This window comes from Vombatus ursinus, unplaced genomic scaffold (genome assembly GCF_900497805.2).
Source record: "Vombatus ursinus unplaced genomic scaffold, bare-nosed wombat genome assembly UNPS02009205.1, whole genome shotgun sequence".
NCBI lineage: Eukaryota > Metazoa > Chordata > Mammalia > Diprotodontia > Vombatidae > Vombatus > Vombatus ursinus.
In genome coordinates, this window is record NW_020948983.1 from 23432538 (window position 1) to 23576716 (window position 144179).

At 40.3% G+C, this 144179-nt stretch overlaps 1 protein-coding gene across 2 annotated transcripts in view; it reads left to right on the forward strand.

The window, feature by feature from the left end:
- The window catches only part of EFL1 (elongation factor like GTPase 1), a 207480-nt gene extending 206140 nt beyond the window's left edge, over nucleotides 1-1340 (forward strand). For both annotated transcript variants that reach the window (XM_027852151.1, XM_027852152.1), the window contains exon 20: nucleotides 1071-1340. In XM_027852151.1, the coding sequence (XP_027707952.1) occupies nucleotides 1071-1259 (189 nt within the window). In that variant the 3' untranslated portion in view covers nucleotides 1260-1340. The remainder of the gene's footprint in view (nucleotides 1-1070) is intronic.
- The last annotated feature ends 142839 nt before the right edge of the window (nucleotides 1341-144179 follow it).

The following is a 144179-nucleotide window of genomic DNA, read 5'->3' on the forward strand; positions in this document are numbered from 1 at the left end:
TCACTTTCATTCTCAACCTTCCAGCAATATTCAGGTCTAATCAGCAGTAGTCACTTGTCATAGACATAGACATTTGTCATCAAAGTTAGATAATTTAAGTTCAGTTGGAAAAATAAATTTGGGATACAAATTAACTTAAAAAGGTTCTTGGTCTTCCTTGCATTTTCTCCCCCTGTAATAACTCTCAAAAAGTTTTATGGCATAGCGGCTTAATGGGTTGTTTAAGAAAGTCACAAGATAATACTGACTAGGTCCACTACAAATTATGCTTTGTAACTTCATCTCTTTGTTTCTTTGAAATCCTTTTCTCCTTCCATTATTTGCTTCCTCTCACATTCCCTACCATGTTCTCTCCTTCACCTTAAATCCCGACTCCACTCTCAGTCTTACATCCTACTTTAAGGCCATCCAACATGAGCATCTTGAGCTCCCTTCATCTCCACACCCCAAAACAGACTTCTCTGTTGTGTCTCATCTGTTTCCCTTTGGTCTTCAAGGATAAGATAGCCCTTTTTAGCATTGCTAACTCCTTTACCTGTTTTCTTGATCCAGTCTACTTATGGATCCTCTGGGATCGAATTCCATTCCAGTCATCGCCTCTTTCACATCTTCAGTTTATCCCTATCAACTAAAAATATACTGTCATTGCTGAACCTCCAAGGAAAAGGTTGTAGTCATTGTGAAGCAAATAAAAGTTCCAGCCTACTGAGATTTAGGAAAATGCCTCTGTAGTGCCAAAAGATCGACCAGTATTTTATCCTCTTTAGAAGTATTAGTTTGTGTGTTCTACATCTTAACAGAGAATATGGTAGGGGGATAGGATTGGGGGGGGATTGTTATATACTTTCTTCAAAGAAATAGCATATCTTACCACTTTATTGCATTTGTTTCTAGGTCCACAAATCTCATGATCCTAAATGAGTTTTGTTTTCTTTGGTCCCAGTAGGAATACTGCAACTTTTGAAACTCCCTGATTCTTTTTTTTTTTAAATACTGTATGAATCAAGAAGTTCTTTAATCTCTGAAATAGATTAAAAGCCTGACATATTCCACTATTTTCTTTTAAAAAGATAATATCCAGTGATCCATTCTGGGTTCCAACTACCGAGGAAGAATATTTGCACTTTGGAGAGAAAGCTGACTCAGAGAACCAAGCTCGAAAGTACATGAATTCAGTACGAAAGCGGAAAGGACTTTATGTGGAAGAAAAAATTGTGGAACATGCAGAGAAGCAAAGAACACTTGGCAAAAATAAGTAACTGTCTCCGTTTTCAGTTCTGTACACTGGTGGATTATTTTTTTCCTCTCAACAGATTAAAAACATCATTAAGGATTTGCAATTTTGAAATTTTTCTTTCTGCTGCAGAATTTGTTCATTTTTAATAAACTTGATCAAGTTAAATATATTAAATAAGGTTATTCAAAAAAGATGTTGATAAGGTTTTTTTCAAAGACTGGTTTTAGTCTAAGGCAAGTATGTCTTACAGATACCTAAACAATGACTTGTCAGTTTTCTACGTAACCTTAAAGATTCCAATACTAATATTGAGTAGGACAAGATTTTTAATACAGGGACAATAAATTATGGAGTCTTTGGTTTGTGTTTATTGCTTTTTCGTTTTGTGAAAAGTCATCATGGTTCTACCTTGCATCCTGAAATTTTGTATATCCCTTTGATATGTTTTGTAGAATGAAAACATTGAGGAAAACATCACCCACAAATGAGTGGCAAAACTGTGCAACAGAAACATTTTTTGCATGTGAAAGTCAAACCATACCTAGTACATTGTGTGGAGATCATGTGACTGACTAGAAGAAAAATAACCATTTTAAACTCAGGGTATAATTCATCAAATCTCAAACAATCACAGTAGGTTCATTTGACAGCATTGCTTAACAGAATGTTTTCTTATGTGTAATATGCCAGTCACTTACCTTGTCGACCGACTTTTTGAACAACCTTCATTGATTACTGTGAACATCATCTTAAATTTCTTTAAGATGTAATAGGAATAATAAGTGACACATATACTTTAAAAATGGTGTTACCATCATAGTTTTCCTGTTATTATTGAATTGCTTATTTACCCAATTTTCCAGAAAGAATCTTAACCAATGTATGTAGGCTTGCTGACTTTTAGCATAAATCATTTTTTTTTTTACCAAATTTCCTCATTTACTATCTTCAGAAGAATTGGAATTTTAAAGAGGAAAACCAATTCAGCTACAAGTATAGACTTGGTATTCCTTTCTATTTCAGTAATGTTTTTGAAATTTACTTGGGGAAAAAAAAAGATTACATTTTGTTCCTTTTCTTCACAGTTTTCTGACTAGACTTTGTTTCAGAGTGTTTTCAACAAATGTCCTTGAAGGCCTTGCATAGTCATTGTTAACATTGAATGAAAACATTTGTGTTTTCTTGCACCATGGCCTTGGCAATTTCTGGGCCAGTCTACTTAGTAGAGACTATTTGGTAAAGTTCGGACAGATACTACACTAACTGTTTCAGTGCCTCAATTTAACAGGTTATAGTGACCATCGGTTTGTTTTCATGGTTAATATAATTTGGGGCTGTAGTCATGCTTAATCCTAAATCGTATGGGAACCAAATCATAGAAGTTAGGAATCATGGCATTTAAACTACTAGCATGGCATTTAAACTACTAGATGTGCTAGGTGCATTGTTTCAAAACTATGCAACATTATTAGAACATATTGGCATTATTATTATTATTGAACAGTAGAGTAGTGCATGGTGGGTGTGAACAGGCCACAACATATAACCACCGTGGGATTCCAAAGAAGAACAGGAATAAAAAGATATCATCAGAGAAATATACGGGAGGAAAATAAGATTGACTTGTCATGTGGTGAGTATAACTCATGACAGGTGAACACTAGAGTGCCCCCCTGGTATCTTCCTGATGTCAACAGAAAGTGAGGAAGGCCTACAAGCCTTTTGGTCAGCCTTTAATGGTGAACTTATTGGAAGACATGGACAAGAATTGTGTAGAATGGGCAGGCATAGGTGGGTTGCTATCCACATCTTTGGAGGAAACATCCAAATTGTTGAGATTACAGAACAGTATCAGTATTGTTGAAAAGAAACACCAAAGAAACTACGTTAGTGCTCCCCATAATGAAAGGAAATGGTTGGGTGGCCTTCTGTTATGTACTGTTGTACTTTTTGGACTCTGCTCCAGACAGAGTTGATACTGAACTTTACATTTTAGTTTCATTTGTTCTCTTTATAACTAACTTATCATAGAAGAGCGTTAATAGAAAGCACCATCTTTAAAGAGTCAAGGCATTAAGAAAGTAATCTCTAAGGCTTTTTCTAGTTCAAAGTTTAAGGTTAGGAGTTGGGAGTCAGGGTGTATATAGGCTTTGTAGCCCCAACCAGCTCTAACTGTGCTTCTTAGAATGCAATCAGATTCCAGTTAGGACTATCACATAATTCCATGAAAACCTAAGGTATCAAAACCCTCCCTTGTTGCCTGAATGGTGTTGAAAGGATTAGCAAAGATAGAGAAAGAAAAAGGTATTTGACTGTGAAGTGGCCAAATTTGCCCCCTTTTTAATAAACAAGCATTTTTTTAAGCATTTAACATTTTACAAGTCCTGTCTGAGGCCCTGGCAATATAGATGATAGGATATAGGATCTACTGGAGGAGACAACATTTACATGTGTAAATAAATATAAAATAATTTGGAGTAGGGGAGGCAATTGTATCTAGGGAATCAGAATTTTTATTAGGTTGATAAATATTTTCAAGTATTATAAACAAAATAGCAAATTTTCAGGTGCAGACTAGTGAAAGCCCAAAATTCAAATCAAGTTTTAAAAAGATAGAAAACATCAAGAACAGTAGAAACCCAAACACAGAAACTAGGATTAAACCAGAAATTAAACAAGTCTTCCATATAGCTTTGGCTACAACAGCAAGGAAAGACTCCTCCTTGGAAGACTAATTCAAGCGCTGAAGGGAGCCAGAAAAAGTAGCCCACTATTGCCCCTCTCCAGTTCCTTTTGATCTTCATATGACATGAATTTGAGTCCGTTCAACCATTTTGGCCCAATGCAATCCAATAAGCATTTATTAAGTGCCTACAATGTGCAAAGCACTTTGCTAGTTGGCAGTGATACAATGACAACAATAAACTCCCTGCCCTCAAGAAGTTTACATTCTATTTACATACAACATGTAAACATGTATATGTGTGTATATATGTGCATGCAGATCATTTAACGAGGGGGGAAGGAGTTAACAAGTAGGGGGATTCAAAAATCAGCCCACCTCACATTGGAGTTGGCATGTGAACTGATTCTTGAAAAAAAGCTAGGGATTCTAAGAGGAGGTGGTGCTCCCTGGAAACATTCCAGTTTATCAATATCCTTCCTAAAATGTGGCTCCCCAAACAGCACAGGGCTCTAGACGTGTGTTGTGACTATGTCAGAATACAATGGAACTCCCACCTCTCTAGTTCTGGACATCATGGCTCTTAAGTGCAGCCTAAGATTACATTGTCATTGCTGTTGTTCAGTTGTGTCCGACTCTTTGTGACCCCATTTGGGGTTTTCTTGGCTAAGATACTGGAATGTTTTGCTATTTCCTTGTCTAGCTCTTTTTAAGATGAGTTAGTGAGTGTCTGAGGCCAGATTTGAGCATAGGAAGATGAGTCTACCCACTGCACCACCTGGTTGCCAAGGTCACAGTAGTTTTTGCCATATTACATCGTTGATTCATATTGAACTGGCTTCAGAGATAATCATTCTAGGAGATTGCCCCTTCCCCTCCAGCTTCGTGCTATCCTGGAGCCCCTTCGTATCCTGGAATTTCTGTTAAAAGTTGCATCTACCCAGGCAATAATCCTAAACTGCCACAATTTCAACTAACAATTGGCATCTTATGAATCGGTTCTGGAGCTATTTGGGAAGATGCTAGGGAAGAGAAATTCTGAGTCTAAAATTTATGCATGCTTCTGTACTTCATGATGATAGCTAACTTTATTGTCTTGTTTTTTTCTATAAACGTATACTAATGGGTCACAGCTACCTCCTGTGCTAGTTTTTCTACATAATTACTTCTCCCAAAGACTTGCCCCTTTAATGGCAGCTAACTGAAAACTGTTTAACAGAAGCACTGAAATTGAGAGGTAAAAGGGACTTCAGCGGCCCTCTAATCCAACCCATGCATGATAGGAATCCCACTATAATATATTCAACAAGTAGATATCCGTTTGAACAAGGCAATGATGTTTATGGTATTGAATTGCATTCATTTACCCAATGTAAGATACAGTCTGTGGCATATGCATAGGGCTTGCAGGTGTTTCAAGTCATTTTTTATGTGTTATCCTATGTGAGTCTCATCATAACTCTGATATGGGCAGGTGTTTTTGTTCACATTGTATAGATAAGGCAAGTGTTTGAGTGAGGTAAATGACTTGGCCATTTGATCATCCATACACCTGTAAGTGCCAGATGTGGGATCTTACTCCACATCTTTGCTGACTCCGAGTCTATTACTCATTATTGTTATAATCACTATATTCTATAAGATCAGCAGAATCAGGCTGGTTATGAATGAATCTCTTTGCATAGTTTGTCCTCTCTGCCTCCTTACCTCTGCCTCTTGGAATCTCCAGTTCCCTTAAATGCCCAACTCAAATGCCATCTTCCTGAAGAGGTCTTTCCTGATTCCCCTAGTTGTTAGTGTCTCCTAGCTGAGATGAAATTATTTTCTTTTGTGTTTACTTATCTGTATATAACTTGTGTGTCTCCTGCTTCCGCCATCACTAATCCTGAACCTAACCTCCCTGAGGACAAAATCTGTGTTTAGTTTTGTCTTCATATTCCCAATGCTAAAGAGGGAGCATAGTATAGGGCATAAGAGAATGATCTTTAAAGCCAAAAAAAAAACCTGAGTACAAGTTCTATCTCTGAAACTGAGTGTGAACAGTGGGAACTGAACCAGTGAACCTCTCTCAAGTGCTCCAGTCAACTCTCTTGGGACTAGTTGCTAAGAATAATGAATGAAAAAAGAGAAAAAAAAAAAGGGAAGAGTGTCAACTTGGTAGAGTTTCCTCATCCTGGACTTTCCTAGAAGATTAAAATTACAACTCCCTATTCCTAGTCCTAGGGCACACAGGAGGTGCTTAATAAATATTTATTGAATTGGATTGTTTTTGAATGATTATATTAGTAGAACTATGAGAACGAATTTTGTTATTACTACATTATCCAGGGTCCTATGCAAATCCATAGGATTCAGAGTCATAAGGGGTCTTAGATATAATCTAGTCCAGCTCCCTTATTTTACAGATGAGGAAACTGAGGCCCAGAGACGTTAAAGTGACTTGCCCCCAAATAGTATAAAGTAGGATAGTAAGTAGGAAGAAGAGCTAATGTAACCATGTCTTGCAGATGAGGAAAGAGTGGTCCAGGGAGGTGAAGATGTTTGTGCAAGATTTCATGACTATTCAGTGGCTGAGCCAGGCTCAGGATCCAGATGTGCTGGCTTCCAGCCCAATACTACTTCTACTCTGTGTCTCTGCTCTACTCTCAGAGCCTCTTATCCTTAGGTAAAATATTCCTAAACAGTCTCTTCTGCCTGCGTTGTGAGGAACTGGCATCTCAACTGGACTATATTGGGCTCTCATGTATGCAACATTTGGAGATTAGGTGTTTGCAGAAACAACTTGGAATCAATTTAGCAGATTGAAGCAGAAATACAAATTCATCTTTTGTGGTATTGGAGGTCAGTGATATTTTTAAAAATTAAGTGATATCAGCTGTCCTGTGGATTTCCTACCAGCTTATCCTTTTTTAAAAGAGTAAATAGGTAAAAGTACTGTTTATTGGGATTCCAAGATTGTTTTCTAGAATCCTATTTCTCCATTTCTCACAGTACTTATCTATGTCCCTTTGGGACTGACATACTGAATCATTGTGTTTATTGTCAGGCTTGGAGGGACATTTATCAAGGTGCAGTAAAAACTTAGATGCTGGCCAGCAAAGTAAATGTTTGTCAAATTGTATTTTTTTAATTAAATGCAGTTATACCATAGATATGGTCTTATTTAACATCTGTAAAGTTTTGCTATTATTAAAGCTCATAACAACAATAGGTGACATACAATGCTTGAAGGTTTACTTAATCTTGCAACAATCCTTTTAATATCTTTATTTTATAGTTGAGGAAACTAAGGCACAGAGTTTGTGAATGGCCATCATCATATATCTTGTAAATGTCAGAGCAGAGCTTTGAACATTAATGCATTGTTGGTGGAGTTGTAAACTGATCCAACCATTCTGGAGAGAGGTTTGGAACTATGACCAAAGAACTATAAAATTTTGCATCCCCTTTGACCCAGCAATACTACTTCTATGTCTGTATACAAAGAGATAAGAAAAATGGGAAAAGGACCCACATGTACAAAAATATTTAGCACAGCTCTTTTTGTGGTGTCCAAGAATTGAAAATCGAGGGGATGCCCATCAATTGGCGAATGGCTGAACAAGTTGTGGAATATGAATGTAATGGAATACTATTGTGCTGTAAGAAATGATGAGCAAGCAGACTCTCCTGATTCCAAATCCAGAAGTCTTTCTCCTATTTTGTGCAGCATAAAATCATGGTCTCTCAGAAGGAGAGAGACCTCAGGGGCATCTAGTCTACCTTTTGCATGAGTAGAAATCCTCTCTACAGTGTTTACTAATTAACTGCTCAGTCTTCACCTGAACACTTCCAGTAATGAGGAATGAACTGCTTTTCAGGGCAGTCCAATCCATTTTTAGATAGCTCTAATTTTTAGAAATTTTTGAAGCCAACATGTGCCTCTCTTCATCCTGGCCCGTTGGTCCTGGTTCTGTCCTCTGAGATCAAACTGAATAAGTTACAGGACCACAAAGCAAATCTAATCCTTTTCCACAGATACTCGAAGACTACTTTTTGTGTTTCCCCTGGCCACTCCCCAAGTCATCTCATCTCTGAGCTAAATGTACCCAGTTTCTTTAAATGATTCTTGTACTCTCCTGTGCCCTCACCATCTCGGTTATCTTCCTCCTAATATTCTCCACCTTGTCAATGTTCTTCCTACAATATGGCACCGAGCACAGAATACTGCACAATTGTACAGAATACTGCAATCGAGATCTGGTCAGGGCAGAGTACACTGAAACTATTACCTCCTTTGTTCTAGACACTATGTTCCTATTAATGCAGCCAAAAATTGCCCTAAGGTTGTATTTCCTGATTTTTGAAAGAAAGGAAGATAGAGGAAATGACTGGAGAAAAATTACAGATAATATTATTAAAAAAAAAAAAAAGGATTGGAAAGCTGTATCAAGGCTGCCCTTGAAAATGTGAAAGTGGAATGACTGACTTTTGCTAACAGTTTTCTACTGCAGACCAGATTTTTATCATCACATGATTGACTGAATACTGTAGATGATATAAAATCCCACCATATCAAGCAAGGTCTCTTAAAAGGGAAATGTATGCTTGCTAAAGGTGTCCACTACTGTTATGGAGAATGTCTCATGCAGAATCCAAAGGGAGGAGAGATTCCTTATAAGTGGGAACCTCAGTTACCTCATCTGTGAAATGGATTGATTGCATCAAGTGCCAGAATGCTACAGAGAATACTCCTTAATGACATCTATGATCACTGAAAAGAGATCAGTTCTAGTTATATACATCTGGAAAAATACAAATAAACCAAGATGCTCATTGTCTGGACTGTGGCATACAGTTGGATGAGCAGCCCATTGACCTAGTATATCAGTGCATATATTTTGGACAGGTACTACAAATGGACAGAACTGGTTCCTGAACCGTTTAGGAAGAAGGGAACAAGTTGGATTGCATCTGGAAAATTAGGTAGCATTTTCAATGATCTCAAGCTGCTCCCTGACACACAATCCTCTAATTTTAGCTCTAGTGTTCTCCCAAAGATGTTCTATGACTGAAAATATTATGCACTAGATTCTCCAAAGAATCAAAATTGCAGGTGATCCCAAGAGCATGGTGGGTGTAAGTAGGCTGATGACAGAGGTAGGCTAGTCATATAGTAAAAGCAGCAAAGGATTACAGCAAGACAGCTCAAGCATTGCACTGGTACTCATGGAATTAGGGTTGGAAGGGCTCCAGTGGATAGAAATCTTGTATGGAAGATTAATGAGAAGGTGAGAATCACGCAGGATTAGAAGGCACAGATGGGTTGTGATGTGCCCTACAAAGGGTGTATTGATATTGATGAAATTACAGATCCATTGATAACAACAGAATCTGAGTTAGAAGGGTCCTTAATTCCTTCTATAATATACCTGAAAAATGGTCATCCGGCCTTTGCTGTAAAACTTTCATGAAGAGGGGTACTTACTTTTTCCAGAAGCAGCTTGTACCATTTTTGTCCATCTAATAATTAGTGCATTTTTTTTTTACAACACAGTCACTTCCCAATAATCTCTCCATAATATCTTTATGACTTCAAAGTTAAACAAAACTTATCTGATGCAGCATCCAAAGGTGATAGAGTATTTACACTCATTACCTGCCACCCACCACCTCCTTACTGAGAGGAAAGAAGAGCATTCCAGAACCAGTTATTTGGAACCAGGATTAGTCTTGTCATTCATTTTGAGTTTTCATCTTTCATTTTTTCCTTGATTAAAGTTACATACACTCTATCTTATTCTCTAGGTTCTCCTTTCTTCACTCTGCATCATTTCACACATTCTTCATATGCATAATAATATTCCTTTATATTCACATACCATTTTTTGCTCCTACAAAGTGTTACTATTAATATTTTGGCATATGGCACCTTTTTTTTTTCATTGACCTTATTGTATATTCCCACTAGAGAGATCGCTAGGGCAAAGGGTGTGAACAATTTAGTAACCTCTCAGATAATTCCAGGTTGATTTCCAGAATGGTTTTACCTATCCACAACTCCACCAATAGTGTCATATAAGATTGTACGAGCTTTTCTTTCTGCCATGACATTATTAACTCATATTGAGCTACTGTTCATTAAAACCCTTTTTTGTCTTTTTATAAACTTAACTCTTACTGGCCCATGATTCACTTAACAAACATTTATTCAGTACCAAGCACTGTGCTAAGTGTTCAGGGTACAAAGAGAAATACTGCCCTCAAGGAGTTGAAAATATCACTTTGTGCAGTTGATTTTTTTAACCCAAGTGTAGGATTTTTAATGTATTTCTGTTCCATTTCTTGGTCGTAGATTGAGTCCATCATTCTGACTTGTTGAGATCTTTTTTTTTTTTTCCGATTGTCATCTAGCATTAGCTATCCCTTCTCTGTGTCATGTGCATATTTGATAAGTGTGCATCTAAGTCTTCATCCAAATTATTGATGAAAAATGTTCATATGCATAGAACTAAGAATAGGTCCCTACAGGTCTTTGTATCGTCACCACCACCATCTAGCACAGCCCCTATCCAGCCACCTCACCTGTTCAAACACAGCTGCAAACCAGTACATCAGCCAAGAGATATCAGTATATCTCAACATCCATACGTTAAAGAAGTTATACATTGCTTATAGGAGAGACCTTTATCTCCCCACACAGTGCCTGGTTACTTTGATTTTATACATAATAACATGGTTTCTAAGCACACAGCTTATTAGAAGCAATAAGTTAGAAAGGGCTGTACAGGTAGATGCTATGGATTAGTATACTGACAGCAATAGGAAGTGATGATAATCTATCAGTAAGAAAAGGAACATAAAAACTCAAAATATGCAAGAACTTAGAGCATGACAGTCTAGGGCCATTTAGTTTAGGGACAGATAACATAAGACATCTCAATGCATCCTGAAGGCATCACTGGACTACAGTATAATGATTATTATTAGGTTAAATAAATAGTTTTGTGATTAGGTGAAATTCTATTTGATATATTTTATTTGAGAAGGGAAGTGTATAATGTATATGAGAAAGATTTGCATCCAAAGTCATTAATTTTAAAAGTTTTGGTGCTTAAGTTTGTCTTCAAAATGCCTCGATGTAGAACAAATGGTTCCGCAGGATTTGGGGGAGCCAAGGTGTTACTGTACTGCAGGATTTCCTTAACTGTGTTTCAATATTCCTGTTGTAACTTCTTTTCTAGACCAGACAATAAAGTGTTGAGTTTTGACCTACATAGTCTCAGAATCCTTCTGTTCCTTTTATTATTAGGCCTTCAGAGACAATCGTATGTATACAGTGATCGGAGAATTGCATCCAGCTCCTTGCAACCTGACGTGTATATATCTGCACAGATGCCTCTTGATGTGTTCCCAGCAACCTTAGGACTCTACAGCTTTAGATCAGGCAGCTTCTCTCACCCATGTAATGAATCTGTGGAGAACTCGCCCTTTAAAAGAGTCCTCCTTCTGTTAACTCACGATTTCCAATGTAAGACCTCTTTTCTTCAGTTTATTTCTTCCTAGTGTTTCCTGAATTTTGCCTAAAGCGGAAGGTGGACCTTTTTTAATCATGATATTTCTAACAGTAGGAATATATGGAGTTAGCTTTAGGGCCATCTTACAATAAAACAAGAATGACCAAAAAAACAAACAAATAAAAAAAACTCACCCATCTCCTTGTTTTGTGTTTTAATACTCTCAGACCCTTGTTTCCTCCAGGTCTCAGCCCCCATTGGACTGCATCTGACTAAACTGCCTTTGACTTCCAGCCTTCCATTGTTATTTCTAATTCTCTCTTCTAGTTTACCAACTGGGTCCCCTTTTCAGTATTTTGTTCAGAATAGGACAGTAGGTTCATGTCCCATTTTTCTGATCTTGGATGGAGATGCGGTTGGCATCTAATCACATTTATAGGTGGCATGGAACTTGAACAGGGTGAGGATTCATCGAGTCCTAAGTCCAGAACCAGAAGAGATCTCAAAGGTCATCTAGTCTTTTGGTAGATGAGGAGATTGAATCCCAAAGAGGTTGGTGACTTGCACAATAAGGTTGCAGGTAATAAGCACTGATGGTGGCATACGAACCCAGGTTCTCTAACTTCAAAGTCAGTGTTCTTTCTCAAAGTCCGATGTTTCGTTCTGGAGGTAGCTTATTCTTTGGGTGTTAGAACTGGGATCCCAAAACACCTTGACAAGTTGGAACTATGGGCTGAATCAAAAAAAGATGAAGTTTCAAAAGGATATATACAGAGTCCTACATTTACATCAGAAAATCAACCGCATAAAGAAAAAACAAATGGGGAGTATATTTAGTTAGACAGAAATTCATGTGAAAAGGGTTTGGGAGTTGTAGTTGATTCCAGTCTCATGACAAATCAAAAGTAAAGATTGCCATGACGGAGTCATGGAAGGAACAATAGACTAATAATAATCCCAGACCAGGGTCCAAGGCCCTATTCTGTCAATTTAATTCAACAAACATTAAGCACAAATAAGTAATCGTGCTTAGGACTGAGAACACTAAGATTGATATGACATAGACACAGACAAATAACTGTGACCTACATCTGTGAGCCTCCATTTACTTATTATAAGTGAGGATCATGATACTTTACTACTTATCTCGCTGGATTATATGAAATGACATGATGACCATAAAGTGCTGTGTAAGTATGGGGTATTTTTATCCAAAATATTCAAGGGAGATAGTTGTTTATCTTTTATTCAGGGTAGTCTACTCTGATATCGAACACTGCATTCTGTCAATAAGAGTTCTGCCAACTCATTGTAATTTTAGCTTATTTTCTCTTGTTCCTACTTTCCCACTGCCATCATCCTAGCTCAGGCCCTTGTGACTTTTGCTTACACTGTTGGAATAACCTGTGAAGTTCCGTATTTCATACTAGCCACGGTGTCCAGGGAAGGACAGGCTGGTGGGCTTGTCCAAGTTTGAAGGTTGATGAGGTGAAGGAGGGGAGCCAACACATAGGAACTGGGAACAGTCAGAGCAGTCACGATAGCACCAAATCAAAGCCAAAATCTAGAGTTGTAAGGAATGCCAGGGTAGAGGGAGTAATAGGCATCTAGATTCTGACCTAGATGTCAGAAGGTCAAAACCAGGTCCACATAAATGAGTGAACAATCAAGGGAGGAGACTTAGAGGAGATAAATGACTAAAAGCAAATCAGAGTCAAAATGGAGAAACAGTTCAGGGGTGAGAAGCTTGGAACAGAGATGGCAAGTGAGGCAGTTTTCCATGTCTGACCCATTCTTCAGCATTGGTTTTCTTTTAATGGTGGACCAGAATATGCCAGAAGTATCCCCTCTTATTCCTTACATGGGTCCCCTCCTCAGAAGTTGGAATCTATTAGATAGAGTTAGACTAAATATTTTTCCCTTCCTATAATCTCATGTCCTCCCACCAGGTAATCCCAGATTGATCTTCCATATCCGCTATGACTGATCTAATCACTTCACTGTTCACTGAAACTCCTTAGCAAGACATTCAAGGCCTATGGTGTCGGTGGTCTTGTGATGACTGCTGTATATAAAATCTTTACTGGGTCTTGCTCCTCATACTAATTTCTAAACTTAATATTTTTAGGGCCAACTGAAGATCATCACATCCTCAATATATAAGAGTATAGTCACAGGGGTGGGGAACCTGTGGCCTCGAGGCCACATGTGACCCTCTAGGTCCTCAAGTGCAGCAGTTTACTCAATTCACATTTCATAGAACAAATCCCCTTAATAAAAGGATTTGTTCTGTAAAACTTGGACTCAGTCAAAGGGCTGCACCAAAGGACCTAGAAGGCGTGGCCTCATGGCCGCAGGTTCCCCATCCTGATACAGTGTTTAGGATAGCTATCTTTAATGAGGACAGGCTGACAATTTTTTAGTCCCAGCACTCACATTCCTCTAAGAAAAGCCAGACAGGGCATTCCCAGTCTTAGATTGGGTCTTTTCATCTTAACCCTGTGTCTTGGTCTGAGTTCATAGTCCTTTGTCCTATGCAACTATCTGAAATAGAGTCAGAAATTTCTGAAATCCTCCCTGGCTTGGTGTACAAGTAAATATATGAACTAGAGCAAAAGGCAATCCTAAGAGGCAAGGTCATTGTTCTCTATCCAGTTTGCTTGCTAGGCAAATATTTCTGCTGCTTAGTCCAAAGGTCGGGGTTCAATTCCCCGATGGGAAGCCAGGCTACTGGTGAGAGCACCTTTAGATGATGGTGACAGTGATATCTTGAAAACTTTATACTGCTCTGAGAATATATTCCCAAAGAAACTACTGTCAAAAATGCTATCTGAGAATGCTAGAATGTATAACTGCTTCAGGCAATGTACCTGAATGTACAATGTACCACTACTGTGTCTGCATCCCCACAATACACAAAGCCTGCATAATAGCATGGTCGACAGAAATCCCACAACCATCAAGACAAAACCTTCTCATGGCCAGGAATGGTTTAAAATAGAATCCTTACGATCCTCCCCTGCCCTCCCAGTTCAGAAAGGGGGTCGGCATAGCCCTGGAGCAAACTGTACCATTGAAGTCCCATCCACTCAGTATTTGGGCATCACTTCCTGAATAGGAAACCCACTACTTCCCCCTTTGGGCAGTTTTCTTCCCCCAAGGGTTTTCAGAAGCTGCCTGTGGTTACTCTGACTTGGCTTGCCACATCCTGCATTTCTTCTCCTACCTGGATCATAGGTCTAATCATAAGCAAGTCAAAGCAAGAGGAATCACTATTCATGAAAATATTGGTGACTTGCCTAGTGGAGGATACCGGAACCCCTTACTAGAAGTCAGTAGTTACATTTTGTGTGTTTGTGCCCTATGACGAATTCTGGGAATCCATTAATGTAAAATGGCCCTGCCCTCCAAATGGAATCTTCTTACCTAACCCTTCTAACCTTACCTAATCCTTGACTTCAAATCCTAATATTCTTTCTAATACAGAATGCTATGTCTCCTACATCATGTTGCAAGTTCATGCTACAAGGAGTCAAAGGCCTGATCCCAAGGTCTATGCTTATCCTAGGCAAGTTTTCAGATCTGTAAAATAGGGAGTTGATTCCCGGGAAAGTAAGGAAATAGTAAGAGAGCACTTAGATGTTCTTGAATATGTCTGGCCCAGATGAACTACATCCTCTAATAACAACTGAACTGGCAGATGTGATGGCCAAGCCATTATCAGAGTTTTGAATTTTCATGGAGGAGTAGCATATCAGAAAATGACTGCTAGGTTTATACCTCAAAGAAAACAAAGAAGACTAGCGTATTAATATTGCTTTGCTCAGACTCAAAGCCCTCCGAGCTCAACAGACCTTGATGTAGCAGGGATTCATGTCCCTTTTGATTGTGAAACTCTCTAATTCCATCATTATTTCTTATTATACTAATTCCAAACTCCTCTGGCCGGCTGAGGATCCTGTTGAGACCCTGCATCCTCCACCCTGCTCTAAGTAGTTCTATATACATACAACTCTTGGATACAGCAATTATGGAGAAGAAAGCAGTCTTCAGGAAGTCCCAGAACAGCAGTTATATAAAGAAAGGTAGTTCCCAGGATGCTTCTATCAGGAGAACTTCTGGAAAGGGAGTCATCTGGCAACTTGATGATAGGCTTTAGCTGGCATGTGCAGAAGGTTCACTCTTCCTAATCCTTGATAGTTTCCGAGAAAGTGGCCCTGTTTATTCTCTATTAAGTTAAAGATGAGGTAATGGCTTGCCTTTTACCTATTGATCTTTGTGGCACAGTGGATAGAGTCTCTGACTTGAAGTCAGGAATACCTGAGTTTGAATCCTACTTTAGACACTAGCTATGTGCCCTTGGGCAAGGCACATAGGCACTATGTCTACCTTAGTTTTCTTGTCTGTAAAATGAGGATGATAGCACCCACCTTCCAGGATTGTTGTAAGGATGAAATCAGTCAGTCAATAAACATTTATTGAGCACCTACTATATGTTGGGGCAGCTAGGTTGGCACAGTGGATAGAGAGCACTGGGCCCAGAGTCAGAAAGACCAGAGTTCAAACTGGACCTCAGATAGTTATTAACTGTGCGACCCTGAGCAAGTCACAACCTCTGCCTGCATAAAAACTGGAAAAGGAAATGGCAAACTACTCCAATATCTTTGCCAAGAAAACTCTATGGACAGTCCCACCAGTCACAAAGAGTCAGGCATAACTGAACAACTGAATGACGTGCCAAGCACTGTGAATACAAAGAAAGCCGAAAGATGGTCCCTGCCCTCAAGGAGCTCACAATCTCATATAAAAAAGAAAAGGGGGTGGTGGGGGAGGGCAGCACCATGAAGACCTTAAGCTGGGTAGGCAATGTTGAGGTACTCTCTGGTGTCTACCTCTCCAACCTTTCCTATCAGAGGAATGGAGGGGTCTCAGGGTCAGGGACTACTGAGGAATGAATTTCAGAGTTAACTCAATCTTGTTGGAAGATGACTTGGTATTATTTACAAAACACTTTGCAAAGATTAAATCGCTATATAAATTATCATGTTATATTATTGTTGTTGTCATTACATCATTAGAGAGGCAACCGTTGGCTAAAAAATTAAAAAAAAAGTTTGTCACTTCCTTTTGATTCATACATTACTCCAGAAGCCTCTAACTTTCTGGAATTTCTAACCAAAATTTCAAATCTCAGGAATAACTTCAAAACACAACACTTTTTGTTAACAATAAATACCTGTGTTCCTCAGTCTCTCGGAAATGTTATTGAGTTGACTAGAAGAAATTGCAGAGTGTAGGAGGCAGGTAACTGAGACAATGAGGTGTTAGGTTTTGCTGCCTTTGGACTCAAGTAGTTCCATTTGCTGGGTCTAAGGAGCAAACAAAGAATGAGAAATGTTAAGGTGGACCCTTTTCAGGTTTAGATTAGTTCCCATTTGCACCTTTTAGAGGGGGTTTCCTTTTTTAGCCTCTGATTGGCTTATTTGCATATGAAAGAACCAGGAAACTCACTGAGAGTCATCTGAGAATGGACTTTCACTTGAGCAGGGATAGCCTCATAGAAAGTTTAAAATCAGAGAAATCCTGCTGAAAAGCCCATTAAGAGGAGAGCCAACAGTGGAAGACCAACTTAAGCGTTCATAATTCACCTTTTGGTTTGTCCCTCTTGGAGAGCATAGCAATCGAGGAAAGGAAATTTCTCTCTCTTCCCTCCCCACCCTTCCATCCACATTGGCAAAGAATAAGTACCACAAAACCATCTTGCAGCAGAAGAAGCACATGTCAGTGTCCTGTAGAGCAGATGGTGCAGCTGTGGAGTCAAATTCACAAGATGAGTTGAGATTCAGGTGCCTAGAGCTAAAAACCTGCTTGGGAGTTGGCAGGCCCCAAAGCTGAGTCTTTCTGGTACTCGGGTATGGTTCCATCGATACTCTATGCCAAGATTTCAAGCACAGCAATAACTTATGCTAAGCTGAATCCAAAACTATGTACAACAGAGACCATGGCCAAGCAGCGGAGCCACTCTCCTAGCACAGGAGAGATGCGGTCTAGGGTTTAGGGGTCCTGGCACCCCAAAATCACGATACCAGGGTCCTGCCCAAAAGAATTTGACCCAACCCTTTTTGCATCCAAAAACAAAGTTTATTGAAGATTCGCCATATTAGCTAGACTCTTAAGGAGTCTGAGCATCTATGGGCTATTGGCTAGATTGTAAAAATCTGAGCATGTTAGTGGAGACAAGATGGACGTAATATACAGAATGACCGTGGGAGAGTGGCCAAGTAGTCCATTAGGTAATAGAATTCCCAAGGGTGGGAAATGGAGCCTAGGTGGGACCAAGGGTGGGAAATGGCCTGGGGCCATAGGGAGGCAAGACAATGGAGGAGAGATTGGGTGTAGTCACAATGAAAGACCAGTTGATGGAACCATAGCCTCAGGGGAACGCCTGAGATTTGGCTATGTGGGAAAGTCCAGAGTCCATGAGGTAATAGAATTACCAAGGGTGGGAAATGCTCTGGGGCCAGAGTTTTTCCTTTCTGGGGCTCAGATTCCAACCCCATCAGGAGCAGGCCAAGGGGTCCAGCAGAGCACCTAACCCAGCGAATAGGCAGCCTCCTTAGAGGGGCAGCTTAAGGGCATTACAAGAGGACATCTGGGTCAGATGGGTGTTAGAGCAGTAAGTGGTCCCTCCTTGACCTTTGGCCATGTGTTCTTTATGTGTGTACACTCTTGCCTTTGATGCTGACATTTTATGAGAGAGTATACCCCAGGTTCGTGGGCTCCATCTCATATCATTTCAGAAATGCCTTTGCTTTGAATTAATTATGTCCTCTGACTATTGAAAGAAAGATGGCATTGTTGTGAGCTCTTGAGCTAGTTTTAGGAATGTGAAACTACAGAGTACCTTGAGCCTGGGATAGTGGTCTTCAGGGGTACCTGATGTCTGAGCCCTTATTGGGGGTAGCTCAAGAGGACACTACATTTGTGTTGCCATACTTCCCCAGAAACCATCAATAAAATGGTAGCACTGGCTCTGTTTGGCAGCAAACTCCCAGTAACTCTACTCTGATAGCCTTCTGGTTGGTCCTGTGGCCATTGTATCATTTAAACCCTACCTGCACCTCTGGCTTTCCTTAGCTCTACCCTTCCCAGCTGCACTCTTCCTGTAAACAAACAAACAAACAAAACCTCAATTTTGAGTTTTTGAGTCTCACAACCCCTTTCACAGAAAGGCATCAAAGAGTCCATTCAGCTTCCCCACCTCCCCAGAACTCCCGTCACAGATAATAGTCAGTACTTAGGTATGGTTCTGGTTATAACTGTTTCAAAAGGATAAGGGAGGGTTAAATATGCAAATACATATTCTTTCATGATTACATATAATGGAGTTTTCTTTAGCTTTTGCTAGCAGAGTTATCCTGAAACTAACCTCACTATTATGCTTTCATATCTGACATGCTACATTAGATAGTAGCTTGCTTTCTCCCTTTTTTATTAATGCCTTTTGTTTTTAAATCATCTTTATTTCTAAATCTATCCCTCCGCCCTGTGCCCCTCTCCCAATTTAAAAAGAAAGGGGAAAAAAACCACATCTACTCTGACAGCATATATCAGTCATAGTCTATATCTAGAGTCCCTCACCTACTCAATTATAGGAGGGAGTTGCATTTTCTTAGCTCTTCTCTGGGGCCAAGCTTGGTCATTATAATTATGCAGCATTCATATTCACTTAATTGCTTTTTAAAAAATTTACCTTGCATTTAATCAACAAATATTTATTAAAGGTCTACTGTGTGCCCTGTCACTGTGTTTGTTGTTACCCTAGTTCTGCATCACTTTATGTCTTCCCAGGATGCTTTTCTACAAAAACAGATCATGTAATCATGGAATCTTAGCCTTGCAGATACAATGGGATCTTTTTACTTTCACTCTCCCTCTCCAGTGGGAATAATTGTGGAGAATAAGTGATGTTTATCGAAAATACACATGGCAGAAAGTAGGAATTATAACTGATTCTTCTTACTGCAGTATACTATTTTGTTAAAGGTCCTTGCTTTGAACTTTCAGAAGGTAAGATTTTATTTAGGACTTGAAAGAAATCAACAGATTCCCACTAACCAAAACTCCTATCTGGATTAGTCCCCAGGCATGTTGGTTAGGGACAATCTCTTAAAGAGTTCTAACACTCCCTTTGAGGAAGAAGCAGCCCCAGCAGCAGATGGTCCAGCAGATGGTAGCATCACTTCCACCGGGAAGAAGGAACCAAAGTAGCAGATGGCATCTTCTACAGATTGGAACAGCAGCTCTATGAAGAAAGATCCAGCAACAGCTTTAGAGGCAGAGGAAGAAAGCATCTGTAAGGCCAGAGTGATGCAGCACGGAGATATAGCCAGTTGTCTGGAGAATGGAGCTTGTGAGATGTTCCAGTCATGACTAAGTGTGCATTGTCCAAGGAGCGTTCTCTCTCCCACCAGCATGAGAATCTGCAGGAGATGTTATCTGTGTGAAAGGGGAGACGATCCTCCAACTGATTTTCCTTTGTACTTCACTTTTCTATTATATTCCAATGAAAAGTTTTGATATTTGATTTACGGTTCCCACCTAGTTTGTTGGGAGAGAAAACATGGATGGGGACTTGAACCGAATATTCATAGTTGTGATTACCAAAAACATCCCTCACTGAACCTGGAAGTGTAAGGAATCCCATAATTGAAGAAGTTACAGAATCTATAAGAAATTTTTCAAAGGAATAACTACGATTAAAATTTGACATGCACACAAAAGCTATTTTCTTTTTTTTTTTCCAGTTATTATTTTTTAAATCTTTGGAATTAAGCAGTGAGTAAAAGTTGCAAAGATGTAAGTTTAGTTCTGTTCTAATGAAAAATTTTTAATAATTAGAGCCTTCCAAAAGTGGAATGGGCTGCCTCAGGAAGTAGTGATTTTCCTCTTACTGGGCAGTCTTCAAGCAATACTCTTGTTGGTATTTTGTAGAGGAGATACTTGTTTAAATATGCATTGGAATGGATGAGCTCTAAATTCCCTTTGGACTTTGGTTTCTATGAATTTGTGATCTACCCTACAAGTTTGTTGTGTGGAAATTTTTGTAAACCTTATTGTGCTGTAGGAACATGGACTACTCTTACTAGGATAACTTTTCTCTGAGAAGTTTTCTTTAAAAGGCAATACAACTATTTAGTGATTTTAAAAAAATTAAGTTCTGGCTAAGAGAGAATAAATTTGAGAATGTTTCTCTTGGCTTGCTATATGCCACATTCAGTATAGTGGGAAAAAAACCATTTTACTTTAAATTATTGAAAACTTATCATAACTGCAGTATATAAACTGTATGTAGAAAGTTCTTGTCTTCAAAGAAAAATTGAGGCCCAATCATGAAGTCACAGAATATTAGAGCTAGGAGGAAGTTTGAAGATCACCTAGCCTAATCCCTATATTTTACAGATGAGGAAATTACTTGGAACATAATTAACAGGCATTTAACATATTTATTTAACATGTGATCTGTTGGTTGGTTATTTGAGGTCATGCATCTAACTCAACTCTAAATGGAGCATGGGATCTGGTCCTAGGTCCAAATTCTGTTTCTGTTTTTCTTACCAGTTGTATGGCAAATCACCACCTCCCTGGGCCTATTTCCTTATCTTGAAATGAGATGATTAGAATACGTTGCTTCTGAGATCCCTTCCAGGCTTACACCTATTTGATTTTATGATTAGATCATGTCCTTTTCCTCTTTGTAACTACAACTATGTATGTGTGTATGGGTATGTGTATGCATGTGTGTCTATTTAAGAGCAAGGACTAGTCTCACCTCCTGCAAGGAGACTTTCCCTACCCCTCTTAAGTGCTTATGATGTTACCTCCAATTTATCCTCTCTGTATCTTGTCTGTACATAACTGTTCACATGTTGTCTCCCTCATTAGACTGTGAGCTCCTTGAGAGCAGGGACTGTTGGGTTTGTTTGGTTTTTTTTCCATTTCTATATATCCCCATCATTTGGAACATTTTTTTTGATTGTTGTTGTTGTTTAGTTGTTTCAAATCGTGTCCAACTCTTGGTGATCCCATTTGGGATTTTCTTGTTCGAAGATACTGGAGTGATTTGCCATTTCCTTTTCCAGCTTATTTTTATGGATGAGGAAACTGAGGCAAATAGGGTTAAGTAACTTGCCCAGGATCACACAACTAGTAAATGTCTGAGATCACATTTGAATTCAGGTCTTCCTGATTCCAGGATACACTCTATCCACTGTGCCAGCCTACCTGCCCCCACCTGGCACATAGTAGGTGGTTAATAAATGCTTATTGATTTGATTATTTTAAGCTGCGTTCAAATGAAGAGGAAAGTCTTCTACCTTCAGACGTATCTCTAGGCTAAGTTCCTCTCCTCATCATATCTCTCCACTTAGCCATGACCATGCTAATCACTGCCCTTTGTCCTAGGCTCAGCTTTTGCCTCTTTCGGGAAGATATTCAGACAATGCTAGAGCTTCAGGGCAATAGAGATCATCTAGCTTAATCTTCTAATTTTATATATGGCACTCCTCTGAGAGACAAGGGATAATAATATTGGAGGCTTGAAGTAGACAGGAAATGCAAGTATTTTTATGTCGAGGACTTCTAGGTCCTAGTGATCTAGGGGAAATGACAGGTTCCAGCCCTGAGTGACCGGGTAAAGCTTGTTGATGGGCAGAGAATAGCAGATAGGAAAGAAACCCAGCTGGAGTTTTCATGCTACACTTTTCTGTTGCAGACTCACAGCTTGCTCCCCAATGACAGGAGCCGGAGATGTACATTCCGGATCCTTTCAGCAGCCATCCAAGAGGCAGGATTAGAGTTTGGTGCTGGGAAAACTTTGAAGATTCACCCTTCATTTTCCTGAGGGCATTTGCTCCCTTGTGTTACCCATTCTTTCAAGGAGAGTGCGGATGGAGGAAAAGCCAGTCATGCGATCTCTTCTTCCCTCCTTAATGCCGCTCCCTCCCTACATTGTGGCTGCTAACTGTGGCCATATATAAAGCCATTCTCTCTTTAAATAGGAGGGCATAAGTAGTACACCAAGAAAACAGAGGTTCTCCGCCAGTCAGTACCACACCATCCATACATGGAACCTTTGTTTACAGCAAATGGAGAAATATTAAATGCTGTGCATAAGTTCACTTACCTTGGAGGTATACTTTCCAGGGATGTACACATAGATGATGAGATTGATGCATGCATTGCCAGAGCTAGCTCAGGGTTTGGGAGGCTTCAAAGGAAAGTGTGAGAGAAGAGTGGTATAAGGCTGCCTACCAAACCGAAGGTCTATGGAGCCATTGTGCTGACCTCATTGTTATATGCCTATGAAACCTGGACAGTCTACCAGTGCCATGACAGGAAACTGAATTGTCTTAGGAAAATTCTGAAGATCACCTGACAACATAAGGTACTGGACACCGAGGTCCTTCCTCAAGCTGAACAGCCAAGCATTCAAGCTCTAGTGTAGAGACTGTGACTCTGATGGGTTGCCCATGTTGTTCCAATGCCTAATGTATGTTTGCCTAAAAGACTATTTTACAGAGAACTAACATAAGGCAAGCACTCACGTGGAGGTCAGAAGAAGCGATAAAAGGACACTTTTAAGGTCTCTCTAAAGAACCTTGGAATCGATTATGAGACATAGGAGACCCTGGCACAGGACATGTCCAGCATGGCATGCCCTTATCAAAGAAGGCATTGTGCTTTATGAGCAAAGCAAAATTTCAGTAGCTTAAATGTTCATATAGACAATTTGTGCCAGACTGGTGGTAGAGCCTTCTAAGCTCATATTGTCTGATCAGTCACAGTCAGACACACCGTACCTTGACCCCAATATAGTGATGTCATTTTGGGTCCTCTTCAAGAATGAAGGACAACAACCAACCAACCAGCCAATCAAGTGTTTTCTCAGTATACATGTGATAATGAATTAAAATCTTTATAGCTGTGAGAACTTATGCCAATTCTGCTTACTTGAATGGTAGCAGTGAGTCTGAGGAAAGAGGAAGGACAAATCCCTAAGAGAAGCAGATTTAGATCATTCAGGTTTCATAAACCCAACTTGTATTTGCCAGTGCAAACTGGCTAAGGGTGCAAGTGAGGTTAGAGTGCATTATGAGAGAAAAAGAATAATATCTGGGACCAGATTTCTCCCAAAATACTTGCCAATAATAAGCTCTACATTTCAAGCAATCAAATCAGGGGTAAATTTACTTTCAGTTCCAAACCTCTGGCAGTAGTTGCTTTAGTATGCTGGTATTTTGAAAGAAAGCCCTGCCCCACAGGAAGAGAAAGGAAGGGAAGTAAATCTCTAAGAAAGTAAAAATGATGACCTCAAGGTAGGATTAAACTGAAAGAAAGTCTCCCCGCCACAAAGCAAGGAAGACTGGAGTTCCACCTTTAGCACATGGTCAGCTCAGCCTTCCTTGCACACTCGTGCAACCCATACTGGCTGTCTAAATTTTTGATTCTCAGCATCTTCTTAGCTCCTCAGTGGCCTCTTGCCCTCTGAGTGGAGGGTGGGGCACTAAGTTCCTCCCCAAGCCTCCCTTTATAGCAGACTCCGAGTGACCTTCCACTTTCCATCAGCAGTTCTGCTTGGTTTGGCCACCTTGGATCATCATGGAACACCATTCCCCATCCCAACCCCCAACCTTCATCCTCCCCTTTCCAGCTTCCTTTTGGGTGTTGTCTTTTCCCATTAAATTATAAAGTCCTTGAGGGCAGGAACTGTATTTCTTTTTCTTATTTGTAACATTAGCACTTAGCACAATGACTGGTACATAGAAGGCACTTTATAAATGTTAATCAAATTGAATACTTTTATTTAGTTGGGGAAACTGAAGCCCAGTGACTTGCCCCAGACCACATAAATAGAAACCAAGACTAGAATGAATTTTTTCCCTCTGTCTTGTCTTCCCTTCCCCACTCCCCCAAACCTACCTAAGATAGCCCTTGTATCCCTTTACATTATAGCTCTCCTCTTTATCCTCTTCTCTCCATATTTTTGTTAGCTTTCTGCTGGGAATATTTAAGCGGTACATGAATGGGAGAATCATATTGAAATTGTGCTTCATTTAACATAAGGATAGAGAAGACTGAACAAGACAGCCTGAATTTTAAAAATCATTTCAAAGGCTTAAACGTGTAATCACAGATTTCTTAAATGTTAAGACTTGTTTTAATTAGAAATTATGAATTTGGGAAAGGGAACAGAGCTAAGAGAAAGGAAGGAAAGGGCAGATGGAGTTAATAATTGATCAAAATAAAAAGAGCCGTAAATGAATGTTATAGGTTTCTTTTTTTTTTTAAGGGAAGGAAGTTTTTAAAAAGAGATGATCTTTTTCTCTCCCACCCTAGATCTTTTTCAACCCCCACTTCCAACCTCAGCTGTGAGATATAGTTAAGTATTTTAGAGGAAACATTTTCATGTGAATGGGTTTCGATTGGGTCTCCAAAGTTTAAATGAAACTTCCACATGCTGGATGCTTGCTAACCAAGCGCGGAGCTGTAGGTTGCTCATTGGCTTCATCCAGTGGGCTCCACTAAAGCCCTGCTCTGATACCTGATTATGGAGTCAAAGCGACCTTGGGTTCCCCGAGGCAATGCCAAGAGAGCTGTAAGCTCTGATAGGTCTTATAAAACTGGAAAAGCTTCTCACTAAAGCCTGGTGATGACTCTATGTGTGTCCATCATAAAAGGATCTGTCTAGCCAAGTTTGGAGGTTGCAAGAGGGTTCTGTCTGGGCATTTGGATCAGGAAATAACTTCTGTTCTGATCTCCCAGTGAGGCTGAACTTACAACAGAAGTCACATTCCTAAATGTTGGAGGATGAGGTACACTCAGAAGTTACACCTGGTGTGTTTCAGGCCTTCGATTCTCAATCCTCAAGTCTCTAGGGAGCACAGGTCCATAGAACCTTTGGTGTCTATGACTTTGGATCCATGATTTATGTGAGCATTCTTTTTACCAGGCTCTCTGCTGCCTAATTATGAATTAGTGTTATGATAAGAAGAATCCAGCCAGCTACTAAATTAGCTATTTGGGGGCAATATTTTAATTGAAATTGTAATTAATTACAATGAGTTACTTTAGAATCTGGATTTAGGAGTTAGAATGGAGTTCTGAGTCTGCCATTTCCTAGCTGTGTGAACTTGGGTAAGTCATGTGAAACACACAAATGAATTGCCAAGCTTTGGTTGAGCAGGCTGACCTAACTTTCAAAAAGAACACTACTTTATGATAATCATATCCTGAGAGGTTCCAAATTGGATGGCTGAAAAGGATGTTATTCTTGAGTCCCATGAAAAGAGAGACATGATGCCATCCTATGCCTGGCCAAGTAGGATAAAAAGAGGGAAAGGAGGAGAGGGAGGGAGAAGGGAAGGGAGAAAAGGAAGAGGATAAGAAGAAGGATAACAAGGTCATGGTGGTGGCAGCAGCGGAGAGCACAATCTCATAGAATCTTAGAACTTCAAAGCACTTAGAAATTAAGGTCATCCTCTAGTTCAGCCCTCTTATTTTTCAGGTGAACAAGCTAATGCCTAGAGAAAGTAGGCTATTTGTCCAAAGAACAGTAGTTAGCATAGAGTCAAGAAAAGTCGTGTCATAGGAACATAGGAAAAGAGCTGGGAAGCACACCTCAGAGGCCATCTGATCCAACTCCTAATTTTACAAATGAGGAAACTGAGCCCCAGAGGTGTTAAGTGACTTGCTCAAAGTTCCACAGGTGGTATTCATAGGTGGGATTCAAAATAAGGTTTTCTGACTCTAGCCATTATTGAAATTTTAAATTTGCTGCATTATTTTAGCCAAACCAGATAAGCATATGGTACTAGTTTATCTAATAATCAGCACAGTTTATCTTGGGGGATTTCCGACCTTATTCAGTGATTTGAACTTCTGGGACAACAAACACTATTATTCATATCATAATGATAACCTCTTTTCTACAGATTGTAAATCAAGGAAGTTAATTCCATATCACTAATAAAATGCTTTTCCAATGAAAAGGGACATAAGCCCAGTTTAAATGTACTTGTAGGATTTTATAGCTAGACGGGACCCGGAGAGGTCATCTAGGCCAAAGATGTCAGACACATGGCTGAGCTACATGTGATCAACAATGCTCTTGAGTGTGGCCTGAACCAGATTAAAATGTAGTTCTTCTCTGATTTTAATGTATTGATATATTATTAAAAAACAAAACAAATGTGTGGCTTTCTAAGTCAATATGCAACCTACAGGGATCCTTATGTGTGGTTTAGGGGTCCCTATTTCTATTTAAGTTTGATACCACTGATCAAGCCCAACCCCCTCATTTTCTAAATGAGGCCCAGAGAAGTTAAGTGTCTTGCCAAAAGTCACAAGGTAATAATTACATTTAATTTAACAAGGATTTATGAGATGCCTACTATATGCCAGGCACCAAGGTAGGTGTTAGAGATATAAAGATAAAAATAAGAATCCCTACCCTCCTATTGAGGGGAAACATATATACAGATGAGTAAATACAAAATAGCAACAGGGGCCATCCCATGGAATATATGCTGGGTTGCCCAGGCTACATCTGAGAAAACATTCTTGCCTCTGAAAGACTTCTTTTTCTGGGATGATACGACAAACCCTGGGTAAGGCTTTGGTCCTTCACTCCATGAGAGTTGAAGGGAGAGGAAGGAGAGGTTGTGTCAAAGCTTCATCAGACAGGATTGTCCATGAAAACAGAAATGACCCCACTCAGTGGACCTTACAAAGGGAGTGACTTTACCCTCTGCCTCCCTCCCACTCTCCCATGTGGCAAGCAGCTCTCCTTCCTGAGACTTCCCATGAGAGAATAGAGGAAGGCCAATGCCATTTCTTCCATCCTGACGGTTTGGAGAATGCTCCCATGTGAAGCTAGAACAGAAGCTATGTGAGCTGAGTCTGGCTCCTAGCTGTCTTTCTCTGAGCAGAGATGACCCAGCAGCAATAACAAGATGGAAGGGTTCAGACTTGGAGGCAATTTTGTGGCTCAGGAAGTACGGAGATTCTTTATCTAAGTGGACGAGCAGTGACAGGGAGAGAAGCTCAACCCCTGACTATCCTTTCCAGAAGACTCAGACCTAGGAGAAACTGTCTGACAGTGCAGAGCTGAGGTGAAATATAACAAGTCTGGTCAGCATTACGTCTTCATGTTTTGAGTATCAGCTGCCTGGGAGAGTATCATAGTAGTTATAAATGATCGTATGTTTGTGGGTCTTGTGTGTGCTAAAAATTTCTTTAGTATAGAAGAAATATGTAGTTGTCCTATGCCTGATGTGCACTGTACATTTAATATTCTTTATTCCCCCACTCCCATCCCAGGAGACCCTACATAAAATAGCCAAACCAGAGCTGTAAGTAATTTTCCCTGGGGTGCTGGGTTTGGGGGTATAAAGAATCAGAACTCTTTCATTAGAGGCCAGGCTCCCCCAGGATTGAACTTGGTCTGCTGCCTGTTTGGGTCCAGAGCTGAGAGAGATCACTTAGTGGAGAGGGGGAGGTCTCAGGGCCCTAGTCCCCTGGACCCATCAGTGATTCTTTATTAATATGTACAAATAAACAGAAGAAATAGAATTGAACCCAGATTCTCTGACCCCAGAACCATTGATCTTTTCACTAAACCATGTTTAGTTTTGGAAGAGTACCTGGAAAATCTCTACCACTCAATAAAATTAAACCATTTCCTCAAGCTATTTTTGATACAGAGTTTTGCTGATATTAATGCAATTATTCCATGGGAAAGTACATAGACTCATAAAATGTTAGAGAATTTAAAGATCAGAAAGTCCTAATTTTATAGAAGAGGAAACTAAGTCGTAGGGAAGAGAAATGACTTTCCTAAGGTCGCATGGTTGTATTTATTTGAAATTGTCTGTTCCTTAATTTTTAACTTCAGAAATTTTTTTTAAAAGACATTCATAAACACTTTTGAGGACTGTTTGAAAATGCCAAGAATTTTGTTCTCTGCATGAAATTCTCAATTCTACTTTGACCATCGTGGTATGTGTACTTTCTTTTCCTTTTTTGTTTTTTTTCCTTGGGTCATAGTTATTTGTGTACATGTGATTCTTGCTTCCTCCAACAAGACTGTAAGTCTCAAGTAGGGAAGGTTGGTACTTTATTTCCTCCTTGTATTGACAGGAGATGTGGGGTAGTAGAAAGGATGATAGACTTAAAATCAGGAAGACCTGGGTTCCAAACTTTCCTCTGATATTTATTAGCTGTATGACCATGGGCAAGTCACTTAACCACTCTAGACCTTCATCTGTAAAATAATGATAATAATACCTGTAATACCTATGTCAAATGAGCATTGGATAAATGTTACTGCTTATTATCACCAGCTTAGTGGCTTGGTAAATATTTATTTAATTGAATTAAGAAGAACTGGGTGAACAATAATTTCCATTGTTAATGGTGGATGTGAGAACACTGGAGATTGGGAGGTGTTAGAACCATGTAAAGAAGTTCCTTAATTGATAAGGCCCATTCACATATCTTGATTTTGAACCAAGCACTAAATTTCTTTACTTTTTGTTGTTGTTATTAGATACATGTAAAGGGACAGCCCATGTTCTTTAATGTTTAAAGGTTCTTTTGTGACAATTAGCACTTTAAATTGATCTTACATACAGGTTTTGGATGGGTCACATATGGTGTTCCAGGCTACTCTGGGGTTCAGGGAACCTAGATAGAGCTGTAGAAAAACTATAAAGTGTAGTGTTGATTTATGAGTTACCACAGTAAAATAACTTAATTTTCAGAGTTCCTAGCCCCCAAACAACTTGATGAAAATACTGGGTGTAGACTTGGTAACAGGCATCTGAAGGGCTCCTTCCATGCATATGGACCATACCTTACTGATTGGGCTTCAGACTGGGGCTGCCTCTTGATGATGGATTAATTGAAAGTCAGAAGATGAATCTTTTTCAGAGCAACTCTCCTCTCTGGGGTTTATAAGATCAAGCTGTGAAATTTTCTGGAGACCTTTTTCTTGATGAGAGGGCAGGAGGGGGAGGCAAAAAAGCAACTTGGAGGAGAAGCATATGGTGAGTGGTCTGTGCTTGCCTAGGTGAACCTGAGAGAGGGTCACCAGCCCCAGACATTCTTTGGCCCTTCTGTTTCCTTTTTGGAATAGAGAGCTGAGCCTTGGGATGGTGAGAATGGATGTTTCCAGCCTTTTGGATACCTTGTGGGTAATCCTGAATTCAAGAGTTCTGAGTTCTAAAGTTCCCAAAAGATCAATAGTTCCTGAGTTCCAGTGAGACACTTCCTCCAAAATGGAGATTTACTTAAGAAGGTACCTATTGGAGAAGGAAAAGGATCCTCACCAGAAGATACCCCGCAGTTAAAGGATTAACAACATGGTAGGGTAAGGCAAGCAGGACCTTGCCAACTCTGCTACTGCTGTGAATTACTAAGATGGTGTAAGGCAGAAGTAAATGGGGAGTATCCATTTAGCAGTCCCACGAAGTGTCCTTACCTTTTAGTGGTAGTCTAATGAGTTCAATTGGGTGTCTGAGATAATATATAATTTAATATATTAATATAATTAAATAATATCTTTAATATTGTACAATGCCTGGAACATGTTCAGTCATTTCAGTCCTGTCCAACTCTTTGTGACCCCATTTGGGGTTTTCTTGACAAAGATGCTGGAGTATTTTGCCATTTTCTTCTCCAGCTCATTTTATGGATGAGGAAGCTGAGGCAAACAGGGTTAAGTGACTTGCCCAGGTTCATATAGCTTGTAAATGACTGAGGCCAGATTTGAATTCAAGAGCATAGTAGGCCCTCAATAAATGTTTATTCCCTCCCTCCCTATTTGAGTGCTTTATGTTTCTGTTGTTTTCCCCTGCAAAGGCTCTTGTGAGTCCTCAGTGTCTCATCTACATTTTCTGTAGAAAAGGAAATAAAGGCCATTCTTGATCACCATATTGTATATTAAGTATCTATTTAAGAGTGGCCCCTATTATCCAGTTTGGGGAAAACCTAGACAAGAGCCTCACTGAAGCTTCATTCAGATTTCCCCAGAGTTTTACTCCAGACTGGAGGCCAGCCAAAGGCAGTACATGGCCCTTTCAGGTCAGAATCCCAGGATCGAATCCAGTCCATGTCAGCCTAAAGTCCCTGGGGTCCTGCGCTATGGGATACATAAATAGTAGCAAGTAGCATAAATCTTCTGACTCTGAATCCAGCGCTCTCTTCATTTGTATTAGGGTTTTATAAATCCATACCTCCTCTCATCCACAGAAAATATGAATCTCACCATCACAGAGAAACAGGAGATGGAAGACTGGTGCTAAGATAGGCTCCATGTTTTTAATAATTCATTTATGATTTTGCTTCAACAAACATTTTTCCATTCTCAAGAGGTGATCTACTTCCCCCGATACACACTTCCCCACTGCATTCTGGGACCTGTTGCATTGTGCACAGATGTCCGTAAATGGCCACTGAATAAGCAAAGTATTGATGTTGGGGGGAGAGAGAAATGATCTCTAGACCACAACTAATTATTTGGTTGGAAAAAGAAAATACTTTCCTTGTTGCTCATCTCTTTGTTTTTCTCAAATCTTGCTTGCGTGTTGCCTATCAAAGGGTAACCCCCTCCTTTGTGTCACTGGCTCAGACCTCGTGGATGCTAGCTGAAATCACACATTAGGTCTCTATCAAAACCGAAGACGATATGCTTTTCATTAACATCCTTGGGCTACAGCCCATTCAAGGCAATGTGAAAATAGACAAAAGTGGCAGGAACTGTAAATAGATGTCTGCCCTTTTCCCCCCTCTTCTGTGCAATATTTGTAAACATATGGTACAAATTAGGGAAATCAAGATACTTTTCAAAATGTAATTTATTATACTGACTTTGAAATAGAGGAAAACAAGGAAAAAATAGGGAACAGCGTGATCTGTTCTGCAGGGTTGAATGCTCTAACGAGCATTGTTGGTCTAGCCTTTAACCATATGACCATGAGGAGGTCACTTAAAGCTTCTTGCCTCAGTTTCTTCCTCTGTAAATAGGGAGTGATCATGCCCCCTACCTCACAGAGATGCTGTGGTACACTGCAGTTGTCTCTCTTTGGGTCAAGAGCTTGCTTTCAGCTTGTTGGGTGAATGGTATCACTTAAGCTCCTTAAGATGGTAAGATTTAGAGCTGAAAGGGATTCCTCTTTCCCAAAATTCAATTTTAAGATTCTCTCAGATGTCATCATTTGATAGAAAGACACTTATAATAACTGACCTTTCTACAGCTCTTAGAGGTTTAAAAACTATTTTCTACCCTGTGAGGGAGTTAGTGCATGTATATTATTATTACTCCTATTTTACTGATGAAATAATGGAGGCTTGGAGAGTTAAGCGAATTGTTCACATCACTAAGAAGTGTCAGAGCTAGGATTTGAACCTGTGTCTCCTGACTCCAAATCTTTGCCCTTAATGCTGCCTCTATGATGTTGATAAAGCCAGGGAGATTCCAAATATCAGTGGCTTTACTATTTTTAGTATAACATTCTCATTTTCTCCTCACCTTTAATCTTAGAAGGATCTAGATAATGCAGTGCCTAGAATGTGGGATCTGGAGTCAGAAAGACCTGAGTTCAAATCCTGCCTCAGGCATTTACTAGCTGTCTGACCCTGAACAAGTCACTTAACCTTTATCTGCCTTGGTTTCCTCATCTCTAAAATGGTAATAATGACAGCACCTACCCTCCCAGGATTTTTTGAGGATTAAATGAGATAATAATTGTAAAGTGCTTAGCATAGTGCCTGGTACCTAGAAGGTGCTATATAAATGTTAACTATTGTCATCATTGTCGTAGCAGTCAACATCATGATTATCTACTTGTAAAATCTTTTGAATATCCTGTTATCTAAGATAGTGCTATCGCCAATGTTGCTGCATGGCTTTATCAAGGTAAATTCCCTTAAGTATATTTGATTATCAATTAATTAATTTATCACTTGAATATCTGCCATTTTGACTTCTTCATCAGTAGTTTCCTGTCTATTAGCCTTCTCAGTCAAAACCCACAGTTTTGTCCACTTAGACAAGGACTCTAGCTAACCATACTACTTTATATCCATAGAAAATATGAATCTTGCTACCATGGAGAAAAAGGAGGTCAGTAAACATTTCCTATATTCTCTACTATGACTCCATTTGCCCATGTTCTATGAGAGATACCAGAATAAGATGTAGTCCCTGCCCTCAAGGAGCTTATAATCTAATGGAGGAGACAGATCCTATGTAGATGAAGAATTAAATCACAATATGTCAATACCTAGGGCAGCTAGGTAGTGCAGAGATAGAGTGCCAGGCTTAGAGTCAGGAAGACCTAAGTTCAAATCCGGTCTTGATATTTACTAGCTGTGTGACCCTGGGCAAGTCACTTAACCTCTCTTTGCCTCAGTTTCCTTATCTGTAAAATGAGCTGGAGAAGGGAATGACAAATCATTCCAGTATCCTTTGCCAAGAAAACCCCAAATGGGATCACAAAGAGTAGAACATGACTGAAAACAATTAAACAATAACAACAAACATTGCTACTTCAAGGATCTATGATTTAATTGTTTATTTAGTAGATAAGTCACTTGGAGTGTCAGAAACTCCAAAGTCACACATTCCATATCACATAGCTGGTAAGACGGGATTTGAAGAGAGGGTCTACCTGACTCTAAATCTGGCACTCTACCCATTCCCTTCTAAGCAACAAAACAAATGTTAAATAATACTGTTATTTAATGGCACCATTCCAGATTATTCCCATGGTGATAATACAAGAGACGTCATAAGGTGGTAGGTATCTCCGGAGTCAACGACCATAGCACCAGTGGCCTCCTGCCTTTTGTGAAACCCTTTCCCTCACTTGCCCCTGCTTATTTAGAGCTGTTCTGAAGCAAAATGGGCTGCCTCGTCATATACTGAGATCTCTGTCATTAGAAGCATTCAAGAAGAGACTGGATTGTTAGGGATGCTATAAAGGGGATTCCTGCTTCAGATAAATGTTTGACTCAATGAACTTTGAGCTCCTTTTAAACTCTGAAATTCAGTTATTCTCTGTGGGCCTCAGTTTTCACAGCTGTAAATTGAGAGAGTTGGGTTAAGTTATTCCCAAGGTGCCTCCCAACTCTGATGGCCTGCAATACTCATTTATTCGGAGGTGGCTGTGAGGCCATGTAGCATGCTAGCTTTGGAATCAGGAGAATCAGGGTACAAATCATGCCTCTGATGCTTACTGGTTCTATAACCCTGGCCAGGTCCCTTAACGTTTCTGAGCTTCACTTTCCCAGTCTTTAAACTTTAAAGATAACCATCCCTACAGTACTTACCTCACTGAGCTGTTGTGAGACTCAAAATGAGAGGTGCATAGAAAATGTTTTGCGATATTGAAAGCTCTGTATTTGTCATTATCAGAGATAGAGACCACACCATTATCAGAGATAGAGACCACACCTATGATTTTATTGACCTTAGGAACTTCCAGATGAGAGACCTTCCACTACCAAGTCAGTATGGCATCTTCCTTGCAATGTACTTAAAATCAACAGAATTTGCTCAGTCCTGGAGTCAGGAGACCTGAATTCAAATCTGACCTCAGATACTTACTAGCTGTGTGACCTTGGGCAAGTCACTTAACACTGATTGTCTCAAAAAAAAAAGAAAGAAAGAAAGAAAGAAAGAAAGAAAGAAAGAAAGAAAGAAAGAGAAAATTAAAAGTTTCCTAGGGCACTGGGACATTGAGTGACTTGTCCAGAGTCACAAAGACAATATATGTCAGAGACTGGACTTGAACCAAAGCCTTCCTGGCTCTGAGGCCAGCTTTCTAGTCACTCTGTCATTATTACTGTTAGTATCATTATTACTCTCTGGTCTCTCTTTGTTTCAGTCCATCCCCCATGCAGTTGCCAACTTGACATTCCTAAAGCATATACCTGATCCTGCCAGTCTTGTGCCCAAGAAACTTCTGGGCTAAAGTTTTCCAAGGGGTATTTTCATTTAGAAGAGAAGATCATTAACTCAAATTAGTCTCTAATTGGTATAATATGTGAAAGGGCAAGGACACTTTGACTGCCCCCAAACCACTTTCCCTAATCCCAGGAGAACAGGAGACTCCACCCATCTGAAAGGTTGTTAATCCTGGAGGTATAGGATTAAGAGCTGAATGCTGGGTATAGACAGTAAATGCTATGAGTTCAAGGGAGGGAGAGATTCCTATAGATCAAGGGTGGGGAACCTGTGGCCTCGAAGCCACATGTGGCCCTCTAGGTCCTCAAGTGTGGCCCTTTGACTGAATCCAAAGTGTACAGAACAAATCCCCAAAAATCCCAATAAAAGGAATTGTTCTGTGAAGTTTGGATTCAGTCAAAGGGCCGTACCTGAGGACCCAGAGGGCCACATGTGGCCTTGAGACTGCAGGTTCCCCACCTCTGCTATAGATTGTGGTAGTTGAGGAAAGTCTCATGGCAGGAAGAAAGAAAAATTGATCTGGACCATAAAGGATGAGTACTTACCTCCATTTGACACCAAACGGAATTTCATAGAGCTGGAAGACATCGCAGAAAACATCTTGTACAAACCCTTTACTTTATAGATGAGGAAACTGAGGCCTAAGAAGATTGAGACCTTACGTGGCACAGCGGTTAGTGTCCTAGACCTGGAGTTGGAAAGACCCAAGTTCAAATGTGGCCTCAGACACTGATTAAGCTGGATGGCCCTGGGCAAGTCATTTAATCACTTTCTGCCTCAGTTTACTCATCTGTAAAATGGGGATAACAATAACACGTGCCTCACAGGGTTGTGATAATGATAAAATGAGACACTTTGCAAGCCTTAAATTGCTATACAAGTGTTATATATTATTATTTTTATTACTTAACATCTGTCTGCCTCAGTTTCCTCATCTACAAAATGAAGATGATAATAGCACAGAGTTGTTGCAAGCACAAAATATTTGTAAAGTGATTTGTTGTTGTTCATTTGCGTCTGACTTCATGACCCCATTTTGGGGTTTTCTTGGCAAAGGTTCTGGAGTGGTTTGCCATTTCCTTCTCCAGCTCATTTTATAGATGAGGAAACAGAGGCAAAAGGAGGTTAAGTGACTTGTCCAGGGTCACACCGCTGGTAAGTGTCTGAGGCCAGATTTGAACTCAAGAAGACAAGTCTTCCTGATTTCAAGTCCAGTGCTCTACCCACTGCACCATATAGCTGTCCAATGTGATTTACAAATGTTAAAGAACTCTATAAATGTTCATTATTATTATTATTATTGTTGTTATTATTATTATCATTATTATGACAATCAGAAATGCAGGTATGTAGAGGGCACTCCAGGGGTAGTTATAGATTTTAACCTTTTCATTCTCTCTGTATGGCATCTGGCCAATAACCACTGAAATACTTTTTCCTTAAATGCTTTTTAAAAAAGTGATTACAGTAATCATAGACTGAAGGCTGGAAAGGACCTCTGAACTTATCTAGTCTAGCTCCTCCATTTTACAGACAGAACCAGAGATACTAAGTGACTTTGGAAGGAGGAAAGGAAAGGATGAAGCATTTATATAGCACCTACTATGTGCCAGGCACTGCACTAAACACTTTACAAATATTATCTCACTTGGTCCTTACAGCAACCCTGAAAGCTAGGTGCTGTTATTATCACCATTTTACAGTTGAAGTAAATGAGGCAGCCTCAGACACTTACTATCTGTGTGACCCTACACAAGACCCTTAACCCCCATCTGCCTCATTTTTCTTCCTGACTCTGGGCAGCTAGGTGGTACAATGGCGGTCCTGGAGTCAGAAAAACTCATTTTCCTGAGTTCAAATGTGACCTCAGACATGTACTAGCTGTATGACCCTGGGCAAGTCACTTAACCCTGCTTGCCTCAGTTTACTCATCCATAAAATGAGCTGAAGGGGGAAATGGCAAACCACTCCAGTGTCTTTGCCATGAAAACCCCAAATGGGGTCGCAGAGAGTCAGACACAAATGAAACAACTGAACAACAACTTCCTGACTCCAGACTCTAGGCCCAGGGCTCTGTCTTCTGCGCCATCAATGGCCTTTGTTGGCCAACTTGCACAAGGTCTTACAGGTAGTAAATGGCAAAGGTAGTAAAATGGCAAAATTGCTCCAAGTGACAAAAGATAGTATGGTGAAAAGATTTTAAAAAAAAACAAACAACTGGGTTTGAATCCAGTTTTTTTTTTTTAAATCTTTTCACTATACTATCTTTTGTCACTTAGAGCAATTCAACCTGCCGGGTATGTTTGAACATGAAGCTCAGCTGTGACCTCTCCTCTTGAATCTTTTGAGACTCATTACCTAAAATGTAATGATTCTTGGACAATTTAAAATCATCTTGTGGAATCTCCTGCTTGTACTTCTGATTTCTAAAAGTATAGAAACATTCAGTTCCTCCTTTCTACCTGGAGAAGGTTCTGTCTGCAAGGTCTTCCTGGTGGTTGACCATTTCTATCAATGCCTGTCTTATCCAATTAAATTATTTAAATCCAACGTGAACTAAACATGTGCTGTTGCCTCCAACCAACACAGCATCCCTGGCAGTGTCTGTATTTGGGTTAGAGAAGATCTATTATGCTATTTGGATTGTAACAAAATGGGACCAGGTGTTGTTTGTGTGGGATGGTTATATCAGAGAGGGATTCATCATTAGGATTAGGGTAAAGGGAAATGGAAAACCAGTACATTTTGATCTATTTTCATCCTTGTAGGCATATCAAGGGTTTTCGTGGAGAAGAGATGCCACACTTATTCTCTGTGGCTCCAGAGGACAGAACTAAGACCAATAACTTCATTCAGCTCAAAATGAGGAAGAATTTAATAATAATTACTTCTGATCACTAAGGGACCTGAATGCTTTCTTAGTCTGTTAGATAGCTTCCTATCTCTGGAAGTATTCAAACACAGGCTGGATATCATCTATCAGGGGACTAACATTTTCCAGAAGTGGAATAAGTTTCCTTGGGGAATATATACCTTGGTGGATAATGAGTTCCCCTTTTCCATTTTTCAAGTAAGGGATGCATGATCACTTGTTGGTTTAAGTTGAATGGGGAGTCCACAATCATTCTGATGAGTTTTCCAATCGTCTTGATGAATTAAAGAGGGTGGACCTTTAGGGGCATTGGAGAAGTGCCATCTTATGGAGGTAGGGGGGAAGGCCATCTGACACAAACAACTCCTGTGACTCAGTTGCCTCAAATATAATTAGATGATTGGGACTTGGGGGGAAGGATTATCATTGAAGGAAGGACCCAGCTCTACAGAAGTGAGCTGTGAGCCCAGATTGATGGATTCTCTCTTCTCTCCCACCCCTCTCTACTGAGGAGGTGATGAACCTGTTTCCATAAACAGTTTCCTTCCCCAACTTCAAGAAGATTGTGACTTGCTGCAGAGGCACATGGTGGAGGTAGATATACACTTGCATGTAATGTGAGAAAGCAGTTCATGGACAATGTTCACTTGTGAGTGCCAACTCCCATCTAGAGAGGGGGGCTTTTAAATTCCTGAAAGAGCATGAGCTGATGACGTAGACTTATAGCCATGGAAGATAAATTTTTAGGGAAGCACCAGCTTTGAGTGTTGTCTCATGAATAACTCCATGTTTGAGAATATCCAAGTTCAAGAGCTCAGAGATCATATCTTTTAGACAGTGAAGGGGATTTATTGATGCATCATTCTCCTTAGAGAAAGAATTGTCCACGTAATTCCTATATAGAGTACTTGGACAGCAGATTCAGTCAATTACAGAGAAAGTGCAGGTCTCATAGGAAGGAGAAGCCTCAACAGCTTCCTGCTCCCCCCCAACCCTGTGTATTTACCTTCTGGGAGGAGTCACTAGATGGTACTGTGTATCTTAGTGGGATGGTGGGGTGGGGTGGGGAGGCTCTGTATAGGAATGCGTGGGAAACAAAGCTTCACTGGAATGTCCAAGGGTTACCCCCTGGGCAATTCTATGTTCACTTCCATTTCAGGGGCCTACAGATGGGCTGTTTGGGTGTTTATAGACTCCAGTGAGTCTTTTGCATCTTTTCATTGTATGTGGTGTGGAATAAAGACTGTGCTATACTTGAAATGCATTTAGTATCTTGAGTGTTAACACAGGAACCTCTTTTACCCATATTTGGGGAAACATGCATATGAACTCTATACTGATTATATTAGTAGGTTTTCCTGGAGCAACTCCAGTTAGGGGCAAAATTAGCCATTTTATGTTTTTTGCTTTTTTCTTTTTTGACAAGCTAATGAAAGACAATGACTCTTTTGCAGTCAGCCCCAGTGATCAGACCTGGTCCATGTGAACGTAGAATCTTTTGGTGATCCTGGGCCTAAGTAACAACTAGAATGTTGTAAAGAGAATTCTTGGTCAGATGGAGATTAGACTAGTTGACAAGTGAGTTTCCTTCCAGTTCTAAAATTCTAAGTTGTTGTAGTATTATAGTATTCCTTAACTGGAGGTGTGCAGATACTGAACTAGGTCAGAAATCTCAACCTGCCTGAGTGAACCTTGAAGATTACTTATACGTTTGTTGTTGCTGTTGTTCAGCTGTTTCAATTGTGTCCGACTCTTCAGGACCCTGTCTGGGCTTCTCTTGGCAAAGATACCAGAGTGGTTTGCCATTTCCTTCTCAAACTCGTTTCACAGATGAGGAAACTAAGGCAAACAGGGTTAAGTGACTTGCCAGGATCACACAGCTAGTAAATGTCGGAGGCCAGATTTGAACTCCAGTATTCCTGATTCCAGGCCTGGTGTTTTATCCACTGGGCCACCTAGCTGCTCTACTTTTTATACTACTGTACACCAAAACCTCACTAACTCATATTCTTCAGCTTTGTCGCTCCTTTGTCCTAGGAGAGGCTTTGTCATAGTAGTAATGTGTCTTTATGAAGAGAAACAAAGATTAAACTGGAAACTTAGAACGAATGTACAATTTGAGTTTTAGACTGTTGGACTAGATGTCTAAGATTCCTCTCAATTCCAGGAATTTTAGTTCAGTTTTTTTTTCCCTAGGGAAGAGCATCATAAGGGATCATTGTTCCATATTATAAATCCATGTGGTAGTTCATAGTGTTATGGGCTTATTGCAAATCTTTAATAGTGGTGGAAATCTGTCTGCTTTTATTTTGAACATATAATGACTTTAATCATACAAAATAAGATATTCTGTTTCCCATATCCCAAAGTAGCCAAAGGTGAATTTCCTGGCCCTTTCTCACTGACCCAAAATCAAAGGTTAGAACTAGAGATTGTGGGAGATTACCATCTGCTATAATCCAGTATTTCCAAGAATCAGTTATTTCAATGAAGTGGGTATTCCCTCCAAGGCTGCAGATCATAGCCCATCCTAGCCTTCTGTGCTAGTCTAATACATTCAGCATAAACTTGCCAAGTCAACAAAGCAACTATGATAATGTCTGGTACAAAACATGATTGATTTTTCCGATACTGATTCCAACATCTTTTCCATTTTAAACTTACCTTTTTGAATCTTTCCTTGCTGTTTTGTTTCAAAAAATTTGTTGTGATTAAAAGCAGCTCTCTTAGGAGAAATTAAGATTGACCTTAGGAAAAAGGGAGGGGAAGCCTCAGTTAAAGCATGAAACTTTGATTTGAGGTGTGTGTACCAATGCAAGGATTTAGTTGACCATAGAGCCTTTGATCATGAAAAAGAGATGAAATCCTAGATTATTTTCTAGATGAAATTCTAGCCTGGATGACCTATCTCAGTCGTTCGTATTTTGAGTTTCTACAATTCTATGGTTTGGAATGGGAAGTCTTAGAATGGCTGACATGGTTTGTTTTCTTCCCTTATTTATGCTGGCAAGGGCACTAGGTAGCAGAGAGAACCTCAGATACACACAGTGGACCAGTGGAAGCCAGGAAACTCTTGCGTGTATTGTCGTCTATCCCACTTGAATGATGAAGAAAGAACAAGTATTTCATATCAGTATGGCGATGTGAACATAATTTTAATTCTCTATTATGATGAAATCTGGAACAGGCTTTAACATGTATAAGCATTATTTTTTTTTTTTTGTCCAAATCTGAGATTTCTTCAGGTTAGGGAACTCCCTACGTGGAAAGTCCCTCTATCATTGTAAATCATCAATTTATTTATAAGTTAAATGTTGGAGAGCTGACTGGAGGATTAAGATACTAAGTGACTTACCCACAGCCACACAGCTAGTATGTGTCAGAAGTAAGACTTGAACTCAGGTCTTCTATCCTCCAAGGCTGGCCTCCTATGCACTGTGTTATACTATTTCTCTCAATGGGCATGAAAATGTTAATTACTAGGTGTAATGTGTATAATTTTTCAAAATATGCATGTTCTATTTTCTTAGTCTGTGATTTTGTTCAAAGTTCTGAGTCTGTAATTCTGTTCAAAGGAAAGAGAATATATAGACTCAAAGAAATACTTTTTAAAAATTAAGTTGTATTTTATTTTCAAACAAAGATCTACCTTCTTTCCCTCTCTCCCCCTGCCAATTGGGAAAGCAAGAAAAACAAAATCCCTGTTACAAACATGAATAGTCAAGAAAACAGATTCTTGAATTGACCATAGCCAAAAAAAATGTCTTAATCTGCCCTCTCGGTCTATCACTTCTCTTTCAGGAAATGGGCATCATATTTCATGGATCCTTTGGAATCATGGTTGGCCATTATGCTGATCAGAGTTCCTATATCTTTTAAAGTTGTTTGCCCTTATGATATTGTTGGTGTTCTATAAATTGTGTTCCCGGTTCTGCTCACCTCACTGTACCTGAGTTCACAGAAATACTCTTGTTTTATACTTATGGTGCAACCTTTTGATCGCAAAGCCCAGACACAGGAGAACTCATCCATCTTCAGGGATGGATGGGAAGACAGACAAGTGACGAGGGAGGCTCATTGGGAGCCTGAAGACATTAGCCAAAGTTACCTACTGATGCTCTAGCTAGTCTAAATCTAACAAAAGAGAAGGAGACAGTTGTTAAATCTTTATTCATTCCTTCATCTCCTGGTCCTGGCATATGTATTTTTTAAAATGAGTTGGTTGTTTCAAGTCGTCCCTCCAAATTCCACAGAAATGAAATTGAGACGATTTCCTCTTGAGTCACACTGTCATGATTTGGATTAGGATTCATGTGTATATTAATGCAAAGTCAAATAAGGTGCATGTTGTCTTTTGGTGTGATTTATACTGATGTTATCAAGATACGGACAGCAGTGGTGTTTCCCTGACTTTGAGATTTCCAAGGTGGGATAGAGGAAATGTCAAAGGAAAGAATAGATTGAGAGCTATGAATAAAAGCTCATTTTTGCTGGATTCCATTTCCTAATGAATTGTTTAGTAGCTATTTTTGTTGTTCCACTTAGCACTATTGAAGGAGTGTGGTTTTCAGATTTGCAATTTGGATTATAGTATGAGAAACAGTGGAAAGGTGAAGGGTGGGGGTGAAAAATCAGGCCAAAGACCCTGGCTTGAAATATTCAGTGATGTGTGATCTCTCTCTCTCTCTCTCTTTCTCTCCCCCCCCTCCATTGTTCTAGCATACATTAAATTCAGCCATGAGTCTGGGCTAGAGCTCATTTTAAGCAGAGAATTAATACATAGAATTCATCATCTTGCTAGTTGAAGGGCCATACTGTTTTCTTTTCTCTGTCAGACAACAGCTACCATATGGACTGAGCTCAAGCTAGGCAGCTACTAAATTACAAACACTCCTTTGACTGTGAATTGAATAGAAAAAGGATGTCAGTTATTGCTTTCCCCCTGTGGCCACACCACAAGTGCACCTGCACTAAGAGACTGGTATTCACCCTGTGAAAAGCATCAAATGCTTCTATTGTTAGACAGGAAAAACACATACACACACACATAGTCTAACCTTGGCTTTCCTTGCCCAGCGCCTATCAGTTAGATTATAAGGAGATAAGAGCAACCCTCCTTAGTTTAGGAGTGAGTTGCTTAAAGTCGTGCATTTAGGCACTGATCAACAAGCCTCACTGTTTTCAATCAATGAAGAAAAATTGGCTCTGAAAGATGGAACAATGCAAAGTGGTTCTTTTCCCTCTAAGCAAATTCACTGGTGTTAGTTTACACTGTGTTTATCATTCCAAAGAAGTGGGATTGCTATTTGTCATGACAAAAGCATAATAACTCAGATCTGGGGTCCTGTACCCAAGGGTCCCTAAATGCACCTAAAATGATCCAATCAGAAATGCCATAATGGAACAAAGGGTAATTGTTTTTTCTTCTTTTTCTTTTTCTTCTTCTTCTTTTTTTTTTTTTTGGTTTGGTTTTGATTTTTTGCTTCTTGTCTGGACAAAGAAAGGACTACTACTTATCTTTCTTTTCTTCCCTCCCCCAGGCAGGTTTGAACTAGAGACTTCGCTCAAAGGTGTGAAGGGGATGATGGGGATGGGGGAGGCAGGGGTGATGGTGGATGGAAATGGAAAGACTGGACAGTCCATTAAATGAGACAGCTGTGAAGTTCAAACTTCCCCAGCTTGGAGAGTGACAGCTGGGGAAAGGATCAGACTGCATGTTCGCCTGCAGCTGCTGCTGTCAAAGTCCTGCTGTCCATTGTGTTGGAGAGTTGGCAGGAATGGGCTTCTACCACCCATCTGCATTAACTCTTCTGTTTCTTGGTATAGCTGTGCTCATTAAAGTGGGCAGGATGTTTTGTCTCCCATAAATCAGTATGGATTGAGTAATTAGGAATCATAGGATCACAGTGATGGGGCTAGAAGAGACCTCAAAGGAAGCCTAGTCCAATGTCCTCAATTTATGAGGCAGTGGATGACCCAGAGAAGTTAAGTGACTTGTGCAAAGTCACACAGATAATAAGCATCAGGGCTGGGACATGAAACTAGGTCCTCTTTCTGCAAAGTAAATGCTCTCCCTATCCACCATACCACACTGCCTTGGTCTGTCTTTAGCAAAATGGTGCAGCTGGTGAGTTGCATCCATTCTTCTGCCCAGTTCCCTGGTGGATGGATTTTCCAAACACGGCCTTCTGCATTAGAAAAATACTTGTCTTAATAACTAAGACATTTGTGGTAGTGAGTATGCAGTTAGCAATGAAAGCTTCAAGATATTGTTTGTCCTCTTCCTGCTGCAAGGCTGGGGGAGGAATTAATTCTTTACAATGATATCATCCATCCATAAATTCAGTGTAAAAGTTAGTCATGGTAGAGTGTAGAATTATAATCATTCCTTATATTGTAAAGCACTTTATAGTTTAAAAAGCCCTTTTGTATATAATGTCGTGCGATCTGTACAACAACCTAGCTGTGTAAGCAGGTCAGTATACTACAAAGATCGTTGGAATCAAGAGTTGGGAGACCAGCGTTGGTGTGACTTACTAGCTTCTCCCCCAACCCTCTCATCTTCCTAAATTCCCTATTACTGTTAAGGGTACCACCATCCGGTTACTAAGTCTTGCAACTTAGGTGTTATCTTCAGCTCCGCACTTTCTCTCACCCTGCCCCCTCCGCATCCAATCTATTGCTAAAGCCTGTCAATATGACCTTCATATCATCTAGCATATAATCCCCTTTCTCAGATTTCAGAAACACATGGAATTGCATGAACTGATGCTGAGTGAAGTGAGCAGAACCAGGAGAATATTGTACACAGTTAATAGCAACACTGTGCCATGATCAACTTTGATAGACTTAGCTCTTGTCAGCAATACAATGATCCAAGACAATTCCAAAAGAATCATGATGAAAAATGCTATTCACATCCAGAGAAAGAACTACGGAGTCTGAATGCAGATTGAAGCATACTATTTTCTTTCTCTCTTTTTTTTCTTTCTTGTGGTTTTTCCCTTTTGTTCTGATTCTTCTTTCACAACATGACTAATGTGGAAATATGCTTAATATGATTGTACATGGATAGCTGTATAGCCTATATCAGGTTGCTTGTCATCTTGGAGAGGAGACAGGAGATCGAGGGAGGGAGAAAAAAAATTGGAACTCAAAACCTTATAAAAGTGAATATTGAAAACTATCTGTACAAAAAGTGAATATTGAAAGCTGTCTGTACATGTAATTGGAAAAAATAAAATACTATTAAGTGGAAAAAATAAGTAAAAACAATTCCCTTTCTCTCCTCTGATTTTGCTACCACCCTGTTGCAGGCCTTCATCACCTCACACCTGGATTATCTCAATAACCTCACTCCAGCCCATCCTTCACTCGGTTGCCAAAGTGATCTTCCTAGGGGGCAGCTAGGTGGTGCAGTCGATAGAGCACCAGGCCTGGATTCAGGAGGACCTGAGTTCAAATTTGGCCTCAGACACATAACACTAGCTGTGTGCCCATGGGCAAGTCACTTAACCCCATTGCCTAGCAAAGAAAAAAAAATGATCTTCCTGAAGTCTGATGTCATCCCCTCTCCCTATCACTTCCAGGTGACATATACATATATGTATAATACACACACACACACACACACACATATATATATATATCTATCTCCTCTGGTGTTCAAAGCTTTTCATAACCTATCCTCCTGCCCCACCCTTACCTTTTCAATCTTCTTATATTTTACACACTCTCTCCCTTCCTCGGGTGCCCTACAATCTAGGAACACTGACCTCTTGGCTGTCCTCATACGACAAACCCCATTTCCCCACTCTGGCATTTGCACGGGCTATCCCCTATGCCTGGAATTCTCCCTGTCCTCAGGCTTCCTTGGCTTCCTTCAAGTCCGAGCTAAGATACTTCCTCCTACAGGATGTCTTTCCCAATCATCATTTAACTCGACTGTCTTCCTCTGTTGATCATCTCTCACTTATTCTTTACATACAGCTTGCTGGTGTATCAGTATTTGTATGTTACCTCCCACATTACATTGTGAGCTCCTTGAGAGCAGGCACTGTCTTTTGGCTTTCTTTGTATTGCAGCACTTAGCATAGTGCCTGGCACGTAATAGGCACTTAATAAATGTTTATTGACTGATGCTGTTGATTGTGGAAAATTTATTGCATTCCTTTAATTATTAATTATTGCATCCTTTATTTGACGTGAACTGACTGTAGAACCCTGAGCAAGTCACTTAACCTCTGCCTGCCCCCAGGCAACTTATTAAGCTTATACATTACAAAGCATATGCTTATCTACACTGGCAGAACCAAATCCTCACTCATTGAGAAGAGCCTTTTATTCTGATGAAATCCTATAAGAGGCTTTAGTTTCCTTAAGGGTAAAAGTGCCCTGCCTGCCCTATGAACAAACTGCTGTGTAAGTTGTAAAGTGCTGTATAAATGGAAGCTAATTGCCTTTTTATAGAATTAGTCAACAAGTCTATGTTAAATTCCTTCCATGGGTCAAACTCTCTACTAGGCACTCGGGATGCAAGACAAAAGACAAACAATCTCTACCCTCAAAAAGTGTACATTCAATTGAGAAGGCAATGTGTGTGTACATGTGTAAGTATATGCAAAAACTATACAAAATAAACGGGCATCTGGGTGGTGCAGTGGATAGAATGCCAGGCCTGCAGTTAGAAGGACCTGAGTTAAAATCCAGTCTCAGATATTTACTAGCTATGTGACCCTGGGCAAGTCACTTAACTCTGTTTGCCTCAGTTTCCTCATCTGTAAAATGAGCTGGAGAAGGAAATGGCAAACCCTTCCGGTATCTTCGTAAGGAGTCAGACAAGACTGAACAACAAATACAAATTGAGAGGGCGGGGAGAGAGAGGTTAGGATTAAGGCAAAGCTTACCTTTCTAGTAAGTCTGAGATGAGATTTGAAGGAAACTAGGGATTCTAAGTGATGGAGGCTAGGAGGGGGTGCATTTTAGATGGGAGGGACAAGGCAAGGAGATAAGAGATAGTGTCATATGTAAGGAACAGTAGGAAGATCAGTTTGTCTGGACCATAGATTGCATGATGGTGGATAATGTATTTATGGCTGGAGATGTAGGCCCGATTATAAAGGAATTTAAATGTCAAATGGTGGAGTCTGTATTGAATTCTAGCGGTAATAGGGATTGATTTATTTATTTATTGAGTGGGAGCATCCCAGAGAGGTTAATTCACTTGTGCAGTTACACAGTAATTAGTGACAGAGTATGGAGTGGAAGGCTAGTGTTTTTTCTCACTATATAACAACCTTCACCCCAGAAGAGGTGCTAGAGGCAATCTTCACAGAGGTATAGAGTCCCGTCTAAGTCCAGCCACAGAATCTCGTCTAAGTCCAACCCAGTACAGCACAGGAATCCACATTTACCAGATCCCATTTACAATGTTGCCAAGAAGAGGGCACTTAGTCTCCATTGGAACTTCCTCTGAAAAGGGATACCTACTGTCTCCTGAGGCAGCCCTCTCCTCTTTTGGACAATGATATATGTTAGGTTGGTTTTCCTAACATCTAACCTGTCTCTCAGCAGCTTCTACCCATGCCTCCTGAGGACCACTCAGGGTTTGCTTCATTATTCCAAAGTGCCAAGCCCTTCACAAGTGACCACATGTTCCCCCAGAAGTGGCCAGGGCAAAGGCCCAACATTCCATGGTGTGTGCTTTAGCTAGAGTGGACCGGGTAGACCAGCTGTTTACCTCCCTTGCCTGCGAACTTGCTAAATATATCATCTATGTACTCATCCAAGTCATTGATAAGAATGTTGAAATATGATACTGAAAATATACCTCTGGGTGCATTCCGCACTGACATAAACCCCTTAACCACTATTCTTTGCATGTGATCATTCAACCTATTGCAAATCTATAGTTTTAAAAGTATTTTTGTCTTACATACTCACTACCCTCCTGCATATTGGAACAGGCAAGGCAGATATTTTATCCTCATTTTACATATGGGGAACCTGAGGCCCAGAAAAAGAAGTGAGGTAACCTGCTTGAGGTCACACAAGCTAGTAAGCAACAGAGATGTAACTAGAATCCAGGTGTCCTCTCAGCCCACTGCCCTTTCTGCTATGCTATGTAATTTCTCTAAGTAAATTCACCAAGCCGCTATAAAACAAAATTAATCTGCCACCTCTGGAGTTCTCTGCTTGATCTCTGGTCAGGAACCCTCATGTAGCATTAGCTATGGCCATGACTGTTGGCTGTAAACCCCTCATGTCTCCCAGGAATCATGAAGACTATTGACAAATGGCTTCTTGTCATTCAGCATAGGTTGGATCGTTGTGGGGGAGAGGATGGTGTTTTGTTTTCCTCTGAGAATTGTTTGCAGTTTGCTCCCTTGATAGTAATTCCTGTCCCAGCAATGCCTGCTGAGCCAAATCCAGGACCAGAACACCACAACTGTTATCAGCCAAGAGATCAATATATTTAATTTAGCAAAACCTTACAGAGTTAAGCATACCACTACTACTCTGAACGATACATGTTTGGCTGCATTTTTTCACTCATTTCAAAATTTCCTTCTGCTCTACAGTGTCAACACATTGTACATTCCACTACGAAGTGATAATAATAAAAAATAGTGATAATAAGAAGTACTAATAATAAGAAATAAGAAGGAGTTTCCTACAAGTGACCCTGATTTCTGGGACAAACATTGGCATGTGATTTTCTCTTGCATGCAGGACAATGTGGGTTGATAGTGATTTTGCTCATATTGATAACTGCATTCCTCTGCCCATCTCACTTTGGAGACAGCTGTATATATATATATATATATATATATATATATATATATATATATATATATACACACACACACACACACACACATATATATACACACACACACATATATATACACATACACACACACACACATATATATACACATACACACACACACACACATATATATTATATATATATATATATATGCATATATATGTCTCAGAAGAGTTTGCCCACCAGGAGTGATGTTCATGATCTTGCCCTGAGTTTTCAGGGGCGGGGGAGAGGGGTAGTGGTCAGGAAAGAGGATGCAACCATGCAGATTAATGGCTAGGGTCAGGTTTCACATTACAGAGTCCATAACATCCCTGTGGTCTATAGTTGGTGAATCATGATCTCTGCGTTATTCTTGGCAAGAAAGCTAGTCAAGGGAATGGTTGGCCCAGAAAGAACTGGCCCATGACTGTTATGTTAGTGGCCCAGATATAGAGATGATACTAATCTAAGATCCATGACATAATTATACTTAGATGTGAGTGAAGTTTTCTTCATTTCCAGTTTGTCTGCTTGGATGGTAAGAAGTTGGTTGGAAGATAAATTTGGTGTGGGGGCTTTGATCTAAATGGGAGGCATTCCACAAAACAGCTCATGCATGATGGAAACTTGGATTTTTTTAATGACCTACCCCAGATGGACATGTACCATGATGAGTGTGTACCATGTCACTGTCACTCTAATGCATATCAATGCAGACCATTGTATCTAATCCACTTCTTACTCACAAAATGTCAGAGATGAGAAGGACTCTGGAGGCCAAATGGTTGAGCCCAAACTTGAACGGCAGCCTCCCCACAGTATCCCCAACAGTGAATCATCAAAAGTTGCCTCTCATGGAGTAGAAAAGGCACTGATCTGGGAGATGGGCAAACCTAGGTTGAGATCTCATTATGTCCTTCCTCTCCCCCAAATTTTCTATTTTTGTTGAGGTCATGACTATCCTTTTAGTCTCCCATGTTTGAAATCTCAGTCATCTTACACTCTTCCTTCTCCTCCATCTCTCATATCTAATTGATTGCCAAGTCTTGTTGATTCTACTGTCATGACATTTCTTTCATTTATTCCTCTCTCTCCATTCACCCTCATCACCTCCTTGCCTATGCATACCCAGGAGGGTAAATAATAAGCACACTCCACCTCATCATTCCCTCCCCATCCCAGTGATTTTGAACCCCTGACCGCCACTGTTCATATCTTGTTCTTGGTCCCTCGATGACCACTCTTTTATTCCCAACCCCCTCAACCCAACCCCAGCAATGTTCTATTTGTAAGCTACTCACCCCTTCCACTATGCTCTCTGGAATGATAGCTCCATATTACTTCTCCTTTTGGAGGCTAAACTCTTTGAGAAGACAGTTTATAATCAGTATTTCCGCTTCATTTCTTATCACTCTCTTCTTCAGTTTCTGGATTCTGGTTTTTAGCATCATCATTCAGCTGAAACTGCTCTCTCCAAAGTAACTAATGATCTCTTGACTCCCAAAGCTAATCACCTTTTCTCAGTCTGTATCCTTCTTGACCTCCCTGCTGCCTTTAACACTGCTGATCACCTTCTTCTCCTTGATACTCTCTTCTCTCTAGGTTTTCATGACTCTGTTCTCTCCTGATTCTCCTCGTATCTGTCCAACTGTTCCTTCTTGGTCTTTGTTGCTGTATTTTCATCAGACCAAGCCCACTAACTAGGGGTATCCCTGAAGCCCCAAACCCTCTTCTCTATACTATTGCATGTGGTGATCTTATCAGGTACCATGGATTTAACTGTCATGTCCATGTAGGTGATTCTCAGATCTATTTGTCCAGTTCTAATCTCTCCCCTGACCTTTAATCCCACATCATAAATTACCTACTGGATATCACAAACTGGATGTCCTCTAGATAACTCAAATTCAACATGTCCAAAATTGAATTAATTATCTTTCCCCTCAAAACTCTCCCCTCCTCCTAACTTCCTTTTTCCTGTCAAGGGTACATCATCCTCCCAGACATCCAAGATGGGTATCTAGGTGTCATCATTGGCTCCTTGATCTCTCAAACCCACCACTCTTTCTTGTCTAATGAGTCGCAAAGTTGTTTTGTTTCTACCTTTATAATATCTTTCATATATGCCCCCTTCTCTCTTCTGACACTGCTATGACCGTGCTATTTTATGCCTGGATTACTGCAGTTGCCTGCTGGTCACTTTCCACACCACAAGTCTCTCTCTACTCCAGTACTCAGCTAAGTTGTCAAATCGATTTTCCTAAAGTACAAGTCTCACCATGTCATCCTCCCTTCAGTAAATTCAGATGCCTCCCTATTTCCTCCAGGACCAAATATAAAATCCTCTATATAGCCTTTTTAGCCTTCTATAGCCTGGCCATAAGCCTTCCATAAGCTTTCTGACCTTTCCAGTCTCCTCACCCCTTACGTCACCCAGTCCTACACACTCTGTGATTCAGTGACACTGGCCCCCTTGCCCTTCCACGCACACAACACTCCATCTCCTGATTCTGGGCACTTTCACTGGCTGTCCCCCATGCCTGGAACTCTCTTCTTCCTCATCTCTACCCCTTAGCTTCTGGCTTCCTTCAAGAGTCATCTAAAGTCCCACTTTCTCCAAGAAGCCTTTTGCAGTCCTTAATCTTTGTGTCTTCCCTCAGAGATTATCTCCTGTTTACTCGCTATGTATCCGGTTTGTACATAGTTATTTGCGTGTGATCTCCCCCATTAAGCAACGACCTCCTTGGGACTATCTTTTGCCTTTCTTTGTATCCCCAGTACTTTGCACAGCGCCTTGCACAGAGTGTTTAATAAATGTTTATTGCCTGAATTTCGCCTGGATTGTTATAATAGCTTTCTCATTGGCCTCCTTACCTCCTTTCTCTCTCTAATCCATCCTACAAGGAGCTACCAAAGAGATATTTCTAAATAACATGTCTGATTATTTCATCCCTCAGCCCATGGAGCACCAGGGGCTCCCTCCTACCTCTAGGATCAAATTAAATTCCTCTGTGTGGCCTAGCTTTTCTTTCCAGACCCATTACATTGGTCCTCTCCTTCACAAATTCCAGCCAAATTAGCTTACTTGTTTTCCCCCTATATTTGACATTCCATCTTCTGTCTTAGCATGCTTGCACAGAGAAGTTCCCTCTGCCTGCAATGCATTCCCTGCTCACCTCTGACTCATAGATCCGGTAATTTCCTCCAAGGCTCATCCCAACTAGATCCTCCTGCATGAGTTTTATCTTAATCCCTTAAAATCGCTACCCTCCCCACCCCCAAGCCATCAATTATTTTACATGTATAACCAAGGGCTATTCCTCACATGTAGCATAAAGGTTTTATTATGTGGCTCAAAGAGAGGCAGAACAGACATCTCTAGCCTCTTCTTCCCACCACCTTTCTCCAAAGGAGACTTTATTTCCTTCCAGGAAGGGAAGTAGGAGGTTGGGGCCAGAAACTTTCCCACTCTGCTCTCCTTAGAGAGAGGAGGTACCAGGTTAGAATTATATCTATCTGCTCCCATAAATATTATTAGTCTAGAAGATATGTTTTGAAGTTCAAGCTAAACTTCTGGTGGCTCTTTCTTAATGGTGGAAGGAGGACCCTAGGCTTTATATCCAAGTCTTGACTTCCTTCCCACCAAATACCAGTTCCACAGTGAACACACGTAGGAAGGAGCAAAGAAACCCATTTATCCAAGAGAATAGCAAAACAGAAACGAGAGAAAGTATACTTCAGATAATATATGCTAGACAATAAGAAGGAAGGAGCTCTCCCACTGGAAGCCAAGTAACTCAACTTGACCAAGAGAGAGAGTCCTGGATGTCACCTAAGGAGAAATTCCCTACAGTCTCTAGTGTAGCAAGCTGAGGATAAGGCCATGATGGAGACTGCTAGATTCTTTCATGTCAGCTTCTTCCCAGAGTCTTATTGTCCCTTCAGCAATCTGAAATAAGAATGGCAAGGTCCACCTTCTCTCTTGAAGCTGTAACTCAGAAACACCCGAAGTGATTGCAGAACCCAAAGAGATTCAAGATGGCTTGAAAGGGTCAAGAGACTGAATCTCGCTTCTTTCTTCTCTCCACTTCCATCCTGCCCCTTACACTGTTATGACACATTGATCTCCACCAGTGAGAAGAAAGTCCCATAGCAGTGGGCTTTTGGACTCAGGTTAATGTGTGTGTGTATGTGTATACATATTATATATATATATATATATATATATAAATAAATATGTATATATATATATATATATACACCTATGTGTGTATGTATGTATGTATGTATTTGCCATTCCTTCAACATCCCCCTCCACCCCACCCCCACCTCTTAAATGTAGGCTCCCTGAGAGCAAGCACTATTTCATTCTTGTTTTTATAGTCCAAGTACCTAGCAAGGTGATCAGTATCTGGTAGGTACCTAATAAATGCTTATTGAGTGACTGAGTGAATGAATGAATGAATATTACTAGCTGTGTCTATTTATATGTTCAAGGCCCATAGATAGGGTAGGATTATGGAAAAAAATAACCAGACCTAATATCAAGAGATCTGGATTCTAGCTCCATTTCTTCCTGTAAGTTCCTTGTTTCTTTTGTTGTTATTCAGTTGTTTTTCAGTCATATCTGATGCTCCGTGACCCTATTTGGAGTTTTCCTGGCAAAGATACTGGAGTGGTTTGCCATTTTCTTCTCCAACTCATTTTACAGATGAAGAACTGAGGCAAGCAGGGTTAAATGACTTGCCCAGGGTCACACAGCTAGTAAGTGTCTAGGTCTGGGTTTGAGCTCATTAAGATGATTGACGACTCTGAGTGAATCAATTTCCTGACCCCTCCCAAATGAGTGGATGGGCCTAAATATTTTTGAATATTCCTTTCAGCTTTAAGATTCTATGAAAATGTTTGTTTGTGCTAATGTTCCTTATCTTCTTGAATCTTTCCAACAAACCTCCTTCTGTTGTTTTGTTTTGAGCTGAGAAGTTATTTTTTGTATTAAAAGACATTTAACCAGAGAAGGCTGGAGTTTGGCATAAGACACCAAATCTATAAACATTAATAGTTGCTTCCTTCAGTGATGTTACTGTGATTCATATATCGCTTGTGTCTGCACAGTACAGAATTTACTTAAAAGCTTTTCCATTGGCCTAAAATTCACTCAGCTTCTTTATTTATTTATTTTTGGTGGGGGGAGATGGGGAAAAGAATCGGGGGTGGGGCAAGTGGACCTGTGATCTCACTGGTAGAATCATCTCCCAGAGTGGAAATTTCCTCCACCAACGCAAACTGGCAAATCAATGATAATTTACAGTCCTAGAGCATTCTAGGGACACTGAGAGGTTGAGTGATTTGCCCATAGTATATGACAGAAATGGAACTTAAACCAAGTCTTTCTGACTACAAAACCAGCCCTCTAGTCACTACGTCATGCTGCTTCTTATAATGCTTTTTAGACTTAGCTTCTTACTTGTACAGTATAAGTATATCAGGTAACCTATTACAGTATAGGTAGACCTCATTTTGCACATTTGATGAGTTTCTGAGTAGTTGTGGGTGAATTGAATATGTATATATAGACAGAATTACACTTTTTCCATTGACTTCCATTGGGGGTGGGGAATGAAAACCTCAGTCCTAGTGAATAATGAAAGCACATCCTACCTCTGTTGAAACAGAGTTTATGTGTAATTGCTTTATATACACAGTCTCTGTAATCAAATAGTCAAACAGAAATTTTAGCTAATGGAAACTGTTCTGGTAGGTAACCGTTTTTAACTCCTATACTTGTCTGCTAATCCATCTTGTAGATGCAAGAAACCTCTAATATATAAAGTACTAAAGAAAAGCCCTGAATGAATGCTAACCTTTTTGATTGGTCTGTATTAAAGAGCATGCTTTAAAGCTTGGAGAATGGCTCAGGAGAGTTAAGAATTAACACATGTAGGCTGTGAACTTGACAGGATTTTTTTGTTGCTATTTTCTATCCTGAACTCTGGGAGTATACAGATGAACACTGTTTCACTGATACCAGCTCAAGGCCAGGAAGCAGGCCTCCATCTCTCTGGGGCAGAGAAAAAGTCACGGGCTGTGCCAGTCTCTCTCCCATCTTATCTCTTCTTCCTTCACTCTTTCAATCAGTTGTAAACCTCAAAACCCCTAAAGAACCAATTAGAGGCAATGGATGACATTGTCTTCTGGCCAACTACCTCCATTGTCACAGGGCAGAAAGAAGACTGGAGAAACATCTCCCATGCATGGCAGAGACGGGGCTGATTCTGAAGATAAGGGGAAGCCATTCTTGTGTGGCTGTATCTTGTGAACTGATCTGGGAATGCTGGTGCTGGTGTGGCACAGATGACTGGCATCTGACCTGGGCTACAGGTTCAGAAAAGTTCTTATTCTTCCCTTTACAAGCGCCTGGAAAAAAATGCAGTCCCTCTGTCTGGGGTTTTCCATGTTATGGTCCAAGATACGATCATGGTAACTTTCAAATATCCTTCAGTAAATTCCACTAGGAGACATAAATTTTGTGCCCAGTCTGTCTGTATTAGTTCATGCAGTGGATAGAGTGATAGGTTTGGAGTCAAGAAAACGTGAGTTCAAATCCAGTCCCAGACATACAACCTCAGCTGTATAATACAGGGCATCACTTAACCTCTGTTTGCCTCAGTTTCCTCAACTGTAAATCAGAGATAACAGCACCTACCTTGCAGGGTTATTGTGAGGATTGAATGAAATATCTGTAAATTGCTTTGCACAGTGCCTGGCATATAATAGGTGCTATGTAAATACTTATTCTTTTCTTTTTCTCCTTCTTCCTCCTCTTCTCCTCCTCCTCCTCCTTCTTCTCCTCTTTCTCCTTCTCCTCCTCCTTCCTGTTCTTCTCTTCTTCTTTATCCTCATCTTGTCTTTCTCCTTCTCCTTTTCCTCTTTCTCCTTCTTCTTTGTTCTTCCCATTATGATGGATATTCTGCAAATACAGAAGTTTTCGACATTATGTGAGATTCAAGCCTGAGAGTCAGAAGGGCAAAATCAGCCTCCCAAAGTGTTTCATGGGAACCATGACCAAGCCAAGCATGGTACAGTGGAAAGAACACTGACTCTGGAGTCAGAGGACATTAGTTTAAACCTCACCTCTGAGGTTTACGAAGTTGTGTGGCCTTGAGTAAATCATTTAACCTTCTGTGAAGTGTCTCAGTTTACTCATCTGTAAAATGAGGAGGTTGGGCTAGTTGATTTCTTAAGTCCTTTTCAGCTCAAATTCTATGATACCACACTGGCACAATAATTTTTAATTTGTTCATCTCCTCATATCTGCTTAGCACCTGTAGCAACTCAGTCTGATTTTTTAGCACTCCAGTCTTTTTGCTTAGCACTTTGGAGAGGAAGGAGGCATATTGATGTAGTAGGGAAAGTGCATAGGACTATGAGGCAGTTTGGCTCTGATACTATCTGTGTGATGTCAAACAAGTCATTTGACCTCTGTGGTCCTACATACTGCCGGAGATTCTGTCAGACCCATAGGATCATAAAACTAGAGGTGGAATGGACCCCTAGTCCAATCCTTTAGTTTTAAGATAATGAAGTCACCTCCCTGAGATGTTAAAGATCTTACCTAAGGTCACCCAGGTAGCAAGTAACTGGGCTGGGATTTGAACACAGGTCCTTTAACTCCAAAGCCACTGCTTTTACCATTACACTATGGTGCCTCATTTGCTATTTCCTCTTCTGTTAAAAGAAGGAGTTGTACTTACTCAAAATATATTACTCAAAATATAACCTAAGACTATTTCCATGAAGAAAAAAAAAAGATATTCCTACTCTGTCTCTGTCTCTATCGTTTTCATTCTCTCTCACCACAAGGAACCTAAATGTTCAACAATTGGTGAATAGTTGGATTAACTACGGTATATACATGCAATAAAGTGCTGATTAAAATGATAAATATATAAAATATAAGGAAATTTGTGCTCTCATTTGAAGTAATATGAAGCAGAAGCAGAAGATTATTACACACTGATTACAAATACAAATGTATGTATAGAAATATAGATATAGAAATAATATATTGTATAATAATACAATATAATACATGTAATATAAAATAATTATAATATAACATAGAACATCAACAATATACAATACAATTATAATAAATAAAATAATATAATATAGAATATTTTATAATAATACAATAATAAATATATGATTATATCATAAATATATACATATATAAATATTTTATAGTTTTAAAAGGCACTAACAAATATTGAAATGAAAACACAGAAAGGAAGGAGATTCAGAGGAAGTTGCTAATAAGCTCTTAGGGACATACTGCTTCATTAACTTAAATATAAATAATTGTAATTGTACATACATTTGGTTTTGTTGGGTTCTCGAGTTGAGTGCGTAATTAGTTATTTTGGGCAGTTTATTTGGTTTTGTTGGATTTTCAAGTTAAGTGCATAATAAGTTCCCTTTATAAATGCATAAATAAAAATAAAAAGAAAGTTTGGACTAGACAGTCTTCAAGGGCCCCTCTAGTGCTCACATTCTAGGATCTGAGAAGGGGGAAGTGATCAATACAGCAGCAGAAATGAAAAGAAGGAGGATTTCTCAAGTGATTGAAATTCACTCTGCATCTGAAAACCCGGATTTGAGATGGTATAACGGACGGCATTCAGGCGGCAGATTTCTTCTTTCAAAGGCAATTTAACAAGCACACGGCACAAACTCCATTAACACTGAGACTCATGGGATCACAGATTGCCATGCAGACCCGTGTCTTTTGGGGAGTCCCTACAGTTCCCATATATAACCTCAGCTCCAGTTAGACTGTTTTCTTTACTTCTTCCTATGCCAACCATGCTCATTTCTGCCGTCACAATTTTGCTCTTTCTGTTTCATACATCTGGAATATCCCCTCCCCCCTCTTCCACCAGTCCAAATTTTATTTGCTGTTGTTGTTTAATTGTTTTTAGTAGTGTCTGAGTCTTTTTAGAGTTTTCTTGGCAGAGATACTAGAGTAATTTGCCATTTCCTTCTTCAGTGCATTTTACAGATGAGGAAATTGAGACAAAGTGGGTTAAGTGACTTTCCCAGGGTCACACAGATAGGAAGTGTCTGAGGCTGGATTTGAACTCAGGTCTTCCTGACTCCAGGCCCGGCGCTCTATCCACCTAGATGCCTATTGCTGATACTGATTTCTGTTGATCGTGTAGAAGCTTTGGAGCCTGCTTCTGCTCATGTGAGACTCAGGGTGAAGGACTTACACTTTGAGATAATGAAGAGCCCCCTTACTGCCTTCAGAGCTAACAGGGCTGGTGGCTTGGGGATAAAGAAAAGGCAGTGACTTCCGTCTTGGCCCGCCTCTTCCTTTCTAACTTTGATCAGGACTGCTTTGAGTTGCTTCTGCAGAGGCAGTTTTGGAAGGAGTGGCTTCCACCCTCTCCCTTTGCCCACCGCACAGCCTCCCTGTGGCCATGAGCACATGATATCTGAAGTACATATCCTGCTTAGGCAAGCCTGAGCCTAGGTTTGGCCTGTCTCTTTTTATTTATTCTTTCCTGATCCTAGAAAACTTGAATATCTTACTAGAGAGAGAACCTGGAGGAGAATATATCTCATACGGTGCTTCATTTACCTTGGCGTTTAATTAAATGTTTTAGTTTTGAGCTAATATATCCTCCAACTGGTTGACAAAAGTCAACACATAAGTGGAGGTTCAGAGCTGAGGTTTTGAGTGGGTTCTGACCCACAGAATGCTTTGAACCGGTTCAAAAGGCCCGTACGAAGAAGGGGTGCCCTAGGTGCTACCCTTACAAGTGGTAGAAGCCACATAGATGCCAATGGGATGGGCAAGTATGAGTATATCCAGGAAGTTCAGACTTGGGATTTTGTTTAGTGATGGAATCAAACATGCAGAAATCTTGAAGCCTGTAAAGGCTTCTCTGTCTTTTCATCCTAGGGTGAAATCCTTGTGTTTAAAAGAATTTTCACATTTCCATTTCATAGGCTTCTCTTACTAATCAATGTCTGTGCTGATGGGGAAATGGATCTGAGACCTTAGACCAGTCCTTTTTAGACGAAGAGCAGGAAATCTCCTGGGGGTGGCCAGGTTGTAGGGACTGGCATCGTATGAGTTCAGTGGTGGCAGAAGAAAACTGGGGCCTGAATGAGGAGCTGACCTCCTTTTCCTCGTGGGTCAGGTCTTCTAAGGATGCCCAAGGGGCCGGTCCTAGCTTGGCCACCTACTAGTTGTGTGACTCAGGACAAGTATCTAAACCCTTCTGGCATCAGCTTCCTTACAGGTAAAATCAGAATAATGTTTGCACTATTTATTTCACAACGTTGTGAGAAAAATGAGATGTAAATGTCAGTTACTTATTACTTAATATTCACTGTTATGTGAGCTGTAAGCTCCTTCTATCATCTCCCCTTTGGGACATGGACTTCAGAGTTACTGTTCATAACTGTATTTAACAGGAGATGGTTAATTTTTTTTTAGGGACAAGAAGCTTGGTATAAGGGGAAAAGGCATGGAGTCGGGAGACCTGGGTTTGAGTTCCTGCCTCTCCTACTTATTAGCTATGTGACCTTGGGTAAGTCACTGAACTCCTCCATAATAGAGAGGGATAATACTGGTCTTACTTACCTTGCAAAGTTGCGCTGAGAATCAAATGAGCTAATGTCTGCAAAGTGCTTTGAAGCTATAAAGTCTTGTGTAGCTATGAGTCATTGTTCCTACAAGAAAAGGATAATGATTCATTTAGAGAAAAGAACCTGATATTAAACCAACATTTCCTTTCCCACCAATTCCCATCAACTCTACCTTATAGGAAATCCAAACTTTTTATTAAATTTTAGCCTTTTTTTCCCCCAGTAATGGAGATTTTGAGATTCCTGTTTACTAGGAAAGAATTGGTAGGGCGAAAACGAAGAGAGAGAACCAAGAATGGTGGCAATGCTATAAATCAAAACAACACGAAAAGGTAGTTGAACTCAGATTAATTGAGATGACCAATCTTGGGCCCAGGGAACAGGTGATGAAACATGTTTCCCATCTCTCAATAGAAAGGTGGGAGACTACAGGTATGGAATACTGCATGCAGAGTCAAATGCACTCATATGGCTGGTTGGTTTTACTTCACTGGTTTTCTTTGTTGCAAGTAATGGTTCAGTGTGGGGTGGGGGTCAGATAATGAGAAACTATTGTGGCTCAAACAAAAGAGAACCAGAAAGGCATCAGTTTTTTAAAAATTGGCAGATGATTTTGACTATGGATGCTAAAGGGAGGAGAAGGAGATGAGTATATTATCTTGGGGGTTTGTCCAGAGTTTTGCCAAGTCTTTGTATTGTCTCCTTGAGTAACTACAATCACCCCAATAATAAAAGAGCTAGAACTTTGAAGAAAGATGACACGAGAGTATTTATGGCAATCCATCTGCTTGCCTTAAACACAACGACTTCAAGAGAAGTAATAAGCAGCAGGGACAAATGAATTTATAAAAGAAACCCTCAAGTGGCCCATATCCAGCAAATGTCCGGAGAAAAGAGAATTCAGGAAAATATGATTTGTGAAGCAAATTGGATGTAAATAGACTGTTTTGCTGAAGTTTACAAGAGGTGTCAGCAGCTTGCTATATAACTTGGCATAGTCACAAACCACAATCCCAAATGAACTTGGCTGTGGAAAGTTCACCACAGGAGCCAGGATGGTCTATCCAAGAAACTGTCCCAGAGAAAGGAGAGAATCGCCTGTCGAAGTCAGACTCCACCAGGAAGGAGGACCCCATCTCTTATTATGATCCTCATTCCTTCACCTTTCAGCATCAGTCTCTGGTTTTTTTTTTTTTCTGCACAGCCCACCCCAGAGAGGAAGAATGACACTATTCCCACCCGTCCAGTGAGAAAGTAGCTGAGGAACAGTTAAGCAACTGTGAAATGAGTCACGGGAAGAGCTAGACTTTATTATGACAAGCTAATCACTAATATCTTGGCCTTGAAATCTGTCTCCTCATCTGGGGTGCTCAGACTTCTCAAAATATTGATGTCTTACCCTTTCCTGACCCAGATGACATAATATATTGGCATAGTATCCCCTCTCTGATCCACTTGGAGGCACTTGAAGGGTGACAGGTTGGGTAATGTGGTGGTGGTGATGGGGTCTCCACCTCCAGGTTCAAAGGTACTCTGTGGGTATATGCTCTTAAAATTATAGCTCACAACTCCCCACTGGTGAATTTACTTTTAATAGCCAGTAGATGCAGTTAGTTCAAAACAAAGGCATTTCCTAAGAAAACAAGAATAGTAGCTACAAAACATTCCTCCCATAAATCTGGGGACTGCTCTCCTACAAATGCACACAGAACCCAGGGGTAGAGTGGGCACAAACTTAGATTAAACTGCAGTGAGGCACATGTGTGGGGAATATACTTGGCCAAGACAATTCATGACTCTCTATGGTGTCCTCCCACGGCCCGCGATGGGCAGGCCACTCAGTTGTGTTCTCTGGGTCTGCCCTTCTCCTCAGGTTAGATCCACCCTTGAATTCATAGCCGGCTTTCTCTTTTCCTGCCAGGGGTTATGATCCTTGCAGCTGTTTCCTGCTTTGAAATACTTCTGATTTCAGAGTTGGCAGGCTTTGCTTTTTATTGGTCATCAAAAACCTAGCCAATCTTTAGCCAGCCAATACTAAGATCTCCTTCCAATTTAATCAGAGAAAGTCTTTCCATATTTCATAAAGAGATTGACACAGCTTTGTACTTCATTGACAGCAATACCTCCCTGGCCTCTTTTGTCTGCCTGTTACTTTATGGAAATCAAATGAACTAAGGGTATGAATACACACACCCTTTCCCCAACATCATGGAAAGAGCAATTCAACTCCATTCAATAAACAACTCTTCGAAGTAGGAAAGGATGTTATTTTAATGCTCATTTTATAGATTAAGAAATAGGGGCTCAGGGAGGGCACATAATTTTCTCAAGGTCAGGATCTCACAGCTAAAAAGTATCAAAGTCCAGATGTGAACCTAGGTCTTTTCTGATGCCAACTAGTATTCTTTTCACTATATCATTCTGCCCATGATGCCAGGTCTACTGCCTTTTCTGTTGTACCACATGGCTTTCATCTCTGCCTGTTGGATCCTATGTGTCTTTTCCAGATCCAGCTAATCTACTACCTTCTTCATGTGATACCTCCCTAATTCCTGGAGCAGAGTGAACTTTCCCCGTTCTTTTCTCCCATAATGCTTTGTATAGTACACCTATACATGTTATCTCATTTGATCCTCACAACAACCCTGTGAGGTAGGTGACATAATTATCCCCATTATACAGATGAGGAAACTGAGGCAAACAGAGGTTGAGGGACTTGCTCAGGACCATACAGTTAGTAAGTATCTGAGGTAGGATTTGAGCCCGGATCTATCCTGACTTCAAGTCCAGCACTCTGCCCTTTGTGCCACCTGACTACTTGATTATTCTCCCTTGCTCACTCCCTTTAAATCTTCGTCTTTCCAGGTGTTAGCCATCTCTCTCATTTTAGCATCACTTATAAATTTTGTGAGCATACTTTCAAGTCCATTATTTAAGTCATTGATTAAAAATTTCAAATAATATCATGTCTTCTTCTTGTCCTCCCTCTTCTGGTAGAAAACAGGCCTTTGGGTCTGTATCTGAGCTAGCTTATTTATTCTCACTAATGCTGGGTGGTATGGAATAAAAACCCCTAGTGATGGCCAAATAATTTATGTGCTGCTCTTTTTATTTTCCTCTTCCCTTGAAGGCTTAACACTGGAACAGGGGACATTAAACTGTCCTGACAACATTTATTTTTTCACACGCTTCTGACTGTCCAATCTGAGACTCCTTTAGGTCCCCATAAAGATACTGATCATTATTCTAGTACCTCCCCAGGCTTTGAAATAAAGTTGTTCTATCATCTCATTCTCAGTTTTGTCATTTTGCCTTTCAATGGGCGCATTTAAAAATGTTCAGTTTCCTAACACTTTTCCTATTCTCTACAGGTGGTGGTCCCCCAAGAATAGTGCTTCAGTGACACCAGACACTTAAACATTTTAGGATTGCTCATCTTTGCCCAGCTTTTAAAAAGTCAATCATTCAGCAAGTGTTAACTGAGCGCCTGCTATCTACCTAGCCCTGTGCTGGTAAACCCTGTCACAGGATACAGAAGTGTGAATACGGTCACCTTTAAGAGCTTAGGGTCTTCTGTGTGAATCTTGTAAAGCAAGATTTGCACATTTGAGAAAGTTTGAGGATGAGATAATTTCCCCCAAAAAATAGTAAATTGTGTGGCATAGAAAATACATAATCTCCTCTCCAGGCTCTGTTCCTGAGTCCCAAGATGTCCTTCTTTATCACCCTGTAGCAGCCTTCTCACCCTGGAAGATCAGCCTGCCTCTGTGGCCCCTTCCTCTGATTGGTCAGGTCTTCCTGGAACCTCCATTTTAAAGAAAGTGCCAGGCTAGTCAGGTTCATTCTTTCATTCCTCTTAGGGCTTCATTCCTGATTCTCTGGATTTCTTTTTCCAATATACCCCTGCATGGGTACCTTCTCCCTCCTCCTCCTCTCCCTTAACTTCCTTTTATGTATTATCTGAACAAGAATTCTCTTTTTTGCTTGATTTGTGTTGCTAGTGCTTAGCAAAGTGTCTGCACACAGTAAGTGCCTAATAAATGTTTGTTGACTTGACTTAAATCATGAACTCCTAGAGTTGGAAAGGATTTTAGAGGTTGTCTAGTGCAGTGACTTATCCAGTGCATATCTCTTGACATCCCCAACAAGTAACCATCCAATGTCTGCTCAACTGGCTGTTGTCCTGCCTCATGAAGAGGCCCATTCTATGTCTGAAAACTCCAATGATGAGGAAGTTCTGCCTTGTGTCAATTATTTTGTTGTTCAGTCATTGTTCAATCACGTCCAACTCTTTGTGACACCATTTGGAGGTTGTTGTTTTTATTTTTGTTTTTGTCAAAGATAACTGGAGTGGTTTGCCATTTCCTTCTCCAGCTCATTTTACAGATCAAGAAACTGAGACAAACAGGGTTAAGTGACTTGCCCAGGGTCATACGTCTAGTAAGTGTCAAGTCAAGTGTCACGTGTCTGAGGCCAGATTTGAACTCAGGTCTTTCTATCCACTGTACCACCCAACTGCCCCTATATCAATAATAGCTAATATTTATAAGGCACTTTTAAGATTTACCGAGAGTTTTACTTGCAACAGCTCATCTGATCCTCACAATAAGGCTGTGAAGTAGTTACAGCAAGTATTATTATCCCCATTTTACAGATGAGGTAACTAAGGCTAAGAGAGGCTGTGACTTACCCACAGTCATATAGCAAATGTGTAGTGGTGGTAGAATTTTAATTCAGGTCCTCTTGACCCCTAGTCCAGTGCTCTTTCCATTATACAATTCAGCCTTCTAATTTTCACCCATTGGCTCTTGTTTTGTTCTCTAACATTAAGTATAAGTCTGTAGCTTTTTGCACAAGACAGCTTGCAGAATGCAGTGGGAAAACAACAATAACAACAACCCAACATTGAATAAGGTGCTAAGTTCAAATGCTGACCCTGATGGCAGCTGTGTGACTGTGAGCCAAGTATAGGGTCGTACGATTTCAAGTCAGAAAGGACTATAGGGGTCAGATCACCTGGTCCAATTCCCTTATTTTACATGTGGAGAAAATGAGTCCAGAGAGAAGAAGTGACTCATCCCAGGTCATATAGGTGCATAGTAGAGATGACATTCAAATCCAAGATTTTTTTTCATTTAAATCCAGTGTTCTGGGCAGCTAGGTGGCACAGTGGATGGAGCACTGGTCCTGGAACCAGAAGGTCCTAAGTTCAAATCCAGCCTAAAGACACCTGACACTTAGTAGCTGTGTGACCCTGAGCAAATCACTTAACCCCGATTGCCAGCATTCTTTCTAATATATCATATTATTTCTTCCCCCTTGACCTGCCCAAGCTACAGTTTCCTTACCTAGGAAACAGTAATAACACTTACATTACCTATATCATAGGTTATTATGAGGAAAGTTCTTTGTAGATGGTCAGGCATAACATGAATATGAACCATTATTATTATATACTATTATGATTAATGTCAGAGTTTATATTTGAATCTAGAGGTAATAAAGAGTCACTGAAGTTTATTGAGAAGAGAAAGTGACCTCCACTTCAGGAAACTCTCTTTAGTAGCTATGTGACCAGTAGCATTGAAGTGAAGAGAGACAAAGTAGGGAGACCAATTAAGAAGCCATTGCAGTAATTCAGGTGAGAGGTGATAAAGGCCTGAACTAGAGCAGTAGCTGTGTGAGGGGAGAGAAGGAAGAGACTTTTGTGGAGGTAGAAACAACAAGATTTGGCAACTGGTGAGAGAAAGTGAGGAGCCAAGTTGACCCCAAGATGATGAACCTGGGTGATGAGGAGAATGGTGATGTCCTTAAAAATGATAGGGACATTTTGAAGAAGGATGGGTTTGGGGGGAAAGATGAATTCTATTTTGACCATGTTGAGTTTGAGATGCCTGTAGGACATCCAATCCAAAATGCCCAAAACTCATTTCATGATAGGAAATTGGTTTTCAGGAGGGAGAGGGGGGCTAGAAAGACATAGGAGTGGCCTGCATCGACATAATAAATCAACCAATGGGACCTGATGACATCTTTAACTGAGAGAGCCTAGAGAGAAAATAGATGAGGGCTTAGGGAAGTGCTGGGCATTATGTGAAGACCCAGAAAAGGAGACTGAGGTGGAGTAGTCAATGGGGTAGGAGGAAATCAAGAAAGTCACAGCATGAAAACTCAAAGATAAAAAAGTATCTTGGAAGTCAAGGGGTCCAACCATGTCAAATGCTTCAGAGAGATAAAAAAGAATGAAGACTGAGAAAAGGCCATTTGAGGTGGCAGTTAAAAGATCATTGGTAGCTTTGGAGAGAGCAGTTTTGGGTCAAATAATGAGGATGGAGTCAAAATGAAAAAGTCTTAGAAGAAAGTGAGGAGGAGTAGAAATAAAAGTATGAATGTGGATGCTGTTTTTTATGTCAGAGAAGGATAAGAGAGATACAGGATGGAAACCAATGAAGATGATAGGATCTGGTGAAGGTTTTTTCTTGGTAGTTTTGACTTTTCTGACAAGGTCTCTAAAAGCTCATGTAATTTTAAAAAACATTTTCTTTCATTTTTTAACATTTCATTTCTTTTCATTTCTTTCATTTTCATGTTTTGGATTTTCATCCTCTTTTTTGTTGCAGTAGAATGGTAAGAGCACTAGATTTATTGTCAAAACATCTGGATATGAGTTTTGGCCTTTAACACTTACTAGCTGTATGATCTTGGGCAAGTTATTTCACCTCTATAGGTCTCAGTTTCCTTGTCTGCAAAATGGGTATAATAATACTTACACAGTCAACCTCACAGGGTTGGCATGACAATCAAATGAGATCATATATGTAGGGTCATAGGTTACAGCTTGAAAAGACCTTAGAAGTTATCTAGTTCAATCCCTTCATCATATTAAAAATATTTTTTCAACTAACAGGTTAAAAGAATCTATCCGTCCCATGGCCCCTTCCCCCCAATTTAGAAAACTAAAAACTAAAACTAAATCCCTCAATAGATAGCTACATGGCATGGCAAAACAATGTTAGCCATGTTAGCGATATCTAAAAATGTATTTCTCTCTCTGTATTCCAAGCTTATCACTTCTCTGTCAGGAGGTAAGTGTTCCTTTGGACTCATAGCTCATCATTGCACTGATCAGAGCTCTAAAGTCTTTCAAAGTTATTTTACTCTATAATGATGTTATCATAGTTCATAAAGGTCTTCTCAGTTTCCTCTGAAGTTGTCTATTTCGTCGTTTCTTACGGCACAATAATATCCCATGACAACCAATATCACATTTTGTTCAGCTGTTGCCTAATTGGAGGACACTCCCTTAGTTTTCAAGTCTTGGCTACCAGAAAAAAAGCTGCTATAACTATTCATATAGATCTTTTCCCTTTTAAAAAAAGGTTTTTTGGGGTCAACCCTCTCATTTTATAATTTTATAAATGAGGAAACTGAGACCCAAAGATTTGTGATTTGCCTAAGGTTGCACACTTAGTAAAAGGCAGAGCCAGGATTCAAACTCAGGATATGTAATTCTAAATACAGTTCTCTTTCCATTGTCCCAGGCAAAATGTTTAGTAAGCACAAAGTGCTGCATATGTTATTGTTATTTCATCTATTTTAGGCTTTTGGGTTTCTTTTTCCCAGCCCTAGAAGAAGCAGGAAAAAAAAAAACACACGGGCTTTTCACATCATGCCTCATAAAACCATGAAGAAGTGTGGCCAGCAACAGAAGTAAGCAGTCCAGGGAGTCTGGAGGTCACATGGAGATTGTTTCTACAGAGGAATCCAAGCCAAGCTGGTGTCCCCTTTCTAATATCAGTGGCTCACTTAGGCCACCAGAGGCCTCATGTGACCACACCACAAGGCTTTTAAATGAGCTGCCACAGATATTGAAGAGAAAATTAGTGTGTATAGAAAATGTGCCCTCAAGTTAACTTTTAAATATCTACTTTCCTCTGGCTTTACCCTTTGCCTGGATTCCCCTTTTGGAAGTTAAGCCCAATGGCAATTCTCATTGCTCTGAAGAACTGCCTGGCCCTGCTAGTCGATGCCGGGTCCAGATGTGAAGCTCTCTTCTGTGCTTTTTTCCCTTCCTTCTCCCCATCCCCAGGAGATGGCAGCTAAATGTGTGGAACAAAAGCAAAAACACACTAGCCCCTCTTTGCTTCCTTTTGCAGATTTTAGGACCATGGGCTCTAGAAATTTCAGGACCCTAAGTTTGAGAAATTCTGTATGTCATGAAAAGATGGGTGTATGATATCAGAGAGGAGCAGCTAGCTAAGTGGTACAATGGATTGAGTGCCCTTGGGGCCTGGAGTCAGGAAGACTCATCTATGTGAGTTCAAATGTGGCCTCAGACACTTACTGTGTGACCCTGGACAAGTCACTTAACTCAGTTTCCTCATCTGTAAAATGAACTGGAGAAGGAAATGGCAAACCACTCTGGTATCTTTGCTACGAAAACCCTAAATGGGGTCACAAAGAGTGACACAACTGAAAAATGACTGAACAAAAACAACATATCATAGAAATCTAGCATTGGAAGGGACTTCAAGATTGTTTAGTACACTCGGCTTACTTCTCCCCTTTTTATTTTATTTTTTCTTTTGGTGAGGCAATTGGAGTTAAGTGACTTGCCCAGGGTCACACAGCTAGTGAGTGTTATGTATCTGAGGCTGTATTTGAACTCAGGTTCTCCTGACTCCAAGGCCAATGCTCTATCCACTGTGCCACCTAGCAGCCCCTTCCCGTTTTTATAAAGGAGGAAACTGAGGCCCAGAGAAGGAAAGTGAGTTGTCTATGACCACACAGCTAGTAAATGGCAAAGCTGGAACCAAGATCTGTGGTTCTTAACCCAGGGTCAATGAAACTTGATTAAAAAAAAAAACCTTGCTGTTGTTTGGTCATTTCAATAATATATGATTCTTTGTGACCCCATTTGGAGTTTTCTTGGCAAAGATACTGGTGGTTTGCCATTTCCTTCTTCAGCCATTTTACAGATAAGGAAACTGAGGCAAATAGGGTTAAATGATTTGCCCTGGGTCATACAGCTACTAAGTGTCCAAGGCCAGATTTCAACTCACAAAGACGAGTCTTCCTGATTCCAGGCCTGGCCCTCTATCCGCTGCATCACACAGCTGGGAACAATTCCTCCTGAAATCCTCCCTCTGCTCCCACCACAAAAGAACCAAGTTAAGTTTACCTTCAGGACCTGCCTCGTGAGTGTGATTCCAGGGATCTCAAAATTCTATCTCCCCACCTTTCCAGTACTGAGGTGACTTAGTCGAAACACAGAAACACTGAGGAAATGAGGCACTGTGGAAAGCACTTTATAAATATTACCTCATTTAATCCTCACAACAGCTATGACAGGTAGGTGCTATTATAATCCCCCATTTTACTGAGGACACTGAGGCAGACAGCTCAAACGACTTGCCCAAGGTCACGTTGTTATTAAGTGTCTGAGGCTGGATTTGAACTCAGGTCCAATGCTCTATCCACTGCACCACCTAGTTGGTACTAAACACTAAAATGTTGAGTGGATTCCTACTCTAGCATAAATGACTCACCACTGCAGTGCTTTGATGTTTAATCAATTCTTTTTGAATGAATGAATCACTGACTATTAGAGAAGAAACAGACCCTAGATACCATTTAGTCTCTACCCTGCCACCCCCTACTTCCCCTCACTGGCCCCATTTCACTGCTAAACTGTGGCCCTGAGAGGTCGAGTCTTGCCTGAGATAGCATATCTTTTCTTATTTTAAAAGGGAATTAGAAATAGTGGTATGCTGGCAAATGTTTAACAACTGACTCTGCCCCCAAAACTGTGCCTATGAGACATTTTAAAGTTTAATCTGCGTTATTAACATTTTCTCCATCACTTTCTTAAATCTAGACAATCAACAAAACAATAAATCAAGCCCTGGCTTGTAGCATTTATTGATTTCCAAGGGAGTAAAACTCCCACTGAAAATTTAACAACCTGCTCTCAAGAGCATGTTAGAGCTGGCTCCAGCACAGCCCTAGATTGGGCACCTGAAGTGAGACTAGGAGCACAACCAAAGCAGAAACACGAGAGGCCAGAGATAAGGAAAGTTCTGTTAACTTTGCAATTTATCTTCCCTTGGATCTATGTACCTTCATTGGTGATTGGACAAACAGCAGGCAACCCATATTTGTAGAATACCGTAAAGCTTATGAATCACAGTTACATAACTATTGTAACTTTCCCAAAATGTTTTACATATGTGTCATTTGATCCTTGCAACAATCCTGTGTAGTTGGTACAACAGGTGTCATTATCCCCTTTTTCCAGATGAGGAAACTGAGGTTAAGGGAGGTTCGACTTTTCAGTGGTTCCACAGATCATAAATGTCAGGAGTAGGGTTTAATTTCAGGTCTTTAGGTCCACAACAACTCTGAGAGAAAGGTTGTGAAAATATTATTATCAACATTTTACAAACAAGGAAACTGAGGCTCAGACAGATAATGCATCTTGCCCCTGATCACATAGTCAGTAAACATCGGCGCTTGTATGGGAATTCAGGTCTTCTGACTCCCAAACCAGCCTAGTTTCCCTGCAGCCACGGTGTCCTTCTAAAAGACGTCTCCAAGTGTGAGCAGGAACACCATAGTAGGTTGTTTGTCACATACCTACGAAGCTACCTGCGATTTACAGAAACTTTAGGTTTTTGTTTAAACAATGTGAATACCTTTAAGAAGAAGCGTCATTCTTAGAAGTTCCATTAAGTGGGGATGCGGGGGTCTCCATATTTTCAGGGAATTCCCCAGCCAGCCCAAATTGGAATATCAGCTCAAGACAATTCCCATTGATTTAGCAAGCCTTCAGCAGGAATGGCCAGAGGATGACTGTGTCCAGCTTCGGGACTGAAGGAGGGTGAGATGGAACCGTGGCCCTGCATTCTGGCTGCCCTCTGCCCTCTGGGAAGTTTGGAGGTGAGCACCGCCCAGGCTGAGGCCCAGAACTATCCCGGCATTAGTTTACCAGTAGAGGGCATGTGCTTCTCACTAAAGAGAGCAGTACAATGAATGCATTCAGGAGGAAAGAGAGAAGGAGGAGGGAAAGTCCCCCGGTCTGGTCACCCAATTCGGAGACACAAAGCAGGGAATGATATTTTTTCCTTCCTGTGATCTCTTGGGGAGGTGGAGAGGTGGCACTCATGAGATGACCCTCTTCTTTGTCTGAGCTGTGGAAGTGTGACTCAGGGTGCAGATTTGTGCTGCGTCTGATTGTGGTGGTGAGTCAGGCTGACTCCACAAATCCCAGGGTTCTCCCTTGAGCTGCCCTCCTTCCCCTGGCTCTGACACTCAGGGGAGGCTGTTAACTTCAGCCTTTGCCTTTCTTTTACAAATAGACAAATCGCTGATTAAAGACGGTTCTCAACCTCAGTGTGAAGGCCACATACACGGTCACAGTCACTCATCCAGGACCCAGCCAATGGGTCTCCTGTCTCCTGGCTTTCTTTCCACAATATGTGGACAGTTTAGCAGTCTTACATTTACCTCTTTGGGAAAAATACCAGGAATGAAAGTATAAATGTTTATTAGGTGGAAAAGAAGCAAAAGACATTAGTTGTTTGTGACCAGCCTCATTCCTCCCCTGAGCTAATGACAATAGACATTTATATAAACATTTTGCATCTGTTATCTCATGTGACCCTTATGGCGATCTTGTAAGGTATATGCTAAAAATATTATTATCACCATTTTATAGATAAGCAAACTGAGAGTTGAGAGCAGGTAAGTCATTTGCTCATGGCTTTAGTTAGAAAGGGTAAGAAGTAGAATTAAAGCCTACATTTTCATGTCTCTGATACCGATGTTTTATCTCCTACACCATGCTGCTTTCTAGAAAATGCTAACTTTCCTGATGATGGAGCTGTTCCCAAGGCAGGGAAATTCCCTTGATTGGTGCATCCTATACTCTACCAGTCTCTCCAACCCCTACTCCAGTCAGCAACTAGGTGTCTGAGAAATGAGTCAGGAAAGCAGCCTTGGGGTGTGAGTGTTGGGATAGTCATAATAACTCCCAATTCTGAAGGCTTCAAGGTTGGCAAAGCACTTTTCTCTCAAGAGCCCGTTGAGGTAGGTAGTGTGAGTATCACTCCCATCTTACCAATAGGGAAATCAAGAGCCAGAGGGGGAATTGACCTGTTGGAGGGCCACGGCTGGTGAGCCCTGTCCTGGGCTCATGGGTCCTAGTCTTGACTCTGCTATTCAAGACCTGTATGACCTTGGAAATGCCTTATCTCTCTGAAACTGGGCTTCCAAATCTGTAAAAAGGTGGACTAGGTGATCTCTTAGCATTCTACGATATTATATTAATTACATTATATTATATTACATTATGTTATATTACATTATATTATATTACATTGTATGTTATATTATATGTTATATTACATTACATTATTTTATGTTATGTTATACTATACTATATCATACTATAAATAATACTATAACTACTCTAAGTTCAACACACTAATTCCTAGGTCAGAAACTCTGAGGCCGCATAGGCTAAACCTTCTGGCCACAGACTCACAGTACATCGGTGCTGCTCTCCCTCAAGAACAATAACAATAAAGGCCAGCAGCACAATATTAATTCCTGGCCCTCTGGGAGATGCAAAGACCTGGAGTCCTAGAGGCAGACCCATTCAATACCTTGGCATCCTGCCAGGAACACAGACACTCAAGTTAAAAGAGGCTGAACCAGATTTCCTTCCTTAGAATGTTGGAGCTGGAAAGGACCTTAGAGAAAATCTGGTCTAACACCTTCATTTTACAGGTGAGTAGGTTTGCTTTGTATTCTCCATGGCTTTCTCTGACCTGATTTCAAGCAGGGGCATACCTCGTAAGTGGCATCTTGTTCAGGCATTTCAGTTGTGTCTGACTCTTCATGACCCCGTTTGGGGTTTTCTTGGCGGAGATACTGGAATGGTTTGCCATTTCCTTCTCCAGATCATTTTACAGATGAGGAAACTGAGACAAACATGATTAAATGACCTGCTCAGGGTCACGCAGCTAGTATTTGTCTGAGGCCAGATTTGAACCCAGGTCCTCCTGACTCCAGGTCTGGCACTCTATCCACTGCACTGCTGAGCTGCTGGGCTGGTACCTTACCTTCCTATTCTTTATTTTGGGTCCAGTACTGTGGTCTCATGTTTCTAGGCTCGGGAGCGGGCAATCCTTTCACTCATGCAGTTTGGCATCAGTCTTAGAGAGTTACCTAGGAGGAGCACTGAAAGCTTCAGTGTTTTGCCGCATATGTCAGAGGCAGGACTTGACCTCTGGGTCTTTCCATATCCAAGTCCAGTCTTCTCTCCACTCTCCAAAGGCTGCTTGCTTAGTACTTAACAGTTTTCAAATCAATCACTTTCATAAACATTTATCATCTTACTCCATCTTTACAACAACCTAAGGATGGGGTAGGCTGGGCATGGATCATCATCCCCGTTTTATAGACAGAGAAACCGAGGTTCAGAGGAGTGACTTGACCAAAAGTACCTAGCTGGTAAATGGAAGAGCCAAGACTGGGACCCAGGTATTTCCCCTCTTAGTCTGATGCTCTACTACTCTGCCTACCACTTTATGAGACCCTGAATGAAGAACTGCAAAAACCCCCAGCTCCTTCTCAGCATAGACAATGAAGCTAATTAGCTAATGACCTGGTTGGATGCTTAATGAGCCCAGGCCTCTGAAGAGCCTATTGGTGCTACCTTAGCAAAGCAGCTTTCCCAATAGTTAAGTGCTTTTCCCTTGTATAGGGTGCTGCCTCTAGGGAAGCAATTTAGATTTTTTTTTTCTAACTGAGAAACAGCCTCCTTGAAGTTGATTTCAATTACAGAGGCACTTAAACTCTTTCCTTTCAAGGATGATGAAATTTGAGGCCCATTGTCTAGTTCCCATTGCCCACTTACTTACTCTTCTGAGTCCTTTGGATGCCATCCCATGTATTTTCAGTATTGTCTACACAAGGAAAGCAGTCTTGGTGCATAATTCAAATGACATCAGAACCTTGTGCACCTGTGAGCACAAAAGCAGTAGCAGGAAATGGAGCAGGTGATGGTACCATTTTCCCTTTGTGCCTTAAGGATCCTCTTTGCCAAACAGCATTTACTTTACTTTCCACTGACTGGGTGCTCTGGAAAAATGTCCTTAATTGGGTTAGAAAATGCTGTTTCTTGCCTCAAGTGGGGCCAGAGTATAGCAGTATTCACCAGTGCCCTAGGCATTGGTGTGAGCCAGGGTCTGAGCTGTGAAGCAGTGATGCTCTGATATTCTCTTTGAAGCTTTATATATCAGCCGTGGTTTGGGTTGTGGAAGAGGGAGGTGGGATACGGCTGAGCTTCTGAGAGGTTAACTGAATGACCTGGTCCCATTGTGAGTAGGTAGGCAGAATGGGTGGACCCCACTTGAATGGTTGACATTCTTCCTTCCCAATCCTCTGAGGGCAGATGCCTCCAGCCAATCAGCCAGTACTTTCTGAAAAGCTACCATTCAGTCATCATTCCTTCTAATGGGGTGGGAGGTTAGCAAAGATAACAATAACTGACAATTTTAGAGCACTTTTATGATTTACAATATTTTTTTACATTTAATCCCATTTTACGAATGAAGAAATGTGGCACAGACTTCAGCACCCTTGAAAGGAAGGGGCTTAAGTGCTTCTCTAACTGAAATTAACCTGAGGGAGGCTGGACTTCTCACAGTGTGTATATATACACACACACTCACAACATATATACATACACATATACACATATGTAGGCACATATATACATGTATATGTGTATATATATACAAATATATTCATATACACACACATATCTCCTAATTGCTTTCAGTTAAGTGGCTTGCCCATTGGCACACAGTTAGGCAGTGTCAGAGCCAAGATTTGAATTTACTTATCTAATCCAATCCTTTTATTTTGCACATGAGCACACTGGGGCAATGACTCGCCCAAGGTGATATAACTAACTAGTTCCAGAGCTGGGACCAGAAGCTGGCTCTCCCTTCTTCTAGTGCAGTGCTTTGTCTACAATGTACAGAAGGCTTCAAAACCCATCATCGTTACCCTTGATGACTTGGCAAGATTAATACACAAAAAAGAAAGGTTAGAGCACGCATCATTATTCTTGTGAGCCCCAATCTAGAAAGAGATTGTGTTTGTCAAGTTTGTTAGTCACCCAAGTCTCGCAGGCCATTTGTATGGGACTTTCCTCTTTGGTGGGGATTGATTACTCAGTGCTCTGCACTTGTGTGAGGGTTGGAGTGGCTGAGAGCTGGGATGAAGAATTGAGATCCTGGTCTTCTGGCTTCCAGCTTTAAGAGAGAAGACACATTGTTCCAGACTCTCTTTGGGTCCCTGGAGGGAGAAAGACTCTGGGAAGACATCAACAAGTAGAGGAACAGGCAATTCCATCAAGTTTCTATTCCCAAATTATGACACTAGAGACTCAGGGTAATTTCCTCCTGGGTGAGATCTGAGACTCTTTCTCTTCATTGAGCTGAGTTATCTTGCTCCCAATGGGAGAGCTCAGTGATTGTCTGTGAATTATCAGGTACATAGTCTCATATTTATATTTGCTCCGATTTCTATTTGCTATCTATTTGGATAAATGAGTTTATTTCCTATTTGCTACATGTGTTTATTGTGGAACTGGCATCTTTTAGGAAGGGAATCAAGTCTTGCATATGTGGCTCAGGGCACTTCTTTCCCATTAAGGAACAGCAATCAGGATTGCAATTGGAACCTAAAAATTATTTCCCCTGGACTAACAACATTTAAGGGACCAGAGGGATAGAATTCTGGCCTTATACTCCCTCTCTCTAAGGAGGGTAGAGCGGCCACCCACCGGGCCCAATCTCCTGTTTCTCATCTTGGCAGGAAGCAAAGTCTCCCTTAGAGAACGGTGGGGAGAGCAGATTCTAGAGACAGCTTTTCTTTCCTCCCTGTGAACCTCATCTAGAGAAAGCCACGTGAACATATGTAACCTACATGGACGACACAGCACAGAACACCACAAATACACCCCTTGTATCTGGAACTCTGAATAGCTTTCCGATAGAAACGTTACGTGGGATGCTTGGGCTCCCAGGCCAGCCCACAAAAGCCTATTTAAACCCATGCTTATTATACAAATTATGCTAATTATAGAAAGCTGAGTTCTGGGTCCTTGGAGCAGGGGACCATATAGTTTAGGGAAGAGAAGGTAGACAGGTGTCCTGGGTATAGGTGAAGTGCATCTTCTCCATCCTCTTCTACTTCCTAGAACCTTTCTCTCTAGGACACTAAATGCTTAATTCCCTCCCATTGGGCTAAACTCACCTTTACAGGCCCCTTCCCCAGGCTTGTTTTATGTTGCAAAGTTCTCCTTACTCCCAAATGATTTCCTACCTCTCCAACCAAATATCCAGTTTTCCCTCCACAGATGACTTCATCCTGAGTTAGAAGTGCTAAGCAGCCTGAGTGAAGGTATTCACACTAAGGTATGAGTTCACACGTAAGCCCTCTCAGTTTCTTAATCCCCCCCCCCACTGATTTTTTTACAAGGAAAATCATAATGACGCAAACTAATTTCTGATTGATGTAATTTTTGTTAGAAGTAATAGGAGATCATGGTGTGGGCTGGACTTACTTTCCTTGGTCTATGTCAGGGCTGAGGAGCCTGCAGGTTTACATGTGGCCCTCTAGGTCCTCAAGTGTGGCCCTTTGACTGAATCCAGACCTCACAGAACAAATCCCCTTAACGAAGGATTTGTTCTGTAAAACTTGGACTCAGTCCAAAGGCTGCACCCAAGGACCTAGAAGGCTACATATGGCCTTGAGGCTGCAGGTTCCCCACCCCTGGTCTATGTAATACTCTGGGTGAGGAAATTCCCTCTACCAATGCAGTTCTGCGCCTTCTTTGCAACTTACTTCTGAGACTTTTCCAGGGTCATGCGGTCAATAGTTCAGAAGCAGGATCTGAACTCAGAGCTTCCTGACTATGAGGTCAGCCCTTTATCCTCATTGCTTTTCAGCTTCAGAAGTAATAGAGGGAAGTGAAAAATCCAATTGACGTGGAGGGAAGCTATTTTGGTGGGTAGATAGGCAGGACAGTTCTGCTTGATACAGAGTGCTCGAGGTCAGCCTCCCCCAGCTATTTCTGGTTTTAACAGCTACTTCCCTTCCTCTGCTTCTGGGACAACAGTCACAGGGTTAGTAGGTGGAGGGGGTGGAGATAGGCAAGGAAGAGGGTTAGTGGCCCAAGATAGGTCCTTGGTAGGTGTAGGAGATACAAGAAAGTGGCCTAACAGATCTTTAGAGTGGGCCCAGATTATGGAGGTCTTCAAAAATGGAGCAGAGGACTTGAGGTTTGCTATATTTAAAAAAATAGGGAGAAAATGAGGATTTTTTTTTTAAAGGAGGGGAATCACACAGTAAAAGTTTAGGGAAATTGGTCTGGTAGCTCTATGCAGGAATGGATTTTATGGACATCGTTATTCAGGACAAATGCAATTGTATGTTGCATTAATAGTTGCAGTGAGGGATGTGAGCATACCTGTATTCCTTACCGATCAGACTCCATATGGATTATTGTACCTAGTTCAGAATGCTGGAATGAAAGGGGCGGAGAATAAAGGTGAAAAAATACCTATGGGAACATAATGCAATGCTGTTTAACTCTGCAGGTGACTCCTCCCAGGTTTATTTTGTGGAGGGAAAAGAGTGAGATACTGAGGCTAGGTCTGCTAAATAGATCTCAGCCTTCCGTAGACTATGAATCATTGGGTAAGCCCTCCAGGTAGTGCTTTGACCATCCATTCTAGCTCCCTGTGGCTGTTCAGTTGATAATCCCTCTAGACCTTTCACAGATGAAACCAAAGAATAGGGAAGGTGGCAAGGGTTGGCAGATGTGGATAAGATGACCCTTGGGGCCAATTCACTGATCTAACCTCTGATACTGCCAGCTGTCAGAAAGCCCGGAGGTAAAGATGAACTCAGGCCATGTTCTTTGAAGGCTTTGCAGAAAATCCTTCCCTAATTGCAACCAACTGTGGACCATATGGATGAAGATCTCCTGCTAAATTCTGATGCTTCTATATAAAAAGAGGAAAATAACAACATGCCTAATGGCTTAGATATCTTGGGACCCTAAATCTAAGAAAAAAATGGAAAGATGGCTCAGGAGATAAATATTCCTTCAAAATGCTCTGTGCCTAAAAGCGTCAGCATGGTGTAGTGGATCGGACATTCAACCTGGAGTATGAAAGACTGGGGTTCAAATTCTGCCTTAGGTACTTTTTAGCTGCGTAACCCTGGGCAAAAATTTAACTTCTCTGTACCTCAGTTTCCTCATTTGTAAAATGAAGGACTTGATTTTAATGGCCTCTAACATCCCTTCTACCTCTAATTCTATAAGTCTATGCAGAAAAGAGTCTGAAATCTGAGCAACCACAAAAGGCATCTAAAATGTTCCAGAAGAGCTTCTTCTGGAGGGCTGGCCAGAAAACAGAATGTCCTAAAGGGGGGAAGAGGGTTGGAAGAATTGTGGTTGCCTTATTACTTACGGGCAGGTTACATGGGGTGAGGGCTGGGAGGGGACACCAAAAAACTTACTACTCAAAGAAGAGCTATTTATAAGGCCACCTCAAATCAGTATTCCAACATGTCTATTGCAATTTGCCCACCCCTATATTTCTGACACCAGGTGACATAATAAATTAAACAGGCTGATTCCAATCACTCATTCTTCCTACACTAGAATTTTAATAACCTGACTTCCTTTTGCAAGTGGAATACTGTCCCATACGCCTTGTACTCCCCACCTACCACAAAGAAGGTCCAGATTCTACCTGGCAAATCAAAGCCTGCTAATTAACAAGATGTGATAGGTACAAAGTGTGACTGATACCTGTGTGCATTTGGGGAAAACTTAAAGATAAATTCAGATAAAATTTTAAATAAGAAAATAGTTTTACTGAGAGTTGCTATCTGGACTGCCATTGATACCTTCACTCAGTCCATACCTCAGATAGTCACATATGGATGGATACAAGCTATCCTGAGGGAAGGCTGGGAGGTCCACAGTACAGCAAGTTGCCATCACTCATTCATTCACTTTCAACACTTTAGGATGTGTTGCTATATCTGTGGCAAGCCAAGATTTTCAGAAATAGTGAAGCATATTCAGTTTGTTGATGTTGTTGTTCAATCATTTTTCAATTGTGTCTGACTCTTTGTGACCTCATTTGGGATTTTCTTGGCAGAGATACTGGAGTGGTTTGCCATTTCCTCCTCCAGCTCATTTTACAGATGAGGAAACTGAGGCAAACAGGGTTAAGTGACTTGCCCAGGTCACACAGCTAGTGAGTGTCTGAGGCCAGATTTGAACTCAGGAAGATAGTCTTTCTGACTTCAGGCCTGGCACTCTGTCCACTGTGCCACCTAGCTGCCCTGCATATATTACATTGCTCCAACTCAAAATATTATTATTGGCAAATTTTTTATGGTTATTTTCTTTATCTCATCTTTTCAAATGTTTATTTCGCATATGTTTTATAAGATATATAATATATTGGTAAGATAGTACATGTATAAATATATATTTATTATATTATTGTATGAATATTATATTATTATATAAAATATTATGTATAAATATTGTGGTATATGCTTAAATTTATTTTTTCCCAAATTGGGTTTTATAATCAAGAGTTTGGAGACCATCAGTATAGTAGCCAGAGAGTTAGCTATGGAGTTAAGAAGATCTGGGTTCAAATCCCATCTTTTCACATACTGGATGCACTACCTTAGGCAAATAACTTTCTCAGTGCCCTAACATCTTTCTAAGACTCTAAGTTGCAGAATAGTTACCTTTTTTCTGTTGGTGGTGTTTCCTCACTGGGAGTTTGTTATACCAATGAAGTTGCAGCTCCAGTCCAAAACCCAAAAAATCATCATGCTGGGTCCCAACCCTTCTTGGCCTGCCCCCAATGATTTGCTAAGTCACTTAACTGATAAGTGGCAGGTCAGGAATTCAAACCCAGCTTTTCCATTTCTATGGCCAGTGTTTATTCCACAAAACAGAATGGCCTCTCTTATATAATGGAGAGGTCAGAGATACACACATGCAGCCGGCATAAGAACTTGTACAATGCCAGTGTAAATTGACATAGCAAACAAATACCTATGCCTTGGGTATGAGGTCAAGCCTTGTCTTTACCCAGCGACTCAGAGGGCAGCTTTCCACTTGTCAGGCGCACACGGGAGTAGACGTACATGCCAAGCAGATTGCTGGCATTCAGTGAATGTTAATCATTGTGAGAGCATGAACTAGCTCATAGAGCCGAAATACAAGCGGCGGTCTAAGGCTTTGCTTCCTGAAGACCTGCTGATAGTTTAAAGAGGTGATAATGAGTGAGAAACTGTCCTGGTGCATGCTAGACCCTGGATTGCTTAATTAAACATACATGGTGAATCTGTGCGCTTATTACCGGCCCATCTTCCTTAGTTGGATCTGCCATCTGTACAGTCAGCTGGTGCCCACCAGCAGAGGAAATCTGATAAAATTTGACTCCAGAGGAACTTCCTTGGCAGGGACCTGTGGGGATGTTTGGAGTATCCTAAAGGCCAATTAGGTATTGGACTCATCTGTTCCAGTGTAGACAAGAAACCTGATCTAGTGGATAGAGCAATAGATTTGGAGTCCTGGGTTCAAATTTCACTTTAGATGCTTACTACCTGTGTGACCCTGGGCAAGTCACTTAACCTCTCCATCTTAGTTTCCTCATGAGGATAATAATACCTGTAGTGCTTACCTGAAGAGGTCATGTGATAGTGGTCTCTTAGCACAGAAGACTTGAGTTCAAGCCCTGCCTCTGACAAATACTGGTTTAATTTAACATCTTAATGCTCCAAGCAACTAAGACTGTCTGTTGTAGTACAATTGATAATTTGCATTGGGTGAGGGAATTTCCTTACCCAGTGAAAGTTCCCTATTCTAGTGAAGTCACAGCCCTGGATCAAATAGTAATACCTCACAGGGTATTTGTGAAGCTCAAATGAGATAACACATACAAAATGCTTTGTAAACCTTAAACTATTATTTATATACTAGTTATTATTGTTATTATTCTTATCCATGGAAATTCTACCCAATGAATAGGTATCATAGCATTTTGCCTGACTTCTTTGAAGAGAGTTTAATAATTCCTAATTGGGGGAATGCTAGGGCTGGAAGGGATTATCATAAGACAACTATATATGTAAAATAGAAAGTACTTCTCTAACTCCCTATCCTGAAGGCTATACCAGCAGAGCACAAGCCAAGCTTTAGAAGGTCCTAATAAGATATAAAGGCTTCAAGCACGGACGTGGTGATAGACTGATCTGCCATCCAAGGTCCAGACATTCCGAAAGGCTCAACACCAAATTGGCTCCACTATGATGAAGTTTTAGACAGAGCAATTTTTGAAGACTTCCTACTAATTCATAGGGGAGTTGCAATCCATTTTAGTGGGGTGAGTGAGTACTCCCACAGATCTTGGAAATGTTGAAGTATTCATAGGATTTAGAGCTGGAAGGGAGGAGAGATCTTCTGGTTCAACCCTCTTGTTTTATAGATATAGGCAGTGTTGCCGTGGAGATGTCACCCAGAGTCCATCAGCCAATGATGGATTAGAACTGGGACTGTTGGGAAAAGTTTAGAGTTTAGCAGAGAATTCTGGGAGAAAGTCATTAGAATTGAAAGAGTAAGGAGGCAGAATTCCTGTTTGTGTGGCATCCTTTATCTTGTTACCATGTGGGGAGCTGCCAAGCACTAGTCTTTTGTCCCTTCCATCCCCCAGCTGTTCCCTTTCAGAAAGACTATGATGAACTACTAAGGTCTAACTACTGCTACTAAGGCCAAAGATAGTATTTGTTGTGCTGGTAAGGACAATGATTGGAGCTCCCTTCAGGAACATTGCCTTTTTCCCCTGCCTCTGAATCAAAGAAAGATGCTACACCTTTAACTGAGCAACTCCTTTGAGGTCCCTCTCTCCTATCTTCCCACAGACTGGTAGGAACCTAAGCAGAAAAGTCATTTTCTGCTCTTTTAGTCCTAAGTGCCTGGTGCTAGCCATTGTATATCCATCCAATGAGCTGTGCCTCTTCACCATTTTGCTCTCTCTTTCCCATTATTGTGTTTTCTATTTGCCTTTATACAAAAGAGCTTAAATCTTGTTATATAATCAATGCTAGTGTTATGGGTAGACGTTACGGAAACTAGTCAGTATGAGAAAAGTGGGAGAGGCATCCAACCTCTAGCAAAAGGCGTGGAAGGAGGAATTTGAGTTCCTCCCTCTCCATTAGGATCCTGATCACCAATCTTTGTGGTCGCTCTATGATTAAATATTATACAGGTTGTTACAGGAGAGAGTGCAAATGGAGAAGAATTAATAACCCAAGTGAATCAAAAGTCTCCCAGGGCAGAAGACTTGTATGAACTGATGATGTAAAGTGAAGTGAGCAGAACCAGGAGAACAACTTATACAATAAAAAAATACTCTAAAAAAGACTTATGAACTCTGAACAATGCAGAAGAACCAAGCACAGTTCCAGAGGACTCATGAAGAAACATGCTGTCTGCCTCCAGATAGAGAGGTGATAGACTCAGAGTGCAGATTGAAGCACACACACACACACACACACACACACACACACACACACACACACACATGACATGGCTAATGCTGAAATTTGTTTTGCTTGACTATATTACATTTTTAAAAATGAGTTTTGTTTTTCTTGCTTCTTTAATGGGTGAAAGGGAAGTAGGAGAGAAAATTTTTAGAACTGAAAATAACATAAAATTGAATTTTAAAAAGTCTCCCAGGGCATATGCAAGCCAGATGGGGACAAAAAAAGGGGAGAAAAATTTGCCTTCTGGGTACAACATATGAATGAATCCCCTTGGATTCCTTTGTCAGTGCACACATTGCAGCAGCTTGTGATTGGGTGAGGACCTTCCTGAGCCCCATCACTCATCACTATCCTACTAAAACCTATGCATTAACATCTTCTTACCTGTGTTGCTACCAACATTGCACGAAGAGGCTACCTCCCATGGAGCAGATAGCCCTGAATCCAAATTACTCAGATGAGGAAGCTAAAACTTAAAGGAGTACAATGACATGCCCAGAGTCATATAACCCAGTTTGCAAAGAGGGGAGAAATGGCCTTCATTGCCCATCATCACCACCAGTAAGTGCTGACCAACTGCCACCAATAGTCAGATAGGCACAGAAGCTCTGGGAGTAACAGGACTTTCCAGACCATTGGTCCTGTTTTCCATCCAAGCCTCAAATCCATCATCTGGGGAGGTAGCTCCTTTGGAGAAGGGACCAACCATCCCTGCCAACCTCCAACCAATTGCCACATACAGCGTGGGCCTGACAGCCTAGTTGAAGTAGCTGGGCACTTTGAGGGGGAGACAGGAGGCATCATGTACCAGGCATATCAAACCACCGCTGCCATCTTGATAACCATTTCCTCTCAGACCGCGATGGAGAAAGTCCAGGGCCCTGAGCATAGGAGCCTAGGAAATAATGGTACCGTTTAGGCCACTAGAACTTCTAGTCCGGCCCCTATGAACATTATTGGGGGAGAGAAAATTGTGAAAGGGGAGCCCAGCTTTGTTGCTACTGGTGGCAGCTGTTGACCCAACTGCAATCAACAGTCAGATGGGTACAGGAGCCATAGGAGTGGCAGCACCTCCAGCACCTGCTTCCAACCCCATTCCTAGAGCTATCATTGGCGGAGGTGATTCATGAGGAGAAGTGGCCAGCTTTCCCCACCAACTGCCTGCCAACTTTACACACAGGGTGGGTAGATCAGCCTAGTTAAAGCAGCAGAAAACCTAGAGGAGAGACAGGAGGCAGCATGTGCCAGGTAAGTCAAACCAACCACCTCCATCACATTGACTGCCATGTCTTTTCAGATCTTGATGGAGACAGCCCAGGACCCTGAATCCAAGAGTCTTGGGACTCACAGTGCTTCTCCCCTAGTGCCCCCAGCCATCGTTCTGGGAAGCAATCCCTAAGGAGATGTAGCCTGGCAACTGCTCCTGATGGTGGTGAATCCATAGCTACTAAAAGCCCAGAAAATAAAATTCTTGCCACCAAAATCCTTGGCACTGTCAAATGATTCAACATTAGAAACTGAGAGCATTTTATCCATTGAAATGACATTAAAGAAGAGGCATTGACATCTGCTTTGCCATTGCACCCTGAGGACCATAAGACCTTCGCATCTGATTTGCAGGTAAAACCTGTATGTATTGTCTCCCCCATTCAAAAGTGAACTTCTTGAGAGCACGGACTCTGTTCCTTTTCTTTTTATATCCCCAATACTCAGCGTAGTGCTTTGCATATAATAAGAACTTAATAAATTCTTCATTCATTCATTTATTCACAAGGCTTTTTCCACTAATGTACTGACTCCCATCTTCTCTACTCGCCTTGTTGCTGTGGTTCAGTTGTTTTTCAATTGTGTCTGACTCTTCATGACCCAATTTGAGGTTTTCTTGGCAAAGATACTGGAGCGATTTGCCATTTCTTTCTCCAGTTCATTTTACAGATGAGGAAACTGAGGCAAATAGGGTTAAGTGACTTGCTCAGGGTCACACAGCTAGAAAGTGTCTGAGGCCAGATTTGAACTCAGGTCTTCCTGACTCCAGGCCTGGTGCTCTATCCACTGCACCACCTAGCTGCCCTTTCCTACTCACCTTAGAAAACACTTAATTCAGCTCTCTCTCTTTTAAAGTGAGGAAATTGAGGTCCAAAGTCACAGAGCTGGTTAGTAGCAGAGGAAAGAAGAGAACCCAGGTTTTCTGACTTTGGAAGGCAGTCTTCTTTCCATGACACCATGATGCTTCCCTATTGCAGAAAAGGAGACACTGTTTCTGGTAGCAGCCAGGAGAGCTCTCCTGCTCAATATAGCTCCCTGCATTCATCAGGAGCTGGGACAGAAAGTTGGAATGGGACTTGAGGGCCTAATGCAGAAGACTGATCCAAAGTAGGCAAGAGAGACCAAGACATGCCAAGCCTCTGTCAGTGTAGGTTCCAGGGAAGTTGCCTTGGTCCTAAAATGTTTGCTAAGTCTGCCCTTACCCACAAGCCTTTCCTTGGCAGACTTGGGTGGAAAGGATTACTTTCAAGAACACTTAAGAATTCAGTACTTGATTCCCTTCTGATGGGAATTCTATTTAGGCTCTTCAGGGGTTGGCAATTAATGGCATTCATGCTAAAGGTGGCATGAGGTGAGTAACTTTTTGGTGGTGCAGTAATCAAGCAAATGTATGTAGGAGTACAGCAAGATTGTGAAGCTGGGGAAGGAACAGGGCTACAGGGCAGGATACCAAAGGAGGGACCCCAGTCATGGTAGATTCAGTTATAGGCATCTAGGAGGTACAGTGAATGGAGAGGTGGCCTTGGAGTCAGAAAATTGGGTTCAAATTCAACCTCTGGCTCTAGATGTATGACCCTGGGCAAGTCACTTATCCTTCATCCACCTCAGTTTCCTCATCTGTAAAATGAGGATAATAATAGCATATATCTCCCAAGGTTTTTATGAAGATAAAATGGGATAAAATATGTAAAGTGCTTTGCAGACCTTAAAGTGCTGTATAGATACTTGCTATCATTATTAATTATTGTACGTCTTGGGGACTTGGTCATAAGGGCAAGGAAAGAATCCAGTTATTGGAACCAATGAATAAGGCCAAAGTGGAACTAATAGCAAAGGTGAATTGGGATGCCCTCCAGATTAAAGATCTGTGTACATCTCCTCTGCCTGAGAGCCAGGTTGATCTCCAAGGTTGAGATGAACCTAAGACTGTACATGGGGGTTAACTGGTCCTAGTTTGGGAAGCTTCAGGGTCCTTAGGTTAACTCCTTTCCCCTGCCCCAAGGAAATAATTAGAAAAAAATCTTGGCCTAATTAATTTAGAAAGATTGGAAAAGGACCTGAATATAAGAGGTCATACTATAACAAAGAAAGAATAAGAATGAGATCAGGTACCTTTTAGGGTTGTGACTGGGAGGAAAATTCTTAAAGCCTGCCCCACCCCCCAAGTTTAAAGGTAAATACACACAATTAAATGGATAATTTGAATTACATGAAATTAAAAAACTTTCACAGGAACAAAAATATGAAAAAAAATCTATGAAAATATGGGAAAGCATTAGGAAAAAAAATCTGAAAAAAATTTAAAAAATTTTTGCATTTTTCATCTCTTACATATAGGATACCTCTTCAATTTCACTTGAGGATATCAAACATCTCTGATAAAGGTCTGATATCCAAGATGTATGTAGGATTAACAGAGACATGTAAAACACAGAACCATTCCACAATGGGTCAGAGAACATGAGCAAACAATTCTCAAAAGAAGAGATGCTCATTCTTAATAATTATATGAAAGATTGCTCCAAATCATAAGAAATAAGAGAAATGCAAATAAAAACCTCACAAAGGAAGCAAGTAATCAGTGTTGGGAAGATTGTGGAAGGACAGTCACAATGACACTGTTGTGGAGCTGTGAATAGAGCTAACCATTCTATAGAGCAATTTGGAATGACACATTGAAAAGTAACTAAAAGGTCCGTGCTCTCTGACCTGCAGATCACACTTCTAGGCATATACACTGAGGATGTTAAATATAGTAATAAAGGTCTCATATATACTAGATTATTTATAGTAGTCCTTTTTATGGTAGCAATAAACTGGAAATAATGTAGATCCCTGTTGATTAGGGAATGGCTAAACCAATTACTGTACCTGAATAATAATAATAAATAATAATAATATTTAACATTTATATAATGCTTACTATATGCCAGGCACTATGCCAAGTGCTTTGTAATTATTGTCTCATTTGATAATCATAATAACTCTGTGAGGTAGGTGCTATAATAATCCCTATTTTACAGATAGAGCTAGGAAGTATCTGAGGCCAGATTTGAACTCAGATCTTCCTGATTCCAGCCCTGGTCCTCTATCTACTATGCTACCTGTTGTTTTTCATCCTTCTTTTTCAGAGAACCAACAACATCATGGGATTATGTCTTGGCTTGTATGTCAATTGACTTTAAGTGAGGCAGAGTTGCACAAAGTCATCAGCTTCACTCTGTCTCTCCAGAGTCATTGAAGTCCAGTGGCAAGATAAAAGACAAGATGACTGGTGATGGCCCAGGATAGAGTGGATGACCTTGGCGTCTTCAATGTCTGGTCAAGTTCTGAGCAATCCACAGCACCTGCTTCAGCTGCCTTTGTGGTAGTTGGAACAAATTGTTTTCGTCCTCCCATTCTGCTAGGAGAAATCTTCACATTCTTGGGGTAGACACCTCCCTACCTCACCAGTGGGCTTGAGGACTGTCAGTTATCCTCAACCTGGTTTAGCCTGTTTGCCAAGGCAGTTTTACCAGGGTGTGGCTGCTGCACACACTACAGCTTTTTGGAGCCTCAGGTGAGAGGTGACAGGTAGGTAATAAAGGTGGATGAGCAGCCCTGAAAAGGGCTCGGCAAGCCCTCATACTTGAGGTGCTAGTCCTCCCTGAACACCCCATACACCTCACTGTGCCACCCAACTGCCCAATGAATGCAATGAAACCTTACTGTCCCACAAGAGATAAAAAATATGAGAAACTGAGAAAAGACATATGAAATTATGCAGAGCAAAATAAGCACAATCAGGAAAACCATACAATAGAATGGCTGTACATAGAAAGAAAAAAAGTGAAACTGAGGGCTATGCAATTGTCATGACCAAGATTGGCCCTGGAGAAGAGTCCATGAAATGTACTTCTCTACTCTCTTTGTGGTAGCAAGATGCTAGGGAGTATGGAATATTCCGTACACTGTCAAACTTGGTTGATATGCTGCAGGCTTTGCTAAATAACTTCCCTCTTGCTCTCTTTCCAAACCTTTGTTGCAAGGAATACCTTGTAACAAAGCTTTAAAACAGTCCCTGCTCTCAGGAACTCACAGTCTAATGCAGAAATCACTTTACAAACAACTATGTATAAACAAGATATATACATAAAATGTCAATACACGTGTATGTGCACACAATGCATATATGTATATATGTTCATGTAAATATGAGTGCTGTATGTGTATATATGTATATGACATATGAATATGACAAATTGGAGGTAACCTCAAGGGAGGAGGGAAGGCACTAGTATTAAGAGGGATTGGGAAGCCAAAAATAAGAATCTCTTCTTATTTTCTATTCTTCTAAATAGTTCTATTTAAGATCACAACAAAATGCATTAAATATCTGAAAAGTAACCTGCTGAGACATGTGTGAGATTTAAGTAAATACAACTATGAATTTTTTTAAAGAAATAAAATACTCAAGTAACTAGAGAGATACTCAATATTCTTTTCTGGATTGTGCCAATATAATTAAAAATTATAGTTCTGGCCAAAAAACTTCACACGTTTTACAATCAAATACCAAAGGGATACTCTATAGACTTAGGCAAAGTAACAATAATGTTCATGTAAAGGAATGAAAGGTCAAGAAAAACAAGGGATATAATAAAATGGTATGAAGGCTTGGGAAAACTATATCTCAAACAAAGCCATGATTGTCAAAACTACATGATAATGGGTAAAAAAAAAATTAGGAAAGTAGATCTCTGGAATAGACTAGAAAAACAAGATAGATAAATGTGATCAATCTAAAAACACAAAGTACTGGGGAAGGAACTCGGCGAAAACTCCTGAGAAAGCTGGAAAACAATTCTGGCTTATATTAGTTTTACATAAATACCTTATGGCTTATACAATGACAAATGAATAAACTATTTAAATAGAAAAAGGCACATGTTAAAATTTAGAAAATACATAGTTATGTGTTTCATAGTTATGGATGGGGATAAATTTGTAACTAGATATAGACTGAAAGAGATCATAAAAGACAAAGTAGACAATATTAATTATATAACATTTAAAAGCTTTACATGAATAAAACCAATTCAGTTTGGACCAGAAGAAAAAAAATATGGTTTGGGAAAACAAAATTTTGCTTAAAAAAATTCTGATTAAACTCCAAAGTATATAGGGAATTGACACAGACATATAAGATGAAGAGTCATTCCTCAAATAAAGTAGTCAAAAAGTATGTTTTCAAAAGTTTTTTCTAAACTAAATAAATACAAAATATGAAGTAAAAATTGCTCAAAATGGGTAATAATCAGAAAATTACAAAATAAAAAAACCCTAAGGTATAACGTCACACCTGCTGAACTAACAAAGTTGGGAAAACATTTTTGGAAAAGTTGTGGTGAAGGCAGGCTTGATTCACGGCTGATAGAGTTGTAAATTGATTTGACCATTGACCACGAAGTTAGCAGACTAGAAATAGAATACCTATGAATGCTCTGACTTGGGGAGCAGGACCCTTCAGTTATATGTTATGCCTTGGTGGAATCAGGCTCCTCACCCTTTTCCACACGGGCCGGCAATAGGTATAACATATTGTCCATTGCTTAGACATTTGTTCTTTCATTTTAAATAAAGGAGATTGGTGTCTACAACTTTGTAAGTTTTGAAAAGTCAGGAGAATGAGCTATCCTGAAGTCCAAATGTAAAGACCATGTCAGAGCTTGAAGACAGTCAATCCAGGGCCCCAAAAATCACCCTTTGTGGCTCTATCTCACTAGCGCATCTTGATTTTCTTTCCATCTACATTACCGTGGTAATTGTATATATTGTTATGCTTATTTCATTCTGTATCACTTCATCCAGGCATTTCCATTGCATTTTATTATTTGATGTGTGATGGTGTTATTTTTATCATTGCAGTGAATGTGAGGTATTATTTTAAAATTGTCTTGATTTGTATTTGGTTGTTATTATTTTAAACACTTTTTTGATGCTTTTTATTTTTTACATTACAGTCATTTCTAAATATTGTTCTTTCCCATCCCAGAAGCTTTCCTTCTTAAAAAAATTATTGATATCTTTTGTTTTTACCTTACCTTCTTCTCCCAATATATCCTTCTTTCTACATCCCAATAAGCTGTCCCATATAGCATTCCCTAGAACAATGAAGGAAGGAGCAATCCACCTACCCAATGGGGACCCAACCTGCCTGTGTGTGTAGAGCTTAGGAGAGTAAGCCCAGAAGGGCTAACAGATTTAAAAAGAAAATGAGAAAAATAATGCAGTTACTAATTAACCAGCATATTAACCAATCATTAACAGTACATACAATTTTTATACCCATAGTTACATACCTCTGCACAGATGGGAGAGAGGTTCATTTTCTTATCTCATCTTTCTTCTTCAGGGTCACACTTAATCATAATTGCACAATATTCCGGGGTTTTTTTTCATTGTTCTTTTCAACAATTTCCATTGTTTTAATCATTGTATATATATATTTAGTTTTTTTTCACCTTCACTTTGTATCAATTTATATGGCTTCCTTTGCTTCTCTGAATTCGTCATATCCATTCTTTCTTATGGTATAGTAATAGTCCATTACATTCATGTACTGCAATTTGTTTAGCCATTTCCCAATCTGTGGGCATCTACTTTATTTCTAATTTTGCTATTATAAATAGTGTTTCTGTAAATATTTTGATGTTTATCAGATCTTTCTTTTTATCTTTATACTTTGGGGTATATTCCTAGTAGCAGAATCTCTGTAAAAGTGTATGGACATTTCATTCACTGTATTCTAGAATAATTCCAATTGCTGTAAAAAATGATTGGACTGATTCATAGCTCCATCAACCATATATTAGTACCTTCTTATGTATTCCTCCATTTAAAAAATGATCTTTTCTGTCATGCAGTTTATGCCCCTTTCCACAAAAGAACTCCTTCATTGGAATTATGTGGACCAGTTTCAGTTCTGGGGAAACCTGACCCTTAAAGAGAGGAATCAGGTGTTTCTTGTAATCTTAGACTTATTATGCTCCCCACTCTGAGTCCTAGAGAAGATTTCTTAAGCAAAACTTAGATATGGTCAATGTCTAAGGTCTCTCTATGAGTAATTAACAGGTTTTCTTCTAGAAAAATTCCTATATATATAAAATAGTAGATATCAGTTACAGGGCTGCTATGTATTTCCTCTACCTCAAAAGAAATGCTTAAAACACCAAAGACGCATGAGTACACATTGGCAAATGCCTAAAACACAAGTCACTTTGTAGGATTGCTTGAGAGATGCTTGACTTTCGCCACTGACTTGCACTGGCTATGCAACTCGTAAGTCCAGATCTCTCAGCAAGCCTAGTTATGGCTTGGATTTTTACTGGAGCTTCAGAGTTCTCTTAATGGTTTATTGCAGGATTCACCTCCTAGTACCAGTCAATACCCAGGAATCCCTAACCATGCAGATCTATCAGGTTACCACCAGGGTTGGAAACAAACATCTCAATATTCCCGTCTGGTCACTTGTACTTACAGAAAGATAACCAAAAGAAAAGGTGGCCAGGGATTTGAGGAGCAGTCCCAAACTTGCCCAGGTAAACACATTTTCTAATTGCCCTGCCATCATTGCTGGGAGGTAGGAGAAGAGAAAAATCCCATCCCCACTCCTGACTGGATATCTGAAGATGACCTAGCTTTGACTGGTTCCCAAAAGAGACTAAAATTCTAAAAATAATCCAGAAACCATTGCTCCCCATAGTCCCTAGAGTGGATGGCTCTTCCTGGCTTAGTTGCCAATCCTCTTTGGCACACCCCCTTTATCTCCTACCGAGTCACAGGGACCAAAGGGCCAACTGAAACCTTCAGCATGGCATTTAGCAAGGGACCAATGCACATGCGAACCATCCCATGGAACCAAAGTGTGTGCACTTCATTCCATTAGAAGAGCTCCAAACCAACCCCGTGCTAAAATGATATGACTTGGTTCTAGTGGTGTGCTGGTTAATGTTTAACAACTGCCTCTGTGGGAAAAAATGTAATCACAACACACTTTTAAATTTAATTTGCATTATTATTTTCTCAATCACTTTCCTAAGTCTAGACAATCAATAAAACAATAAATCAAACCCTGATTTCTTGCTTTCATCAATTTCTGAGTTGTAAATGCTTATGCTGAAAATTGAACAATTGTCTCTCCAGCACACCCCTGCTGGATTCCCTTAACTAGAGTAAACTCCATGGGAGAATGGATTTGTTGCAGCTGGGTGTCTAGTCATCCTTCCCTTGGACACAAAATCCTCTTCCTCTCTGGAGCTCTTCTGCTACGTCTCTTGCACCCTTGCTCCATACATTTGCACTCTTTCTCATGACACTCCACAATCCATACTTTCCATGCAGCACTTCCTTGGACTTCGCTCTCACAACTCCCACTAGCTAGCCCTGGTCCCTGAAGGGGACTTCTTCATTCCTTAGAGTCCTAAAGGTCATCCTGATAGACTGGGTTTTTTAATTGTTCATGTTGCATGCTCTCTACTGATTTATCCTGTATGTATCCTGTTTGTGCATATTTATTTACATGTTGTCTCCCCCATTAGACTGTGAGCTCCTCGAAGGAAGGGTCTGTCTTTTACCTTTCTTTGTATCCCTAATGCTTAGCACAATGCCTGGCACAAGACACTTAATGAAGGCTTATTAGGGGCAGCTAGATGGCACAGTGGATAGAGCACTGGCCCTGGAGTCAGGAGGACCTGAGTTCAAATCCAGCCTCAGACACATGATACTCACTAGCCGTGTGATCCTGGGCAAGTCACTTAACCCCAGTTGCCTGGTCAAAAATAAATACAAACAAACAAAGGCTTGTTGACTGACTGATTATCAGTTAGTAACAACTTTCAGAAAGAGATACTTATTCAGATGATATACTGAGATTAAGCATAAGTTGGTACAAAATCATCCTCCCAAAAGTCTGAAATACTCTCTTCTTGCATACGGAAGGTTCCTGGGGAGAGTGGGTTCAAACTAAGATAGCTCGTATGACCAAAAGGTAAACTCAGTTCCTGATTATTGGAAGTCCTTTTCTCCCTAAATGGATTCCTTGTGACATTCTCCTTAGGTTCAGCTCTGTTTTGGGCTGCAGCGGTAAGTTCCCTTTGTGTGTCTAGTTTTTTCTAATCATGTCTCAGGTCCTGATGTAGGCACTGACACCTTCCTGGGACATTGCTACAGATGCTGATGGGAAGTCCAAATTTACAAATTTTTGGAAGTTCACTCAACCACCTTCTGGTCAGTGGAGAGATGCAATCCTTGTCCTCCGTCCCCCACCCCCCAAACTGTTGCTGCCCTCCAGTGATAGGGAAAGGTATATCTCCTCAAAGTGCTCCCTACATCAGACAGCTTTCTTACATTGATCCCTTGTTTGATATTCATAAGCCCCAAAGTGTGTATTATTCTTTTAACCAATTCCAATGCATTTCCTATGTGTCACCATCTTATTGCATCCAAAGGCTCAAATGTATTTCATTCTTCCCATATTGATTAAAGACTTATTTGCACCTCGTTTAAATCTTTGATTAGGGCGACTAGGTGGCACAGTGCACAGAGTTCTGGGCCTAGAGTCAGGAAGACTCACCTTTGTGAGTTCAGATCTGGCCTCAAACACTTATTGACTGTGTGACCCTGGGCAATTCACTGAACCCTGTTTGCCTCAGTTCCTCATCTATAAAATGAGCTGAATCAACTGGAGTGACAAAAGTGTGTTTGGATCAGCCAAAGTAATTTGGTGAGTGTTCTGTAACATATCAAGCTAATTTGGGCTAAGATATCTTGAGTATCTGGTGTCAAAGAGGAGAAAGAGCATCTCCCAGGAAAAAAGTTTCTTAGGCGAAGGGAGGAAAGCACCTTGGCCTCCTCTAGTTATACTCCTACACTCTTGACCAGAGGACCTTTTAACTTGGGTGGTCCAGAGTGCCTCCCCATTTCCCATCTCCATCCTAGCATCATTCCCAATCAATTAATGGCAGCTGATTGCATTGAGAGCCAAACACAGACTGGAGGAAGGTGCTAAGAAGAGTCCAGCAGAAAAGCTACATCTTACCAAAGGGGAAGAACTTGAGAACTCCAGAAAAAAAAGACTTCCTGGAGCTGTAAGTTATCATTTTGCACATGGGATCTCTAAGCTTGAGCCCACTTTGTCTTAGAGTCTGTATATACTGGTGGGAGGATGTATCAAAGACTTTTGGCAGGATATTTTGTACCAACTGCACCAGCTATACTACTATAATAAAATAACCTTTTCCACAAGTTAATTTAGCCTGAATCAGTAACTGATAATCAACCCATAATCATTCCAGGTAGCACACCTGTGATAGAGAGGTGGTGCTACATTGAATAAAGCACCAGACCTGGAGTCAGGAAACCTTGCATTCAAATTTAGTCTCTGTCTTCTTAGACTGCCTCAGTTTCCTCATTTATAAAATGGGAATAATGGCAGCACCAACTTTATAGGATTGTTGTCAGGATAAATGGGATACTATATGTAAAGCTCTTTGCAAACCTTAAAGTACTGTATAAATCATTATTATTATTGTTGTTACTACTTATGCGGGATCATGAGCTACAGCACACTACCTTTTAGCCCTTCCAGGATACCCTTAGATCTACCAGTATGATAGTGGGTTGGAAGAATAAGTTCAGAGTTTATTTGTTTCTATACATACATACATACATACATACATGCTGTATACTGCTGTTGTCCACCACCCTTCACTCTATAAACTTCTCCTGGGCAGGGATTGCTTCAGTTTTGTCTTTGTGTTCCCAGGGCTTAGCACAGTACTAGGCACATAGTGAACGCTTAATATGTACTTGCTGATTGATTGATTTTGCAATCCTACTCAGAAGTTGCAAAACATTTTCATGTCTTTAGAAAGATGCCTATTAGTTTTTAAGGCTATATTTAGTTCCTAAGCTTCAATTTTGTATTTTTGGTGTTACAAAAAGCATCAAAACCACAGGATGTACTGTGAAGGTGAACAACAGACAAGCCATGGACTCAGAATGTTGAACTGCTGCTATCTTTGGGAGGGAGGTTGAATTCTATTCTGTTAGGAGTTCTTTCCTGAAGTCATTAGACTGCAAACATGCTACTTGCCCCCCAAAGGCTGCTCTGGCCCACCCACATCTATCCCTACCAACTTCTGTCCATCCCCCATTGCCCATACCTCAAACTGGAGCATATAGTAAGCGCACTCATAAATGCAGATTCCTGATAAACATAGGTTCCCATTTAAAAAATAAATAAACCAACTACAATATAAAGAGGAAAGGCACAGGGTATTACATGTCTCCTCTGGTCCTCAGACTGAATTTTTTTTTATGTGCATAGGCCAGTCTTGATTTCCTTAGCACTGTTAGTATAGTGCTTTCTTGAGGACCTAGTTAGTATCCAGTACTAAATCTCAAGAAGACTTACCCAAGGGCAGTTTGTCCATGGTGTTTGGTTGTTTGTTTTTCATTCTCAAAGAGGACCATGACATCAGAAAAATGATGCCATGACTTGGAAGTGAATTGGATTTAAGTGAGGGAGGGCTCTGCAAAGTCACCAGCCTTACTCTCTCCTCTGGAGCCACCTGGATCCAATGGCAAGATATAGATCAGGATGACTGGAGATGACCCGGAATGCAGTGGGATACCTTGGCCTTTTTAAGCTAAGGTCTTTCTGAGGTCTCAGATTGCCTGAGACAATATGGTGCCCAGCAGTTAGTGGCTGAGAATCAAATACACAATGCTAGTTTGCTCTGCATATGCTGTGCTAGTCAGACCACATCTGGACTATTGTGTTCAGTTTGGGGTTCTGTGTTTTAAGAGAGTGGGACTACAGCATGTCCGGAGAAGGGTGAACAAGATTGTGAGGGAATGTGAATCCATTTCTTTTGTTTGATTGAGGTTTCTGATAAAGATGGCTGAGTGGTAAAAAAAATCCAGGGGAGCCAGGTCTTTTTGGGGTCCTTCCTCATCCCACTAAGATTACTGAGGGATGAAACAAGAATAGAAATATAGAAAAGTCAAGTTGAGAGAATCAGCTGGAGTCAAGAAGAAAATGTAATGACAGCTGCTGCTTCTGGAACCTCACCATCTGATATCCAATGGTGTGTACACATACATGCACGCACACACATGCACACACATCTGCGTGCTATTCATCTATTCTCTGGCCTCTTCCATGCCCCTCTCTGAATGTAAGTTTTTTGAGGACAAGGCCTATTTCATTTTTGTACTTGTATTTCCACGGTCTATCACAGTTCTTGGCACTATGCTTGGTAAATAAGGGATTCTGGGCTTTTCCCCTCTCCTTCCATGCATTTGGCTTCCAGTTCTAACCTCAGGTCCAGAGGCAGGGTTACAGACAAACCCTGACAGTAGAGTCCAGGGAGCCTGGTTTCCCAACTTAGAGTCTAGTACAAGCTCAGTCCCTGACCTCCTACCCTGTGGCCACCATACCAGAGCTTGCCTGAGGCTAGAGGAATTGACTCAGTGTGCCAGAACAGCCGTGTCTGAGGACAAAGGTGCCTCTTGACCTCACCCAACCCAATCGCTTACCAAAGCCCATGGTGCTCCTAAACTACTTTGACCCTCTTAAATCACAGGTGACTCCTCAACCCCATTCACCAAAATCCATTCATGTCTAAGAGCAGAAAGTTGCTGCTAGGTCTCCTCACTGCTCAGCCTCTCCCTACTCTCAACTTTAGCTGGGGGCAATATTTGGGAAGGGGAGGCAGGGGCAGGGTCTGAGGCCTAAACTGTGGCTCATCTCTGGACCACTCCAGAAACTGCCATTGGTGTCTACTGCTGAAAGCCCCCCTTGTACCTCTGTTCCTTTTCTAGAAAAGTTATCCCCTTTTCTGATCCCACACAGAAAGCTGAAAGCTGAAAAGTCTCTCTGCCTCCCCCATTTCCCTACCAATAACACCATAGGGATCATGTTCCCAAATTCCCCCAGGATGACCAAATTCTCCAACCTGCTGTAGCAGCTCTGACCAAACCCAGGGTACTTTTATTGTTCCTAGCTCTGAACAGTATATGTCAAAGAACATCTGCAACTCAATGCAGAAATTCAGCAATATGGTAAACCTAAAAGACACGATTCCTCTAAAAATCTAAGTTGAAGCATTAATGGATAGGATGGAAAATGTACCAATGGAAAAATTAAATTGGATAATAAAAATATCAGTAAAACAAATTTCTAAAAGTTAAAAACACAGGAGTTGAGAACTTTCTAGGAGAAAATGATATCCAAGGTCTAAAAATCATCTATGGAAGCATCAAATAACAGAACAAAGTAAATCAAATATCAATGGATAATAAAATTAAATTGAATAAGAAACTTAGTAATAAAATTGAAAAAAGCAACTTGGGGATGTGTAAGACAAAGTAACAGGTTTGGAAAACAAAGCAAGAAGTACTACATTAGAGTAATGAGTCCCAGAAGACTCTAAAAAAGAAAACAAAACTTAGATACTGGTCAATGCCTAGCATTCTCAATAATTAGTAAAGAATTTCTAATTCTTTGACCGAATCAGGCAACATGTTAGAGAGAAAACACATAGAACTCCAGTGGGGAGAAATCCAAACTTTGATTCAGCAATCTCCATGAAATACTATGGTATTTAAAAGAAAAATTTCTCTAAGTCTAAAGGCATAAACAGAAGTTACATATAGAGAAATATCAGAATAATATAAGAATTTTCAAAAACAAGGAATTGTAAACAAAGTAGATACACATTGGTTTGAGAATAACAAACAAATTGTGGTTTTTGTTATTGTTCAGTCCTTTCAGTAATGTCCAACTTTTTGTGATCCCATTTGGGGTTTTGTTGGCAAAGATACTGGAGTGGTTTGTCATTTCCTTCTCCAGTTCCTTTTACAGATGAGGAAACTGAGGCCAATAGGGTTAAGTGACTTGCCCAGAGTCATACAGCTAGTAAGTATCTGAAGCTGGTTTGAACTCACAAAGATGAGTCTTCTGGGCTTTAGACTTGGCACTCTATGCATTGTACCATCTGTGAATATAATATTATTGTGCTATAAAAAAATGAAAACAATGATGGATACAGAGGAGTACAGAAAGACTTAAAATGGACTGATGAAACGTGAAGTATAGAGAGTCAGGGAAACGATATACACAATGACTAATGATATAAATCAAAAAGACAACAACCAAAAAACAATTGAAACTGAAGGCAGTGAAATTATAAATAACAAGCTTGTCCTCAAAGAACAGATAGGGGAAGATACTTCTTCCTGCTCCTTTGCAGATGTTGGGATTCATAGATCTTGAACAGTGACTAAGATGTATTTTTTTCAATGTGTTCTCATTTACCAATTTTTTCCCTCTTCATTCTCTTTTATCTGTTTCTTTTAAAATTTTTTTTTGTTGTAAGGGACTACTCTATGGGAGAGGGAGTGAAAGGATATAGGGGAAAATCTAGTTGTTGCTAAATAAAAGATATTAATAAAAATCTGTTAAAATATACCTGGCATTTTTTTTGTCAAGTTGGGCAAGAAGCTTGTACCTAATGGTTCAGTATAAATACCAATGAATTTCAGCTAGATAAGAGACTTAAATATCAAAAAAATAAAACTACAAATGTGGAGGAAAATAGAATAATGAATTTATTTCAGTTGTAGAGGAAAAATAAATTTATTTCACTACAGTAAACTTAAAGAATTATTGTATACAAGATCAAAATACTTGACTAGATTAAAAGTAAAAATTTATATCCAACAAAGCCAATATAATCAAAATAACAGAGGAGAAAATACTTAGGGCAAATAACGAGACAAAACTTTACACCTAAAATATATAAGGAACTGTTTAAAAACCAAAGTGGTTAGCTCCTGGTCTGTAATGGCTAAATGGTCAGAGGACACGAACAGATCATTTCCAAAAGAAAAAAGAACCACAAGATGTTAATAATCATTTGAAAAAATGGTCAACCATCAAAGAGATACAAATTAAGTAACTCAAGGTGCCACCTCAAACTTTTCGTCTTGGCAAAAGTAATTAAAAACATGACTCTGGGAAAAGAACACTGGATTTGGAGTCACAGCACTTTCGTTCTAATCCTGGCTTTGAACTACATGTGCAACATGGGTAAGTCACAATCTTTCTGAGACAGTTTCTTCTCTAAATCTAGAGTTGGACAATTAGAGAGTTGGACCTTAGAGAGTTAACAATTCCCTTATTGTTGGATATTTAGGTTGTTTCCAGTTTGTGTGCGTGTGTGTGTGTATACATATATATGTATACATAATATATGTTCATATGTGCATCTTTAAGATCCCTTCTAATTCTAAATCTACAATCCTGTGTTCTTAATGAGCCTCACATAAAAATTAGAACTGGAATGGGAGGAGAAATGAAGAATGAGGTGCAATCATTCATTGGTGGCAGAACTGTAAATCTTAAAGAATCTTTTTGGAGAATAATGTGGCACTATATGTGAAGGATTAAAAAAATAATCATATCCTTTGATACAATAATTGCTTTTTGATTATATACCCTTAGGTGTTATCAAAAACAAGAAAATAAGTTATGTGTTCAAAGTTTTCACAGAAGCCATATGTATATGTATATGTATATATACATATATATTATATGTATATATGACACATACACAGATATATTATACCCATCGACACACATGTATTTACTATATGTGCATGTATTATATATACATGCTATATGTGCATGCGTACATATACTCATGTGTACATATATGTATATATTATGTGTGCATTAAATACACATGTGTATATTTATGTATATATTACACATATATGTTTTATATGTATATATTATATATACATATGTTATTTGTGTATATATTACATTTGTGTGTGCATTATATATATATGCATGTATACACACATACACAAACTGGAAACAATGCAAATATCCAACAATAAAGGAATTGTTAAATAAATTGTGGTCCATTAATACAATGGAATGCTATAATTCAATTAAGACAGACTAGTAAAAGGAATACAAAGAAATATTGAAAAGTTCATGAAATAATACTAATAGCAAAAAGAAAAATCAGCATAATGAACATATAATTAACTACAACCACATAAGAAAAATGAATGAAAATGAAAGAACATGCTAAGAATTCTGATGAAGACTTTGAGGAAGCAACTGAAAAATTGTTAGGAAACTGTAGACATCACTATTCATAAATTTAAAGGTAAAGAGTTACGAAGGAAGCTTAGGTTGGATTGACAGTCATTGGAGTGTACTATAAATATTTAGCTGAAAAATAATATTGGGTTGAAGGAAGTAGAAATGTTTAGCCTGGGGAAGAGGAGATTTAGGTGACCATGATAACTGTCTTCAATATCTGAAATACTGCCATGTGAAAGAGGAAGTAAACCTGTTATCTGTGGGTCCAGAAGACAAATGGGTGGATAGTACAGAGGCAGATCTTGGCTTAGTATAAGGAAAGTCTTTCAAGATAGACCATGGCACGATGGATAAAATGCTGTACATGAGAAAGGAAACACACATTTATTAAGTACTTACTATGTACAAGGTACTGTGCTAAGCACTTTGCTAATATTAGCTCAATTGATCCTTACAACAACCCTGTAAGGTAAGTGCTATTATTATCCTCATTTTACAGTTAAGGAGACTGAGGCAAAAAAGAGGTTAAATGACTTGCCTAGGACTACACAGCTAGTAATTTTTTTTTTTTTGGTGAGGCAGTTGGGGTTAAGTGACTTGCCCAGAGTCACACAGCTAGTAAGTGTTACGTTTCTGAGGCCAGATATGAACTCAGGTCTTTCTGACTCTAGGTCCAGCACTATCCACTGTGCCACTAGCTGCCTCACAAAGTAGATTTGAATCCTTGCCTCAGACAATTATTGGTTGTGGCCAGGTTCAAGTTACTGAATTTTCAGAATCTCAGTTTCCCCAAATGTAAAATGGGGATAACAATCCTTACCTCACAGGGTTACTGTAAGAATCAAATGACTTAGCATATTTAAAGTATGTCTGGGTTCTCCAAATGCTTGAGAAGCCCACGGATCTGATATTTTCATAGCTGCATGCGGTGGCCTATAAAAGACCTCTCTCCATTATAATTCTTCTCTAATATGTCACCAAGGTAGCAAGTGACCTTCAGCTTTGGAAGGCCATGCCCTCAGATTGCAAGTGCTAGCAGGTCCTTAGCAAGTGAGAAACTTTGAGCACAGGCCCTGGTGACTGAAAGTCTATTGCCTGAGTACTGGTTAAGTGGTGTTTGTAGAGGCTCGTCACCAGAGGGTGAGTCACCTAGTGATGTTTTGGGATTTTCTTTTTCTTTTTTTTAAAGTCTTGGAAACCTAGGATTCTCCATTATGGTGTGGATACACAATGATCTGAATAAATAGCTAGAGTACCCACACTTTTGAAATAATGGATCGTTGAAATGTTGAAGTGAGTCAAAGATCTGGATCAAGATAAAGAGAACTCCAGTGTATTTCCCTTTGTACATATCTGTAAGATATATGGAGGGAGCTGGAAGCCAATCAATCCTATTTTTTTTTCCAGAGAGATGAAAAATCCTTAGCTTAGTATTTCAGACCCTCTGTGATCTAGCCCCAACCAACATTCCCAACGTCTCTTACTGAAAGGATGAATGAATGAATGAATGAATGAATGAATGAAATGTATAGTAAACTCTTACTATGTTAACCACCGAGCTAAGTGCTGAATTTACAGATAGAAAAGCAAGAATCCCTACTCTCAAGGAACTGACATCCTTATGAGGTTGTTGACAAACACAGCAGACTTTGAGCGTAAGTCAGTATTTTGTGGTCAGTATGAAAGCAAAAGCTAATGAACCTTCTTTTGTGTTATTTCCATGAATAAAACCATATCTATTTCTGATGTTGAACCATTTGACAGTCAAGAATTTGGGGGGTGAGATCTTCCTTCTCTTGGTCTTCAATAGCACTGGCTGCTGAGGAGGGGGCTGCAGCACCTGCAGAGATAGTTGCCAGGTTGTATTTCCACAAAGGCTGGTCACCTGGATGATGGTATTGGCGACTGGGCTGGAAGCAGGAACAGTGATCTGGGGATGGGGCACTGCTATTCCTGGAGTTCTTTAGCTTAACTGCCTGCTGGTGGCCATGATCTACGGTTGGGGCTACTAATGGCTGGTATGGGCCTCCCTTCTGCACAAGGATTGCTCGCTTTGTTGATAACTGTATGAGATCAGACTGGAAACAAGGCTAGTCTTTTATGGGGCTACTCTCCTATATCCCACCCTACTTGAATCAATTACTATTTTTGAGAATACATCTTGCTACAGTGCTTCTGTCTATGCTTTTTCCACCAATTGAAGAGAGTACCATCTATTCAAATACTATCCATCTTTTGAGATCCAACTCAAATGCCACTTTCTTCAAGAAAACTTCCCTGATTCCCCAACATCCCCCTGCAACTGGTCCATCCTCTGGACCCCCAAAATGCTTTGCCTTGCACTTCTATGGCATTAATTTCAAACAAAAGTCTTTGTTCTTTGTGATTAATCTCTTCCATCAATCACTCTCATATTAAGTTCCTACTATGTGCCAGGTATTATGTTAGGCATTGCATTTTAGATACAAGTACAAAGAATGAAACATTTCCTACTCCCAAGGAGCTCACATTCTAATGGGGGAGATTAGTACATCTATAAATATGTACAGAGTAAATATAAAGTGAATACATACAAATGTATACAAGGATATACAAATTAGTTTTTGAGGAAAGGCATTTTCTTTAAGGGGTATTTTCCATCTGAAAGGAAGAGGACTTTGTAAGGCAGAAGTGAGGAGAGACTACATTCTAGATTTGGGGGAAAGCCAGTGAAAAGGCATAGAAACAGATGTCATGTGTGGGGAGCAGAGAGAAGGCCAGTATGGGTAAGTATCATGGCTTATGCATCTGTGTGTCCCTTTCAGAATGTCTTGCATACAGTAGGTGTTTAAATATTTGTCGGATGAGTGACTAGATCTATTTTGTATGTCTTAACACTGATCTTTTCAAGTTGTTGCTAGGGCTTAATAGCTTTTTCTGATTAACTTTTCAGCAGCCCGTCAAGCTATTGGAGATTAAAAATCGTTTTATGAGAAGGCAGCAATATTTATGCATAAGTCTCATATTTATGCATTAGATGAAATGTTCCAGTTTAGGATTTGGGTAAAAACCATTCCTCTCTTCCTTCCCCTCAATCCCCACCTCTTTTTACAGAAACCAGGAAGGTTAAAAGGTAATTTTGAGGGGTAGCAGATAGCTTAAAAAAAAAAAAAGCTATGGATATCTCAATTTTAAAGCTACAGAAATACCAGCCCTCTGTAACTCTGTGGGTAAAGTTTTAAAGAAATATTCTGGGATGATAGGTAACTTGAAACAGAAACAAACAAACAAACAAAAAAAAAATAGGTTGTGTTATGTGCAGTTTATGGTTAAGCTCTCATCTCTGGGCTCTGTGGTCGCAGGCCACAAAGCATGTGATTAAGGACCTAGATGGAGAACCTAGCTGTGAGTCAGACCTTCTGATTTTCCTTGGCACTGAATCTGCTGAAAACAGAATCTGGTAAACTGTCTCCTCTTCTTCTCCCTCCCAGCCCCTCCCCCTCATCCTTTACCCTGAAAAGTGAGGAAATTAAAGGTACACTGTGCCCCCACAGGAAAATACGAAGACCCAAGCCTCTCTGCCTACTACTTTCCCTAGGCCCTCTGCTCCCCTTTTGTGATCAGAGCCTCTCATCTTTGGCCAGGGGCCTATTTATGCTCTTCAATCCCTCCTTGGTGCAGTTTGGATACCAGAGAAGGCTGATTACTCAGAAGGGGAGGAGGGAGGAAAAATTTGGCTGTCTAGGAGGCCTCTGCTGAGTAGCTGAGATCAAAATATTAAAAAGGAAAGCAGAACAATAGGTGTCTTCAACACTCCCGTAGAGAAACCAATCCCTTTGGGGAAGCTGGTCCTCATTCTCTTCACTATCTCAATTGGGGGACAGTTTTGAGCTCAGTTTCAAAAGTTTTGGCAGGGCGTGAGGTTAGCTTTAAATCTGATTAATTTTTAATATTTGGTGTGGAAAACCAATAAAAACAGTTATACTATAATACTTGGTTTTTCCACTCAGGTCTCTTGTGATTATTTTTCTTGCCTCAGAGATTCATATAAATATGTACTCAGACCTTGGAGGTCCCATAGAGATTACTTAGTGCTATCCCCTCATTTTACAGAAGAGGAAACTGGAACTAGTATGTTCACTGTATGGAGGTGTAGTATACACAACATGTAGTGATAACCTACCTTAACTTTCTGCAATTTACCTTTTTTTTTTTTAAAGTAAACCTGTGTCAGAATAGGTAGCTCCAAGTACACTTGACGCAGGCAGAAAGAAATGGCTGTTTTCTTAGTGATAAAGAAAGTAATGGAAGATGAGGGAGGGGTATCATTTGTATTTGTAGTTCCATTCTGGTAGTTGATTAGAGATCTCATTATCTCACAACAGTATAAGGTAGTAGAAAGGACCCTGGATTGGGAATCCTGGGCTTTAGTGGTATATCTATTACTGACTCTCCTGGTGATTTTGATAAGAACTTTAGAAAGAGTTATCTACACCAGTGGTGTCAAACCGAAATGGAAAGAGATCCCTTGGGGCCAGTATATTGACTTAATTACCTATGGTGTATTGCATTTTTATTTATTTTGCTAAACATTTCCCGTTACATTTTAATCTGGTTCAAGCTGTACTCAAGAGTTTCACTGCCTGCAGGAACAAATTTGAAACTTCTGGTCTTTACTCCTTACCTTCATTTCCTCTCATTCCTTTCTTCTCAATCCCCTGCAGTCTGGCTTCTGATCCCACCAATCTGTTGCAATCTCTCTGTGCAAGGTTATCAAAGATATCTTGACTGACAAATCTAAAGGCCTTTCTCTTTTCTCCAGCGTCCTTTTCCTTGGCCCTTAGCCTTCTTGACTTCTCTATTTTTTGTTTCTGTAAACCACACCTTTCCTCCCAAATAATCCCTTCTTTCACGACTTCTGTGATTTTGTTCTTTCTTGGGTTTCCTTCTGCTTACTTTGCTACTCCTTCTCAGTCTCCTTTTCTGGACCATCATTTTCACCCTGTGTATTACACATGACCAGCCCCTCAATGTTCCAAGTCATCTTCTTTCTCTCCACTTCCTACTTTGGATGGTCTCCTTCAATCCCAAGGATTCACTGATAATGTCCAGGAAAACAATTGTCAAATCTCATATTGACAGTTGTCAATCCAGCCATCATCTTTGTCCTGAGCTTCAGTGGTCCATCACCAATGGGTAGGCTGTTGGCCTCTCAAAATCAACATGTCCAAAATGTTGACATGTTTTCCCCCAACATTCCTATTTCTGTTGAGGCACCACCACCCTTCTTTTCATGATCCTTGTCTTGTGCTTTCTCATCCTCATATCCTATCATTTCCCAAGTCTTGTAAATTATAATCACAGGTTTATATATTTAGAGCTAGGGAGGACCTTAGAGGTAATTTCATAAATGAGGAACTGAGGCCCAGAGAAATGATATGATTTGCCCAAGGTCACACAGATAGCAAGTAGAGCTGGGATGTATGGGATATTCACAGAGGACTAGCACCTCTGGTGTAAGGGCTTGCCAGACTTTTTTCAGGGCTATTCATCCACTTTGGTGTCTACCTGGTGCTCACCTATCACCTGTGTCTCCAAGAAGCTGTAGCATGCACAGCAGCCACACCTTGGTAAAATCATCTTGGCAGATGGGCTAAACCATGTTGAGGGTAACTGAGGGGCTTCAAACCCATCGGTGAATTTCAGGCGGTGTCTACCCCAAGCATGTGAAGCCTTCCCCCGGTAGAACGGGCAATGAAAACAATGTTCCAATGGCCTTGAAGGTGGCTGAAGCAGCTGCTGTGGGGCACTTAGAGCTTGGAGAGACATTGAGGACAAACCACAAGAGTTGGGATTTGAACCCTCACCCTCTGATTCCAAATCCATATGTCTACATTTCTCATCTTCTCTATATTTACGTGACCTTCACCTTAATTCTAACATTCTTACCTGATCATCACATAGACTTTTACTCCTTCTAGTCTCTCGTCTTTCCAATTCATTTTTCACGTGGCGGCTAAATGGATATTCCCTAGGAAAAACAGATCTGACCCTTCCACTCCCTCACTCAGAAATCTTTAGTGGCTCCCTGTTGATTTTAGCATAAAATACAGAATCCTCAGCCTGGCATTTAAAGCCCTCCACAATCTATTTCTTGTGTTATTTAAAATCACTCCCCTTTATGAATGCTCTCTTCTATCAATCTAGCCTGTTAGCTGTTCCCCAGAATTATGTTTCAGCTCCCACTTCTTTGCCTTTGTACAGATAGTTTTCCCCAAGTCTGAAATATATTCCTTCTTCACCTCTGCCACTTCTAATTCCATTGAAAATCTGTTTAGGTGGCTCCCCTATGGCCCTCCTGCCCATACAAGGTCATTCCCAATCCTCTCAGTTGTTAGTTGATCCTCTTTTACTCATAAAATTACTTTTATAACTTTGTCTACACTTAACTGTGTTCATGCTGCATACCTTCAGGAGAACATAAGCTCCTTGAAGGCAGGAACTATTTTGTCTTGTCTCTTTTATTCTTAGCACCCAATCCAATGTCTTCCTTATATGACTAGAACTGTATTGAATAGAATTGAATTTACCCTTTCTGGACAGCCTTTCCTTATTAAGGCCCACGTTGGCTCAATGGCACTAAAAGATGTCTAAGACATGTTCCAGCTCTAAAATTGCATGGTTTTAAGTCTGGGTTCATGTGCTGAGTATAATCTTTCTCCTCTGCCCTACTTTTAGGCAGCTATGATGCAAGAGACCTGGGTGTGTAGTCAGAGAATGTGGATTGAAATCTCAGTCCTGCTCCTTGCTATCTATGCAATCTTTGGTAAATCACCTCAGCTGACTGGATCTCAGTTTCCTTCTTCTGTAAAACAAAGGGGGGGGGGGTTAGATGGTCTCTGAGCTTCTTCCAGCTCTAAAGTCTGGGATCCTGTAGCCTTCCACTTTATCTGTTTATAAATCCTATTGCTCTCACCTTGGCTTTAGAAGCTAGCCTGGATTGCTATGCTCATTCATTCCCCCAGGGGAAGGAAGCAAGGAAGGAAAAAAGAAGCATGAATGGAAGGAAAGAAGAAAGAAATTATTGACAGACCTAGTTGTTGAATCATTTCAGTTGTGACCCCATTTGGGGTTCTTTTGGCAAAGATACTGGAGTGGAGTTTGCCATTTCCTTCTCCAGCCCATTTTATAGATGAAGAACTAAGACAAACAGGCTTAATTGACTTGTCACAAAGCTAGAAAGTGTCTGAGGCCGGATTTGAACTCATGAAGATGAGTCTTCCTGACTCCACTGCACCACCAAGCTACCTCAACATCACATCTTCTGACACAGGATTCAGTGGCCTTTCAACAATATCCTTGAGCAAATCACTTAATCTCTGTTTGCCTCAGTTTCCTCAACTATAAAAGAGGGATAATAATAGCACATACTTCCCAGGATTGTATGAGGATCAATTGAAATATTTGTAAAGTGCTTAGCACAGTGCCCGGCACATAGTAGGCCCTATTTAAATATTATTATTATTAGACACAAAGGCAAATAAGAGCACAGCCCTACTTATCCTCAATGAGTTTACTGTCTAGTAGTGGAGCTGCTATATATTCAAAAAGCAATGATTCAGGATAGAGGTTTAGTGTGCTATGAGAATTCCAAGAAAGGAAAGAGAATTCCAGACTGGGAAGACGATGGAAAGGCTAACATTGGACTTCTGTGCTATAGGTTAGGTAGAATTTTGAGAGATAAGGATAGAGTATGGTGGCTGGGGTGGGTGGAGAGTGATCATGAGAGAGAAGGCATTCCACTTGTTTAAATATAATATTAACACCCTGCTATTCAATACAATAATGGAGAGCCACATTGTCCTGGATTCCCTGGGTCTGATTCTTTCTTGATTCTCATGGTAGCCAATAAGCCTTTTTGTTTTCTCTTCTTTTCTTCTTCACTCCATGCAGGTCTTCCTGGACTGACTTTCCCTATGAGTAGCCAGGACAGCAGGGTAAAGAAACCATCCTTTCCATCACATTCCTCTCAGCTTTTTATAGCAGGGGAATATGATACCACTCTGTCTTAGTTATTTCTGAATATTCCATTTGTAGTCTTTACAACATTTCTCCCCAGCCCTACGCTTTCACCTGGTCTCCCCCTCCCCACCCGCAACTGTCTGAAGTCATTCTGAAGGAATGACTCAGCAACTTGGCTTTTTAAAGGGGTAATCTTAATTTGAACTACACCCAATTTAGGCTGAATACAGTTAAACCACTTAACACAGCCATTCTAAGTAAGACCCATCTCTTTACGTGTCACTGCTTCCTGAATTTCTGTGTTCAGATTAAGAAGGATTTTTTTGTTCATTGTAAGAGCAAATTATTCCCTCCATTATGAAGGTTAGAATTAGTCTCAGTTCCTTCATCTGTAAAACAGGGCTGATAATAACACATACCTCCCAAGGTTGTTGTGAGAATAAAATGAGCTAATATGTTTAAAGCACTTTTCAAACCTTAAAGTGCTATATAAATGGTAACTATTGCTATCATTACCATCATCATCATCATCATCATCATCATCACCATCACCACCTTGACTAACATCTTGAACACTGAGACTGGCTTTTATTTATCTTTGTACCCACCCTTCCCCCAGCTTAGTACTTTGCACTTAGTAGGTTTAAAAATACACACACTTGTTGAATTGAATTGAATTAAATTGTGCTAGAAGGGGCAGCTAGGTGCTGAAGTGGATAGAGCACTGGGCCTGGAGTCAAGAAGACTCATCTTTCTGAGTTCAAATCCAGCCTCAGACTTTTACTAGCTGTGTGACCCTGGGCAATCTGCTTAACCCTGTTTGCCTCAGTTTCCTCATCTGTAAAATGAGCTGGAGAAGGAAATGGCAAACCACTCCAGTACCTTTGCCAAAGAAACTTCAAAATGGGGTCATGAAGAGTTGGATACAGCTGGAAAATGACTGAAGAACAATGAAATAGAAGTTTCCTGTTAGAACAGGAGAGGGTCAGGAGAGAAAAGTCTGACAACTGGGAAGGTAAAGTGGGGATGTTGCCTAGATCTCTCCCCTCCTTTTCTTCTTCCTGTCTGTGGGGCAATTACATTAATATCTTAAGTGCACCCATGTGCCATTGGGACTGAAATGCTATTAGATGTTCTCTGAAGTTAGAAACAGTCCTTTCGCTTCAGATCTGACATTCTCTGTATCCAGGAAGCATCAGCTTCATCTGAAATAAAATAGACAGGTAAGTGTTTCTCTCGTGCCTTTGGAATTATAAATCACTAGTGTTCTTCCCTTTAGCGTGGGGCATGGGAAATAAGGCCTTGTAAAAGGGTTTCATGACAGTGTCATGGAGGATTTATTTCTTAATAAGAAAGTAGCTACAAAGAAACTTTAGCCTGTGTGCCCATGGCTTAAATGAAATCAAGGCCAACCTAATGAAAATCAGGCAGAAATTTAATATTCTTTGCCTTGCTTTCTGCTACCTTTTCATTTGTCTTTTATGGGCGCTGATGCAAGAGGAAGCCTCAGGATATTTGCTCCAAGCTGATGCTTCTGTTCTTTTAACCTACAGATATTAGTGGTGATAGGGGTGGGAGCAGGGATAATACTGACTTGTGGGCAGGGTCCATACAGATTATGGAGACAGAATAGAATTTGTGGTAAATAACTTGAAAGATAAAATTATGGTAACATCCCAACTACCTGGAATTCTGGAATAGGAATCATTTTGCAAAGCTGAGTTTTCCAGGTCGCTAATCCAGACCTAACTTCTCACTGACTCCAGCTCATCTTTGTGGAGGGTAATTTTCAGTAAGTGTACCTTATCTGACTTGAGCCTTTCACCTCAATGTGGTGAATCCGGGAACTTCTACAATCAGTTTGGGTTTAGATTCAAAGTTATTAGCAGGCTAATAGATACCTGGGCTATCAATAGTTGCTGTTTGTCATTCATTTTTTTCTTTATTCTTTTTTTTTGGTGGGGGGCAATTGGGGTTAAGTGACTTGCCCAGGGTCACACAGCTAGTAAGTGTCAAGTGCTTGGTCTGAGGCTGGATTTGAACTCAGGTCCTCCTGACTTCAGTGCTTTATCCACTGCACCACCTAGCTGCCCCTGTCCTTCATTTTTTGAAGAGGACCAAGGACATCACGAGGTGACACCTTGACTTATGAATTGGATTTAAGTGAGGCAGAGTTGCACAAAGTTGTCAGCCTCACTCTCTCTTCCAGAGTCATTGAAGTCCAATGGCAGGACCAAAGGGATGGCCTGGGATGCAGTGGATAATTCCGACATCTTGGATGTCTCACTAAGCTCTAAGCACTCCATAGCACCTGCTTCAGCCACCTTCATGGCCATTGGAAGAAATTTTTCTCATCCGCCTCTTATGCCTAGAAAGTCTTCACATGCTTGGAGTGGACACCCCATAACTCACCAGTGGGTTTTGAGGCCTGTTGATTACCCTAAATTTGGTTTAGCCTGGTTTTCCAAGATGGTTTACTGGGGTGTGGCTGCTGCTCATGCTACAGCTTCTTGGGGCCACAGGTGAGAGTTGAGTGCCAAGTAGACACCCAAGGTGGATGAGCAGCCCTGAAAAGGATTTGTCAAGCCCTCACACCAGAGGCACTGCTCCTCCTTGAACACCCCATACACCCTGATATCAGTAGTATAGAATTAGCATGTTGTTGAATTAGATATCCTGTAATTCCCAATTTGTAGGAGGGGGATATTAGGGGGATGAGGGGACAGGAAAGGAAAAGGAAAATGCATTTGTGTGAGGAATGATTGCTGAGATTGTTTCTACTAGTTTGTCTAATTTTATTTTTTATTATATTTTCTGTTCCAATTAAAATGTTTTTTGCTAATTCTATACTATCAATAGCAAATGCTTTTGCTAATTCTATGCTATCAATAGTATAGAATTAGCAAAAGCATTTAATTGGAACAGAAAATAAAATGAAAAAAATTAGACAAAACATTAGAAACAGTCTCAACAATCATTCCTCAAACAAATGCATTTTCATTTTCCTTTCCCGCCCGACCCCTGTCTCCCCAAGATCCTCCACCCACAAATTGGGTAAAGGGAATGACTTATCGGTAGCCTGGAGTACTCATGGCTCACATCTCTCCGACTTTGCTCGTCTCCTGGATGCAGCTCCTCAGAGCCTCCTGACAGCACTGACAGACCTTGGCTGGCAGAGTTGGCTCACCTCTCATAGCTTGGCCAGCAGCCTGATCCTCCAGCCCGATCCTCCAGCCCATTCACAGCTCACATTCCTGTTTGGCTCTATGACTTGGGACCTCTTGCAGGCTCTGCTGTTTGTATGCCTCCACCTTCTAGCCATTTCTTTGCTATGATGACTTTTTCTTGCTGCTAGCCCAGTTTCCCATGGGAATTGGAAGTCTCAACCCTCAGCCTTCAGGTCTGAGTCTTGAGGCCTCTTTGCCCATGGAACTTATCGTGGGAAATGTGCCTGTCATTGGGCCCACTGGGAAACAGAGGCCTCTCCTTAAGACCCGCAGTACATAAACATGAAAACTTTATCAGTCATTTTAGATGACAAGCTTTCTAATATGTAGTGTGCCCCTCCCTACTTGCCTTAAGCAGAATCTCTGGGACCTTTCCTTGATGACTTAATATCTTAACTCTGAATGCTAATTATTATGCTGGGGTCCCCCAGAGGTAAATAGGGCTTTTTGCCTCTCCACAAAATGGCCTCAGACTTCTAAGTTTTTTGAAGTTCTTGGGCTTTTTTTGATAGTTTTTTTTTTCATCTTCATTTGCTTTCCTGTCTCACTTCTCATGCTGTTCAGAAGGGCCACTTGTGGCAGCCTGTGGTCCTCCTCTGGTTTGTTTCTTCTAACCTGCTGTGGGGTGAGAAGGGACTGTAGGTAACCAAGCTTTCAGATTGTGTGTAAAATTAATCAATAAACTTTGAAGCCTTAGGACCTCTCCCCGGAGTGAAGCACACAAACTTTAATGCATGCTGTTTGATATTCATTGTGGCTGCTCAGAGGGTTTTGGGGGGCCTATTTCCTGATTCTCAGCAGCATTCCAGATAGATGAGGTAACTGGATAGCTTAGTTACAGATAGATGAGGTGATGCTGTATTTGTAGAATTAATGAAAGCTGACTCTCAGGTTCCTAAGAGCTTAGGCCTGATACCTAGGAGTCAGTGTGGTAGCAGAAAGAGCTGGGGACCTGGAGTCCAGAGACCTGAGTTCAGATTTTTGTGTCATAGTGGACAGAACACAAGACTTTGAGTTATGAAGGTCTGAGTTCAAATCCACCAAATTCTGAAACACTATTAGTCTAATGATCCTGGATAAGTCACTTAACCTCTCTGTGCCTCAGTTTCCTTATCTGGAAAATGGGTATAATAATCATAGTGCTTACGTCACATGGTTTTGTGAGGATCAAATAAGTTAGTGTATGTAAATCTCTATGCAAACCTTAAAGAGCTATTTAAATTCTAGCTATTATTACTGTTAATACTACTATCACTGTTACTATAGCCATTACCACTACCACTACTATTACTACTACTACTGCTGCTATGACTATCATCACTACCACCACTACCTACTAACTACTATTACTACCATTGCCACTACCACCACAACCACTACTACTACCACCACTGCAACTATGCTACTACTATCAGTACCATCACCACTACCACCAACTACTACTAACTACTACTACTACCAGCAACTACTTCTACTACTACTATTACTATCACCAGTACTACCACCACCACTACTACTACTGCTACTACTACTACTGCTACTGCATTATCTATGTCCTTGAACAAACAACCTTTTGAGCCTAAATTTCCTCATCAATAAAATATTTATACAAATAATTTACAGGGTTGATGGAAGGGATGTTTTATAAATATTAAAATACCACAAATGAGTGTGAAAGGCATAAAATTATCAGAGATTTAGAAATGGCAGTAAGAATAAGGAATATTTTCGGATAAAGTAAGCTGTTAACCTTTTTAGTTTGGGGTGGGGTAGAAGGAAGAACATTGAGCTAGAAGTCAGGAGACCTGGGTTCTAGTCCTGGTTTTTTGAATAATTCGTTACATAATGTTGACCAAGTCATTTAACCTTCATGGGCATCAGTGTCTTCACCCTCCTAATTTTGAAATTCTGATTCAAGGACTCTGTCGTCCAGTGAGAACCCGTCCTACTCTGTGGGCCAGCGAGAACCAGTCCACAAGTCAAATTCAGGGGAGGTGATGATTCCTAGTTTTGTGATGCTTCAGTTTTTTATTATTTTCCAAAGCTGAAAAGCAGATTCAATTGAGTTTTCTGCTTACGGACAAACTTCAAACTGAAAACATTCAGAATAGCCCCCAGTTGGCAAGACTTTGAACACATAAATTCATCAATTTCCATTTTCAGAAAAGGAGGAGGTGACTTTCCCAGACATTGATTTTGGTCATTGAGGCCTGGAGAGGCAGGTTGATGTAATGGAAAGAATGTTGAGATGAAGGTAAGGAATCCTAGGCCCTCTCCTCTATCATTTATTGTATGAAGTTTGATAATTTACAACTTCTGGCCTCAGTTTTCTTGTCTGTAAAAAAAAAAGGGAGTTGTGTTATATGGTGTCAGAGCTCTATTCTGGCTCTAACATTCTTATTCTAAAATGGTTCATCATATGGGGCTGGAACTGATCAGAAATACTTAAAAGAACCTTCTTCCCTTGTCTCTTCCTTTGCAGTTTGAGTCTACATCCCCATGCTACTTTCTCTAAACAGGGCCCAAGCATCACTTTGTAACAGAAGGGAAGAAGCATCATCTATCCCACACTCCCCTCCCCAATTATCCCCATCCCATTCTGCTTATTGTCAGCTGCAAGGGCCAGCTATGGCTTTTGTTGATTCTCAGCTAATCAGATGGAAAGAGATAACCTCCATGCCCCTTTTACCTCTGAAAGGTGATAGAGTGGTGGATGAACAGGCTTCTTTAACTTCTGATTTGCTTCCCTCTTCACCTCTCCTTTCCCTTAGACACTAAATCTCCTGTGTAATATTGTAAGAGCCTCCCAAGGAGGCTTAACATGCCGCCTCTGCCTTAGTCGGGAGAAAGCTGTGCAGTGATGTGGGTCACTACAAGCTCACCTTGATGAACCCATCCTATCAACCCACAAGAGGGAGTACAGAGGAAGACCAACAGAAAGGAGTTTCTGCTCTGAGGTAGAGAGTACTTCAGCACCTCCAGCCTCCTGCTGTCACCATCCTGACTATGGATGTCGAACCTAACTTGTCCAGGTATTTGAAGCTTAATTGATTCTATTAAGCAACCAACCAACCAAAAAGCATTTATTAAGTAGCTGTGCTAGGTGCTGGAGATAGGAGCACAAAGAGTGAAAAATCCCTTCTTGTAATGAACTTACATTCAAACGGGGACACAAATTCATATAACTATAACTTGTATATGTATATAAACATATAGTTTTTGGATATGGACTTCTGGGTCATGTGATAAACAAGATGGAACACTAAATATTTTCTATGATTTCTCAACCTCTACAAAACAATAATTATGCACCAAAGATAAAGGCATGATTTAGAGCAGCTGGAACCCAAGAGGTTAAAAATAAAAATCCACAAAATGATGTTTGCACTGCACTCGCTCTGCACCCCTCCTCCACACCCCATACTACTGACAATGAGGCTTCGAAAGATGACCCACAGCCACAACAAAACCCAACCCTATACCCCAGTCTCCTCTCCTTCTTTCCAGTGACATGGAGATTCTGGCTCCAGGTTGTGGAAGTCTGTTCCAGCATTGACAGCTAGCCAGTGCAGCAGCAGACAACCTTGTAGTACCAGCATGCCAAACCTCGGAACTGCTGGTGCTAGGGTGGATAACCCCATAGTACCAGCACTGCAGCTCTCTCTAGTGATAGTCCAGAGAACTGAGGAACAGAGGTACCTGGAAAGTACATGTGTGTGTGTGTGTGTGTGTGTGTGTGTGTGTGTGTGTGTGTGTATGAAGAGTGTGTGTGTGTTGGGAGAGAAGTGGGGATATGCAGCACCCCACAAAACCTGACAGAGCTCAGCATCTGGCTAGGGACAATTCTGTCCATTCAAAAGTCACTTGGGACAGAAACCTAGACTGGTGAACCATAAATTGCCCAGTGTGGGAGAAAGCTGAGATGCTTTGAGATTCAGCCCTTGAGAAAATTACTATCGGAGGGGACAGACTCAAAATGCAAGAGCTACAAGGGAAAATCTAGAGGGGAAGGAGGAAGACTGAAATTACCAAACATTTCAGGAAGAAGAAAACTCAAAGACTTTGAACATAAGCAGATAAATCAACAGGGAAAATATTAACAACAGAAGGAAATATGGTCTCCAGGTCTAGTAAATGAGTGAGTTCAGTGATCTAGGAATAAATATTGCAAAACAAAAGTAAATAATCCAACACTTGATGAGAAAGAGCGCCCTGTGGATTGTGAGGACATGGAACCTCAGCACCCAGGTCCTGAGTTGTTTAAAAGAGAAACGAGAATTACAAGAATAGAATAGAATATAGCTTGCAGAGTAAAAATAATGAGCAGAGTAGGAAAAGTAGAATCAGAGAAGGTAAAAAAAGGAGAATACATATCATATAATAAAGAATGAAGGAGCACTCCCATTGGGAACAATATAACTAAGGTTAACCAAGAGAGCTGCAGATCTCTGCCAAGGGGAAGTACACCAAAATCTCTAGTGGAGCAATCTGAGGATGAGGACATGATAGAGACTGTCAGCTCCTCTCATGTCAGCATCTTCCCAGAGACTTTTTTTTTCCAGCAACCAGAGGTGAGGTTGGTATCTTTCATTTTCTCTGTTGAAGCTAAAAGCCAGAAGTGCCCAAAGTGACTGCAAAGCCCTGAGACACTTAAAGAGATGTGAAGAACCTGGCACTCCCCATTCTCCTATTCTTGCCAAATTTGCCCTGCCTTCCATACAGGTGCAAGACATTGATCTTCCCCAATGAGAAGAGAATTCCATGCCAATGGGCTTTGGGATTCTGGTTACAATGAAAAGAAAACATGCTCACCAAGAAAGCAAAACATACTGATTTGCAGTATAGACTGCACAGAGACAATTATAGGTCTCCTGGAAGAACATGACAGGACACAAAACCTTAACACCATAGTGCAAGAAATAATAGAAGAGAATTGCCCAGAACTTTTGAACATAGAAAATTAAATAAACCATTGAAAGATTGCTGACAGAAAAAGACCCAAGGCTGCAAACTCCAAGACAAATAGTGGTTAAATTGAACAATTCAATTCAGAAACAAGCTCTGTAAACCAACTTCACAGAAAGGAAATTCAATGCAAGACTATTCTTCACCCACCAGCAAAAGTAGGAGTAAATAGAATAATGTGTTCCAAAGAGCAACAGAGCTCAGGATGCAGCTCTGGTTGACCTACTCTGAAAATGTGAACTTAAATATAAGTGAAAAAAATGGTCATTCAATAATAAAGAGGCATTTGAAACATTTTCATAAAGGAAACCAGAACTGAAGAGATTACTTGCTTCTTGAACACACTAAACAACAGAAATGCAGGAGGATTGAATAAATGCAGTAGCCAAAGAAAGCAACAGCAGAGAGATTAGTAAGAGTCTTCTTTCTAAATGCATGCAAGGAGATGGGGGTAAAGGTGGAAATCTGGTGGATGTAACAGTAAAGAAGTTGACCTGGAGTGTTCTGGATAGAACCTGGCAACATCTTGCTAGAAGTGAATCAATTTTTTGAGGGGGGGAGGTTGTTTTGTTTTCAACTATGTAATAACATGAAAGAGTATGTGAAGGTGGGGGAAGGGAAGCAAGAGGCTAGAGAGCCGTGTGTGATGTTCCTGGGTCAAATCAAAGGCTAGCAAAGAGGGGATGATGATGGCTGTGGTCTCAGTAAGAGAAGAGCCTACCAGAGAGTGGGTGAGGAGGAGAGGGCAAGTAGTGAAAAGTAGGGGGAAAGAGTAGGAGGGCTTGCTTTGGTGGTGGGAGGGGGTTCCACTGATGAATGCTCCTATGGGTAAAGAGAGTTGGTCTGTGATGGAAGATGGAGACTTTGCATTGGGTGTAGTCTGAGGGACTTGGTTCTTGAAGAGTCCAAGCATTCTACCTTGGCAGGGCAAGAATTGGAATTCCTGAGGGCAACTGACACCTGGCACTTGGTGGAGTGGAGAGGAGGGCATGGACCCAGGGAGGAGATTTTGAGGCAAATGGAGAAAAAAATGATAACCAGGAAAGTGTATAGATCAGAGGTGGCTGCATAATCAAGGAAATGGTGAGGTAGGGGTCCCACCATGGGGCATTGTCCTTTTTGATGCCTGCAGGACCTGGCACTGTTCAGAGAGTGAAGCACAATGGAAAAGGGGAATCTGTGGGGCAAACTTTGCGAGGCAGAAACTGCCTGGGGGGAAGAACCTAGAATGGAAACCTTAGAAGTTTTGATTGCACGAGAAATACAGAGAATAGGGAGAGACAAAATGATTGTAGGAGTCGTGACGCAGAAAATGAGGGTCTAGAGCAGACAGAAAGAAAAGATGGATAATGAGGAAAGTGAGAAAAATTCTTTTTGGAAAGGGGCACAAAAATGAAATTAAAAAAATTAATGAACAGGATTAGTTGAAGGGGAGGGGAGGAAGAGGGAAACTACTTGACTAACAGAGAAAATGAAGGAGAGAAGAATTAAAACCAGATAAAAGAAGAAGAGAAAAAGGCACTAATAAGCAGAACCTCAAGGAGAAAAGAGTAATAAACAAAAGGAGGTGATCAGGAGTGAGTGTAAGAGAGCCAATGGGAATAGCCACCTTAAAAAAAATTAAGGTAAAGTAAATGGAGGAACACAGTATTGTGTTTACAGAAAAAGAGGGGGAAAACCATAACTTTAACCCCACCCACAGTATTAAAGACATGGAGGAAAATGTACACCTAACTCTCATAACTTCAAATATGAATGGATTAAACAATACAATAAAATGGGAAAGAAGAGTGACAGATTGAATAAAAAACCAAAACTTTACAATCTGTTGCTTATAAGAAATAAAATTTAAAAACAAAGACATACACAAAATAAAATTGAGAAGACGGAAAAAACTTGCTATGCATCAATTGAATCTAAAAAGCAGAAGTATAATCATACTATCTGATGAAGCAAAAATAAACATTTAAAAAATAAAAAGGGATAAACAAGGAAACTACATTATGCCAAAAGGAATCACAGATAACAAACCAAAAGCAATAATAAACTTATATACTCTGAATCCCTGAGCATCCAAATTTATAAAAGAAATTTTATTTGAGCTACAAGAAGACATAGTAATACCACAGTGACAGGAGACTTCGATGTCACTTTCTCAGTTTTGGATAACACAAACAAAAAAGGAAAATAAGGAACTGAACAAATTTTTAGAGAAACCAAAGTTAAAAGACTTATGGTTTCTTCTAAATGGGACTTCAAAAGAATATACATATTTTTTTCTACCACATGGAAATTTTACAAAAATTGGTCTTGTACTGGAGCACAAAAATATTGCAGACAAATGTAAAAAAGGCAGAAATAGTCAATCTGTACTTTATAGACCATAATTGCTTTTGGGACCACAGACAAAAGACACAAACCCAAATAGAAATTTAGCAATAAATCCTAAATAATTAGTAGGTCAAAGAACAAATCACAGAAATAATTAACTACATGAAAGAAAATGATGAGAATGAAACAACATGCAAACGTTTCCTGGATACAGTTAAAGCAGTCCTCAAGGGAAAAATAGTATCTCTAATAAATATACATTTGGAAAAAATAGAGAGAGGATTAATCAACTGAATACACATTTCAAAAAAATTAGAAAGCCAACAAATAAACCCAAAATGAGCAGAAAAGAGGAGATAATAAAAGTTAGAGGGAAAATAGATAAATTAGAAACAAAAACCCATAAAAATAATAAAACAAAAAGCTGTTTTTTTAAAAAGACTAATAAAATTGATAAAGCCTTAACTAATGTTATTAAAAAGAAAAGAGCAGAAAATCAAATTAATAAGATGGCAAATAAGCAAGGTGAAATCACAACAAAACCAGAAGAAATAAAAAATAATCAAAACATATTATGCATACTGTACACTAATAAAACTGAGAACACAAAGGAAATAGAGGAATGCCTTCAAAAATATAAAATACCTATCAAACTATCAGAAGACCGTATGGAGACTTAAAATAACCCAGTCTCAAAAAAGGAAATAGATATAGCTATAAAGGAACTGCCAAAGAAAAATTTTCTGATGGATCACAGGAAAATTCCATCAAACTTTTAAAATTTTTATTTTTTTTTTGCTTATTGGTGATTGGGGTTAAGTTACTTGCTCAAGGTCACACAGCTAGCAAGTGTTAAGTGTCTGAGGCCAGATTTGAACTCAGGTCTTCTGACTCCAAGACCAGAGCTTTATCCACTGTGCCACCTAGCTCCCCTTTCATCAAACTTTTAAAGAACAATTAGTACTCTAGATGACAGAGTAAGCAGTAATTGTTGAAACTCTCCCATGTTCAAACAACTATAAGATAGTTCCTTCAAACAAATCCTGGAACAGCAGAATGAGCAAAAAGAAGGAGTGAAACAATCTTTTAGACCAAGAAACTTGAAAGATCAGCAAGAAAAGTTGGCCTTACTTGGATAAAAGAGGAATACAGTGCAGGACAGGAAGCATTCCAGCAAGCCAGCAGCAAGCTCCACCTCAGCAAACCAATGGGAGATCCTGAGCCCCAATGTGGCGGGACAGGCAAACGCCAATACCAGGACCCCCACCCCAACCCTGCCCCTACGCCTTAGCATAGCCAGGGGAACTGGCAAACTCCAGCTCCGAAAACCACCACTTGCTTCATTGTAGCCCCAGGCAAACAGGCATTCTCCAGTGACTAGACCTCCATGTTCTTCAGCAAAATCTTGGGCAAACAGGCATCCTTGCAGGGGCCAGACCTCCATGGGCTTCGGTATAGCCCGAGGAAACACGGAAATGCCCTACTGGGCTTCAGCACATTTCAGACACTACCCCTAGGACCCAGGTCCTCCACTCAGCACCAGGTAAGCTTCCAGACCCCCACCCCACTGCACTCTCTTAGCATGGCACCAGACGGGAGGGGCCCACGTGGGCAACGTCCATGTAGCACCAGGTAGACAACCAGGGCCTGCAACCACTGACACAAAAAGCCCCAGACAGTTTCCCTTCCACCTTGGGAGGAGAGCTCAAATTTAAAAGAAAAGGAAAAGGCTGAAAAAAAAATGAGCAGAAAACAACAGAAAAAAACTTAGAAAGTTATTATGGTGACAAGGGAAGACCAAGATACACACTCAAAAGAGAACAATAGTGTCAAAAAAAAAAAAACCTATAAAAAAAAACAAACCAAAAACCTATGGGCAAATCCCCCTCCCCAAACTGGAAGTGGTCTCAAGCCCAGAAAATACTCATGGAAGGGCACAAAAAGGAGCTTAAAATTATATAAGAGAAGTAGAAGAAAAATTGGGGAAAGAAATGAGTGATGCTACAGAATTATGAAAAAAGAGTCAATGGCTTAGAAAACTGCTTAAAAAGTAGAATTGGCCAAATGGAAAAGGAGATACAAAAATTCACTGAAGTAAACAACTCCTTAAAGAGTATAATTGGCCAGATGATAAAGAAAGTACAAAAGCTAATTGAGGAAAACTACACCTTAAAAGTTAGAATTGGTTAACTGGAAGCTAATGGCTTTATGAGACACCAATAAACAATCAAACAAATTTAAAAGAATGAAAAAATGGAAGAAAATCTAAAATACCTCTTGGAAAAAACAACTGACTTGGAAAATAAATCCAGGAGATACAATATCAGAATCATTGGACTACCTGAAAGCCATAATCAAAAGGAGGACCTGAATAGCATCTTTCAAGAAATTGAAATTGAAATTGTCCTGATGTCCTGGAACGAGAGGGCAAAATAGCATTGAAAGAATCCACTAATCACCTCAGGAAAGAGATACCAAAATAAAAACTCCAAGGAACATTATAGCCAAATTTCAGAACTATCACATTAAGGAAAAAGTACTACAAGTGGCCATAAAGAAACAATTCAAATATTGGGGAATCAGAATCAAGATTATACCAGACTTAGCAACTATAACATTAAAGGATTGGAGGCCACTGAATATGATATTCTGGAAGGCAAAGGAGCTAGGACTCCAACCAAGAACCACTTAACTGGCAAAATTAAACGTAATACATCAAGGGAGAAAATAGATATTTAATGAAATAGAAGGATTTCAAACTTTCATAAGGAGAAGACCAGAACTAAACCAAAAATTTGACCTCCAATATGAAGACTCAAGAGAAGCATAAACAGATAAAAAGGGAAAAGAAAACATAAGGGATTCAATAGAGCTAAACTCTTTACATCCCTACGTAGGAAGATGATACTTAAAATTCTTTAAAATTGTATCACCAATAGTACACCTAGAGGAATATACAAAGACAGAGGGTATGGGTATAAGGTGAATGTGAGGGAATGACATAAAAAATTAAGGGATGAGAAAGAGGAGTGCAGAAGGGAGAGGTAGAATGGGGTAAATTATTTCACATCAAGTGCAAAAGACCTATTACAGTGGAGGGAAAGATGGGAGGATGGGCAATGAGCATTACTTGAACCTTACTCTCATAAGTATTGGCTCAAAAAAAGGAACAATATAGACAATGAGTTGAATATAGAAATCTATCTTACCCAACAAGGAAGTAAGAGGGGAGGAGATCAACTAAAGGGGTGTTGTGGATTGACTGAAGGGAGGACAGATCAGGGGAGCTGGTAAACAGAAGCAAAACACTATTGAGGAGGGAAAGGGTGAAAGGAGAGAGAAGACAAACAGGAGGAAGAATAGGATGGAGGGAAATACACAGGTAGTGATCATAGCTGTGAATGTGAATGGGATGAATTCTCTTATAAAATGGAAGTGGATAGATAGTGGATTAATAGATAAACAAGACACAGTAGTTAACGGACATAGTAACCTAGTGTTTGATAAACCAAAGTGTGAGGGACTGTCTGATGTTGGCAGCTACCAGGTGCATGTTGTGGCAAGACTGGGGTAGAATCTGGGTATTTGGAAGTCGAGGCAGGGGCTGTGGTAGGCGGAGTCGTGGTGGACTGGGATGGGCTGGGTACGGAGAAGCCCGAGGCAGTGGGCAGTGCTATGTGAGATAAGTTGGGTGCAAGGAAGTAGCCAGAGCTTGTGATCCTGAGGCAAGGGGCGGTGCCACGTGGGAGTGGGACGGCAGAGGACGAGTCCCCTTTGCTTAGTCCCCTCCCTATATGCAACATCAACCCCAGACGCCTCCTTCCTGTGACCTTCCTGACTTCCTGGGTCCCTTTGGGTAGCACTGACCCCAGACGCCTCCTTCCTGTGACCTTCCTGACTTCCTGGGTCCCTTTGGGTAGCACTAATCCCAGACGCCTCCTTCCTGTATCCTGTCCTAGCCTCCTACGTCACTCCCTCTCCCTTGGTGTGCTAAACTCAGACAGCCCCTTCCGGTATCTGACCCTACAATCATTGGCTAGTAAGCAGGCTGGGGAGGAGGGGCTAGTAGGTACTTAAGGAACGAGCGTGGTCAGATCACGCGCTCTCTCTTGGCTCCTGCTCTGTTGGTCTGGCCTTGCTGCTTGGGCTTGCTGTGATGGCTTGCTGTGATGGCCTCTGAATAAAGCTCTGGTGTTGGCGCCTCCCGATGGCTTGTCTCTGTGTGTTTATCTGGTTGAGGACCGAAGACTGATGAGTGAGTATGACTCTGGCAGCCTGCTCCTTATAGGAGGAGTGTTCGGCGCGGCTGGCATAAGGTCGGCGCGGCCGGTACACCAAAGACTCTAGATTTTGAAATAAGAACCCACTATTTGGCAAAAAATTCTGGGAAAACTGGAAAACAATAGGACACAAACTAGGTATAGACCAACATCTTGCATCATGTATCAAGATTAGGTCAAAATGGGTTCATGATTTAGAAAGAAAGGTCGATACCATAAGTGAATTAGAAGAGTAAGAAACAGAATACCTGTCGGATCTATGGGGAGGGGAAGAATTCATGACCAAATAAGAGATAGAGAGCATTACAAAATGTAAAATAGATAATTTTGATTATATTAAATTAAAAGGCTTTTGTACAAGCAAAACCAATACAATCAAGATTAGGAGGAAAGCAGAAAGCTGGGAAACAATCTTTACAGGAAGTGTCTCTGATAAAGGCCTTATTTCTCAAATATATAGAGAACTGTATCAAATTTATAAGAATACAAGCCAATCCCCAATTGACAAATGATCAAAGAATATGAACAGGCAGTTTTCAGATAAAGAAATCAAAACTATCTATAGGCATATGAAGAAGTGTTTTAAATCACTTTTGATTACAGAAATGCAGATTAAAACAACTCTGAGGTACCACCTCACACTTATCAGATTGGCTAATATGACGAAAAAGGGAAAATCATAAATGTTGGAGGGGATATGAGAAAACTGGGACACTGGTGCACTGTTGGTGGAGTTGTAAACTAATCCAGCCATTCTGGGGAACAATTTGGAACTATGCCCAAAGGGCAACCAAACTGTGCATACCTTTTGATCCAGCAATACCATTGCTAGATCTGTATCCCAAAGAAATCATTAAAAAAAGGAAAAGGACCTACCTGTGCAAAAATATAGCAGCCCCTTTCATGGTGGCAAAATATTGGAAATTGAGGGGATGCCCATCAATTGGGGAATGTCTGAGCAAGCTGTGTATATAAATGTAATGGAATACTGTTGTGCAATAAGAAATGATGAACAGGCATATTTCAGAAAAATCTGGAAAGACTTGTATGAACTGATGCAAATGAGCAGAGCCAGGAAAACTTTGTACACAGTATCAGCAACATGTGGTGATCAACTATGAATGACTCAGTTTTTCTCAGCAACACAATGACCCAAGACAAGTACAAAGGACTCATGAAGTAAAACGCTGTCCACATCCAGATAAAGAACTGGTGGACTCTGAATGCAGATCAAAGCCTATGTTTTCACTTACTTTATTCTTCGTAATAGTTTTTTTTTCCTTTTGATCTGTTTCTTCTTTCACAACTGTGCCTAATATGGAAACATTTTTACGTGATAGCACATGTATAAACTATATCAAACTGCCTACCATTTTCAGAAGAGGGAAATGTAGAGAAGGGGGAGAAATTTTGGAACTCAAAATCTTATAAAAATGAATACTAAAAATTTTCTTGACATGTAACTGGGGAAAAAATAAAATACTCTTAAACTTTAAAAAATAAGAACAATTAGTACTGAAATGTCACAAATTTTCCTCAGAAATTGAGAAAGGAAGCATCTTACCAGAATCCTTTTATGAGACAAATATAGTCCTAATACCTAAGCCAGGAAAGGGAAAATAAATAAAGACAACTATAGGCCAATATAATTAGTGACCATTGACTCAAAATTTTGAGCAAAATCCTGTAATACAGACTACAGCAATTTATAAAAAAAATAATTTATTATGGCCAAGTGAAATTTATACCAGGGATGCACGAACATTAGGAAAATAATTAACATAATCATATTAAAAACAAAACATCCCAAACCACATAATCATTTCAATAAATGCAGAAAAGCCTTTAGCAAATTACAGCATTCTTTTATACAAAATCCTTACAAAGTACAAGCATAAAGGGCCCCTTTTTAACATCATAAAAAGCTCCTCTCTAAAACCAAAAGCAAGCATCATATGCAATATACTAGACTCTTTTCCAATAAATACGGGAGTGAAGCAAAGATGCCCACTCTTCCCATTATCCTTTGATACAGTTATGTAAATGCTAACAACAACAATAAGATGAAAGAAATTAAAGGCATAAAGATAATAAAGAGGAGATAAAACTATTCCAATTTGCAGATGATATGATGCTATGCTTGGAAAATCCCAGGAAATAAGCAAAAATATTGAGACAATTGATAGCTCCAGTGAAGGTGTAGCCTGGAAAATAAATCCTCAAAAATCAACAGCTTTTCTATATAATAACAAAACATAAGAAGCAATAATAGAAAGGAAGGGAAATCTTCTTCCAAGTAACTTCAAAATGTATAAAATATTTGGGGATCTATCTACCAAACACAGAAAAGACTTGTACAGACTCAATTACAAAATGCTTTTTAAAGAAATAAGGAACAACTTAAATAGCTGGGAGAGTACAGTGCTCAAGGTTAGATCGTGCCGATAACATAAAAATGACAATGCTACCAAAATTAATTCACACTTTTAATGCTATGCCAATCAAGTCATTAAAGGAATACTTTTTAGAAATTGTAAAAATAATGTGAAATTAAGAGAAATGATGAAAAGATATGATGATGAAAGGGAAATACTAGGGAATTCCAGACCTTAAACTACATTATAAGGCAGCAGTCATTGAAACCACTTGGTATGGTTAAAAACCAGAGATTGATCAGTGAAGCAGAGTAGACGAGAGAAAATCAGACATGACAGACAAAAACATATTACTTAAGGAAAAAAAAAACTCCTTAGTTCATTTAAAAAAAAAAACTGCTGGGAAAACTAGAAAGCAGTCCGCAGAAATTAGGCTTAGACCAATATCTTATACCATATTTCCCAATATATTCTATATGAATATGTGACTAATAATAAGGATCAGGTTACATACTTCTCACAGTTATCAGTATGAGATATGTTCTTACCTAAACAAGAGATAGAGACAATATAAAACAAATTACTTTGATTACTTGAAACTGAACTGTACAAACAACATTAATGCATCTAGTTCTAGGATAAGAAGGGGAAGTGGTCAAATGGGAAAACAATCTTTGTATCAAATTTTTCTTATATGCCTTTGCTATCTAATATATATATATAAGCAATTAATACATATGTGTAAGACTAATAGCAATTTGCCAGGAGATAAGTGGTCAAAGAATATGAAGTTGTTAAAAGAATTGCAAAGTATTCACAGACATAAAAAAATGCTGCAAATCACTAACAATAAGAGAAATGCAAATCAGAAACCCCTGAAGGTTCATTTCACGTGCTAAATTAGCAAAAATGACAAAAGATGTTAATAGTCAATGTTGGAGGGGCTGTAGAATGACAGACACGCTAATACATTGTTGGTGAAGCTGTGAAATGGCATAATCATATCAGAAAGCAACTTGGAATTATGCAAATAAAGTGACTAAACAGGAGACTACATTACTGGGCTTATACCCCAAGCCATCGATAAAAAGAAAGACACCGTATACAACAAAATATTTTTAGCAGCACTTTTTGTGATAGCAAAGGATGGAACCAAAGTAGATGCCTATTGGTTGGGGCATGGCTAAACAAACTGTGGTAGGTGAATGGAAGGGAATATTTTTGTGCAGTGAGAAATGATGTGTGTGATGAATACAAAGGAGCATGAAAAGATTTATATGAAGTGCAAAGTGAAGGCATCAAAGCCAAGAAAAAAATATGCACAATAATTAGAACTGTATAAATGGAAGAACAACCACACACTGAAAAAATCAAAAGGGAACGTAACAAAATTATAAAGATTAAGCAGGACCCCAACGAAGAGGTATGAGAGGATACCCCCAACCCACCCTTTTGTGGAGGTGGGAGGGTCCACAGATGCTACATTTTGCACATCTTTTCAGGCATTTTCAATATATCAATCAGTTTTGCTGATCTTTTTTACTTTTCTAAAAAACCCCACTTGTTATACGGGATGGTTTTCTGGGAGGGGTGGAGGAGGGATGCTTGGGATAACTATGATGACATAAGAATCAGAAGACATCAATAAAAACGTGTTATGTGGATACAACTTACATGTGATATGTATGTATAAACATATTTCTATCTCTGTCTCTATATAGTTTAAATACAGATGTCCCAAAATTCTTAGTCTTTAATAGCTTAAAACTGCGCTAAGACTTTTGGGACACCCTGTATAAAGTGAGTAAAAGCAACTATATACCAATTAATTAAGTACAAGGCAATTTAAGATGGAGGGCACTAGTAGTTGGGGGAATCAGGAAGGGCTTCATGCAGAAGATGGTGCCTTCCAAGAATTATAAGATTTAAAACTAGAAGATGCCTTGGAGATCATATGCTATGACCCATTAATTTTACAAACGAGTAGTCCAAGGTCTAGATAGATTAAATGACTTTCCCAAGGCCATAGAGCTAATAAATAGCAGAGTTGGGATTTGCTCCCAGGTCATGTGGCAGAAATTCTAGTGCTTTTTCTACTTCTTGAACCTTTACTTAATAACTTGACAACATAACTACCTGATGCTCTTAGCTTTGTCTTTCTCTTTGACTTTGAACAGTTTCATGGGTTAGAGAGCCCTCCTGTCCAGCCTGATCTTGATTCTCCCTAGCTAGTTACTGAGCATAAGATTACTGGTGTGCTACCATGGTAGTTTTATTCAATTCCTCTCAATTTTGTTGAATATGAAGAATTACTTCCTATGAAGTTACCATTGATTTTTGTATAATGCATTTGCTCATTTCTTTTATCTAATGGAGTCCCTCTCTTTTAAGTCAAAGCTTAAACACCTTCTTCTGTGTGAAGTTTTTCCTGATATCTCTCCCTTTCTCCCTCCCATAGAACATTGTGTTTAATTAATTTGTATATGTGTTCATTAACTTTTTATTTATGTTGTACATACTTTTAATGTACTTTTGGTCTCCTCTATTAGAATTCAAGCTCACTGGCCTAGGGATACTTTCACTGTATCCCTATCATTTAGCATAGTGTCTGGCACATGGTAACACTTAATAGATATTTGTTGAATTGATTGATTAATAGGGAAACCTGTTTCCTCAGTTTGTTCCTGATTTCCAGCTTACCTTGCTGAGACTGCTAGAATGCACTTTCCTGGGTTCCTTGACCAAGTTCTTGACCTTGAGTTCTTTCTCTTGGTTTGAGCTAAGGTCTCATCTTGTTCTTACCTAAAGCATTCTGCACCTGCTTGTGCCTTCTCAAGATATTCCTAAAGCATGAAACTTACTGTTGAAATCTCTTGCCTGAAATATAGAGGTCCAGAGGTGTACCTAATTCTTTTAACCAATCCTAATTCATTTCCTATATGGTATCATGTAAATTCATCCAATGACTCAAACACTTCATTCCACTCAAATGGATTAAGGACTTATTTGCACCTAGTTTATACCTTATTAACTAGTTTCCAGGGTTTTTTCATATTTAGTTTATACTTTTCATTGACTGAGACATTTTTACCACCAGAGAGGTTGTTTTAGTCATTTTAGTTGTGTCAAACTCTTCATGACCCCAATTGGGGTTTTCTTGGTAAAGATACTGGAGTGGTTTGCTGTTTCCTTCTCCAACTCGTTTACAGATGAGGAAACCGAGGCAAATAGGATTAAGTGACTTGTCCAGAGTCATGTAGCTAATAAGTGTCTGCAGCTGGATTTGAACTTAGGTCTTCCTGATTCTAGGCCCAGCTCTCTATCCACTGTGCCACCTACACTATAAAGGTATTCATACACTAATTGGAGCTCAGAGGTGGAAGTGGAGACATTCCTATTACAGAAATAAACGTAAAAATGAGAGCTAGCATAGAGTGGAAGAGAGAATGCTGGCTTCGGAATCAGGAAAACGTAGCTTCAGGTCTCACCTCAGACACATGACCAAAATCACTTAACCTCCATTGTCCTCAGGCTACTCTCTAAGACTATGAATTGCTAATCTAATAAACTGCTTTTTTATCAGAGGAAATTTTCTTTCTTAGAGTTCCTTATGCCAATGAAATCATAGGAAGGTCAAAGGTTTTGATTTTTGTTTTTGTTTTAAAGTAGTTCATTCCCTTCCTTTCAATGTAAACTCCTTGAGAGCAGGGGCTATTTAATTTTTGTCTTTGTATCACTGGTGCTTGGCACATAATAGATCTTGATGAATGCTTGTTGATTGATTGATTCCTTCCTTTCTTCCAGATTTGTTGATACCTTTTGTTTTTGCAACATATTCATTTCTGCATATTCCAACCCTCTCCCATATAACAATGAAAAACAACTAAAAGAAATCAGTGGACCGTGTATGACTTTCTGTCCCTATAGTCCCTTGCCTCCGCAGAGAAGAAAGAGAGAGAAATGTATTTTCATCTGTTCCCTGTGAAAAACCTTCAGTGGTTTTTAGTTATTCAGAGTTTATTTTCCTTCTAATCCTCTTTTCACTGACTGTAGTCATTTTGTATATTGTTCAGTTTCTGCTTATTTGATGCTGCATCAGTGCATACAAGTCATCCCATACTTTTCTGAATTCCTCCTGTTCATAATTTCTTCTTGTACAAAAGTATTCCAGGATATAGGCTTTGTTTCCAGTTTTTTACTACCATGAAAAGAGCCACCACCCTAATACACACCCTCATTACCTCACATCTGAAGTTCTGCAGTAGCCTGCCAGTTGGTCTCCCTGCCTTAAGTTTCTCCGAACTTCAATCCACCTTCCACTGCCCAGGTGTCAAACTAAGCTTCCTGAATTGAAGATCTGACCATGTAACCATCCAATAAACTCTAGCAGCTCCCTGTCACCTTCAGGATCAAACATAAAATCCCCTATTTGGCTTATAACATGACCCTTTCCAATATGATTTTTCCAATCTTTGTCTACCTTGGTCTTGTCACATGTTCTGTGATCTGGTGACACATTCTTGTCTTTTCTTGAACTAGACATTCCATCTCCAGACCCCAGACACTTTTACTGACTGCCCCCCATTCTTGGAATTCTCTCCATCCTCATCTCTGTCTCCAGGCTTCACTGGCTTCCTTCAGATGTCCCCTTAAATCCCACCTTCTACAAGAAATCTTTCCCAATTTCCCCTTAGTGCTGGTGCTTTGTCTCTATTTTCCCCTCTGATTATTTCCCATTTGGAGAGCTAGCTCCACACTGAATAGAGTGCTGGGCCGGGAGCTAGGATGACTCATTTTAATAAGTTTAAATCTGGCTTCAGACACTCACTAGACCCTGGGCAAGTCACTTAACCCTATTTGCCTCAGTTTCCTCATCTGTAAAAAGGAAATGGCAAACCACTCCAGTATCTTTGCCAAGAAAACCCCAAATGGAGTCACAGAGAGTTGGGCATGACTGAAAAATGACAACCACTTCCCATTTATCCTGTATATATCTTGTTTGTATGTAGTAATTTGAGTGTTGCCTTTCTCATTAGACCATGATCTCCATGAGAACATGGACGATTTTTGCTTTTCTCAGTATCCTCAGTACTTAGCATGGTGGCTGGCACATAGTGAGTGTTTGATAAGTGTTTGTTGACTGACTGACCAACTGACTACTATGAATATTTTGGAATTTATTGTAGCTGTCTGTCTTTTACTGCTTGTGTAAGCCCTGCAACTGCCTTTACTTTCTTTATATGTGCTGCATAGTGGAATTGCTGGGTCAAAGGGCATGAATATTTTCAACACTTTTTTCCATAATTGCTAGTTTTGGTCAGATAGTTTTCCAAAACCATTAGCCCTATTCTCAGCTCCACCAACAATATATTAATGTGCCTGTCTTTTTGCAATATCAGGTGAGAGCAAGGAAGACCTTTCTAGCGTGTTTGGCATGACTTTTGGGTGGTAATGGTCTAAGAGTCCCACAGGATGGGCAGCATGGATGGGTAATGATATGTATGGTAGGTACATAATGATATGTATAAGATCACAGATTTCACTTGAAAATCAAGGCTTCCTACAGCACCTCCAAAGTTTATATTTTCCATTTTTGGTTTTCTTTGCATCTCTGCTCTCAGGATTTTTTTCTGACTGTCATCTACGCCTAGAATGCTCTTTTTTCTCAACTCTACCAACTGGCTTCGCTTGCTTCCTTTAAGCTTCAACTGAAATCCCACCTTCTACAGGAAGTTTTTTCCAATCCCTCTTAATTCTAGTGCCTTCTCTCTCTTAATTATTTCCTACTTATCTTGTATATAGCTTGCTTTGTATATATTTGTTTGTATGTTGTCTTCCCTACTAGATTGTAAGCCCCTTGAAGGCAGGGACTGTCTTTTGCCTTTTTTTTGTGTTCCCAAAGCTTAGCACAGTAGCTGGCACACAGTAGACTCTTAATAAATGTTGATTCATTTATTTTGTTGGGCATGAGTTGAACTTTTATTTTGTTGATCACAACTCTGATTTTAAATAGAGAATATTTTTTTTAATGATTCACTATTTTTACCTTAGAGTCCCAAATCCCTTCCCAGACATTTATCCTCAACCTTTAGACCTGCCTCTTGTTAAATCTCTTTTCTTTCACTGCCATCAATGACTTCTTTCAGCCTTAGCCATGACAATCTGTTCACTTTGTTTACCCTAAAAATCAAAGAAAAGGCCTTAGTTTGCCTTCCTACTGCTTCCTGATCTCAGGGCTTTTTTTTTTCCCATGAGGAAAAAGAAAAGGAAAGAAAAATCAAACCACCCACACGACTAGATAGGGCATCTTGCCTTTTTCTCCAATGAGAAAGTTATTTTCTCCTTTACTTTTTTTTCCTTTCTCAGAAAATCACTCCCCCCTCCCATCTGTTAATTGACTTCTTAAGCTGGAGTTGGATGTATCTTGAATCTTCATAAAATACTTGTTTGCTTCTCTTTTGGTTGCTACTAGCAATAGTTTTAACTAAAACTGTTTTCATTTAAAGGGACCCAATGGAAGTGATCATTTTGAAGAAATTTTAGCAGCAAATTGAAACATGGTTTTAATTGGGTTCATTACATGGGATGCCACTGATTTGCCTGTTTGGGGGATTACCTCAGACCCTTTCTTAACAATAAAGATCTCAATGAACCAATCAGGTAACTTTTTTTAAGGGACTCCCTGGTCAACAACATGCCTGTAGAATATTTAAAAAATTAGAAAATACCACAGTGTGTGTGACTCAGATTTCATCCAGGACAGCATCCAAGGATGAAATTATTTGGAAGATTCAGGTCACTGGTTAGAGAGCCCTGCTTTGATCTTTTGAGTATTAACATGAACTGAGGACAGCCATGTAAACTGTTCAATTTTTCCCCCAACAAGTGACTGAAACTCCTGGGGTTTGTGTTGGTTACCCACAAATGTTCGGACTCACTTAAGTCCTCGGTGTAGCATGACCAGTCTCCACCTAAGTTGCCATTCCTGGTTCCAGGTAACCACATGGAAGCTGTGTGGTGTGGTGGTGGTGGGGAGAATTTGACTAATTATTATGGAGAGGCTTGCATTGTGAGATGATGATGAGTCCCCTTGCTGGTTAGAGTTAGAAAAGCTGATGATTCAGCGGATGTATAAAAGGAATCTGCCTTCCCCTTCTTCACTTCTCTTTGTTTTGACTTTCCTTGTGTGGGAAGGTGTGGGAATAGGCAGGGCTCTTTCCTCTACCCCAATACCCCTCCTCTTTGGAGCACGGGCTTAACTAGCATTGAGCTTATGCCTGGGTGTTTGCCAGCTGTCTCTACATTGTGTTTTCCTTCCTGAGAAGTTGACCAAATATGGTTCTCAAGGTGGATATGTCCAGGTTTGGAGTTCTGAAGATCATGAATCCAGTGAGAAGAGAGGTTGGTTGTGGCAATAGTGGTAGCCAATTGGTGAAGGCATCAGAGAGGATGGCCTCCTATAGGAAGATTGGTCTAAGTCTGGCCATTTTACTGGATGATATGTATCAGGAGTTTTTTGGACAGTGCAGAGCTAAGGTGAAATGTAAAGTGCCTAATTAGCAGTCCTGCAAACTTCTTTATTATCTGATAAGGCAGGGATGTGTTGGAACCAACTCTTACCAGCTCTTAAAAGTCAATTGTTACATTTTCAGCATGAGCTTTTATTTACATTTTAGAAATGGGCAAATGATATACATCTGGACTTGTTTATCTAGATTTAAGAAAATGATAGAGAAATGGTTACTAATGCAGATTAAACTTAAAAAATGTGTCAGGAATACATTTTTCTTCTCAGAGCTGATTGTTAAACATTTACCACCATGCTACTGTGATAAAGTTAAATATTAGCTTCTCAGCAGATTAAAAAAATATTTATTTTATTCTGAGCTTTATTTTAAGAGTAGTTACAAGGTATCACTGAATATTGTTCTGTTAATACAAACTCGTGAGTCTTCTATGTTTAGGTCTTTCTTGCTTGTATAGGAACAAATTAACTGTCCCTTACCTGATTTACATTGAACATTGAGTGCCCTTTTTATTTATTTATTTTTTTAAGCTAGGCAATGGGGTTAAGTGACTTGCCCAGAGTCACACAACTAGTAAGTGTTATGTGTCTGAAGCCGTATTTGAACTCAGGTCCTCCTGAATCCAGGGCCGGTGCTCTATCCACTGCACCACCTAGCTGCCCCTATTTTAATTCCTCACTTTTTATTTTTGTGGGGGCCCTAGAAATGAGCTACAAGTAAAATCATTCCTGAGGCACTGCGGTGGAGAACTGGATGAACTGAAGAGCAGGAGAATAGGGAGCCTAAGCCCTCTCAATAGAGTCAGGGTTCCTCAGGGTTGAACCCAATCAAACCATGTGCCTGGGGACAGAATAAAGAATGGGTCCAGTACTTCTGACCCACCACATTTCACTCTCTTATGCGTCCGGGAAAGTTTGGTACCAGTTCTCTTCAGGGCCTTTGTTAGCCTGAAGAGTTTGCCTTACACCTTTTCTGGTCCAACCCTTTTCCTAAGTGGGATTAGCTAACAGGTCATCTCTAAAGAGCTGATGCTTTTGGCATTGAGGGAACTGGCCCATTGAACCAGGACTCCAGCGCACTCCTATAGAATTTTAACATTTAGAACTGCTTTCGTCATGAACAATCCCATGAGGTGGGTAGGCCTCTTTCCCCAGTCCAAAACTGGGCCAGGATCCTCCAATAATGTCGCTATGGTACATCCCTCCCCTTATCCAAGGAATCCAAAGCTGAACCTAGCTAGAGTAGGAATGGGATTCTACTTTCTACCAGCAGCAGTGTCCACTCCACCCCAGGTTCTAGCCTCTAGGCTCCCTGATCCTCCCTTTTTTCCTTAGAAAGTATTATTCAGTGGACCATTGGGGGAGGAGGATGGGGCAGAAGACAACTAATTGCCCTTTGACAAATTCCTACCAAGCCAGGTCGTAGAATTATGAATTTAGACTTAGAAGACACTGAGTTCACCTCCCTTACTTTACCGATAAGGAAGTTGAAGCTAAGAGAGGTAGTAAGGTAGTATTTGAACGTAGGTCTTCCTGTAGCTCATTCCCCTTTTCTCTTTCCCTTTCCCTTCCCTTCCCTTCTATTTCCCTTTTCCTGAGTAGCTTACTTTCTAGAAGATGACTTAAGAACACTGCTTGGGCAGCCTGTTCAGTTGTTTTTCAGTCATGTCTGACGCTCTGTGACCCCATTCAGGGTTTTCTTGCCAGAGATACTGGAATGGTTTGCCATTTCCTTCTCTAGTTCATTTTACAGATGAGGAAACTGAGGCAAACAGGCTTAAGTGACTTGCCCAGGACAGCTAGTAAGTGTCTGAGGCCAGATCTGAACTTAGGGAGATAACTGACTTCAGGCCCAGTGCTCTATCCACTGAGCCACCTAGCTGCCCTTATATACATAGATACATACGTACAAGCATAAGAGAAAATACTACCCAAGTGGTTCCCACTTTAAAAAGATAAGAAAATGGGGCAGCTAGGTGGTGCAGTGGATAGAGCATCGGCTCTGGATTCAGGAGGACCTGAGTTCAAATCCGGTCTCAGACACATAACACTTACTAGCTGTGTGACCCTGGGCAAGTCACTTAACCCCATTGCCTAGCCAAAAAAAAAAAAAAGATAAGCAAACCCCCTCAAATTTACAAAGCAAATTAACCAGGAGATGATTTATTTGTGTGTTGATCTCAACTATGATCTCGTCAGTGTAGGGAGGTGCCTAAACATTCACAGAATTGAATTCCCCATGAGAAAACTCCCACTAGAAAATGAAGATTATCAACTCCTCTGCAGTTTGTTGTCTTAGAGAAGTGGTTCTCAACCTTTTTGGTCTCAGGACCCCTTTACACTCTTAAAAATTATTGAGGACCCCCACCCAAAGAACTTTTGTTTATTTGGAGTATATATAATGATGTTTACCATCTTAGAAACTAAAACATTATAGTATTATTATGAAAATAATTCTGATATCTTAGATCCCCTAAAAGAGTCTCAGGGATCTGCAGGGGGAACCTGGGCCACACTTTGAGAGCCACTGGTCTTAGAAAATTGCCTGAGGGTACTGTAAGGATAAGTGACTTGAGCAGGGTCATAGGGTGAGCCAGACTTGATCATAAGTTTCCCTTGTTGTTGCTCACCTTGCTCTTGGATGAGGATGAAGGGCATCACAAAGGTGATGTCTTGACTTGCACATGAATTGGATTTGAGTGAGGCAGAACTGCACAAAGTTACCAGCCTCACGTTATCCTCCAGAATCATCGAAGTCCAGTGGCACGACCAAAGTCAAGATGACTGGTGACGGCCTGGGATGCAGTGGATGACCTTGGCCTTTCTCAATTAAAGTCCCTCCCATGCCTTAATTTGTCTCCAAATCAATCCCCATCTACTATTCTGTGCTGCCCCTCAGGCAGGTAATTATCACCTACCAGAAGATTCACCATAAATAAGCCAGCTCCCTCCACCAACCCACCGATGCACTTATAATACATGATTCAAAAAAATTTGTCTATATAAAACTTGGCAAAAGCTTATCTATTGTATAAAGTGAGGTCCAACCACAGTTTAAAGTAAGGTCATTGGGCAGGTGGGATTAATTAGGGAAGGTGGTGCAGGTGTTTAAAAGAGGTATAGAGAGAAGCACCTTGTCCCTGCCATGCTTATTTATAGCAAAGTAATTTATTCTGATGGCATTAGGTAAAACAGGTCTACTTGATCATGACAGAATCTAGCTCTGCCTTGTGACATTTGTAGGTTTGGGTTTTCAGAACTGATATCCCAGAAGCAGGATTTTTTTTTTTATTTTTTCAAAAGTTATTTGCTTCCAGGAAAGTTGGGATGAGGCATTTGTAGACACCCACAGAGAAGTTTGATGGAATGATTGGTTGCTGGATTGATTCATTCATTGCAGCCAAGGTGGCTCTGTCCGTTGGTTGTGACCATACAGGTACTTAGCCAATATCAGAAAGTCGGGTTTGACAGATGGTGTTCAAGTCCGCATACTAGGCTGGAGACCAGGGAGCAAGCTGCCTCTCGAGATTTCACTAAGCCACTGTACTAGTGTCTGTGTTCTCAGTTATCTTCGTTGGAGTCTCATTTAAATCCTTTTTTGCTCTTTGGATCTTCCATCATTTGCATAATTTCAAGTCAAACTCTGAGGGTCATTTCATTCAGTAGTTGACAGGACCAGTGAGATTAAGTTGGTGAAATCTGACAGGGGACTAAGGCTGTGAGATGGGGTACATGAATTTTATTTTTAGCTTTCACCAACTTTTTTCTTTCTTATAGAGAGCCTTCCTCTCCATAATGTGGAGTATTGTTGTTTAGTCATGTCTTTGTGACCCTGTTTGGGTTTTTCTTTGCAAAGATAACTGGAGTGGTTTGCCATTTCCTTCTCCAGCTCATTTTGCAGATGAAGAACTGAGGCAAACAGGGTTAAGTGACTTGCCCAGAGCCACACAGCTGTTATGTATCTGAGGCTAGATTTGAATTCAGGTCTTCCTGACTCCAGGCCCATGCTCTATCCACCTCATCACCTAGCTGCCTAGTTAATATGGGGTAGAAGCATCTTAATCCAAGAGAGCATTGATATGTGAAAAGGGATTTAGGATCTAAAGATAACAACATGCTGCACAGATTAAAAAAGAATCCTGCTTGGTCACTGTCATGTTCATGGTGCCTTTGGGGGCACCACTATATTTCCTAGGCGCTGTCCTCAGAGTTAGGGTAGCATAGAGAATAGAGGGCTGCCTTCAGCCTTCTGGAGTCATCATTTCCAAATTCAAGTCTAAGAAAGCTGAGAGATCATCTAGTCCTTCCTCTTCATTTTACAGATGAGGAAAAGCACTTTGCCTAAAGTCCCACAGGTAATCACTGAGAGAGCATGACCTTGAACTCAGGTCCTCGATTCCAAACACAGCTCCTTCCTGTGTTCTATCCTGCCTCACTCGGGGTACTGAGTGTGATCCTAAATAATTCCTTTAACCTCTCAGGCTACTCTCTTAAGCCTATTAAATTGCAGAACAATTGCTGACCTACATTTGTAGAAGCAGTTTCCTTTCTTGAAAACCCAGATGCTGATGCAATCACAGAACCAAAAAACAGAACAAAACAAAACAAACTTCCCCACTCATTTTGGCAGAGAAGTGCCAAACAGAGGAATTTATATGTGATCTTTGAGGTAGTAGGGAACCATTGGAATTTATTGGTGTGTGAAGAATGATGTGCTTTGGGAATCTCACTTTGACAGTCCTGTGAAGAATGGTTTGGACTGGGGAGAGACTTGAAAAGGGGAGATAATTCGATGTCCAGGTGAGAGGTGATGACTACCTGAACTAGAGTGGCTGCCATGTGTAAGGGAGGAGATTTGGGAGATGCTGGGCATGCAGAATTTATAAGATTTGGCAACCTATTAGATGTATGGCATGAGAGTAAGGAGTTGAGGATGACCTTGAGGCATCTTAGAGGTCATCAAATACAGGAAATGGGGTTCCCAGAGTGGTTAATTAGCTTCCCCAAGGTTACTTGGCTAGTTAAGTATCTGAGGAAGAATCTGAATCTAGGTCTTCCTGACTCAACTCTAGCACTCTAGCCATCTAGCTGCCTAGTGATTAGAAGGGTGGTGCTACCTACAACAGAAACAGGTAAACCAGAAAAGGGGATGGGTTTTAAGGAAAAGATAATGAGTGCTGTTTTTGATATGTTGAATTTGAGATGCCTATGGGACACCTAATTCAAAATATTGAGTGAGCAGTTGATGAATAATTGAAGCTTAGGAGAGAATGACTGGATATATAGATATAGGAGTCATCTGTGTAGAGGTAATAAGTCAATTCCTAGGAGCTCAAAGAATAAGAATTTATAGCATCTATCACATGCCCATAATTATGCCAGGCTCTGTGGGGTATGTGTGAACTACATAGTTTCTATTGAAAGAGAGCTAAATGCCCATGGAACAATTAGTGGATTATATATTCTTGACTGTATATAATTCAGTAATAAGTTGTATGATATAGAAAGACTTCCAGTATTGTGGTTAAGAAAAAAGATCAATTCATTCACTCATTCAACAAATATTCATCAAACATGTACAAGGCATTGTTAGGCACAGACAACTGTACCATAAGGCAATATGTAAATGTTTTATGAGTGCTACATGTGTTATCATTGCCAAAGATTTGTGGGACTCCACAATATCCTAAAAACAAACATTTAGGATAATTCAAAGGGAAACAGGAACATATAGTAGGCATAAATAAGCTACAGTACGTTACCAATGATTTCTGTGTGTATTCCATGGCCTAGTGGCCCCTCATAAAGAACTCTGAGCTCATCCAAACCTGGGTTCCATCTTACTACCTGGATCCCCAAGAGGGTCAAATTTTCTTTGACTATGCTCACACTTTGGAGAAAACCTTTAAGGAATCTCTAAAATGAGGTTCTTAATCTTAGGTTCACAGACCCCCAAAGGATGTATGGATACATATCGGAGGTTTGTGAACTGGGATAAAAGAAGATAACATCTTTATTTTCACTAATCTCTAACTGAAATTTAGCATTTCCTTTAATTGTTCATAAACATTATTCTGAGAAGGGTTCCACAAGCTTTACCAGACTGCCAAAGGGGTTCAAGACATCAAAAAGTTTATAGCCTTTGGTCTAAAATGGCAGTTCTCAACCTTTATGTTTTTTAGGAATTTTTTACACTCTTAAAATGTTGAGGACCCTACCCCAAGGGCTTTCATTTATATAGGTTATATCTATCAATATTTATCATATCAAAAATTAAAATATCTTAGTATTATTGTAATAATTGTTTGGACATTAAAGACCTCCTGAAATGATCTTGGGGACCCTTAGCAGTACCTCACTTTGAGAACCATTGCTCTAAAACAAAGTTTGGATATAGTTCATGTATAGGCTTTTCATGTAGGTGAGTAACAGAGTCCCTGTCTACAAAGGTACTCAATCTTTGATATCAAATATAAGATAGATTCTATTTCTTCCACGAAAGAATGACAGAATGAATGAATGTATGAATGAAAGAATGAGGAAAGTATTTAAGTGCTAACCATGTGCAAAGTATTGTGCCAAGTGCTGGTGCTTCAAGAAACAGAAAAGTCAGATAGTCCCTGCTCTCAAGGAGTTCACACTCTAATGGGGGAGACAAAATATGGAAAGTCTGAGCTGCAAGTCGGATGGAAAAGTCCCATGATCCCTAGCGTACAGTAGCAAAGTAGATGCTAATGCCTCTTCTTTAATGTAATTTTCACTGGGGATAATAATAACACCTATTTGTTGTGAGGGTTGTTGTGAGGATAAAATGAGATAATATTTGTAAAGCACTTTTCAAATCTTAAAGTAGTATATACATGCTAGCTATTATTAAAAAAAAAAACCGTAAAACACTCAAATAGCTCATTAGGCTGTTCTAGAAAATGAAGGCTGAAGAGATGAGAAAGCTGAACAGATATTTTTCACGCTCTGTAGAGCTACACTGACTAATTCACAACCATTGTCAGGGAGGGTTTTCCGAGTCCAGAACTCCTGTCCATCCATGGCATGACTTTAGTCCATTAGTGATAGCATCCTTCCATTGCCAGCCCTCTTCTTCTCTGAAAAGAATGCTATTAAGAACATCTCCTTTGGGGCAGCTGGTTCCCAAGACCCCAACTCAGGAACTGTTGATTCATGAGGTAACTCCCAAGATTGGAAAGGTCCATTTCTCAGGATAATTGGTTGCTGCTCTGTGTTCAGAAAAGGAAACAGAAAAGCAGAAGGAGGTAGCCAAAACTGAGAGGTACAGTTCTTAGTCACTCCACATATTAACAGACTTTCATGAGGGCATAGACCTACCACCTAGCTTGCTATTTCTAAGTTAAAAAATTAGGAAATAGAAAAATGAAAATAAAGCAAATAACTAATAGCAACAAATACATTGAGAGGCAAAGGGGGGAAAAAGCTACATGGTTTTCCCCTTAGAAGGAAAGTTTAGCCCCAGATGAGCTCTTAAGGCATCAGGGATTTAGGACCTGGAGGTTAACTAGAAGTTACCCCCTCACCCTTTTGTGAGAACCCAAGCTGTTTTCTCCAATGGATCTCTGCAATGTAAAGGGCAATCCAAATAGAAGTCTGGATGAAATTCTCCAATGGGTCCCTAAATCACTTAGGATACCCAAAATTTCTCCAATGGATTCTTGCAAAAAGTAGGGTATATCCAGACGGAGGTCTGGACTCACCCATGATGAAACAATCAGACTAGCTAAAAAAAACAAACAACAAATTCAGATAAACCCCAAAGATCTGTGAGGTTCCAAAAAAAGGATTAAGAATTTGAGATTGGTTGGAAATCAGCCTTTCACATCATGGATGACCCACCCCTCCCAGGGTTACCCAAAGCTCAGTGAGAGACTCTCGGTTCCACTAATTAGGTTTTATCTTAGAGGCCTGACCTGAAGGGGTTTTCTGTTTTCCCAAATCTCATTCCTCAGTCATGTTCAAGGCAGCTCCAGTCATTAGGGGCCAGTCAAAGGAGTTTTCTGTGAACTCCCAGCGAGAAGCCTGAGTGAGTCTAATTTTATAGGAGGTATTCCCTTCCAACCAAGGTCCACGCTATACAATCCCATCAAATTAATTGGTGGACTCATCAAATTGAGCAGGAGTTCTCCTGATCATCCCAGCTACACGTACAAGAAATTGCATTAAAAAAACATTGTCCAGGAAAGGTATGATAGGGAAAGGAAGTGGGCTGGCCATGTAGTGAGAGTGAGGAATGGCAGATGGACAGCCCCAGTGCTGCCCGGGCACCCAAAGAACATCAAGCTCCTACGGGAAGTTCACTATTGTCTTGGGCAGATCTTCAATGGAAGATCCACAAAAGCCATGGACAAAAATTGCTCAGTAGGGGAAGGCAGGTGTGGATTTTGATCTGTGTTATTAGAAGGAATAATGATATCAATGAAATCACAGATTTCTTGAAGTATTGAAGCTATTATTATAACTGACAGTGAGTGTGGTGGGAGTTAGGGGGTTGGAGCCAATTACCTTCCATGGGGGGTAATTAGCAAAGGCTTTGTGTAGGAGGCTGAGGTGGCCCCTGAAAGAGGGTTAGGATTTTGATAGGCATAGATTGGGGATGGGGCTGCCAAAGTGCTGTAGGAGCCACATCTATCCCACTCGGGCTTGGATAGCTTTTCCTTAAAAGGTAATCAAACCACAGACACTTAGTTGATCTAAGAATCAAAGGCTCAAAACTTTGACATAGCTTCCTGGTCACCTAAATACAAAAGGCAGCACATGAGGAGTCAGAGGCTTCTTTCTCAGGTTTGACACCTGGATTCAAGAGAGAAAAAATAGGACTTAGAGACTGGATGGAGAGGTAGAGAATGAAGGAGAGCCTAAGACAAGGGTGGGGGACCTGTAGCCTTGAGGCCCCGTGTGGCCCTCTAGGTCCTCAAGTGCGGCCCTTTGATTGTGATGAACTTGAGGACCTGGAGAGCCACATATGGTCTGGAGGCTGCAGGTTCACCACCCTTGTAAGAGATATCAAGCCTGAGTGAAGGCTGATGCTATTAAAAGGAAGAGGGAAGTGAGGAGGACTGACTGATTTGTAGGGGGAAATCATGAGTCCCTTTTTCATGCTTAGTACAGAGCCTGGCACATAATAAGTACTTAATAAATGCTGGTTTCCTTCCTTTTAGGCAATGAATTTGAGGTGACAGCATCAACGGACATCAAGCAATAGATTTTCGAAGAAAGTGCATTGGAAATCCTCTGTTTCAATCTCTCTATACACGTAGAAATTCTCTCTACAGCATCCCTGACAGGTGGTTGTCTATCTTTCCCTAGGTAAAGAATAGTGATGAGAAGGAATTCTATTCTATTCTCTTAGCAGCTTGCTCTAGTTGTTAGAAAATTATTTCTGACATCAAGATGAGATTTGTCTACCTCTAACAGTCAGGGCCTCGAGGCCACATGTGGCCTTCTAAGGTCTTTGGCTGCGGCTTTTTGACTGAGTCCAAGTTTTGCAGAACCAATCCTTTTATTAAGGGAATTTGTTCTGTGAAGTTTGGATTCAGTCAAAGGGTAGCACTTGAGGATCTAGAGGGCCATGTGGCCTCAAGGCCACAGGTTCCCCACCCCTGAGGTCTAATTTCTACCTGTTGAGCCTAGTTGTGCCCCATGACCTGAGTGGAATAACACAAATTCTTCTTCCACAGAAGAGTCATTTAAACTGTAGAAAATGTCTTTTAAAATGTCCTTTAATTATTTCTTCTATGAAATGGCTTCCAGATTGTTTACTCCTCCCTTTCAATTTCTTCATCCTAGATGTGCTATAGGAACAGAGATTGGTTCCTTCTTAAAATATGAGACCAGGTTTGGAGGTATAGCATAATGGATAGAAAGCTGGCCTTAAAACCGCAAAGTTTTGAGTTCAAATCCTACCTCTGAAATATACTGAAACATGATTCTGGGCAAGCCTCCTAGCAAAATCACAACTTGGCCCTAGTTACAGCAAAGCAGTCCTTTCACACCTCTTTAATTATCTCACTATCCCACTCACTGTAGCTCTTCCCAAAACTTTTTATCCCTTCTCAAACCTCCCACCACTCTCTGTACCTCTCCCCCTCTTAGCTGAGAACCTGGCTTCATATTTTACTGAAAAAAATGGAGGCCATTCCTTAGAACTCCCTTTTTCCCTCTCCTCATTTCACATTATCCAGAAGCCTTCTCCCACTATCTCCTCCTCCATCTCTGTCTCACATGAAAAGGTGGTGTAGAAAGCCTTCTACATGTGCAAGTGATCTCATCCCATCTCATCTCCTTCGGCATCTTGCCTCCTCTCTCATCCCCACTCTCACTTATTTTTAAGCTCTCCCTACCTACTGCCTACAAACCTGCCCATATCTCCCTCATCCACAATAACCCCTCATTTGGTCCATCCATCCCACTAACTATGATTCCTCGAGAAGACCATCTACAACAGATGCCTCTGCTTTCTTTTATCTCACTCTCTTTTTGCCTCTTTGTAGTTTGACTTCTGACCTGAAACCAACCGAATTCAATCCAAACTGCTCTTTCCAAAGTTATTAATGATCTCTTAATAGTCAATTCGAATAGTCTTTTCCAAATCTTTGCCCCTCACCCATCTCACCTTGACGTCTTTGCAGCCTTTGGCACTGTGGAACACCCTCTTTTCCTAGATGTGCTTTTCTCTCTGAATTTTTGTAACACTACTCTATCCTAGTTCACTACCTGTCTGAACTCTTCTCCTCTGTTTCCTTTGCTAGATCATCATCCAGGTCATACTCACTAAAGGTGGGTGCCACCCATGGCTGTGTCTTTGTCCCTCTTCTTTGTTCCCTATGTACTATATCACTGGTGACCCCATTGGCTTTAGTTTCATGCCCATTTGGCATAGTTTCAATTATCATCTCTCTGCAGATGATTCCCAAATCTATTTTGTCGTCATTGTTGTTGTTATTCAGTCATTTTCAGTTGTATCCAACTCTTTGTGACCCCCTTTTTTTTGTTTTCTTGGCAAAGATTGCTTTGGTTTGCCATTTCCTTCTCTAGCTCATTTTATAGATGACGAAACTAAGGCAAACAGGGTTAAATGACTTGCCCAGGGCCACATAGCTAGAAAGTTTCTGAGGCCAGATTTGAACTCAGGAAGATGAGTGTTCCCAACTCCAGGCCTGGTACTCTGTCCACTATACTACCTTGCTGCCCCCTAAAGATCTACTTATCCATCCCTAACCTCTTTCCAGACCTCTAGTCTTGCATCTCCAACCACCTACTGGACATCTTGTACTGGATGTCTCATAGACATCTTATACTCAACATGTCAAAAACTGAACTCATTATCTTTTCCAATCTTCTCTCTTTCTACCTTACCTGCTACTGCTGAGAGTACTGCCATCCTCCCAGACACCAAAGCTTGCACTCTAAATATCAACATTGACTCCTTGCTCACATCTCCAGATCCTTCAGCTGTGAAGTCCTAATGTTCCTACCTTTGTAACATTTCTCATATAAGCCCCTTCTTTGCTTTGACACTGTCACCACCTTGGTCTAGGCCTTTATCACCTGATGCCTGGAGCATTGCAATAGTCTATTGGTTGGTGTCTCAGTTAAAAGTCCCTACCCAGTCCAGTCCATCCTCCACTAAACCATCAAATTGGATCTTCCTAAAGTGCAATTCTGACCATATTCTCTCTTCCCTCTACTCTGTCATTCAGTAAACTCCAGTGGTTCCCCACTACCTCCAGGATCAAATATATAGCACTTAGTAATCTGGCCCCTTCCTATCTTTCCAGTCTTCTTACACTTTACTCCTTTTCTGTGTTCTCTGTGACCCAGGGACACTCATCTCTTTGATTTTCCTCTAGTACATAACACTCCATTTCCTGACTCCAATCATTGTCACTGGCTGTCCCCCATGTTTAGAATTCTCTGTCCCCTTGTATTATTGCATTCCCATTGTGTGGCCATGGACAAGCCACTTAACGGTTAAGAGCACCAGGCAAATCTCTAAGACCATAAGCCACGAGAGTCATTGGTCTGCATCATGCAGAGTTTTCACTCTATACTGAGGAAATTACAGGTCCAGATCCTCTTGTAAACTCCCCTTGGACATAAGTGTTGGAAGTGGTGACAGAGAGGAGTGGGTGAATCTGAGAGACATTTCAAAGGGAGAAACAAGAAGCCTCAGGCACAGACAATATAGGAATAGAAGGAGTGGGTGGAGACAAATTACTTTAAGGCTTTTAAACTTGAGAAACAGGAAGAATGTTGGCACTAGTGACAGAAATAGGGCATCTGATGTGGGAAGCACCTTGGGGAGGTGGCCTCAGGAGAGCACTGGTCTGGGAGTTAGGAAATGGGGGTTCTGATTCTTGGGTCTTCTGCTATATTTTAAAATAGGGGAAGTGGGGGGGGGCAGCTAGGTAGTGCAGTGGTTAGAGCACTGGCCCTGAAGTCAGGAGGACCTGAGTTCAAATCTGGCCTCAGACCAAACACTTGACACTTACTAGCTGTGTGACCCTGGGCAAGTCACTTAACCCCAATTGCCTAAAAATAAAAAAATAAAAAAA